The 123611-nt window shown below is 41.2% G+C and overlaps 5 protein-coding genes across 5 annotated transcripts; 2 read left to right on the top strand and 3 right to left on the bottom strand.

Moving 5' to 3' along the window:
* Positions 1-5782: 5782 nt before the first annotated feature.
* LOC128734364 (aspartate--tRNA ligase, cytoplasmic) lies at positions 5783-16452 on the bottom strand. Its single transcript, XM_053828535.1, has 6 exons — positions 16308-16452; positions 8045-8187; positions 7240-7975; positions 6934-7168; positions 6486-6868; positions 5783-6421 (listed from the first exon to the last, which is right to left on the bottom strand). The coding sequence occupies exons 2-6, from the start codon at positions 8129-8131 to the stop codon at positions 6258-6260; spliced, it is 1605 nt and encodes a 534-aa protein (XP_053684510.1). The 5' UTR covers positions 8132-8187; positions 16308-16452; the 3' UTR covers positions 5783-6257.
* Positions 16453-16732: 280 nt separating this feature from the next.
* LOC128733847 (gamma-tubulin complex component 2 homolog) lies at positions 16733-27140 on the top strand. The gene is made up of 6 exons (XM_053827674.1): positions 16733-16886; positions 16955-18249; positions 18311-19059; positions 19130-19273; positions 26657-26808; positions 26869-27140. Exons 1-6 carry the CDS (start codon positions 16834-16836, stop codon positions 26909-26911), a joined length of 2436 nt encoding a protein of 811 aa, XP_053683649.1. The 5' UTR covers positions 16733-16833; the 3' UTR covers positions 26912-27140.
* On the bottom strand, positions 27132-29397 carry LOC128733848 (zinc finger protein 652-like). The gene is made up of 6 exons (XM_053827675.1): positions 29255-29397; positions 28141-29189; positions 27869-28076; positions 27637-27806; positions 27429-27570; positions 27132-27361 (listed from the first exon to the last, which is right to left on the bottom strand). Exons 1-6 carry the CDS (start codon positions 29327-29329, stop codon positions 27215-27217), a joined length of 1791 nt encoding a protein of 596 aa, XP_053683650.1. The 5' UTR covers positions 29330-29397; the 3' UTR covers positions 27132-27214.
* A 5913-nt stretch (positions 29398-35310) lies between these two features.
* Positions 35311-37494, top strand: LOC128737553 (zinc finger protein 83-like). Its single transcript, XM_053832223.1, has 3 exons — positions 35311-35553; positions 35609-36889; positions 36941-37494. Exons 1-3 carry the CDS (start codon positions 35398-35400, stop codon positions 37490-37492), a joined length of 1989 nt encoding a protein of 662 aa, XP_053688198.1. The 5' UTR covers positions 35311-35397; the 3' UTR covers positions 37493-37494.
* A 10460-nt stretch (positions 37495-47954) lies between these two features.
* LOC128736624 (uncharacterized) lies at positions 47955-97267 on the bottom strand. The gene is made up of 6 exons (XM_053831111.1): positions 97165-97267; positions 71845-71985; positions 50077-50230; positions 49932-50011; positions 48295-48494; positions 47955-48206 (listed from the first exon to the last, which is right to left on the bottom strand). The coding sequence occupies exons 1-6, from the start codon at positions 97265-97267 to the stop codon at positions 47955-47957; spliced, it is 930 nt and encodes a 309-aa protein (XP_053687086.1).
* Positions 97268-123611: the final 26344 nt, after the last annotated feature.

Genomic DNA, 123611 nt, shown 5'->3' with positions numbered 1-123611 from the left:
GGTTCTAGAAGTCACCTGATTATCGGAATTTTTGAAGTTTTCAGACTCAGTGCCAGCGAATACCAGATCCTTGTTGAATTCGCCACTACCGGTTTTGGAAATTTTGGCCTCCACTTGCTGTTTTTTTTTATTTGACATTACTTTGGATTTACCTTGCTTGGCTGACCTTCGCCCAATTTATGGTACTTTTTCTGCTTTTGTGCTGACGCATAGAATCCATCGACTGTTGGCAACCAATACGAAATCATTTCACTTGGATTTGATTGCTGCTAAATTATAAAATTTGTCGTATATCGGTAACAATATTTCACTTTCAATATCGGTAACTTTGTAGTACGCCACTTCAAGGTAACTCAGACCACTCAACCAGAGGAGGTTGATTATCAAATCTTTGGGTAGCTGCCCACGAGAGACGACATCGGTTGAATTCTGATAAGATCGGACATCTTCCCACCGAAACTTGTCTGTGTGCTGCTGCATCAGAGCGACTCGATTTCGAACGAAAAAATGCAGCTGGTTGAAGGGTTTTTATAGTGACACCAAGGCAATCGCGCTGTCGCTCCACAGCACAACCCCTTCAACCTGTAATCAAGGGTTGGTAGTACCTTCACAAGTTAACGGGTCAAAAGGACGGTGGCGCACAATTCTTTCCGTGAGAGGGTGAGTTCGCTCTAAGGGGTCAATTTGGATTTACTGGTAAGGAGATGAAGCCTTGCCGAGCTATCGGCAAAAAGGGTCCGTAGGTGACTTCATTGTTGAAAATCACACACAGAGGGATCTCGAAGTTGAAAATTTGTGCAAGGGGGTCGAAGAATTTGGTGATCTCGGAGTGCATCGTACGTTTTGTTGATGGTCGGTACACAGGTGTATTCGTATAATTGGCGATATCAGCGGTTAGGTCCCAATGGCAACCCAAACACCATTTATGGTTTCGTAACTTCTTGCTTCCTCGAAGTCATCTCTCGTTCATCGCTAGGAATGTTCTCCAGCTGCTGGGAGTTCGAGCACCATTTTCGTAAAGGAAATCCTCCTCGATCTAGAAGTTTCTTAAAGCCACAATATCTTGCATCGAGTCAACTTCTGTCTTCCATGTAGGTCTCTTCCTTCACAATACGAGCGCTGTGGGGAAGTTCTCGTCACCTTCCTTGATTAGTTGTACCAGGCACCTGATAGAATGATAGGGCGCCGAAGCGGCACAACTCCAATACACGGAAAGGCAACGACGACTTTTCTCACCAGAAAATTCACAAGAATCGACGATCCGATGGAGCTTCGACTATCTACTATGACTATGACTACGACTATGTGATGTACATCATTATCACTACTGGGCCGACGTGTAGCACTTCGTTCAACGAAAAATATGACGACGCGGCATTTCGTGCTCTAGCTGAACAGTCGAAGTACGGCATGGTGAGGAAGGTAGTAGCTCTGTTGATTAGGTGGGTCTTCAAATGCCTAGATTTCGGGTAGTGTTCGTGCTCCCGGATGAAGTTCACATAATGAGTTCGGAAGCTCTGGATTGCGGACGAGTCATTTTTCCGTCTAGTAGAAGAGCACTGTTGAATGGGAGTTGAACTATGAATCTTCCAGATTCATTACGCTGTTTGGTGGATAGAAAGTGGGTTTCACGTGCTCTCTTTGGTCAACAGATTGGGGTGGGGACGTCTGATACCCGCTCGATTTGCCGAAATTGCTGCATGCTCCGCTCGATGATTGCAGCAAATGCGTGGACATACTTGGGAGAAACTTTGGATGCACCTAGTGAACTATCCACCCAAGAGGTGTGTCACGTAGCTGTGGTAATTGATCTGTTAGACTGAGTTGACTTGACTTCAGTATGTCGAAGAATAATCCCCTACCAATCAGCAAGTCCACTCTGTTGGGTATGTGGAACTTGGAATCGACAAGGATCAATCCTTCTGAGATTGTCCAGTGGGCGATGTCGATCTTGGAAGTTGGAATTGTCCCAGTCAATCTTGAAGTTACCAGACACTCCAGACTGGCATGGAACGTTGATACCCGGAATTGAATCCTGATAGTCATATTACCACGAAAGTGAGTTCGTAAAGCGTTGGTTTCAATAATTGGGACGTTGGCTGATCAATTCTTCCGTGATAAAGTTGACCTGGAAACCGCTGAAATGAATGTGCTTTGTTTCTCTTGTGATAGATCTGCAGCACCGCAGTCAACATCAGTACAGTCTTGGTTGTGTGGGTGAAGCTTCCGGAACACGTTGTTGAAACCGATTGGTTCACTGGTGCTGGCATCTGGGATGATGTTGCAGCTGGTATCGGTGGCGGAATTGCCACCGTCTCGGTGAGAAGTGATACGTTGGGCTTCGTACCTTGGCTAGGCTCACCGTTCTTATGGAGCAACGTGTGATGTTGTCGTTGACACTTGTGGCATGTCTTACCGAAAGGGCAATCTTTGGAGCGGTGGTCTTTGCGCAGGCAGTAGAAACAGATTCCAGCTGTTCGGATTTTCTCATTCTTTTGGGCTGGGATTAGCCTGGATAGGACCGAACACTGGATGTTTCTATGGAAACCGCTACAAATTTCACAAGAGACTGGTGATTGAGATGGGCTGGTCGATGCAGCATGGCTTCTTGCTTTGGGTTCGACGGGGCTGGTTGGAACGATTGTGCTGCTTCACAGTTTGTATGTATGTATGGGGGTAGCCACCATCACCTCAAGGGATTCCCATTGTATGCAAGTAGAATTACTGCCGAATCTACCCATCAACTTTCATGTCAATGCTGTTCATGAAGGACCAAAAGGGGTCGCCTGGATCTATAAGCAATCATGTCGCTTACATGATTCCACGGGAATATAAGACACTCCTTCCAGCATAGACCTTCGGTTTCTAGATACATAACTTCGCCGTGCAAACTTATTTTGCGTGAAGATTTGTGTGCTGGAAGGGCGCATCAAAATCCTCTCCGACCTTATATGATTTGGGTTGGTTACCACATCCTTCATCCAGTCTTCGATTCATTCGATACCCTGGTGCTCCCTCCTCTTTACTATAATGATGATGGTATATGGCAATGTAATGTAATAAAATATGTGTTATATGAATATACGATATATGAAGATATATGGGCAAAAATAGAACAATCTCATCAGCAGTCCTTCGAATGGGATAGAGTTGCATCATTTGAGTTTCCATTATTAATTCAATTTTTCTTCTGGTACCCATGAGCATTATTAACCTTTTTTTCGGCCAGAGCTTTCACTGTACAGTAGGAGGTACTTCATGAGTTAAAACGAAACAAATAATTAAAATAACTTATACCGTGGAAGCACCAAATTTGACGCGGTTAAGAAATTTTCTATTTTAAACATTAATTACAAAATGACGGTTTGGCCAATAAAGTCAAGGTTTTGCACAGTAATAGTTAGACTAGCAAAGAATATGTAAAAAATAAACAAACAGTAAATATGCATTGAATTCTTTATATTTTGTCAAGTTTTTGTGAGACGCTCGGGGTTCCTAAATTGACGCATGAATTTTGCAACGTGCCTTATTTGACGCGAAATGTTCCTTATTTGACGCACTTGAAAAATTAGTATAATTTAACAAAAACGACGATATATTTTGTATTTTAGATAACTGCGCATTATTTTAAATAGTTACACAAGGTTTTCGTTATTTGTGTGGATATATTTCACCCCAGTTTTTGCGAAAACGTCGGGAGAATTGGCCCACAGCCGATATGTTTATATTGCAAACACAACCAGGCTATTCAAAAATCTGACATAATTTGTGTTTAACAATGAAAATTCTGGAAATGACTTTCCTAAAACAGTTGTACATTGTTTTGAATGACAGCTAGGAAAGTATCAAGATTCAGGGTGTCGCAGGAAAAACTAAATTAGCCACTTACCGGAAACTGCAGTAACTGCGGGATTGGATCGGTCAGACAAACGAAAAAAGTGTCCTAATTTAACCTAAACCAATATTTTTGATTGCCCTACCCATTTGGGGAACTTGATTTTACTCATAAGCAAAACAAGTCATTTACAGTTTATAGGACCTCCTCTCCAACGCTAAAACCATATGTTTGCCCTGGGAAAGTGTTTTCTGCAGCTTTTTCCGACGAACTGTGGCCTCTGCACCACCTAATGAGACGGTAAACTGTTGAACCAATATCTTTCTTGTTGACTTACGAGATATTAAGTGTCGGAATAGATGACATACTTTTTATATCTTACTCTGTAAATAATAAGGAACACTAAGAGCCTAATTTGACGCAAAACATTTTTGTCCAGAAATAAGCTAAAAAGCTTTTACAGTTCGAATAACGTGTACAATATATTAATAATACTTAAGATTTAACAGTTTTCGAAGATATTAGAACAAAAAAGCACTTTTACGCGTATAAAAATATAAAACATAGTTGAGTGTTTCTTTAGCGTTTGTGCTAAGGTAGGAAAAAAATGGCGCATTTGACAAACACCCTTTCTGTTTATTTTTTATTTACAATTATAATTGACCAATCAAAAGCTTTTTATGGCATGAATGCGTTTCATAAGTGTAAACAAAGTGTCAAAGGTACACTTTTGCGAAATATTAATAGTCAAGATAAGTTATTATAGAAAATTTCTGAAAAGTGCGTCAACTTTGGACCCGCGTCAAGTATGGTGCGTCCACGGTATTAAGCTTACCTCCTAACAAGGTCGTGTGGCTCAGCCGTCATCCAAGCCCGCAGTTTTGATATCAAGCAGCCGGGAACCACCCGGCATCGCACCTCCTAGGGATGGCACCCACCTAGGGATGGCTGGAGCAATGTTGGGTGCTTCCTCATTTGCCTTCCCCATTTCATACCCTTGTGCTGATTCACAGTGGCTCTCCGCAATGGCTCGTTTGTTGTCATAGCAGCCCATTAAGGCAAGGCGTACCAGGCCTGTTGGTAGTTCCCTTCACTCAGGATTTTGGCATCCAGTGTATCAGTGGCCTTTTCGGTAAGCGTTTCTTGCAGATGATACAGTTTGATGGCGTCTGCATCACCCGAATTGGTTATTAGATCAAATGAAAATGGCCTTAAACTTCGGCCATGCCGCAAAACTTCCGTTGAACGTTGGAATCGGAATTTTCAATGGTTGCTGCTGGATGACCACTTGTAGTTGGGATGGGCTTGACGTCCATGTTAACCGATTCTTTGTTTCCAATAGCAGCTCCTCAACTGCGGTGGGTACGTCGAAGTGGAGATTCTCAAAAGCCGAATATTCGCTTGCTACCTGCGTTCAGTTGTGCCAGTCCAATAGCTGTGCTGGTGATAGTCGTCCGCTAAATTCTCTCCAACTTTTGTTTCCCACTCAGCAAATCCATGGAACGACCTGCCGACAGAGTCGTCATAATCCGGTGAATGCATCAATACCATTTCGTGCGTACTCTCGAATAAAGTTTATAATTATACGGGAAAAAGTTCACTCTTTTTACGAATGGTTTGCAGATACATGCGCAAACACCTTTGAACATGTACCCTCCGGTGCGCAATATTCGCTTTGGTTGGTTACAAGTTGTTAGCACAGAGCTGACTGCTATTTGTTTCTACCAGATGCAATTTTCTTTTCGGCACACATAGGTACGACGTCGGGGTGGCTTCTAATTCGGTTCAGGTTGTACCAAAAAGATGTTCGCTTCTGGACGAACGGATGTTATGTTAACAAAGTAACAACTCAGCGATCAGATTTCTTTCCTGTCCGTGCTTTCAACCTTCTTGATACTTTCTTTCTGTTCTAGTAGCTGAGGTTACAATCATTATTTTCTTATTCACTTTATTACTCAGACTTACTGCCATTTCGCACAAAACCGAACGTATTCTTTCATGCATCAGCTTCTTCCAGGCCATAGCAAAAACACCGAATTCGGGGTCCGCTTAAGTATTTCAACCAATCCCAAATACTTCCCCACTGTATACAAATCGTCAGTGCGTTTATCACGAATTTTTGACTTCAACTTTAACTTCTTTTTCAAAAAATTTACTCTTTTTCGATTGATTCAAAAGTTTTAATTCCCTCTGTCTTTCTATTAAAGGTTTGCAATAGTACTTTATGTGTGCGCTCGCGCAGGAAATAAACTGTTCCAACTGTAGTAGTTCCGTACATTAAACTGAAAAATTGATGCCTGTGAAAGGCGTGGGAAAAGAACAACGTTCAAATGGACTGTGGAGGGAATGAGAGCAACAACGAATAGAACTGAATGAAATTGACAAATCATTTTACGAAGCCGAACTTTATCGCGCAGTCTAACTAAGGCGTAAGTCTCTTGGGGTCGCGTGGGAACATTGACGTTTTTCGAATATTGTCAAGTCCCAGGTACAGCATAACAACACGTTCCATCCCTATTCCACCACCGGCATGGGGAGGGCACCCGAAGCGGAACGCTTCGATGTAGGCAGCAATCTTGGATATATCTAAAATGAAGGAATTTTAAAATTAGAGCTTATCCGTATCCAACCAACTTATTCGTAGTTTTACCAATTGCGTGGAGCTTCGCTCTTTCCACTAGGTAGTCCGGGTCGTGGATACGTTGCGCACCGGACAGAATTTCCTCTCCTCGCATAAACATATCGTACGAGTTCGAGTACTTGGAATTGTTTGGATCTGGCATAGTGTAGAATGGTCTCACCGCTAGCGGGAATTTGTCCAGAATGTAGAAGTCAGTGTCGTACTTTGCTTTCACCAATCGACCCAGTAGCTTCTCGCTTGGTGTCGAAAGATCTTCTTCGTCGTCCATCTCTACACCGGCTTCACGCAGCATTTGGACAGCTTGAGCGAATTCCAACCTCAGTGGAGGTTCCAGGAACTTAAACGGTTCCACATTAAACTGCTGTCCGACTGCAGTGATTTCACGAGCGTAGCTAACGGAGGAAACAACAAATTTTTAAATCGTGAAAATAAATTTCAATAGTTAACAAAAACTTACTTGTCGCGAAGACCTCGGAACATCGCGGTGAAGGTATTGCCAATCGTATCCAACACCTCATGGTAATGATACTTAAACGCCATTTCCAAATCGAGTCCCACAAATTCGGTCAAATGTCTATGCGTGTTGGAGTCCTCCGCACGAAACACGGCACCGACAGTGAAAACTTTATCGAAATCAGCCGCAATTGCCATTTGCTTGTACAGCTGAGGGGATTGAGCCAAATATGCAGAATCTAACCGCGAAATAATAACAATTTAATACAAACTGTCTATCACATGATTTCACATTAAGCCAAAGAAGCACCTTTAAAGTAGCTGACCGTGAACACGTTCGCTCCACCTTCGCTGGCCGCCGAGATAATTTTGGGCGTGTGAATTTCCGTGAAACCCTGCTGCGCTAGAATGTCACGAAACAGTTTACACACTCCCGCCTCCAGGCGGAAAATAGCCTGATTGGCTGGTGTCCTTAGATCCAACACGCGGTTGTCCAACCTGGTATCCTGATTGACGCGAATTTTCAACGCTTCTGGATCGTCTGATTTCTCCGGACGCGCAGCGTCCTCGATTTGCAACGGCAGCTGAGCCTTTGCCGACGAAACCAGATATATCTCCGCCACATGCAGTTCCAGATTTTGTTCGGTGCAGGATTCGATCTTGCTTGCAACGGGAACTACCTTCGCTTTAATATCGACTATACTTTCACGCGGAACGCTGCCGGAGAATTTCACCATCTGCTTCGATACGCTGTCGTCGTTCACAGCAACCACACACTGCACGGTGCTGCTTTGCTGTCGAAGCACCAGGAAACATTGTTTGCCTTTGCTACGTGATGTATGCACTCGACCACGCACCCACACCTGGGAATCTTTTGCGCTGTTGGACAACTCATGCACCGCAGTGAAGATACGTTCGGAATGTTTGGCCGTACTTTGAATCATTTTGGTGATCCCGTACAGCCCTTCGGAGTAATCCTTTGCCTCAGCACCGCTAGTCTCCTGCTGGCCCTTCTCGGCGGCTGAAGCCGCTTTGTGCTCAGCTTTCTGTGGAGGATTAAAATTTGCAGGTAAGTTCAGATTTAGAGGAAAAAGAAATGTCTGCTTGTAGCTTACCTTGGCAGCCTTGGCCGCATCTTTCGCAGCCTTCTTGGCAGCTTTCTTAGATTGCTCTTGCTCTTCTACAACTACTTCTGCTACCATGGTTTCTCGGGTTATTTTCAACTATTAGGATGTGAACTTAGACAGATGTCCTTTGCCTGTAATTAAAGAAAGGAGAATTTACTTTAGTAAAGAACTATGAGATAATCGGCCGTCACTGTAGGTGTTATTGTGTACATCTCTTGTATACTACTAAAAACCGTACAATTTATTTCCATATTCTATTGACAAAGAGCAGATTTGTTACCAATTTTGGAACAAAAATTACATCAAATTATAGTGTTTGAGTGTCTATTTTTCGTTGGAATATCGATTTTTTTAAGTTCTCAAAGGAATTATACAAGTATTCAACCTTCGACATGACATGTATTTTATACTTCCTGTCTGTATGACATAATATTCAAGACCAGGCAAGTACGATAACTCCTTGAGCCGATTTCCGATGATGCAGCCTCCGTTTCCAGCTCAGCGTCTGATTCGCAGTTGAACGTTTCCAATTCGTTGCTGATTTACTACCAGAACGTGCGTGGACTTCAAACGGAAATAGGCCAAAATTATTGCTATGACGTCAGACTCCGATCTGATCGCTTTTTGCTAGCTGATACTCTCAACATTCTCAACATTCGCAAGCCTGCCACAAAAGACAATCATTAAGACGGTCGCAGTGTCCTTTTAACCCAATGCCCTTCTGACATACAAAAAAAACATTCGCATGTTGGCTTCAACCTGGTTGTAAGTTGTAAGTGCAACCAACCAATGTCAGCTCACTTTTAGAGATATTTCCTGCACGATAGTTAAATAAAGAAAAAAGCGCAACAAAGTCGCGATGCTGTTATTATATAACCGATTTCATCACTTCGAACAAACACCACAAACACCAATTGCACGTAACGCGTTGATTTAAACACAGCTTACATATTCCTCCCACTTCCAAAAATAGCAGATAGAATTTTCCAGTTGATCGTTTGATTTCGACGTTAGAAGTCAATAGAGTAGTCACACGTGCATTCCCATCAGAACCCGAGTAAGTTTAGTCTTCATCACGCGACCACATATCCAAAAAATGGCAGTAGGTTCTCATTCTTCACTAAACAGAGCTGTCCTATTTCCTGGTTGGGTTGTTTAACTGAAAGTTTCTTTACTTGTTGTTCAAGGTTGTTCGATTATTCCATTTTCTATCTATTCTAAAATAATTGCATATTCTTCTAAGCTTCGATTTCTCGCTATTCGAGTTACATTTTCGTCCAGAAGAGCCAGTCCTCCAATCAAAAAATATTCGGGAGTTTCAAATATCCAGAATCATCTGCAAAGCAAAATCATGGGTATAAACGTTCTGTTGACAACTTGACCCTTTTTTATCGACAGACTTCGCACCCAATTATTAGAGTACAGGACAATTACGTGGCTAGTGCAACGATCCTACTGACTCTATAGCAGCATCTCCCAGCCAAGATTCGAACATACGACGACTTGCTCGTTAGGCCAGCATTGTACCCCGAAGCTAACGGTATTCATCTGACATCCTTCAATTTGCTTCAGAAGAGTAAGCGTCGCTTCATAAGTGGTCTCCGTTGATCTAGTAACTCTTTTTTTGTCATGTCCTTTTTATATTCACTTCCCATATCCCACCAAAGTTGAGTGAATGGGAAGAAATCAATTCCTTCAGTAATGCAAAATTTTTCGACGAGCTGATTTGTTAATTCATTCCAGTTACTTGGAAGCTTGTCCAATAATGAATTGCGGTCACACCGGGTGGTGCGCAAAGAGCGCTCTTTGGTGTGAACTGGAACTGCGCAAATACTGCGGAAACACTAGAGATGGGAGGCACTAAGTGCAGGACAACCCTGCTGAAGCGAATTGCACGAACCACAACAGTTCATTGGCATCGTCTCGTCCACGATGACGATGTCTTCTTCAGAAATCGATTTGGCTCGGCACGGCTCGGCAGAACCATTTAGTCCTACATGTGTGGCAGGAACTCAACTATTCAACGACGCCAAACAAACCGGTTAGCAGAAACCTGGAACATCTGCCAGGTGTGCTCGGGGGGTCCTGACGACCCGATCACGAAGTGATTCGGGATGAATGACAATTTCGTATCAGCGGTGACGAAATGCTCCATCAGGTTGTCCTAAGTTCACTTGCTGCAAGGCAGCCTCCAGCTCGCGACTAGCTCCGATACTGACTATCTGCACCGGATTACCACTCACTCCTGGCGATGAACTTTCGGATGGCGAAGATGCATGAGTTGGTGGAGAGACTGTGTGAGACAGTGAGATGTACCGCTCGTTCGCCCTCGTTTTTCGGTCTATCAACAGCTACCTGCATTGGTTAGAAGTAGTCGGTGCCGACGTAGGAAAATGGACGGCAGAATGCTCCAACCCCTGGACGGTAGATCACATATCCGCGGAGCTTCCGGCGTCGCCTGTCAAATCTTGAGGAGTTAGCATCGTTCTTGAACGTGCTTGTAGGTTGGTTTCAGTCCCGAAACGTAAAATCCCCATCAGACCTCGTTAACCCTCTAACGGGTAAGACCGTTTGTAGACGGCCTTCGCTTTTGGAGCTCCAGAGCCACATACGAAACTTGTCTTGAATTGACAATATGAGAAATATGTTCAGAACAGATTTCCTGACACGTTGATACCAATATCGCAAAATTCTGACTATGCGTTCAAAAGTTATCATCTTTCAAAAACAAGAATTCCGAAAAATTCGAAAAAAAATTATGGTTGCGAATATTCCTTTTTTTACGTTTGAAGAAAAAGTCTAGAACAGAATGTTCGATCTCGAATTTTTCTTGTGAGTAATTTACATGCTTTTCTTCCATTTTGTGATATATTTGAACTGAAAAAATATTTGGAAATAGCGTTAGGCATGAAAAACTAAAAAGAGAAATTGGACTATTTCATATTTAGCGATCCTCCAGATAAATATTTTCCCATGAAAATCAACACTCGAGCTTCTTTTGAGTGTACTTCCATGATAAAGTAATCATTTGCTTGATCGCATCGTTTTTACGATGCTGCCCGTTAGAGGGTTAACCGTTGTCTGGTGATTCACGGTGCAGAACTTCTGATGTGGCTAGAGTAAGGTATGTGGCCGGATGCTGCTTGGGCAATAGCATTGGGTGTTTGCTGCACTGGGCGCATTCGTCTATGCGAACTTCCAATTGCAACAGCCCATTTCCACCGACGAATAAACTATGTTTGTATAGTGAACTACTCTTCAGCAAAACGCTCTTCGCCGGCAACGGCTTTGGCTTCTGCAACAGGGTTTTCCCTTTGCGTTAGAGGTTCAGTCGGATCCTTCGACAGGATAGATTTGACGGAAATCGCTGAACGAAGGCTACATATCGCATCAATCGCTTCCACTTATGCCGTTTTCGTTTTTTGGTGTAGCTACACTACACCGGTGTAGCCTCGGTGTAGCTACACCGCAAAAACGAAAACGACATTAAAGAAATCTTCCCACCGAAAAAAGTCGTGTTCAACGGAATGATGCAGTTTCTGCTCTGCGGTGTGTTCGATTCGTGAATCGATCGTACCATAGGGCAGCAACCTAGGACCACTACTTATCGTACTGTTTATAAATGGTATTTTAGTTTTCAGACATTGTATGCCGATATTCTTCGTACGTCTACTGCTAGTCTAATTGGCATCGGACGGTAATGTATGCTTCTTGATGAAAAGATTCTACGGAAAATAAAGACCCGTCTACCAGTTTGAATGCGTCAATCTTTTTACTTGTAGAGTGTTGTTTTCAGCGGTGAGCAGTAAATATATTTATTTATTATAACTTTACCAACAGGCAATAATGCCCCAATGGCTCTTAATACCTAATACAGCAAACATCGAAACATTGAGACAAATTTAGAACGTAACACTTAGACTTAGAGAGCTTAGACAGATGAAAGTCAAACACTGTTGAAATTCGATTGAATGCACGTTGCAGACCAGTGATGGCGCCATTAGCACTGTAGTTGGTGCGACGAAAAGGCAGGTTAAGCAGAGGAATCCTTCGCAACACTCTTATTGGTGCATTCAGATTGATCTGGCGAAGAACGTCGGGGCAATCGATGTTGGAAGTCAGGATATCGGAAACTACCATGGCGCGCGCTGTTTCTCGGCGTAATTCGAGGGTGTCTAATCGGAGGAGCTGGCAGCGATCCTCGTATCGTGTATTCCTCGTGGGCTGCCTCCAAGGCAGCATTCGAAGCCCGTAGCGTACGAATCGGCGCTGGATGCTTTCGATGCGTTGAATGGCATTGTTGTAGTGAGGAATCCATACAGCAGAGCAATATTCTAATGAAGACCGAAAAAGCGACTCGTAAAGCGTTACTAAGCACTCGATACTGCGGAAGTCACGAGTCATTCGCATAATTAAGCCTCACTGCCCAGAGGCTTTGGCAACAATGAGCGATATATGCTGTTTGAAGGTTAATTTAACATCCAATAACACACCGAGATCTTTTACATGGTCGACTCGTTGAACTGGAATTCCGTTGAGATTATAGTCGAAACGTAACGGCTGACGGCCTCGTCGTAATAATAGAGCACTTAATTGGGTTGAGCAGCATACGATTCACTTCGCACCAGTTAGCAAACATATCAAGTTGTTTTTGAAGAAATAGCGCGTCAGTAGTGCTATGGATCCTATTGAATAGCTTCAAATCATCCGCAAAAGCGAGCCTTGGACATTTTAGTGAGCGGATTATGTCGTTGAAATACAGAACGAACACTAGTGGACCCAGATGATCACCTTGCGCAATCCCAGAAGTAGCGAGGAACGAATCAGAGATCTCGTCACCAATTTTTACGCTCAGGGTTCGTATAGTTACGTAAGATTCTAGTTCCAGCTTAACAGGGACCGTTTAGGGACCGTGTTGTTCGTCTGCAATGGTTTGATTTAATAACGGCTCGAATAGTTTTGACGCAGCACACAGTGCAGAAATTCCGCGGTAGTTGATGACATTCGCTCGATCGCCCTTTTTGTGAACAGGGAACATAAATGCCTGTTTCCAAGCAACTGAAAATCTTCCGGTGGAAAGAGATAGGCGAAATAAATGAGTGAGAGGAGCAAGCCAGGGATGCACTTTTTAATCAGCGTTGCCGGAATCCCATCCGGACCGGGAGAACACGAATGCAACACGAATTACGTAAAGCGAAGCGGATGAATTTTCGCTGAATACCCAGGTAACCAATAAGTATTTCCAATGAAATTTAAATACAAGCCAATAATTTTGGCAAAATATGCGGCTAATTTACTGCTAGCCCTCTTATAGTGCTGACAATGCTTATTTGCAGTTAGTTCCCGGCAAGAAGAATTTAAATAGAATTGTGGATGCCAATTTACAACAGTTATGCAGTCAAAAGACTGATAAACAGCAAACTGCAGTATAAAACGCCAGAGATCCTAATAAACGATTGATTTACTGCTTATACTAATGCTTATTGGTTACCTGGGTAGCTTCGATACGTTGAATTTCGTTCTGGTAATAAGGAGACCAGACGGCAGACGCGTATTATAGTACAGGTCGCACAATTGAACAATAGATAGTTTTCAAACAGTAGATATCCTGAACTTTTTTGCGAAACGAAATGAAAAGCCCAGCTGTGAAGAAGCTTTTGCCACCACGTATGAAATGTGATCCTTGAATGTTAATTTTGCATCGATCAGACCCCCAAATCATTAAGGGAACATAAACGACTAAAATTTTTGAAAAATCATAATTTTTTTATTTAAGATTTTAATTCTACAGTCTTTTCCGCTTATATTGATACTGATTTTGTAATGATCCGACCACGGGAAGTGGTCGAAAAACGATCATATACATAAGCGTTCCAGTGCGGCGGGGAAACAAGCTCTTCGAAAAAAAACGCCGCTACTGAAAAACCACGATTTTTAAACTTTATGTATCTTTTTCTCAGAAACTTTGGAAACGAAATACAGCTTGAGAAAAACGAAAAAGAAGAAAAGATGGCCAAATTTCGTGTCTTCTTTTTCTTTGGCTGTTTTGTTTACAAAGCTTAAAATGATGTTTTTCGGCCAATTCCTGTGGTCGGATCATTACAAAATTAGTATTAAAATAAGCGGAAGACAAAATCTGAAAAAAATATAATGAAATTTTCAAAAGTTTTAGTCGTTTATGTCCGCTTAACTGTGACTTCACTCAATAAACGTACCGTGCAAGCACCATATTCAAAACAGTGCCTAATTCTGAACAGTTTTTCTTAAATATTGACAGAACTTTAGCTATTCAAACCATTTTAATAATATGAAATCATCAGATGTAGTCATTAAATTGTTCAAATAGTTAGAATTTTGTCAATATTTATGAAAAATTTGCAACTGTTCGGAATTAGGCCCTGTTTTGAATATGGTGCTTGCACGGTACGCTTGCCAAAGTGAATGTTTTCGTCCAAATAAGATTACCGAGCACTTGGACACATTCAGCGATAATCGGTTAATTTGACACCATTTAGCGAAGACTTCCAGCTGTTCCTGCAGAAAAGTTGTATGTTGCGGTTGCTTTATCGTATGGTATAGTTTTAAACCATCAGCGTATGAGAGTTTCGGGTATTTCAAAATGGAACGTTAACATACAGTAGGAATAAAAACGGTCCTACGTGGCTTCCTTGTGGAACTCCCGAACAAACTGGAAATGGTGAAGTAGTGTGAGCACCAAATTTCACAGACATACCGACTACATAGGTAAGATTGAAACCAGAGTAGCAAATGTTCGTTCATGCCAAATCGATCAAATTTGGCAAATGCAATTTTATCATTCATTTTATCAATTTGGCGTATTACATATGAAGTGAAGTACACTCAAGTCTTTTTTTTTACACGGTTTGTTTTTTTCGATTACTCGAAAACGGTGCAGCTAAGGAACTATTTCTACGTGAGGACTGTCGAGCTACTCCCAAATGTATTGAGAAATAAATGAATGGTCTCTAAGTTACCCCGTTCTTAATACTCAAAAAACTAAACCGTGTAAAAAAAGTACTTGAGTGTAAATCACTCTTCGACCCTACACATGTCAAGTTTCGGTGTAAAGCCCCTAGGAGCTTGAGCCTCATAGAACTTGCGCGTGTTACTGGCTAGATGTTCATAATTTAGGATGTCCGTCGCCCTTCTTCCACCGTTTCGTAGTCTCGATTTTTTTGTTGGAACTCCCTTCTTCGAAGAGATCTAAATTGGCCTATTTTGCTTCTATCGCCCCTCGTCCTATATGTACTCAAACCAAATCTACGAATTGTTTTTGCGTTGCTACGATACTCGATACGGGTAAGAAGATTGCTACAAAGATAATTGATTAGGCAACTGCGTTTAAAATTACCTTATCTTTATACCTACATAATATAAAAAAAAAACCTTATTCGATTGTTGAATTTCACACCAATCGAGCCGAAAGAAAAAAGAAATTCACTGCCACGGTCACGAAATAATCACTACCTATCCTCGCAACTAGTGATGTTCACCAATGCGAACGATGCTCGTGATGGGTATAGGCGTTAACGTCATCATGTTCTGCGTTTGCTTATTCATCCATTTCTAGCAGCAGGCAGACACGTCGACGGTCGACGAGATGTGATAGGCACGGAACGGAGACGGTACGAAAGAACAAGCATCTTTTCTGACCGGCTGCTGCATACGTCATGCACGAACGATGTGACTGTGGTCTCAATTTTCTGGCTAAATTTACGGGGCAGAGCGCATTAGATGTTTAATACCCACAAAAAATTGGGCTGCTAAACCAGAAATAGATTTCTACTAAATATTTGTACCGGAAGTTAATATTTGTAATTCTAAAATAAGCTGCCGGTTTCATTACAGCTACCTACTTACGGCATGCCGTAAACACAATTACCTTACATAATACTACACTGGTGTTAGTTTACATCAAAGTCCTAGCATCGAACTAACGGTGAATTCTGCTGCCAGACGGCGGAGGTAGCCAAGAAAAAAAAATGCAGCATTTCCGACACAAATTTGATTGTTGCATCATGCTATTTCTTATCAGAAATTGTACTGAAAAGTAGCTCTTATCAAAAATTGTTTCATTGAAAGTGCACTGAATTTTTCATTCCCACGTCTAGTAGGCACCTTACTTTTCCGGTTTCCTGTTTTAAACTAATTTCCTTAAGAAATTTTTATCGATTAATTTAACGTTAATATTATGGTTATTAATCGGTTTTATCGAACACTAATTACTTACTTGAGTTATTTTTCACTAAATATGCCCCTAATCACTGTTTTCGGCACGTTTTCAGCGATATATTTAGCATAATATTCACTTTTTGCGTTACTCAAATGCACGAGACAAAATCGCCTTATTGCGAAGCACAACCTACACGTCGCGAGTTTTACCTTCGTATGGATGTTGGATGGATCGAAAAGTTTTTGCGAGATTGCGCTAACTGTCAACTTGCGTGTGTGCGTGTCTTATCCTCCTCACTGCTGCAGGGTTGCGTAAAGCAAGTGGCGATTTTCCAACTCTTCATCGGTTTTGGGAAATGTTTGCCCACCAGTTGTTCACTTCGCAGGGCACTATATGCATTTGACAGTCTAACAAAAGCATAAAAGGAAACATCAAAAGTTTTTATGCAAAAACTGCAAGCGCATAGCATTCCGTTGATTCCGTTGCATTAGCGAGCACTTTAGATTTAGTTTAATTTTTAGCGCATTGCAAACGTTCCTTCATGATATTAGTGTATTAATTTATACAAAGTGCCAATAGAACAATGTCAGAAACTAAAGCTAGAAAAATTCTTGCTGAATTGGTAAAGAAATCCGGGTAAGTAGCCTCTGAAGTGATTTGTTTACTTTGCCAAACTAACAATCGGTTTTACCCCCTTTTGCTAGAATCACTTATTCGGTAGATAATGTTCTCACAATTTTTCGCAACAAGGACGGAAAGTATAACAATAAGCGGCTGGGAGCTTTGCTGTCCCAGATCTTTAAAACAACACCCAATGGAGCGAAGTACGTGGAGCAGTTCGTGGCATCCAATCCGAAGGATTCATACATGGCGCTGATCATATTGCTGAACAATTTCCTACAGGATTGCAAACAGATGCAGGCCGAGAAGTCGTCAGCTTTGACACAGCAGCAAACGACGGTGGTAACGGGAGATTCCGTTTCTAAGCGAGCCACAATGTTCGAAAGTCCTCCCCTGTCGTCGACCAGGATTGTTACCGATCAGGTTACTCCGGAGAACGTGCAGGAAATAAAGGAGAAGATTGTGCAGGCTGTTACGAATCGTTCGACCGGTTCGATTCCGGCTGCTTTGGTGTCGCATAACTATGAGTACATCGGCAGCCGGAAGGGGGCGATGGTATCCTGGAACTTTAACTACGAGGAGCTGTATCCGATGCAGAACAAGAATGTGGCTGCTATTCCGCTGAGTTCTCAGGAGCCGATTGTTTTGAAAGAGCTGCTGGATTGCTTGGTGGGTGTGAAGGGTTCGTTGATATCGCCGAAAAAGCGAACTATTCCGCTCAGTCCTGTCGAATTCGTTGTTTCCGATCAAATAGAAGAATCTCTGAAGGATATAGTTCGGGAAATTTTACCCCTAGCGTCGCATTACTCGCAAATTCAAGATTTCATCTCCGCCTCTAGTTCATTGGAGAGTGGACAGGTTTTGCACGCTCTTCGAGCTGCTCTTCAGATTATTATCAACGATTACTACTTATCTATAACGCAACTGGAGGAACTATTTCTCAAGCAGCAGCTTACCTTTCACAAGTTGCTGTACTTTTTACGTCCAGTTTTCCACACGATGGAAGTCCTAGCGGAATCGGTTAGTACGATTCGGCAGACCAACTCAAAAGGAGGAAGTGTGTTAACCCTTTTGCATGATAAGATCACCTCCACAACGGGAGACGAGAAAAGCCAAAAGGTGCTGGTACATTTGCTGGAGATGGCCGCCGTGCCGTACATGGAAATGCTACAGCTTTGGATTTTCGATGGTGTAATTCACGACACGCGGCGTGAGTTTCTTATCGAACACAACGCAATGGATCTGAACGAGAACGAACTGATGGATTACTGGGAGAAGCAGTACACGATCCGATTGGATAAGGTGCCTTGTTTTCTCAACAAGTACGCAGACGTTATTCTTCGCACCGGAAAATACCTGAACGTTATCAGAGAGTGTGGTAAGTAATTTGATCTGTTTATTTGATTAACACTGTACTAAGCCTCGAACACTATCAACAGGAAGCGCCGCAGATTATCAACGACAAAGTACCATCAATCTGAAGTATACTCACACCGAGCAAACGTACATTACAGTTATTGAAGATGCGTACAATTTCGCATCCTCTTCGTTGCTGAACCTGATTATGAACAAGTACAATTTGATCGGAAGGTTACACTCGGTCAAGCGATACTTCCTGCTGCAGCAGGGTGACTTCATCTCCCAGTTCATGGATGCTTGTGAAGAAGACCTGAACAAGGATGTCGATAATTTGCGTCCGATGCGATTGGAAAATCTACTTGAAGTTACGTTGAACATGTCATCGGCGCGGTACGATGAATATCACGATGATCTGAAGACGATGCTGTTGCCGTACGGAATCGTAACGCAAATTTCGAAAATCGTTAAAAAAGAGGACGTCTTCCTCGATACACTTGGAGACACGTCACAGCTCAAGGGAATCGAATGTTTTACCTTCAGCTATAACGCACAGTGGCCAGTATCGATCGTGCTGAATCGGTGGACCATCTCCAAGTACCAGATGATCTTTCGGCAGTTGTTCTACCTGAAATATGTCGAGCGGATTCTGTGCCGCGTATGGATCGCCAACAATCGGACCAAACTGTTCGCTCCACAAACGGCCAAACTGTACCGTTCGGCGTTCACGTTGCGCCAGAAAATGTTGATCGCTATTCAAAACTTCGAATCGTACATGATGATTGAGGTTATCGAACCGAACTGGCACATCTTCTATCAAAACATAAAGCAGGTAATTCTAAACTACTAAAAAAAAGCTACATAAAATGGGTAAATGACTTCTTTTTACCCCAAAAAACCAGATAAAAAACATCGACGACGTCCTAAACTACCACCAAGACTTCCTCGATCAGTGCATCAAAAACTGCATGCTAACGGATCCGGACCTGCTGAAGTCCATCATCAACCTGTGCAACATTTGCATTCAGTTTTGTGCATTCCTGGCGGTAAGTTACATTTCAAATCGCATTAGCGCTAGCTTTAGCAGCATCGTGAGTTTGCTGTTTATAAACGTTTACTTTCTTTCAATTTTTCTCCTAACGGGATGCTGCCGCTAATTCGTTCCAATCCGTGTGATTGTGTTGATAATCCGTGTGGGTGACACCAAAACCGCGTTAAAAAACGGTGCCCTGCCTTAACAGGAGGCACAGCGACATTTCGTTGATGCCGAACTCGGTTCGATGTTGGCCTCTACCGATGAGTTTTCACTGTCCTCTGAGTCCGACTATGACGTTGCATGTCAGCAGGTAGAGTGTTGTGCACAACAACAACAACAGTGCTTTTCCGTTCAATGAATCCCGTTTACGTTTTTGATTTATTGTTTTGTTCACTCACCATCACACATTGATTAGGATAGCTATTATTTTTGTTGCTTAGTTCTAAACGGTTCAGTTGCCCTGCTTTGTTACGTTGATTTACCAGCTGCACCGTAATCCCGTAATTTCAGCAGTTTTCTATATGTTCTATCTAGAGCGATTCACTTTATATCCAACCAAAGTCTAGAATCGCTGTAGATCTCTTTCGTTCGAACATTCTAATATGGCGAAAAATTGTTCACACACTATTCACACCTTTTTCTCAGTTCTACTACTTTTTAAAGCTTTCTAATAGTTGCCCGTTAAAACAGTTAATTATGTCAATAACAAACGGCAATCAAACTAATAGTGCATACCTTATTAGAATTTAATTTTAAATTACAATGGAATACTGGCTCTACAACCTGACCATGGAGAATATTTCCGATTTCGAACTGAAATATTTTCTGGTATTACGGAACCAATACTTTTGTAGAACCATTTCCAAGCCTATGATGACTTTTTGTACGAGTGCTCATCAATTTATTATTTTGCGAAAACATGGATGGATGTTTGTGACCAAAACTGTTTTATTTACTGCGTTGGTCAGAATCCTTCGGGTACCCGTCGTTGAGGATCATCCAAACGGAATTTCGGTAGCTAAAATGCAAAATCGAGAGGAATATTCATGAGGTAATCAACTTCGCCGACCAAGACAAAACTTTAAATAAACCGGTTAGCGGAAAAAGTTGGATACTTCGCCGCAAGGGATTGTATTCAGGGAGAATTCTGCGTCTTATTACTGTAGTGGTTAGCCCTCATAGTAACTCTGGCGTCGGCTATTCGTCTGTCACTCCACTTCAGTCGCTTATCACTTCAGTCACTTTAGGTTTCAGGACTTCTATCGACATCAGGTCTAGCGCAGTAGATGAATCATAGTTTACCATGAATCCCCAAAGACCTCGCGTCGCGTCAGTCGTCCCGCTCCTACGTGTGACTACGGTGAGGAGGTCTTCCTAAATAATCCATCCACTGATCCGTAGTGGACCTGTAGTGTTACGTAACATGATGATCTATTTGTCGCTGTTGCAGTAAGCGTAAAGTCGTGGTGACCCGCGCTGTTTCAAGCAGCCGTCTCTGTTTAATTCGATCTTGGACCACTCATGGACAATTTCCTAGCCGTCTCTGGAGTTGTTGAAGAGAACCATTTTTGCCGCACTGTTGTCGGGCATCCTTATGACGTATCCGGCCCACTGTAGCTGACCGACTTTCGCCAAATATATGATGGGAATCTCTCCAGTAAGTGCCTATAGCTCGTGATTCATACGCGTCCGTCACTCTCGTAGCGTAGCGTTTTGTGATCTGCTTATTAAAGTATATAGGAACTCATCTGCCACTTCTAGTTCGTCTTCATCAACGATTACCATTGCCGTCTGTGGACGACATACTTTCCTCTCCACTTTTAATATATTTTGGTCTTCAAACCATTGAATAGATTTTTAGCCTAATCCTTTGATGGTCTATTATCAGTCTCCTTTGGACGAAACCTTGTTGACGTACAAATCTTCCACACGATTGTGAGGAGCGTACTGCTCGAGCCACTGATGCTGATACCTGTTGACGTTACTCCGATTGCTGATCGCTGAGTATATTTTCAAAACGTTCGTGGACTTCTGATCTAATCTGAACTAATCGTATTCTAACCCAGCCAGTTCTTCATAGCATCGTGAAAATGACGAAATAAGTATCTTTGCTGATAAAGGTTTTGACGTAGGACTACGTCTTTTAGGAAGGTAGCTGGTATAGGGTGTCATTCCAAAAAACCTTTCGCGAAAAGTGGTCAGGTTTTGAACGCTAATAGCTTAGTGGTTTCCCGAACGATTTTCAATATTCTTACACCAATCGATAGGAAAATCTTCTAAGAATTGGCCCAAATGAAGAAAAGTATGGATTCTTGATGTTGAACTATTGAAAAATTAAAAATAATGAACCTATGTTTTACCAGAATTCTCGCTTCGTGATTGGATGATCTAAACCTATACTAATTTGATATCTGTGCTTGAGATGTAAGCCAAAACAAGTAATCATGTTTCTTCATTTCAACAAGATTTCTTAACACCGGGATTAAACGCGGAGAATTTGATATCTGTGTTGGAAAAATGTGCTACAGCTGTCGTGTTCGGTTGCTTGCCGTTTCATTAGAAGTGTAGTGAAAAGATGTGCTGTTGATAAAATAGGATCGAATTGGTAAAATCCTTTCAACGTGGGGAACCATGGGTAATAAAAATTTCTGTAAGGTAGCAGGAAAGCAATAGTTTGTGTTCTTGATTTTGTTAAATTGTTTCCAAATGCAAATAGAAATAACTCTGAAATCTTCTGAGGATTGAACGTATGCAATGTTACTACTTTGATAAATGTTACATACAACGCATGTAGCATGTATATATGTTGCATATAGCATGTATACATGAAGAATCGAATGATTACAAGCATGGATGCATGCTACTATCACAAAGAGACTTACGTAGTCCTGCGTAGTCGTGTCTTGTACACAACCCCTCTGATTTTTTTCCTTGTTGGGGACCTTGGACCACAGTGACCAGTTCTTTGATCTATTGTGGTGTGTCCCCTTTTGCTATATGCCTTTACTTATGAACAGCTACTATGTCTTTTAGTAATTGTTATTTTAATTGAAGGCATCATCCCAACATGGTAATATGTTGAGAATAAATTGTACTACTCTCTAAGGAGCCCATATTTCCGAAGGCTCCAACAGTCCTTTATCAAGAAATTTGCGCCTTTTATTGAATAGTGCCGTGCATTCGCACAGCATATGATGAACACTTTCACACTCTAGATTGCAGAAACGACATCTATAATCATTAAGCTTTCCTATTACCTTTAGATGATATCTAAATACCAGTAACAACTCCGCTAGAGTATTATTCCAGTTCAATATGACCCGATTCTCTCCCAATTTTTCAGTTCCATCTTGCACGTACTATTGGATACCCCACAGAAAGGTTCGGGGCCTGCAAATTCCGTAGCAGATCCAGATCTGCCTAACTTGTCTGCTCTTTCATTACCTTCTATACCACAGTGCCCGGGAACCCAAAAGAGGTTCACCCTGTTGTGTGTAGATAGTTGTTGAAGCAGTTTTACACAGTCCCAGACTAATTTAGAAGTGCAGGCAACAGATTTTAGAGCTTTCAGAGCTGCTTGAATGTATGAGAAAATACATAGGGGGACCCGGGGAACCTACTATGACCAATTGAACCAATTGAATTCAACCTGAAAAGGCCTAAAACTTAGATGAGGTCATAGTGTAAACAGTTTTAGTGAGTTCAATAACAAAATAATATATATATATAGAAAAAATAACGTTTTCGTTTCAGATGTTTTTTCGCTCGATATTAGTGGGTACGGAGCAAAAGTGCCACTTACTTACTTACTTACTTACTTACTTAATCAGCTCCAGGCCGTGGTTTCCTCTGCTGTACGAAGAAGTCGTCTTTATTCCACTCGGTCCATGGCCGTAATTCGCCAGCCACGTAGTCTGCGTAGGGTCCGCAGGTCGCCTTCCACTTGATCGATTCATCTTGCTCGCTGCGCGCTCCGCCGTCTCATTCCAGTCGGATCGTTATTGAGAACTTTTTAACCGGGCTGTCGTCCGACATCCTCACGCCGTGCCCAGCCTATCGCAGGTGACCTATTTTTGCGGTGTGAGCGATGGGTGGTTCCCTGAGCAGCTGATGCAATTCATGGTTCGTTCGCTTCGCCTCCTCCACGTTCCGTCTTCCATCTGCACTCTGCCGTAGATGGTGCGCAACGCCTTCCATTCGAAAACACTAAGGGCACGTTGGTCCTCCACGAGCATAATCCATGTCTCATGACCGTAAAGGACTTCCGGTCTAATCAGCGTCTTGTAGATTAACTTCTTGCGGTGGCGAATTTTGTTCGATCGCAGCCTCCTACGGAGCCTAAGTAGACACGATTTCCTGCCATAATGCGTCTTTGTATTTCTCTGCTGATGTCGTTGTCTGCGGTTACCAGTTAGCCCAGATACACGAACTCTTCTACCACCTCGGTTTCATCACCGTCTAAATGAGTCCGGGGAGGGAGGTCAGCATTCACTTCTCTAGAACCTCTTCCTTTCATGTATTTTGTTTTCGATACATTAATGGCAAGTCCAATCCGTTTGGCTTCAGCTTTCAGTCCGATGTACGTTTCCGCCATCCTCTCAAAGGTACGTGTAATGATGTCAACGTCGTCAGCGAAACCAAGCAGCTGGACGGACTTCGTGAATATCGTGCCACTCGTGTCTATCCCCGCTCTTCTTATCACACCCTCCAAAGCGATGTTGAACAGCAAACATGAAAGCCCATCACCTTGCCGTAACCCTCTTCGAGATTCAAAGGGACTCGAGACTGCCCCTAACACTCGAACAACACATATTACTCGATCCATCGTCGCCTTATCCAATCGCGTTAGTTTATCCGGAAATCCGTGATAGTGCATAATCTGCCATAACTGATCTCGATCGATCGTGTTATACACCGATTTGAAGTCGATGAATAAATAATGCGTGGGCACGTTGTATTCGCGACATTTCTGCAACACTTGCCGAAACGCGAAAATCTGATCCGCGGTGGCACGGGCACCCATGAATCCCGCTTGATATTGCCCCACGAACTCCGTTGCAAATGGTGATAATCGACGACATAAAAGTTGTGACAGTACCTTGTAGGCGGCGTTGAACAGTGTGATTGCCCTTTTTGTAGATCGGACACACGATGCCTTCCGTCCTCTCCTCCGGTAGTAGCTCCTCCTCCCAAATCTTGACAATGACCCATGGCAGCGCTCTAGCCAGTGCGTCACCACCATATTTCAGCAGCTCGCCGGGTAGCTGATCAGCCCCAGCCGCTTTATTGTTCTTCAGCCGACCGATCTCTTTTGCTACCTCCAGGAGGTCGGGGGCTGGTATTCTGTCGTCTTCTGCACGTGCTCCAAGATATTTTGCCATATCGTCACCTTCATGTTCAGCTACATCGCTGTTAAGGTGCTCGTCATAATACTGCTACCACCTCTCGATCACCTCACGTTCGTTCGTGAGAAGATTACGGTTTAACTTCTCGTAGAACTTCCGTTCATCGTTAGCACGGTACGGTTCTTCCATCGCCTCGCGATCTCGTTCTTCCTGTTGGCGCTTTTTCCTCCCGAAGACCGAGTTTTGCCTGTTCCGTGCTTGTTTATATCGCTCCACATTCGCCCTCGTACGGTGTTTCAGCATTCTTGCACGTGCTGCATTCTTCTCCTGCACTAATTGCTCGCATTCGCCGTCGAACCAATCGTTTCTTCGGTTCGGATTCATTGTACCTGGTGCCGCTAGAGCAGTATCACCGATGGCGGTCTTAATGCCTTTCCAGCCATCTTCAAGAGTTGCTCCGCCAAGTTGCTCTTTCGTTGGTAGCGCTGCTTCCAGCTGCCGCGCGTATTCCTGGGCAACTCCGATGTCTCGTAGCTGCGCGGTGTTGGGTCGCGGCGTACGACTTCGACGCGTGTTATGCACCGTCGAGAGTTTTGAGCGCATGCAGACTGCAACTAGGAAATGGTCCGAATCTATATTCGCACTGCGGTAGGTGCGAACGTTTATAACATCAGAGAAGAATTTACCGTCGATTAGAATATGGTCAATTTGGTTTTCTATTCGTTGGTCTGGTGATCTCCAGGTGGCCTTCTGGATATCTTTGCGAAGGAAGAAGGTACTTCGGACTACTATACCGCGGAAAGCTGCAAAATTTACGCATCGTTGGCCGTTGTCGTTCGCTGCGGCATGCAGGCTGTTTGGCCCGATAAGAGCTCTGTATATGGCTTCCCGTCCTACCTGCGCGTTCATGACGATTTTCACATCCCGTCTCCCTTCGTGAGGGCAGTGCACATTGATACTGTAATTGAAGAAACGGCCCTTAATTCTCAACTTGCTCATCCTTGCGTTGATCGGTTGCCAACCAATCACATGCTGGCGCATCTCTCTCAGTACTATAAAGCCAGTTCCCAGCTCGTTGGTGGTGCCACAGCTCTGGTAGAAAGTAGCCGCACGATGTCCGCTTTTCCATACCTTCTGTCCTGTCCAGCAAAGTTCCTGCAGTGCTACGACTTCGAAGTTTCGGGGATGTAGTTCATCATAGATTATCCTATTGCAACTCGGGAAGCCGAGCGATTTTCAATTCCATGTCTGAGTTTCCAATCGTAGTCCTTATTTCGTCGCGAAGGTCGACGCCGATTGTTCCGATCCGTATTTTCTTCTTCGTTGTTGGTAGCTTTTTATTTTCCAGGGTGGCTTGTTGGGCCTGCCCTTACCCCCTGTCTCGCCGGAGGACCATCGTGCACAACACTGTTTAGAGTCCCCGCTGGGACGAGGACGAGTATGATAATCAGCCGCCCCTAACATGGAGAACAGACGCTGCTTGAGCCGCACCCCCTTGGTGAGGCGGGAGCTTGTGAGGACCAGAGCTGTGTTTGACGCTCCCTCCAGGTTGTCAACTCACCATTTGAAGCCCTTCCGTTCCGTCTTTTTTCTGAAACTTCGCCGTTGAGATATTCATCGAAGAACGCTTTCACCTGTCGATCACCTCGCACTCGTTTGTGATTAGATTCCCCCTCGGCCCTAATTTGACTACTGCCAAACTTGTAGCCATTCTGAATCAGAGCTTCAGTACGCAACGAAGAATGGATCCATAACCTATTTTTAAAACTCTAGTAGGTAGGTAAACTTGGTACAAACTTGTTTGTACGACAAAGATAAAAGTATTACCTAGTAACGGTTACGTTGCTATAGGTATACTGCCAAATAAATGTTGTCAATGTATGCTGTGATATGAATTTGTTTAATCATTGTTTGAATTTACCATCAAATGATTTAGCTTCTATAGGCATTGTTCAAAGCTCGGTTGAAAGCCAGTTAAAGCTGCTTACCACTTGTTTAACATTCCCATTCATATATACAACACATAACAATAATTTCAACCCGCATAGGATGCTACTTCGATGGAACCAACAGAAACTTTTTCTGCACGGGTAGAACACTTCCGAACCGACTTTACCGAACAGCTGATGTCGCTGTTGCGCAAAATAACTGACATTGCCACACAAAATCCCTCGGAGAAATTCATTAATCTCATCCATAGGTAAGAGCGTACAAACTGTAATTTGGCAAAAAACGATATAACCCGTTTTGTTATTTTTAGGATCAACTTCAACTCGTACTATAGCGATAATTTCGATAGTTAGAAAAACGTAATCAAACGCTTACCGATGTCTACCTAAAAACCTTCTGCGGAAGTCTCGTTGCCAAGGCGTACCTGTTTGTTCCTTATCACACAACAAAAAAACGCTTATCGCAATAGTTAGGCCAATTGCCGCTAAGTTCCACCTGCTAGATGGTGGATAGAAACCTCTCCTGGGATTTCGGTCCATTTAATGTCACTCAATCGTAAAATACACAGGAAATTTTAATCTAATCGTGAAATTCACGCAATTGATTTTTATTTAGTACTAAAACAGTTTTGGTAGAAAAGAAAAAAACCTTTTTTTTCAGCCTTCATTCGTACTGTTGTTGTCGTCGGCAACGGGTTCGATTTCGAAAATGACGACCTGACCCTGGCACACATCCATGTGTTGCCTTTTCAGTTTGCGTGTGGCGAATACGTGTTCGCACTTCGTGCATCGCTCCACCGGTTTCTAAAAAAATATAATTATTATAATAAAATGTTTCCCGCTTTTTTTTGACCAAACCAAAAATACTAACTCGTAATGCTCGCTGTTTTCCCATCAAAATTCCCGACTTAGGTATCACGCGAGCATTTGTGCTAATGCCATGCGTTAAGAACATGTGCCGATTGTAGTATGAATGGTACCGAAAATCACGATCGCAGCAAATGTAGTCTTCTCTAAAATAGAAGACCCAACTTTAAGTTTCTTTCACAACAAACGCGATATCTGGCGTCTAAACTCACTGATACGTTATACAGAGATGGTCGTTAAACTCATCGGCCGTAGTGCAAGCAATCAGACAAACTCCACAGGTGAGATCAGCTGGATTTTCGTGACGATATTTGTGCTCCTGCAGTTTATCGTCCGATTCGAAGGAGGTACAGCAAATGTCGCATACGAAGTAAGTTTGAATCTACGATAGTAGTTTGTTTTATGATTTGAACTAACCCCCGAGAAGTGACCAACGATACTTACATCATGGGCCCGTTCCATGTGCATCCGCAGCTTATCGCGACGCCCGTATGACATCTGGCAATGGTCACACGTGTAGCGAACTTCCCTATGAACCGTCCGTATGTGACGTCGCAAGTGATTGGCCGTTTTGAATGCCATATTACACTGATCGCAGTTGTAGTTACGTTCCACGGAATGTGTCAGCATATGTTGCGTGAGTAACAGTTTCCTAGAAGTAAAAATGGTGCTAATTTTTTTCGTTTTTATGCAGTTAAAACGCAGCTGTTACTCACTGTTTGAAACTCAACCCACACTCGGGACAGTCGTAGGATAATCTGGCCGAATGTACTTTCACGGTATGTTTGACCACTTCCGCCTGAGTTCGGAACAATTCATCGCACATATCGCATTGCAACAGCGGTTCCCGCTCACGGTCGTGTCGTTTTATATGGTTCTCGAGGGCTATTAGATGTTTGACTACTTTTCCGCACAGCAAGCAGATGTGAGTGAAGTGAGCATCATTCTTGTGCTGCCGCAAAAGCTCCACGGAATCGAACGTTTCTCCATTGCAGCTGCTCCGGTAACAAGTCAGCACTTCGGCAGTTTCTTCGACAATTGCATGCACTTTCGTGATATGCTTTTCGAACTGGGAAGGATAATTTGTGCTATAATTGCAATTGGATATACATTCTTGCAAGTCCGCTTCTTCCTCTGGTAGTCGAACGCGTCGCTTTTTACTTGGGTAAGGATCGTTTGACTTGCCCGGACTATCCGGTTCATATTCAATATCCTCATCAAATTCGTCTTCTATTAGCGTGTACTGCGATTTCTGATCCTCTTCAGCGTCTCCCGTAAAGGATGCTGCAGAGGAAATCGTGTATTTTTCCAATGTTAATTCTCTCTTTCGCTCTTCCTTATGTTCCTCCGCGGACTGCTGCAACTCGAAGGAACACTCCTGAAAGCCATAAGTCAGCTCTGAAGATTCATCGTAAGTGTCTGCTTTGCACTCGCTAGGGAAGCTCGGGTCAAGACTATTCTCATCTCCAGTTTCGACCTTAAAGCAAAGTGTTGAAGCTAGGTCGTACTCGTCAAACTCGCCTATCAAGTCGTCTGCTTGGACATTTTCATTTTCGCATAGACTTAGATCCTTGAACAGCAGCATTAACTGGTCACGGTCGGTATCGAAAAGGGTCCGTAGCGGTGTTTGGTTGCCGGTTTTCACCTCTGCCAGCGAAGTGATGAAACGCTGAATAAGACACAGCTTTCGCTTATACTTGTAGAACAGCTCGAACACATCTAGGCATTGCTCACAAATTTCCGACGGAAGATAACAGGCTAGATTCTGAAATCGGAGTGGAAAAAACGATAAATTCAGACTTTGAACATATATTATTTAAAAACACTTACAATCGGAATCTGGTAGCTCATTTCCTCCAGCATCTCACTGATAGTGTGGCCGTAAAGCAGCTGATAACTGTCCATCGTAATCAACTCTGCGGATGATTTCGACTGCAGGCACAGCCGGCAAACGTTCGGAAAGCTTTTTAAATTGAAAATAGTCATTTCTATGCTGCTTCGGTTTTTAAACTGCTTTAAACAAAAAATATGTTTCTCTTTGAACTGACGCCTTTGTTTGATGTATATATGCAACGAAAACAAAAAAAAAACGTTGAGTGCCTGACGGTTTTGTTTTTTGGATTGGCATAGTTTTACACGCTTATTCGTTATTACTCTAAAGCTAACGTTTATAATTTGCATAAAACGGAAATTTGAGTGAGCAATTTGAACATAAAGTCTTTGCAGCCCTTTTTTCGCCCGAAGTAGAACTGTTCATTTAGCAACATTGCCAACATTGAGATTGCCGACATTTACCGCACGCCTCGTATACGTATACGCGGTTTGTATTCATCGCGAATTTTTTTTTCCATAGCGAAATCGGTTCGCGATGCACACAAACCACCAATGCGGTCACACATTAGCAACCCTTAGGCCCCGTACAGAGTAAATGCGACAGCGATGCGACACGACTTCGCTCTCATGTTGCCAAATGCACAGTCCTGCTTCGGGCGAAAAAGGGCTGCGCGTATAACTACAGCAAGAAATGTCGCGTCGCGTCGCATGTCGCTTGCACTCTGGCGGTACCCTTAAACCTAGTACCGCCAGAGCGAGGGGCAAGACACTTCATAATATTATCATAATATTAATATATTAGGCTCTATTAAAACCCTATAAATGTATAAATAAATGTAACTTTATAGGGCTTTCGGTTATATTATGGGTGGGAAAGGTCAATATATTAAGGTTGGAAAAATATTTCCATAGGGAAAAGTAATATATTTTCGACAGTGTCTTGCCCCTCGCGCCAGAGTGCAAGCGACATGTAACGCGACGCGACATTTCTTGCTGTAGTTATACGCGCACCCCTTTTTCGCCCGAAACAGGACTGTGCATTTAGCAACATGAGAGCGAAGTCGTGTCGCGTCGCTGACGCGTTTATTCTGTACGGGGCCTAATGCGGTTTGTTTGCAACTGAAAATTTCGAAGCGAAAAGTTTATCCCGATGCACACAAACCACTAATACAGTCGACTATCAGCAACCCAAGTAACAACGGTAGCTGAATTGCAAGTGCAAGGGCTGTTTACGGGTTGATATAAGGCGATCAAAGCTGCATAAAGTAAGCACTTAAATTAAAAATTAAATAAAAAAGCTTATTTAAACACCATTTAAGTGCTTTTTTTTCATGTGTGGACTCATTATACTGGTCGCAGTAATGAGTCCACACATGAAAAAAAAGCACTTAAATGGTGTTTAAATAAGCGATGTTTAGGCTACTTTAAGTTTTTCAAACCAGTTCTCTCCCAAAAGCTGATAAACAAGTTGATAGCGGTTTTTTCTGCAAAACAATCTACTTCTAAACAGCCATAAACATCAAACCGTTTTACGGTTGCTTAAAGGTGTTAAAGTGTAGAGTAGTAGCTTTCATTAGGTTCAAAGCTTTCAAACTACTTTAAGGCTGCTTAAGGGTGTTAAAGTGGCTTTACAAACTTCTACCAAGTTTTCTTTCGGCTCACAGCACACATACTGTCAGAGCATAGAATTTCGCAATTCGGCTGACAGCAAAAGTTTGTCAGTTATCGACATTATCGACTGCTTCACGCTACGCGGGTTAGGCGTCAGGTGTAAAGATATTCTCACTGTCTGTTCTGCAGATGCAAATGGGGCAGATCATGCGGTGAGTGCTTATGGATCAAAAGATGGCGGGTTCAATTCCCGGAAAAACTTAGGCCTTAGACCCCGTACAGGGCAAGCGCGACAGCGACGCGACACGACTTCGCTCACATTCGTTTAAATACGCAGCCCTGCTTCCGGCGAAAAAGTGCTGCGTATTTAAACCACCCCGGTGGCAACTTTGACGTTTGCGAACAAAATAGGTGAAGCCAACATAGCTGGATCACTGGATCACTTTTATACGTATCGGAAGTATAATCAATATATACAGAATGCCAGTGTCGCTGCAGTGCGCGTGGTAAACATCACACATGTTCAGATAATGTATTTACATTATAAATGCATATGTGTGTGTACCTGAGATTCATCAAAAGGGAATCTCATTGTCAAACTTTGACAACCAGTTTAAAATTTCAAATATGGCTGCCAAGTAATGTGATTGGAAACTTCGCTTGTTGCAAATTTCTGAAAAAATCGGTGCAAAACGGCGTAGTTGTGGGATTCAATTCATCCTGACGAAAAGAAAAAGAACGTTTAAAAACATTTCACTGGCTTGAAAACACAGCGATGACAGCACCAACCAGCGCACAGATAACCCAGATAACACAAAATCGTAATAGAAAGTTCACATTAAATCGTTTTCATGTCAATTTCACATTGGAATTGTATAATGATTAGAGTATGTCAAATCGAAGTAAAAAATAAGTTGCTTTGCAGTCGTGCGTGTCTTCATATACAATTCATGACTGTGAATTATAAAGCAGGATAGACAATTGCAATATTTGATTATATCTTAATCATATATTCAGGAGTATTTAGTTGCGTGTTATAAAAACTGCGCAAAATAGAATTACAAATAGTTGTCAAAATTTTCGCACGTATATCGCCTCCACTTTTGTACATATATGTTCTTATATGGCGTGAAATATAACTTTTTCGTTCAGATATGATTTCGTATACCTCAGTTGCAATCGAGATATACAAACCAAATGGTTTACTGGGAAAGAATAGATAAATAACAATGAGCAACTTTGACAATGAAGTTCCCGATTCACAGGCTTGATACAGATTGTTAGCATCATGTTTACCACAATGAGTTCTGTAGTAAAACAGCGACACTGGCATTCTATATATACTGATTCTACTGTATCGGATCACTACTGTTTTACCTGACTCACTGCGAATATGCGTATTATTGAAATAAAACGTCACCATGCGTTTTATTCGTTTATAACGCATATGCAGCTAATATCGATAACAACCGATTTTTTATAAGTTGTGCTTTTGTTATTGCATTTAACTTGTAAAAAGTTGCATAAATAACAATTCAGTTTCACAATACAATTATTGCGTACTACTAGCACTTGTAATATAACGTTTAAGTACGTTATATTTTTAGTGATCAAAATCAACGATATTTTCGATACAAGGGCGATATTTTTGGAAACCTTTCGAACCAACACGATACCGCGAATACAACGCTATTCGCTATGTGCGCGAAACGGTGCTGCCACTTTCCCAAGTTTGTTCTATTTGTGAAGTCTGTGCACAGGTTTGTTAAAGAGTGAAAAGGATAGACAAAACTTTGCACCAAATCTTCACAAACTTTCCATATGGCAGTTCCATGAGAGTACAAGAGATCGATTTGTGCTTACATAGCGAATGCGCAGTGAGTCAGGTAACACAGTAGTGTGCGTGTAAAAGAACGATTCACACGATATTTCTGCAGCGCCACACGTGATTTTCGCTGCATTATCGTTTATTTCTTGTCCTAAAGGCAACGTTTTCTGTTAGTTGATAGTAAATTATTTTATCGATGAATTGTTATTGAGATTCATGTATTGTGCTTTGCAGCTGTACCTGGATTAGTCCAGATTATTTTCTCTAATGCCAATGTATATGACAAAACAATACAGCAACATTGCAGTTGTCAGTCTTTCTCTTTCTTACTCACAGCATTCGCATTGTCGCATTTTTTGTGCCAGTCGCACTTTTAGACTGCGGTGTCCAGTAAGGTGCAAAATGCGGGATAAAATTCTTCACTTCTACGTAATTATGTTTTGTTGGCTTGATCGCATCACTTCACTGCCGTGTGAATGCTGCGTATTATTGCAGATTGCATCAAAAACGCGAAATACAAAGAACTTGCAGGCAAAATGCAAGTAAAATCCCAGCAGCGAGCTGTCATTGATTCATGTCAAATCTTTGCGAGCCGTCAAATTGGTGATTACCAAAACAGTAGATGCAGAAGAAAAGTGAGATAATAGATACGTTTCGGGGTCGTTTGATGGTTATTTCAAAATATACAACTGCAAATAGTTCGACAAATAGCGCGAAGTGACCTAAATTTAACAGCAGAAAAATTCGCGTTATGAAAGTTCGGTGCCACTATGTTTGTTTATCAAAAGCAGTCAGAGCTGCTGCACTCGTATCCAGTGATGCTAAACTTTCGAAAAACTTTGGAATAGAAAGTTGCATTAATGTAACAAACAGGCTTGCAGCATAACATGTGATGTTTTTAGATTTTATTACACAATTTTTGTTAAAAATATTCTGAAAAGCATAGAAAACAATTTGATTGATATTGTTTGAAGAAGAATAACGACTGATAATTTTCTCTACTACGAAGCACTGCAATGGTTTCATTTAGAACGCAACACTGATTGTAGATCTTTGGCTGTTTCCCTGCAGTTGCTGTGCATTTAGTCCTTTCACTGCAACCTGCAATAAAAGCAAAACGCCTGTACCGCGACCTCATTTTGTGTCGGTTTCAGGAAACATAGTAGATGCCCGGGGGTTGATTTAAACGAATGTGAGCGAAGTCGCGTCGCGTCGCTGTCGCGTTTACTCTGGCGGTACCCTGAGGCGTTTTAGGGTACCACCAGAGTGCAAGGGACATGCGACGCGACGCGACTTTTCTTGCTATTGCAGTTGAAAACCGTAATAATCGACGTGCTACATTCGGTTTTATTCTTGTTCTGTGTGTCGCAACCAGCTAATATTAGTTAAATTATAGCTCAAAGGCCGTGTTTAACTGCTTCCTAATTAGTTCCAGTAGTCTTAAAATGAATAATCCTTTAAGTAGGCACCAGAACCAAAAGTACCAAAACCAATGAGTGGGACATGGACAATGTATGTAGTTTGACAGCCACACCACCCCGCTGGTCGCAACTGCGTTGCAGGTGGTGATACACAGAACAACAATAAAACCGAATGTTTTGCACGTCGATTACAGTGGACTCCCGTTCGTTTGAACGATTCCTCATGCAAACTAAAGAGGTTCGTTTTTAATTTGAACAACTAGCAACCCTAAATATGCTGAAACTTGTATGAACTGGCCGCCCTGCTCTTTGTTATTGTTTTGGTGGTTTGATTTAGTCTCGTTTAGTCGGTAGTTGCAATCAGCGAATATGTTATTCTCCGATCGGATTTCTATCGTAATAGTTGGGAAACGAAATGTGAAACTGATTAAATTAGGATTAAACACGCTAGATCAGTACAAACAAATCGTGTTTATGTGCATTGTCTGCGAAGGCAAATGATGCCATGTTGAGAATGACATTTGAACCATTTTTAATTTGCACATCGTGCAAACCAGCGGGGTTCAAATTAAAAAGTGTTCAGATTAAAAACGGTCAAACGAACGGGGGTCCACGGTATTACGGTTTTCATTTCAACTGCAACAACAATAGTTATAGGGTAGATGCTCCAGTAGTTGTGGTAGTACCTATAGTGGTGGAAACTCGAATTATTCCGTTATTTTTGCAGATTTTGGTGCAAGTTTGGTGCTTACCGATAATACTGGTACTGGTAGTTCGATACCTATCAAAATTGTACCAAAAAGTGCAAGAATAGCGGAATAATTCGAGTTTCCACCACTATAGGTACTACCACAACTACTGGAGCATCTACCCTATGCGCAGTCATTTTTCGCCCGAAGTAGAACTGTGCATTTAGCGACATGTGGGCGAAGTCGCATCCTGTCCAGTCGCTTTTAGAGCCCGACAGAGAAAAAGCAGACGTAAAATATTGTCGAAAACTGATCGAAAATATTTAGTTCATGTTCGTCATGGTCCTTGGCCTCTTCTGCACTGGGTAATTTTAAGCTTCACATGTGACTACAGCACGTCTAGCGTGCATGCCAGATGCAGGATGTCGTGGGTTGACAGTTTTTTGTTTGATGTTTTCAAAAGAATAAATCAGATCAGCCTCTAACGCCTGAAATAAACAAAATTGTCTGCCCGTGATTGCAGGATTATCAATATTTTTTGCAATCTATTCAGTGAACATTTGCTAAATTTTCTAATCTCTAACAAGTGGCATGTCGGCGTTTAATTTGTCCACTTTCCCGGAGGTGTGCCGGCTTTGTCTACAATCAAAACATCCGGACGAATTGATATCGGTAGATACCAGACGTCCGTTGTACAACGCAACGTTGGCCGACCTGCTGGAAGAGCTAACATTTAAAATACCAGAGGTAAGAATACTCGAAAAATTTACGTGGCTAATTTAACGAATATTTTCATTTGCAGCAAGCAGTACAATACTTTCCCGCGGAAGTATGTTTGATGTGTGTAGAAGTGTTTGAATTTTTCTGCAAGTACAAACAGAAAGTACAACAGATTCATCGATTTCTACTGGCCTTTGTGGAAGTTAAGCTGGGCAATACCGAACAACTGGTTCAGTTGTTCGAAGAAGATGGTGAGTCGTTGGAAGTTCTATTCAAAGACCTGGATATTTGCAACCGTGACCAACTGCGGGTAGAAGACATGCTTGAGGAATATTCGCAGTATAAGATTGCCTCGCTCCCGACCGTCGATGTGAAAGCGGAATTTACCGGCGGTGGAGAGGAGGAAGAGGAAGAGCAAGATGACCATGGTTTAAACGTGGAGATAATAGAAAGTCACAAAATAGATCAAAACTTTAAATTGGATGATAGATTTCTAGAAAAAGTACATAGTTTCCAAAGCGATTCTATTGCTGTAACATTGATAGATATCAAGGCAGAACCAGTGACAGCAGTGCCAATTCTGCAAAACAAGTTACCATCCATTAGTGAGGAAAAAATCATAAGTAATTCTGATGATGAGGACGGTTACTTTGAAAATGCACCATTGGAAGTTGTCACCGATGATGAACAGGTGGAAATTATGCTTATGAATGACGATAGAAAACTTAAAAATGATTCGGTTACTAAAAGGCCGGCAAAAGAAACTTTTTTGGGTTGCGATAAATGTAGTTATAAAACTCGCTTTCAAGAAGCTCTGAAAGCCCACCATCGACGACACCAGCAAAACGATCGTCTGGAGGGAATTCACTGTCCTCATCCGTCATGCTTGAAAGTGTTTCCCGATCAGCACGAGTTCGACGAGCATCTCAAGGAAGGCGTTCACAAACAGCATGTCTGTGACATTTGTGGAGCAACTCTGAAGCACAAGTACTCGCTGGAGGTACATTTGGCACGGCATGCGGGAAAACCGCAATTTCAGTGCCAGTACTGTTCGTTTCCATTTTACACCAAAACGGAGATGCGCAATCATATTCTATCGATTCATTCCACGGGAAAGTGCTGTGCGTGCACAAAATGCGGGGCAGTTTTTAAGAACAACAAACTGCTCAAACAGCATCTGGAGTCGCACGTCGAGCAGCGAAACTTCAAGTGCGATACCTGTGATTTTGCGTTTAAAACGGTGCACCATTTAAGACGGCATATTACCACCGTGCATCAGGAGGTTCGTTTCCACTGCGAACGCTGCGAGATGTCGTACGGAAGGAAGGACAAATTGAGGATGCACATGGAACGAAAGCATAATGTGAGTGGAATTTTGATTTTAAACACGGTTTAGTTATTATATTTTTTTTAGGTTCAATCCTACTTCTACTGTGATATCTGTTTGCGATCCTTCAATAGCAACTCGGCACTGGAGGAGCATAAAGGACATCATGCGGAACCCAAACCGTTGGAGTGTGGTGTGTGTCTGATTGCATTTGATGATGGGCCGTCATTTGAGCAGCATCTTTGTATCAGTTACCGAGAGGACTATGTATGCTGTGGCAGGGATTTTAAATTTCACGTGCATTACAATCGTCACATGCTCAAAGAACATGGTGTGCAATCGAATGTGCGCGTTAAACCTAAAAGTGGGCAGCTGATCGGACAAATGCGTGCCAGTCGGAGGCAGCGACTGACACGTTGTCGGAAGTGTGCGCAAACGTTCCAATCCATAGCTGAGCGCAAAAAGCATTCGGCTGAATGTAAAAATGCTGCTAAGTCAGCGAATCCTGCTTCTACTGTGATGTCGGTCAAAAGTGAAGGATCGATGCAGGTGTGTGAAATGGGTGAGGAAGAATACTTAGTAGAGGATGAAAACGAAATGCAAATGGACTCAGAATATGTTATAAGTGAAGAGATATAATCGAAAAGTGGCATTAAACATGTTGAACGTGTAATTGGACTACCATTGTTTTGAATTACCTGCGAATTTTTGTGTAAACTGACGATGACTGCCATAAGCTTATTGAGTAGAAAGTGAAAGAATAATATGCTTCCAGAATAAAGTTAGATATCATGCAATCTATGATTTCCCGTGAAGAAGCTTTGACCAGCGATCGTCAGCAAAGCAAAGCGTAAGTACCCACAAAAGTGTTCCGTATGTGGAACGATAAATCGATAAACTATAAAAATCACTAGCGAGATGGTATTACTGAAAGGAATCTGTAAGTACTTGGCGATGAAGGAAACCACCATACTTTTCATGGAAGCAAGGCGTATGAGAACTGGGAATCGGACAATTGGGCATGGTTTTATTGTCCTTGAATTTGCACTGAAACAAACCCGTAACGAGTTTTACAGTGCATATTTACGTAATGGTGATCTCTGCTTCAAAGCATGTTAGACTGAATTCGGATTACCGTGTACCGTGTGTCAACAAAATGCTGTCCAATGAAGCGCGCAAGACGAAGGTGACGGCAAAATGTTTAAAAAAGGTGGTAGTTGGCGTCGGTGCACACTGTTTGTGGTATGACTGTAAGCGGACATTCAATAGTATGTAAAACGAGGCTGTACAGTTTCGTCGTCCGGTCAGTAAAACGAGTTAGATTAAACTTCTCATTCGGTGGTTGGCTTTGCGCCGCGGGCTGAAATAACGTGCAGAGTTAATGATGGAGCTATTTTGATAGACGACCATATGCTGATCAAAGGATGGAAGCAGCAGTACGATGAATATCTGAATGGCATGGAGGTAGACTGTGATAGTGGCGGAAGTGACTTCATTGGTGCAGCAAATAACGAAGATCTACCACCCCCATCGATATGCAAAATTATAGAAGCCATCCAGCGGCTGAAGGTCACCAAAGCAGCAGCAAAGAGTGCCATTTGAGTGGAACTTTTCAAAACGAGGTCGGATAACTTGGTCAGCAGTTTGCATCAATTGATTGTCAAGATTTGGGATACGAAACGACTATCGAATATGTGGAAAAACTAGGTTATTTGCTCCATCTATAAAAGAGGTGATAGGCTGGATTGTGAGTACTAGCGATGCGATCACTATCCTGAATGTTCCCTTTAAATTATTGAGAAATGTAAGACAAATCTGTCCTATATTAGTGACAAACCGGAGACAGCATTTTTAAAAGGTTGTACACAATAAATGGATAAACAAACAAATAACAGGTCAACCACCAGCTAACCGCTAACGAAGGAGCAACTCGGATGTAAATATAACTGGGGTGAGTATCTACTTGATTACTTAAGTTCCAACAATGTCAATGTATGTATGCAAAATCGGAAACAATCTCACCTTTACTAGCGATATGGGACAATTGGTCCAAACACAGAGCCTATAGATTACCAGAGGCATCGAGGTACTCAAAAAGCACGTTACCATTCTAAATAAAACTAGCTCTTCGCTTTGATGCAAATTTTACCGCATTTTCAGTGCCTCCATAGTCTATAGTCTCTGTAAGTCTTACACTTCACTCTATCTAGTGGTTCTATAGTCGAGAAGATCAAAAACTGACGATGGTTTATTGACTTGGGAAGTATAAGCAAAACTATAAACCAAAACGCGATATTTGGGAGTGCCACAGACAGATTAGGTTCGACTCCAGGAAAATTCTAATTAAATTAGGGTGTATTGGAAATGCGGGATACGTTTGGATAAGGCACTCTAGGACTGACAGTTGTCATCCAGCGGATTAGCGGTACAACTCTCGCATGACCTCACTATTTACATAGATAACCATAGAATCATAAAAGCGACTACATACTACGAGCGGAGATAGCGGCTTAGAGATGGGACCCATTAGAACGGATAAGCTCATTGGCATTTTTGCCAATATTCGTTTCGTTTAATAAACTTATCCATGGTTATGCGGCAAAGAGGACGTTTTTACCAAAAGCAGCAAGTTAGTGCATTTGTCACTAAGGTCACAGGCCAAAAAGGGAACATTCCCGAAACCAAGGGCTGCCCCAGAAGAGAACCCCGCCAAAATCGACCGAGGGTTTCGAAGAAGCAGCATAAACGAATCCGCTCGAAGCGAAAACGGTTTCATTTCCAGCTAGCAGCAAGCTGGAAGGTTGATGGACGAATTGTATTCGTCTATCAACTCGCGGTCAAATATCCATTCATACATTAAAAAGCTATCGGTGAGCATCCTCTCTATAGCTCTACATCTATCCGCGTAGGTGGAAAGGCAGAAACTGTTTAAATGGTGTGAGGTAGCAGGTAGTGATGCGGTTACGGCCACACCAAATCAGGTTAGAGGCCTACAAGAAGGGCGATGCGATAGTACTGAAGCTGATAGATAAACGTCATTCCTCAAGTAGCACTTGCAATACCTTATATGTTGCTATTAAATCTTTTTTAAATTGCAAAAATCTTCACCGGTTACAGTATTGAATCACACAACAAATAAGCAACTTTATGTTATTAATACTTTGGATTCAGATTATCCAATACTTATCCTACTTATCCACACTCATGTTTCAATTATAGTTGCGTAATCCTTCATGCAACAAATGGTGCTGCTTGGGACGCTGATCTACTTCACAAGAACCCAAGCACGCGAAATGCTCGTCGAGCTAAAAAGGACCCGACGATTTAAAGCCCGAAATATAAGGGGCTGGTAAACGACTGGGTGCCTTGTACACTGGGCATAAAATAGGGCCACAGCCTCTTACCCAGCAACTCCTACTGCTACCTCCTCGTGGTACCAACCGGGATACTAGCAAACTCGGTGGAGATCGGGTAACCAACCCCGGTGGAAACCAAGGTCGTATGCTGACAGGAGAGGAGGGCTCCTTCGAGCTACGTTGGCCCTCCGGCGATACTGTGGGGTTGGTTGCGGGCTTTGCAAGCCTGAGCCACTAAAAAAATCAAAGCAATGGACTCCGTAAGTAGGTAATAATAATAACTATAATCGGAACAATCGGAAAAGACCCAGGCGACGAAAACGGACTAACGATTGGAAATTAGGAACATGGAACTGTCGGTCTCTGAATTTCCTCGGAAGCACCCACGTGCTTTCTGAAGAAGCGAAGAGCCGCAAGTTCGTAGCGTTGCAGGAGGTATGCTGGAAAGGAACTATGGTACGTACGTATAGAGATGGTCATACCATGCGGCAATACACACGAGCTGGGCACAGCTTTTATAGTAATGGGCGAGATGCAGAAGCGGGTGATCGGGTGGTGACCGATCAACCCCCGAATGTGCAGATTAAGAATCAAGGGCCGATTCTTTAATATTAGCATAATTAACGTGCTCAGCCCTCACCTCGGAAGTACCGATGATGACAAAGACGCAGTTGGAGCGCAGTCTACCCGCAGCTGGAGCGTGAATACGACCGCTGCCCAAAACACGATGTCAAAATTATCATCGGGGACTGTAATGCTCAGGTTGGTCAGGAGCAGGAATTCAAACCGGTGATTGGACGGTTCAGCGCTCACCCGCAAACGAACGAAAACGGCCTAAGACTTGTCGACTTCGCCGCCTCCAAGAACATGGCCATACGTAGTATCTTCTTCCACCTGGAGATCACCCAACCAGACAGAATTATAAATCGACCACGTTCTGATAGATGGTCGGCACTTTTCAGACATTATCGACGTCAGAATCTATCCGGGCGCTAACATTGATTCGGATGACTACCTAATGATGGTAAGGACACGTCATAAACTATCTGTTGTGAACAACATACGATACCGGCGCCCGCCACGGTATAATCTAGCGCGACTGAAGCAACCGGAGGTCGCCGAAAACTACGCGGTATCTCTCAAAACCGCGCTGCCGGAAGAGGGTGAGCTGGATGAAGCCCCTCTTGAGGATTGCTGGAATGCCGCTGTACCGCTTTCACGACACACGGAAGTTCTATCAGAGACTCAATGGATCTCGCAAAGGCTTTGTGACACCCTGAATGCCGCCTACAAAGTGCTGTCCCAAGTCATCTTTCATCGACTATCGCCAATAACCAATAGATTTGTGGGAAGTTATCAGGCTGGCTTCATGGAGGGTCGGTCTACAACGGACCAAATCTTCACCCTGCGGCAAATCCTCCAGAAGTGCCGCGAGTTCCGAGTCCCCATGCACCACCTGTTTATCGATTTCAAAGGTGCATATGAAAGCGTAAACCGACAAGAGCTATGGAAAATTTTGGACTAAAACGGCTTTCCCGGTAAGCTTACTAGACTTGCTACGATTGATGGGATGCAGTGCTGTGTGAGAATCTCGGGTGAATTGTCGGACCCATTCGATTCGAATCTCGCAGGGGACTTCGACAAGGAGATGGTCTTTCCTGCCTGCTATTCAACATTCCCTGCTAACATTTTCGTACGTATATCAACGTATTTGTGGTTTGCTGGGCTGCGCTTGAAGGTGTTATAAGACGAGCGGTGATCGAAATGCGGGCACGATTTTCAACAAATCCAGTCAATTTATCTGCTTTGCTGACGACGTGGATGCTGTCGGCAGAACATTTAAGGCGGTGGAAGATCAGTACACCAGACTGAAACGCGAAGCAGAGAAGATTGGATTGCAGATAAATACGTCTAAAACGAAGTATATGCTGGCGGGCGGGACCGAGCGCGACAGGGCTCGTTTGGGCAGCACCGTGGTAATCGACGGGGATGAGTTCGAGGTAGTCGACGAGTTCGTATACCTTGGCTCGCTGGCAACAGAGGACAACAATACCAGCCGTGAGATTAAAAGACGTATTATCAGCGGAAGTCGGGCCTACTACGGACTCCACAAACACTTGCGGTCGAACAATCTGAGCCCCCGTACAAAGTGCACACTGTACAAAACGCTAATTAGACCGGTTGTCCTCTACGGGCACGAAACGTGGACATTGCTAGAAGAGGACCTACGAGCACTCGGAGTTTTCGAACGGCGGGTGCTAAGAACCATCTTTGGCGGAGTGCAAGAGAACGGTGTATGGAGGCGAAGAATGAACCACGAGCTCGCGCGTCTCTACGGCGAACCAAGTATTCAGAAAGTGGTTAAAGCTGGACGGATACGTTGGGCAGGACATGTTGCTAGAATGCCGGACAACTATCCTGCAAAAATGGTTTTCGCATCAAATCCGGTAGGAACAAGTCGAAGAGGGGCACAGCGAGCGAGGTGGCAAGACCAGGTGGAGCTAGATCTGGCGAGCACCGGGTGCCCGCGGAACTGGAGATCATGGACCGAAACAGATGGAGAAATTATACTGCGCAGGCCTTGTCATAAGACGTTAGGCCAATTAAGTAAGTAAGTAAGTAAGCTGGAAGGTTGATGAACGAGTTGTATTCGTCTATCAAGTCGCGGTCCAATATCCATTCATACATTAAAAAGCTATCGGTGAGCATCCTCTCTATAGCTCTACATCTATCCGCGTAGGCGGAAAGGCAGAAAATGTTTAAATGGTGCGAGGTAGCAGGGGGTGATGCGGCTACGGCCACACTAAATCAGGTGAGAGGCCTACAAGAAAGGCGATGCGATATAGTATTGAAGCTGATAGATAAACGTTCTACCCCAAGCAGCACTTGCAACATCTTCCATGTTGCTATTAAATCTTTTAAGACAAAGTAAAATTATATTTTGCACGATAAATTTTGAATGGCATGAACATTAGCTCATAATAGGCCCAAAAAACTAAAGTTTTGTTTCGCATTAAGGATATTAATGTAAATAATTTTCATCTTGGAGACCAGAGAGGCAATTTGTTTCCCGCTAAACATAATTCGCGATCAGAGCGCGTTCAAAGATATTTGCATGATTTCCATTGTTTCGTTTTCTCTTTTATTTAAATGGAGTGTTAAGAAAATTAGGCCTCGCTGCTTTGGAATGTGTTGTTCATAATGTATCAAATGACTCGGCTTTGCTTGAACGCCGATTGTTTACGAAGGCTTCGATCAAATGGGTACTTAGCTTTTGAACCAATGAAAAACGAGATTTGGATGGTATTCTACCCGTTTTGTACAGAAAATGGACAGTGTTACTATGTCCGAGCTTATCAACATTTGTCGAGCCAGTTTCACTTCGGGACATATCCCGGAGAATTAGTGGAATGTAGGCATAGGCATACCTAAGGCAGATAATAAAGAGAAAACAATGCAAAAAGCTTTTAGACCAATAAGTCTGACATCAACGCTTCTTAAATTGATGGAGCAAATCGCGTATGGCGCGTACCGATGATGACAAAGACGAATTCTACGCGCAGTTGGAGCGTGAATACGACCGCTGCCCAAGACATGATGTCAAAATTATCATCGGGGACTGTAATGCTCAGGTTGGTCAGGAGGAGGAATTCAAACCGGTGATTGGACGGTTCAGCGCTCACCCGCAAACGAACGAAAACGGCCTAAGACTTGTCGACTTCGCCGCCTCCAAGAACATGGCCATACGTAGTACCTTCTTCCAGCATAACCTCTACCATCGGTACACCTGGAGATCACCCAACCAGACAGAATCACAAATCGACCACGTTCTGATAGATGGTCGGCACTTTTCAGACATTATCGACGTCAGAACCTATCCGGGCGCTAACATTGATTCGGATCACTACATAGTGATGGTAAGGATACGTCAAAAACTATCTGTTGTGAACAACATACGATACCGGTGCCCGCCACGGTATAATCTAGCGCGACTGAAGCAACTGGAGGTCGCCCAAAACTACGCGTCATCTCTCGAAACCGCGCTGCCGGAAGAGGGTGAGCTGGATGAAGCCCCTCTTGAAGACTGTTGGAATGCCGTGAAAACAGCTATTAACAGCGTAGCGGAGAACGTCCTAGGCCGTGTGGCACCGAATCGTCGTAACGAATGGTTTGACGAGGAATGCCAGCAGATATTGGCTGAGAAGAGCGCAGCGTGGGTACAAATGCTGCGTAGAGCCACTTGTCAGAATGTGGAGCGATATAAACAGAAGCGAAGGTAATAAACGCGACTCTTCATCTTTAAGGAGAAGAAACGCCACCAAGAGGAGGAGTGCGAAGAACAGCTGTACCGCTTTCACGACACACGGAAGTTCTATCAGAGACTCAACGGATCTCGCAAAGGCTTTGTGGCGCCCTGAATACCGCCTACAAAGTGCTGTCCCAAGTCATCTTTCATCGACTATCGACAATAGCCAATAGATTTGTGAGAAGTTATCAGGCCGGCTTCATGGAGGGTCGGTCTACAACGGACCAAATCTTCACCATGCGGCAGATCCTCCAGAAGTGCCGCGAATTCCGAGTCCCCATGCACCACCTGTTTATCGATTTCAAAGGTGCATATGATAGCGTAAACTGACAAGAGCTATGGAAAGTTTTGGACGAAAACGGCTTTCCCGGTAAGCTTACTACGATTGATGGGATGCAGTGCTGTGTGAGAATCTTGGGTGGATTGTCGGACCCATTCGAATCTCGCAGGGGACTTTGACAAGGAGATGGTCTTTCCTGCCTGCTATTCAACATTGCGCTTGAAAGTGTTATAAGACGAGCGGCGATCGAAATGCGGGCACGATTTTTAATAAATCCAGTCAATTTATCTGCTTTGCTGACGACGTGAATGCTGAACATTTGAGGCGGTGGAAGATCAGTACACCAGACTAAAACGCGAAGCAGAGATGATTGCATTGAAGATAAATACGTCTGAAACGAAGTATATGCTGGCGGGCGGGACCGGATGCGACAGGGCTCGCTTGGGCAGTACCGTGGTAATCGACGGGGATGGGTTCGAGCTAGTCGACGAGTTCGTATACCTTGGCTCACTGGCAAGAGAGGACAACAATATCAGCCGTGAGATTAAAAGACGTATTACCAGCGGAAGTCAGGCCTACTACGGACTCCACAAACACTTGCGGTCGAACAATTTAAGCTCCCGTACAAAGTGCACACTGTACAAAACGCTTATTAGACCGGTTGCCTCTACGGACACGATACGTGGACACTGCTTGAAGAGGACCTACAAGCACTCGGAGTTTTCGAACGGCGAGTGCTAAGAACCACCTTTGGCGGAGTGCAAGAGAACGGTGTATGGAGGCGAAGAATGAACCACGAGCTCGCGCGTCTCTACGGCGAACCAAGTATTAAGAAAGCGGTTAAAGGTGGAAGGATACGTTGGGCAGGACATGTTGCTAGAATGCCGGACAACTATCCTGCAAAAATGGTTTTCGCGTCAAATCCGGTAGGAACAAGACGAAGAAGGGCACAGCGAACAAGGTGGCAAGTCCAGGTGGAGCGAGATCTGGCGAGCACTGGGTGCCCGCGGAACTGGAGACCAGCTGCCATGGACCGAAATAGATGGAGAAATTATACTGCGCAGGCTTTGTCGTAAGACGTTTGGCCAATTAAGTAAGTAAGTGTTGTTCAACATGGGCTGAAGAGTGATCGGTGAGTTTGGAATGGCGACCATCAAGCTGTACGGTTTAAGATTAACGGACGGAAGTCACCGTCGTGAGGGCTATGGTCGATCAGTCGGAGATAAAAGGTGAAATCCTTCGATAAAGAACTATTTGTGGATGCACTCAGCGCAGAGAGCAACCTGACTGCTAATGAGGAGACCAACGTCCTAACGAGAGCATGTGACATCCATGTCTAGGTACGTGCTGCCAACGAACGTTCGTCATTCTGTATACTGGTGAAATGCTCAACAAAGCTATAAGGCGTAGTAAGAAATCCTTTTTCCAGGAGCTATGACGCGATGCTGACTCAAGTCTGTGGGGCAGTGCCTACCAGGTACCTACAAGGCACTGAAGGCGGCGATTCAAGCATATCCTAATATGTTTATAGTGTAGCTTCAAAACTGCCTAGAAGTGTGCAAATTCCCAGACAAATGGAAAAGATTGGCAGTGATATCAAAACCACCAGGAAATCCCTCATCACGGAAGTTCATCAAGGAAAGTTACTAGAGCGAGTAATCCTAAACAGGCTGACGCGCGTTATGGAAAGCAATATAGGGCTGGCACAGACACAGTTGATATTGCGCAAAGGGAAGTCCACCGTCGGTGCCATCAAGTCCGTCATAGAGAAGCCATTGCGGTAAAATAGGCGGGGTGGCTGATGTTGGGCCAAAGTCATGATTGATCTGTTTCGTATTTCCATTTTCGATGGTCTTGATAAATGAGAGTTTCGATATGCTACCTTTCCGAGATCGTGACACATTTCATAGTTAGCCGCCTGCTCCGAGACAGACGCTGCTTGAGCTGCCTCGAAGAGGTGGAAATGCTGACCTCAGGCACCATGTGCATAATACAGGGATGGATGGCTAGTGTCAATCTACGATTGGTGATAGGTGGTACTCGAGGTCAGAATTACGGTAAGGGGACAGGTGATTGTTTCTAAATGTAATTTAAAATACTTAACAGCCTTGAGTGTCGGTCCCCATGTCAGGAGCGTCTATTGACAGTGATTCCAATGCAAGGTGAAACATCGTTAATCAACAAAGTGACCATCTACACTTCGTATTAGGAGTGGCTCACGATAGCGTTTGGCCCGGAACGGGCAACTGAATAGAGAATCGTGTTGGGTCGAATGCCAAAGACTAGATGACAGCCTCATTACGAGACTCAGTGTGATCCTAGTAAGATAAATTAAGCTACTAGGTCACCAGCGTAGGTTTATCGGACGACTTGATATCCCTAGAAACTTTGTGACGATGGGGCAATCTGCAGCAGGCTAAAAGCGGAGGCTTAGAGTCGAAAACCAAATATATGAGTTGTAGAGGCTAAAAACAAGGTAACGTTCGCCTCCCACGGACAGTAACTGTTGATGGCGATGAACCGAAAGTGGTTGATAAATTCATTTATTTGTGATCTCTTGACACCGCCGACACCGCCGGTGTTCTAGCTGGAAGCTCGTGCCTTCTTTCCCTTCGCAAGACAGACGCAACACAAATAATAAAAGACATACACGTATAAGTTTTTTAGATTTATTTTTTCATCAAGAAATTGTTCCTATAATTATCGAATTTTTAACAACTTTACTTTCTCCTGCAAATAAAGCCAGCCTAAATCAGTTCATCCAAATAAATACACAACAAATAAATAAATTAATAAATATATAAATAAATAAATAAATAAATTATTACAACAAATAGTTTGCCAGAAGCGGCCTGAGTGGTGCGCACCTGGCAAACTAAAGCTATGACAACAAAGAATTGCAACACTTTCCTGTTCAACTAAGTTGTATTTGGTTGAATTGTGTGTTTGTGTTTAACGATTGCGACTGGCTTTACGGAATTTGTACATACGAACCGATGGTAAGGAATGAGTGAATGACACAGGGATGTTTTGGATGAGAAACTGCTTGCTTAGCAGCTTAAATAGCAACTCGGCTTTTCCGGGTTGCTCGGCTAGCTTTCGGCATCGCCGAAAAGTGCACAGGAGCTCCATCCGTGGGCTCTAACCGATGCGATCGTCTTACGCGTATGGCCGCTGCTGATGATACGCCATGTGTTGCGGATCGTACGGGTAGTGGCTGGGACTGTTGGGAATCGGGGCATAATGAACCGGCCGATGGCGGGGGTATTCTTCATCGTTTCGCTCCTGGGCGTAGTAGCCGTTGTCATCGTCACGAGGTCCATGCAGCGAACGTTTCCAGTAGCCACCGTTCCAGTCTTCGCCATGGTCATCGTAATGATGCTGATGCTGGGCGTGCTCGTAGTAGATTACCTGTAATAGATTTCCTGTGGTAGAATGGATCAACTAGTCGCTGGCACGGAGGCCTTTTTAAGGGGGATTGGGACTATTTGATTGGTACTTTTTGCGGTTGCGGCTGCTTCTTCAGGTCGAACCAGAACCGGGCGATGTTGATCAGCAGTCCGATGGCGGCGATGGCGAAGAACTTCAGCTGCAGATGGAACGAGAGGATCTTCAGCAGCAGTTCGATCTTGCCCTTCAGGGCGGCTCCCAGCATGAACAGCTTGATGTAGGTCTTCTTTTTCTTTCCCTTCCGCTTGCCTGTTTTAGTTTTGTTGGGATTTTTCATGTAATAATTATTTAAATTACAAGAGAAAAAAGAAGCGATGTTATTAAATCTTTCAACGGGTAGACGTGCGGTTAGTCACATGTCGGTTAGCGATTTTAACATAAACTACGACGGATTTTGGGATTCGTTGTTATTTGGTTAGAACAAGCATACGTAAGCATCAAACTACTGATTATTGAATGCATATTATGCGATGTATAAATGCGGGAGGGTGGAACACCAGTAAATTTGATGCATACTCGAAACACATTGTTGTAAAAAACCGTCATTTGTTAGTACGAATTTCAAACCATGTTAGGGATGTTGTGGAATGCATAATTTATCTCATATAAAACATGATTTTTATCATTCTCATGTAAATGTGACATATTTATGAAGCTTTTTGATCACTCTAATAAGCAATGGAAGTGCACAACAAACAAACAAAACAGTCAATCTATTGCAACAGAAAACATTAAGAAGCAAGGCTGCAAGCTGGAGGTGGCCATCATGCATTTTCTGTCTTTATTTAAATCATGCCTTATATGTAAGGAGTTTTGTTCAGTAGTTACGTAATGTGCCAATGTTTTAGTTTGCATTTTAAAATGAATGAGATTTAAAACTTTTTTGGCCTGAACGTTATTGTTATTTTTGCTTTTATTCTAAAATAACTTGTATATAGTTAAGTTTAAGTTTTTCTTTTTGACTGTTGCGTATCGACTGAACAGAACTCTTAATGAAATTGTGGATTTCTACAAATGAAGTTAAATGAGATTTCGTTTTATGCATGCACCCAATTCTACATCTGGGGCTAATGGCTTGTTTGTAGGTAGTCGTTTGGAGCTTATTCTGTTACCGAATCGAGGACTCAAAAAAAACGTCCTAAACGTTGATAGTGGGTACGATTAGCGGGAGGCATCGGTTTCAATCAGGAAGAAAAATGAAATCTATTTGAAGTAACTCATCAGCTTCGTAGTCTTTTATACGTTGGCTGAAACTTTTAGATTTTGTGGGTTCTTTGGCTCTGATTTACCCGGACCTATTTAAGGACTGGGGAGGTAGAAAATTTTGAACAGCAAAACAGAAAGGGGGAATCAAACAACTAATTGTTTTGTTCATAAGAAAGAAAGAAAACTTGTGACTCGTACGGAATCCTCCGCCGCCTCGTTCGCCGTCGTCAAAGCGACCGACTTCTCTCTCAGCGTCTGACTCCTCGGACTCGGACCCACCTGCAGCTCCAATAGTATGACTACTTGCAACACCGTAACCTGAATCCTGGCCACCAACGCGCCCACCTCTACCAATAGCTTTCTCCGGCCCGGCGTCAAATCCATAATCCACCAAACCATCTTCCACGGCGGCCAAATCATCGTCAAATCCCACCGTGGAACGTGCAAGACCGTTGTTGGTACCATTGCTTCCGGTGTTACCTAGTTTCAGAATATGATGTAAGTGCTTTTTGGGCCGAGCCAGCTCGTCGTCTGATTTCTGATTTTTACTCGTCGACACACTGAAGCAAAAGCAAAAAAGGGTTTTAAAATTGTTTTCTAACCTCCAAATCTTCACGCAACTTACCCGTCTACGCCATCCGACACGAAATCGGTGATTGTTCCAAGGCCATCTTCGATTTGATTAATCAAGTGAGATGGAGTAACTTTCGCTGGTTTTTTGCTGTCCGCCTTCAAGTCACGGTTTTGTTCGCGTCGAAGAGCTTCCTTATCGGCTTCCTCTGGAATGAAGATGAAATCAACGGGACAAAACTGTCAGTAGACATACGTGCTAAGTAATTGAACTAAAACAGTTATTATTGTACTTGTTTTTTTTCAGGAAATGTCACTAACGTGATCTGATTTCCACAGATTTCCCTGGTGATGAGATCTCTATCACCCGTCAGTGAAAACTTATCATTAGATAGGAACTCAGCTTAACGAGATACGGGAATACACATTTTAGGTCAGCCAGTATTCCCTTTCAAGCGGTTAACCGACTTTGGTAGGCTCTAGGAACAGGTTCTCCTTCCGGCTGCCCCGGATGACACATTTTAACCACTTTTACTGGCCTAGCACAAGGCGACGAGTGCAAAGCAAAACACAGCGACTTGTTTTTACAGTTCGGTCTAATTACGCGATTACGTGCAGATTATCGCATGCGAGTGGGTAACACGGACTGCAGCATATAGTGTGGGATATAACGCAAATAGCGAAAACGGACTTGAACTTGACCGTTTCGGTTGCAACCGTGGGCCGTGCAGTTTAGTTTTCTCTTTACATACTGTTTTATTTTTATGCGACGGAACTGCCGTAAGAGTTTACCATCCACTCGGTGCCGCGCCGATTTGTAGACACCAACTGTGAGATGGTAGTTTTTTTTATGCAATAATTGCAGTGCTGACAACTAATGTAGTTGGTATATGCATGAATTGAAACCGGCATAAATGTTTGCAGATAGACGCAAAAAGTTAGTAAGTAATTGGAGCAAACCATCTACAATGCATACGAATGCACGCCTTGGATCTGTGCCGCCAGTCTGTATTGTTGCCGTTAATGCAGCTCTTAATGTTTGGGCGATTGAAATGTTTCAACCTGGATTCAGAACATGACTAACTTCAATAGTCCTGCTGTTATTTCAAGAGACAAACACTTGATGTTGTTTTTCTAAATAAATGATGGTGGATCGAGTAATTTTTACAGTCAGAAGTAGGTATACCTACTATAGCATAAAATTTTAGAAAATCTAAAAATCAACATCATGTCGTCACTGCCGATTTCCTTCATTTTCGTGAAAATGTAAGGCATATCTTTACTGATACTGGTATGATACTGGTCTAGCAAACCAATAGTCGTTTATTGGAACTATTGGAGCTCAACTGAGTTACGGTAAGAACTTCATTTCTTGATCCCTCCCGTTGAGCGTCCTTTCGGCGTAATTTGCGTTGGCGGCATTAAACGATCTCTTGCACATTCATAGCAATTCCCATATGTGAGTGTGGGTGAAAATCTGCCAAAATGTTTCGATCTCTTGCGCTCTTTAACCAATTCCTATTCTGCTTCATTCCTACAGTAAACTTTTTGAGGTGGCAGTAGCTTACGTTCGTCAACGCGAATACGGTACTTCCCGATCGAACAGCGATACTTCAATCACGCATCACCTACTCAGGAGGAAACCCTATCACCGCGTGAGAAGCTGCATTATGTGCCTGAATCGCAGCTTGCGACTCTTCATACAGATCCGGTAGAAGCAGCTACCACCATGGACCCACCAATGATTTTTATGTAATCCTCAACCACGCCGTCTTGCTGCAGAAAAGGTTGTGCTGGATACAACAATATAATACAATACGTGTACAGATGTCAGTGCTCTGGCCAAAACCCTCAGCGCGGAGCAAGCAAAGACTCAACCAACCATGTCAGACTGCAGTCAAAATAAGCTTGATTAAAGCAGTTGCACACAGTGCCAGAGGCACATCTAGGCGCTTCGGTCATACATTCCAAACCATTTCTTTCCATGAAACAATGGTCATACTGAACCATTTTTTTCTGTCTATGGTCGTACCGAACCATTTGCTTCATCCAACGATTATCGTACCTAAATCATTTAATTTATGGTCGTACTGAACCATTCAATTTAATGCTGCATCGATACATTTTGTTTGCCAATGGTCGTACCGAACCATTTCTTTTCATTTAACAACTAGGTAGCCACGATACCAAAACCATTGAAATTGTAATATACCATTGAATAGCACGTATTAAAATTTGTGAGTGAAAAAGCTGCAAATTTTGTAATCCTCTATTAATTACAACAGGTGTAATCTACAAACGAAGCAAACGGGGCTTAGATCTAAAGGGTAAAATCACAGAGAACAGACTACCAGGTAATTGACAAAAAGTTTGTAAAAGGTTTTTATGTAATCTACGAGTAATCCTTCAATAGAGCACCCCTCGAGCCGTAAGTGGCAAACTAAATCTTGATGTCGCTGCTATGTAACTCCAGCACAAAGAAATATTGATAAAGGTACATTTGGCTTCAAATGGTGAGTTTAGAGTGACTATATACAGAGTGGCGACATGTCATCCTAAATGTATGTAATGCGGTTTTTCCAAGGTTTTTCTTTCTCTTTCCTGCATACGCGTTGAATAGGTCGTCTGCTCGATTGGAATGACACTGACAGATAATTATCATTCCAATTTTGACATTGTCGCCACTCTGTATATAGTCACTCTAGGTAAGTTGACAACCTGGAAAGAGCGTCAAACACAGCTCTGGTCCTCACAAGCTCCCGCCTCACGCCTCCACGAGTCATATGATACTAAATGCGGCGTAGCCTGGGCAATGTAGTCAATCTGACAATAGCGAAGTGAGGAGATGCGACGCGAATACTGGCGCGGTAACCATAGCATGGCGGTAGAGGAAATGCCTCGTCAAACACGAGCGTCTGTTCACCAAGGAGGTGCGGCTCAAACAGCGTCTGTTCTCCATGTTATGCACGATGGTCCTCCGGTGAGACAGGGAGTTAGGGGCAGGCCCAACAAGCCGCCTTGGAGAACAAAAAGTTACCAACAACGAAGAAGAAAATAGGGATCGGAACAATCGGCGTCGACCTACGCGACGAGATAAGGACTACGATTAAATTAAAATTTAAATTAACCCACCGCTCACCCCCACCACCAAAAAGCTCTTATTAGAGCCCCCTGGTGACGGGCACCAAGGTAATAGTAAACAAAAGCAAAAGAGTAAAGACTTATCAAAATTACACTATTACCAAAACAAATTTCAAATATACATAAAGCAGTGAAACAATCAATGAGTAATACAATGAGTACCCAGTGGATTAGTAATCCTTTGAAGGGTCTCAACAAAGAGAAGTTGGCAGTAAAAATTAGATTTTTCAAACTAAACTATAAATTACTGGCATTTAAATAAGTGATAGCAAGATTATATAAACAGTTTATCGAAGTTGAAAACGGTTATAAAAACATATTTATTCTTTCCTTGAGAAATGTTTTTAATCTGAACTTGAAAGTGTTGTTATTTTGAATTGATTTAAGCTCGCTGGGAAGAGAATTGTACAATTGCGGTCCTTTAAACGTTATCCGCTTTTGACCTAGAGTAGTCAGAGCTCTAGTACGTAGCAAATGATTTGCTTGCCGGGTGTTTAGTGAATGATTTGTCATTGAGATTATAAGATTGTGATGCCTGTTGTTATCATGCAGAATGTTGTGAATAAACGTGTATGTTTGTAAATCGCATAATGCTCGAATTGGAAGAATGCTGTGGGACGTGTCTGAGTAAATAGTCTGAGTTGGGTGCAAGTGTGGTAGACCAAGGATAATTTTCATGCATCTGTTTTGCAGCACTTGTAATGGTTTTATTTTGGACTTGCAGGCATTTCCCCACACTATGTTTAAATATTGGAAGCTAGAGTGAATGCAAGCGTTATAGTAAGTTAATAGTGTTTTCCGATTTACAAATGGACTAAGCCGACGCATGTATCCACAAAGAACGGCGACTTTCTTTTCCAAAAACTTTATATGATTACTCCACGATAAAGTAGCATCAAGCACCACGCCTAAATATTTAAATTCCGCAGCTTCTTCTATGCTAAAGGACCCTAGTTTTGGATTGTTAAAGTTACTTATTTTTTTCCTAGGTGAACGAAAAATCATAAATTTAGTTTTTGAAAGATTTAGGGAAAGCAAATTGATTGAAAAGTAATCATTAAGAATTTTCAGATCGTACTCCATTTCAGATACTGCAGTTACAGGATTTTCACTCGGGTAAAATAACGCTGTGTCATCAGCAAAAAGCCTCGGTACACCCTTTAATCGAAGATTTGCGATATCGTTAACATATACCAGAAATAGGAATGGCCCTATATTACTACCCTGAGGGACACCATTTCCAACTAAACGAGATGAACTATTGACACCGTTAACAGTAACAAATTGTTTTCTGTCAGTTAGGTAACTTTTAATTAAATCATTTGCAACTCCTCTAATTCCATAGCATTCCAATTTTTTTATTAATATGTCATGATTCAGAGTATCGAAGGCCTTTTTCAAATCTAAGAAAAGAGCTGCTACCAGATTTTTAGCTTCAATTTCTTGAGTTAAGTTATCTACCAATTCAACAATTGCTGTAGTAGTACTACATCCACTTCTGAATCCGTATTGCATGCAATAGAAAATATTATTGTTTTCAAAAAAGCTTACTAACCGCGTGACTAAAAGTTTTTCAAAAATTTTATTGAAAACTGACAGTGTAGAAATTGGTCGATAATTACTTGGAGTACACAGGTCACCAGATTTAGGGATTGGAATAACTTTAGCTATTTTCAATATGCTGGGATAAGTTCCTGAAGAAATTATAATATTAAACATTCCACAGAGAATTTTTGCGAACTGTAAAGGGTTGTTTTTAATTGCGTGAACTGGAATGTTATCCGGCCCACAGCTTTTTTTAACATTAAGACCATTAATAAGTAAAATTACCTCATTAACAGTCGCAGGTCGTAAGAATATTGAATTATTTACATGTCGAACGTTGCTGTACGGATTTAGATTAGATGGCTTGGCAATATCATCAGCTAACTTCTGTCCAATTGATGTGAAGTACCTATTAAAAATTTCACAGGTTTCAAGATCATTTTTTGCTCTCAAACCTTCGGATATTAACATTATATCTTTTTTTTGCTTTGATCTTCCAAACAGTAAATTTATATTTTTCCACATTTTCGAGTGACTGGTAGCACTGAGAAGATTGTCATAATACCGTTTTTTGCAACTTTTTTTTGCCTAATTCTACTTTCTTGCTGACATGTTTTAACATTTCTTTCAGGCGTAAGTCATTAGGGTTTCTTTTCACTTTTTTAGGTAATTTTGTTTGATTCTAATTAGGAACCATAAATCATAAGACATCCACGGACAACGATCATCTTTCATAGGAATATGCTTTGTGAATCTTTTTGTATTATGTTCAAGAAGAGTATTATACTTTTCAATAATTTCTCGCAAAGATTGGTCTACATCAATTATTGGGCCTATACCATTGATATACCTATTGAATTCATTGGACAGGTTGACACGATTGACAAGCGTTTTAACTACTAATAAAGGTTCTTTGTTTGAGACAAGATTTACTGTGGACACAATTTGGAAATGATCACTTACATCGGTAAAAATAGTATCATTACGTACACGCGAAGCATCATCAATTTTACATACTAAATGATCCAGAATATTGTCACTGCTCGGGCGGGTAGTGAATGTATTAGCACATATCAGTCCATACGACTCAAGTAGCCTCTTATATGTGACCACAACGTTATTGCCAAGAGAATTCACTGGTATATTGACGTCTCCCGCAAGGAAAAACGAACGATTATTACAGACTGACTGAAACCAATTCTCTATTATATCGAAATAGTTATGACAGTCGAATGAAGGAGGCCGATAAACTCCATGAATATCAAATAAGTGACTATTGATATTTAATTCAATCTGAATGTGATGTAATCCGTTTACCGTCTCATTGACTACAACTCTGTTTTTCAGATTTTTATTCACATAGACGGCCAAGCCACCATTGGAAGATTCTCTACAGGAAAAAGCTACAGTATATCCGGGGATGTTGTAGAGAAGACAATTCTGCTCCTTAACCCATGTCTCACTTACAATGACAACATCAATTGGTGTGGCAATTTGATCTAAGCACTGTGATATATTATCAAACTTTCCCATTTCGTTCATTCCCCTAATGTTCCATTGCAAAATACGCAAGCTTTTAGATGATTCAACATGATTTTGGTTATTATAATCGCAAATATTGTAATGAAAATAATTTTGTAGTGTATTAGCCATTTTATTTTAGAGATCTTATTACATCATGGGTAATTAACTGTTTACGCATTTCCATTTTTCTTCCTCTTGAGTGGAGGAGACGGTTGTTCAGGAGAAGAAGCATTTGGTAGTAAATTCTTGTAGCGTGTTATTAACAAATTTAAATCATCTCTGTTGCGAATAACATCCGGTTTAGATTTTTCATCCTTCTTCGCCAGAACAACACCTCCTCTTCCCGGCCATACGTATTTTATATTTAATAGCACTTGAGATTCCCGGAGGTCTTTCAGTAATTCAACAGCAAGAGGTGTCAGTTCATCACGAATTGCAATATTGGTTGGTCTTCCATTCATAAGCAATTTAGGGTCAATCATATTTGAAGTTATTTTACCTATTTCTTTCTTCCTGGCAAGTACAAAATCTTTCACGTTACTATTTTGGAACTTAACTCTAATCGGTATCAAAGCATTATTTGTTTTACCAGTCGCGTACATCCTACCAACAGATATAATTGAGTCGCGAGAAGGTTGAATTCCTATTTTTGACATAATACTGTTAATTACTTCATTTAAGTTTTCTTCTGGACTCGCCGGTATACCGAGGAATATTGCATTTTTCGTTACCGATTTTTTATTTATTTTATCGACGTTCGCTTCGAGTTTTTGTACTACTCCCGAGACAGATGCAAGGGACATTTTGAGTTCATTTACTTCTTTCTTTAGACTTTTATTTTCAGCTTTTAATTCTTTGAAATCAGCCACAATGGTGTCAAATTTTGACGACAAAAATTCTTGAGACGATTCTATCGCAGTGGTAACTGATTTTACTTCTTCTCTAACCGCCCGTAACTCTGCAGATACAATTGTCTTCAGCTCAGCTGTAACTTGTCCAACTATGGATGATTTGTTATTTTGCATGTCAACGATTCGTTTGTAAATGTCAGCGCAACTGGATGAGCAAAAGTACATATTCTCTCTGGCCCTACGGATTGCATTCCCGATAATTTTCTTGCACTGAAAGTGCGCACTTTGGAAACAATATGCACATGTTACTAATTTATTAACGTCAGTTTCCTCTTTCTTACACAAAACGCATAAATATTTATCACAATCTATATCATCCATTTTCACGAACAGACCAAAACAAACTCAATAAAAGTAATCTGGAAGTAAATATGGTTGTGTGTGCAAAAAGAACAGATGTAATGCACTATATCATTCAATATCATCGAAACTTATCGTTGTGCTAAAAATCGTATTCCCAGTGTACCCAGCGTAGTGTTTACAATTTTTGTTTTCAATACACTCTTAAATACAAGCAGCAGTAGAGCACTTCACTTCTACATTTTATTTAAATAATTTACTCTGTGGTGTACTCACCAGGATCCCACGAAGCTATTTGCTACTAAAGAGATCAACAATGCCTTTCCTACCTTTTCGATTACCTTAGCCAAATCTAACTCTTCAACCATGCTCACTCAACTTGATTACTAACTGCTTGGTGGCAGTAATAAACAGTATAGGAGCAGGGTCTCCTGCGTCCAGAACCACCGTATTGTACCGTATACTGTGTGACAGTAATCAATACAGTGTGCTACTCGTGACGTACTAACGTAAGATCGGCTCAGTCAGTCTCAATTTCGCTTTCGCGACACGGAACCACTATCAATGAATCCAACACAGCCCGCAACAACAGCAGCAACAACAATTTAGAACAACTCAGCACCACTACAGCTTTGCATTTATGAGCCGTGATAAAACAAAAAGATCCCCAAACTTTCTTGTTTTTCAGCATTTAAGGATCGATAATACTGTATCAATGATATTCAATTTATTCACTGGTAACTCAGCTAATCACTGAAACCACAATAAAATTTCTTTCGTTCTTTTTGCACCACTAAAATGATTTTAAAATACAGACAATAACAATCCGTTTCAACCACCATAAACAGTGTTGCCAATTTTCGGAAACGCCAACGATTGGAAACTCGGGACATGGAATTGCAAATCGCTCGGCGTAGCACTGCAGGAACTTTGCTGGACAGGACAGAAGGTATGGAAAAGCGGGCATCGAGCGGCTACTTTCTACCAGAGCTGTGGTACCACCAACGAGCTGGGAACCGGCTTTATAGTACTGGGAAAGATGCGCCAGCGTGTGATTGGTTGGCAACCGATCAACGCAAGGATGTGCAAGTTGAGGATTAAGGGCCGTTTCTTCAATTACAGTATCATCAATGTGCATTGCCCACACGAAGGGAGACCCGATGACGAGAAGGAGGCGTTCTACGCGCAGCTGGAGCAGGTGTATGATGGCTGTCCGCGACGGGACGTGAAAATCGTCATCGGTGACAGGACCGCGCAGGTAGGACGGGAAGCTATATATAGACCGGTAATCGGGCCAAACAAACGACAACGGCCAACGATGCGTAAATTTTGCAGCTTCCCGCGGTATGGTAGTCCGAAGTACCTTCTTCCCCCGCAAAGATATCCACAAGGTCACCTGGAGATCACCAGACCAACGAATAAAAAACCAAATTGACCATATTCTAATCGACGGTAAATTCTTCTCTGATGTTATAAACGTTCGCACCTACCGCAGTGCGAATATAGATTCGGATCATTTCCTAGTTGCAGTCTGCATGCGCTCAAAACTCTCGACGGTGCATAACACGCGTCGAAGTCGTACGCCGCGACCCACCATCGAGCAGCTACGTGACACCGGAGTTGCCCAGGAATACGCGTGGCAGCTGGAAGCAGCGCTACCAACGGAAGAGCAACTTGGCGCAGCAACTCTTGAAGATGGTTGGAAAGGCATTAAGACCGCCATCGGTAGCACTGCTCTAGCGGCACTAGGTACAATGAATCCGAACCGAAAAAACGATTGGTTCGACGGCGAATGCGAGCAATTAGTGCAGGAGAAGAATGCAGCACGTGCGAGAATGCTGTAACACCGTACGAGGGCGAATGTTGAGCGATATAAACAAGTACGGAACAGGCAAAACTCGGTCCTCCGGAGGAAAAAGCGTCAACAGGAAGATCGAGATCGCGAGGCGATGGAAGAACTGTACCGTGCTAACGATAAACGGAAGTTCTCCGAGGAGTTAAACCGTTCGCGCAAAGGCTATGTGCCGCAGGCCGATATGTGTCGAGACTCAAACGGTAATCTTCTCACGAACGAACGTGCAGAAATGTCGCGAATACAACGTGCCCACGCATCATTTATTCATCGACTTCAAATCGGCGTACGACACGATCGATCGAGATCAGCTATGGCAGATTATGCACGACTACGGATTTCCGGATAAACTAACGCGATTGGTCAAGACGACGATGGATCGTGTAATGTGTGTTGTTCGAGTATCAGGGGCAGTCTCGAGTCCCTTTGGATCTCGAAGAGGGTTACGGCAAGGTGATGGGCTTTCATGTTTGCTGTTCAACATCGCTTTGGAGGGTGTGATAAGAAGAGCGGATATAGACACGAGTGGCACGATATTCACGAAGTCCGTCCAGCTTCTTGGTTTCGCTGACGACGTTGACATCATTACACGTACCTTTGAGAGGATGGCGGAAACGTACATCGGACTGAAAGCTGAAGCCAAACGGATTGGACTTGTCATTAATGTATCGAAAACAAAATACATGAAAGGAAGAGGTTCTAGAGAAGTGAATGCTGACCTCCCTCCCCGAACTCATTTAGACGGTGATGAAATCGAGGTGGTAGAAGAGTTCGTGTATCTGGGCTAACTGGTAACCGCAGACAACGACATCAGCAGAGAAATACAAAGACGCATTATGGCAGGAAATCGTGCCTACTTTGGATTCCGTAGGACGCTGCGATCGAACAAAATTCGCCACCGCACGAAGTTAACAATCTACAAGACGCTGATTAGACCGGTAGTCCTTTACGGCCATGAGACATGGACTATGCTCGTGGAGGACCAGCGCGCCCTTCGGAAGGAATTGCGCACCATCTACGGCGGAGCGCAAATGGAAGACGGAACGTGGAGGAGGCGAATGAACCATGAATTGCACCCGCTGCTTAGGGAACCACCCATCGCTCACAGCGCAAAAATTGGTCGCTTGCGATGGGCTGGGCATGTCGTGAGGATGTCGGACCACTGCCCGGTTAAAAAAGTTCTCAATAACGATCCGATTGGAACGAGATGGCGGGGCGCGCAGCGAGCAAGATGGATCGATCAAGTGGAAGGCGATCTGCGGCTGGCGAATTGCGGCCATGGACCGAGTGGTATGGAGACGACTTCTTCGTACAGCAGAGGAAACCACGGCATGGAGCTGATTAAGTAAGTAAGATCGTAAGTAAAAGTTATGGAAAAAGCACGTTATCAGCAGGCAAATGAACAAAGTTTAGGGTGAATTAGTTGTCAGCAATTCTGCTAATTTCAAAAGCAGTTTTTTTGTTTAAAACAAAAATTTTGTTCTTGAAAATGCTTTTCAACCCCGCTTTTGGGTTCAAAAACTGCTTCCGAGATTGAGCTCTCCGATAAAAGGTCAATGACTGCTTATTTCCCGTTAAACTTGCATTGAGCTTTAAACTAAACCAGAACAACAAAACTTAAAATTTCAATTTGATTATCCTAATTTATTGCTAATTTAACTTAACGCTAGACGCTTTTCTATCCATCTAGTTACTATTGCAACACCTACCAAATTTTTGTCAGTAGCGAGTCGCCAAGAAAATTATTGCATGACGGAACCTCAGTTTTTTGTCGGCTGGTTAATGTCATTGAACTTGGTGTCTAGGTGACTTTTCTGTCTCGTCACGACAAAACCTATAAGAACTAATAAATAAATAGTCGTGGGAACCCCCCCATTGGCAATCGGTTGGAGCAAAGCGCTTTTTTATTTCATTGAAAACACGAATATCGACCTCGGCACCACCACAACAAGGAGACAAAGACCGGTGTACCTGACCCGCCTCAACATTACTTTCTATTTTGTGTATCGTCAAATTCCAATCCCATTACCCGAACCTGGTTTACCATATCGAAAGGGAAAACTGGTAGCTGAAGAAGCTACCCACGACACGGCGAACCTTATTGGGCTGGCATGGTAGGCCCGGACCACGCGACGATGCAATTCAACTTTCCCGGACGAGCTGAGGAAAAAACTGGGATGGGATGTGCGCTTCCAAGTGCAATTGCCACCGTCCACGTGTCGTCTTTCTTCCAATCACATAGGTAGTAGTTTTTTCATATTTTGCTGCCCTCGCGAAACCCGTATTTACTTTATTGCAAATGTCAGACGAGCAAGCGAGTAATTTAAATAATCGTGAGCGAAAAGAGTGCGACATTGGGTGACGACATTCGTTGATCCTTGCCGCGCACAGCTTATTCGGTCGATGAAATTTGATCGGATTGAAAATAACAGTGTGTATTTTTACATGTTTTGGCTCTGCGAGCGACTATTTGATCAGATATTTGTGATTTCACATTTTTCGATTGTATTGATCGTATGATAGACTGTGGTTCACAGTCTAGAGCGACTACTTAATCATTTTTCATGTACTAATTAAGATGTACTCGCTTTCAATCCGAGAATATCTTTGTTCTACCTGACGTTTTATCAGCTGATTTTGGATAATTACATTACACATTCGGTCATTAAAAACCCGTTAAAAACTTTTAACCGAACTTTTGTTGTAAATAAGAAAATTGACGATGCATTTTAAAACACTATTTCAGCGGCTTGTTATGGTATCATTTCCCTCAGCGGTGTAGCACTTTTTCTGAAAACCATTGGATCCGGTTGCACCCAAACCTATAATATTATGATCGCAACCCGTTCATTGCTCAGCTGAAAGGTTATCAGTGACAACTGATCTTCTTCGGTAGTCGTCTTCGTTTTTCTGCCACTACTCGTTGCATTCGGGCTCAGGATAAATCTAATGCCAATGGAAACATAAACCCACCGTCATCCAACGAATCGAATAAATTGGCTCTGCTATTCGCGGGTGCAATGATGAGCAGTGGTGAGGAGCGGTGAAAGATCTCCATACCTAAGTACGGTACCTATTTGAAAGTGATACCTTAGCCGAGCCACTGACGAAGGAACAGCATGATTTGTTTTGGTTTTTTTTGTTCGGTGAAAACAACCGTCACGACTTCTGCAGGACCGGTATTTTCAACTTTCTGCTTCAGCATCCCCTAGCCTTCACGAGCAGCAAGGAACATTTCCACGAAAGGAATGTTTGTGGGAAAAGCGCGAGCTGTTCCTAAAAGAAAGGATGGCCGTTGAAGATTCATGTAGACATGTAAGGAGGAGATAGGTTATCATCCGCTATGTGGTGTTCGGTTGACTATGGCTAAGTAACGGGTATGGCTTTTTAGTGGCAACGAATCGCGATGATGGGCATCGTTAATGGTCGATTGGGTGAAAACGGGAAATCTACTGTTTTTGACATTTAATAGTCGTATAGAAATGAAAACTCGGATGGCTGCGCATATTAGGATCTCCTGTGACGATTTGCAAATTGATGAATAATTAATTGTATACCGGTAAAAGTTCACTGACGTTTATGTGATTAGCTGTATGGATTAGAAAGCATATGGAGGAGCCAAAAGCTAATAAAATTTCAATGAAAGCATTCAAATTATGTTGTGATAATTTAGATGTAATAAAAGTTAAATTATTTGTGTAGTAGGTGAGAAATACGTTCATACGGGCTAAAGGCCCAAACAGAATGATGCGTCAACCCATTCGTCAGCGTCAATTTGACAGTAAACCTGTGGGAAAACTGTCAGAATAACGCTGACGAACGCGCTGACGCAGCATTCTGGTTGAGCCTTAACAAACAGGCATGAGTGCATTTGGGCCTTATTATAGTTACTATATAAATAGTTCGGTGGATACAAAAATCGGGAGCCAATCAAACGTCAAAAGCGGAGCCAAACGTTTTCAAAATTCGAATCGTGGGAGTAATGTTAATAAACACAGTTTATTTTCATAGAACTAGTCATTTTCAACACCCGCTAGCGTTTATTTTCCGTAAAAACTTGTCCATAATTTCAAATTTAATATCAAAAATCAGGGATGCCAATTCGCCTGGCTTTCTATCCGCCGAACTATATATATAGTAACTATAGGCCTTATCACTGACAGGAGAATTCTTAGAGATCCTAGTAATCCATGAATTTAGTTAGTTCTGAAATAATAACAAATGATAATAAGCATTTATTCTACCGTTATCGGCCGTTTCTCTATTAGGTTATGGCCAATCACTACATCCCATAGTAACAAGCTAAACAAAGTGAACATTTTTCCGAATGTCGGTACAGCATTCTGCTAGATAGGAATTGGATCCAGTACAAATCCTGAAGCAGCATCTGGAACCGTAGGAAGCGATCAAACAGAACCAGTTCAAGGCTGATCAAGTCAAGTAGAACCAGGTCAAACATTGAGGGAAATGTTCCCGAAGGTATCACCAGCAAGAGCGAGGTGGTAGGGTATGTTGCTGCTTCGTCGTAATTGCATATTCCCGTCCTATCCAACACAAATTATTAAAAATATCAGCGATTTTTATGACACACAATGCAAAATTAGTTATTCCCTAATATTTTAGTTTGTTGACTTTCATACGCGATCAATCAAAGTGAGCTGAGATTGATTTAAATGCCATTTTTCATTAAAGAATTCCTAGCAGCCAAATTTCCTACGTTTTTTCGTGTGACGAAGAAGAAAATGCCGACTAATCGTTTTAATTTCCGTCATTCATAAAACGAAAATAACTCACGCAACTCATTGTCGTTATTCTGCAACCGGAAAAACTTGCATGACCTGCAGAAATTTTGCAGAGTAACATTTGTCATGCCGTTCTACACAAATACATGCACACTAGCTTCGTAAACATTATTGTGATTTTTAGTTCGGACGATGAAAAATTTTGATGGACGGATTTTAAAACAGTACGACGAATTAAAGATATAAAGTCAGTTGCGTAATTTGAATAAAATGCTTTCATAATCGCTTTTTAGTGAATTCAAAGGGCACGGATCGGAAGGTAAGTGTGTTTGAGTCAAATCAGCAGCAGAACTTTTGGACTATTCATTAAATCCACCTAAGAAATGATGAAAATTAGAGTGGCTTTCCTTACTACGACGGGAATTAGAAATAAACCCTATGATAACTCGGTACATTTCCAGTATTCTATTGATGAGAATACCGAAGACGTACGATCCCATGATCACGGACCTTGAAACGTCCAGAATCCAGCCGATGGTGGATACTGTTAAAGCAAAGATCCCTCAGGATGTCAAGTGACCAGATTAGTCGGCAGGATACAATGTTGAAAGGATGTTCTATGACCAGACCAAGAAGAATGCCGTGAACGTAAAGCAGAGCAACTCCACAGTGGAATGTAACCGGTGTAAGCAGGTCCGAATGCAAGAAGAAATCGAATATTTCAAAGCAAATACAGAAATGTAATGCACTCGGCCTTTACGCGGGCTTTATTTTTGGTTTTATGCTCAGTAGATACTCATTTGACTACAGCGCCTCAGCGAAACAGAAATCGAAAAAGTATTATAAAGAGCAATTGAAAAGATTATTACTATCTACAATATTGTTGAAGAAAGTACAGTTTTATCTTTTGTATTTACGATGCTTTGAGGCTACTACCCCAGTGCTCATTTGGCAAACAACAAGGTAACAGCCCCATAGCGCCGTAAATACAAAAGATAAAACTGTACTTTCTTCAACAATATTGTAGATAATAATTAACTCTACAACTGCCATTTTTGATTACTTTTCCTAATTCTGTTTCGCTGAGACACTGTAGTCAAATGCGCATCTACTGAGCAAAAAAACCGAAAATGAAGCCTGCCTTTGCAGCATCGAACGGACGAAAATTGATCAAGGAAGATTGAACTTTCGACTCTGGATTTTTGTCTCATATGTGTCGTGATCTTGAAGATCTGGAAAGCCCTCGAAACGTGACCGTCAGCGTGATGGTTGCTATAAACCTGACGTCAGTGTCGAAGATTTTCTCGATTTGGTCATCGAATTGTCTTCATGAAGGTATGGTGCGAAGTTCCGGCTGGCGTCATGATTGCCATTCGAGAGCAACAAAGCGACCTGTACAAGCTGCGTCAGAAAGGTAAAAAGGTTTCGTGTGTGATTAAATTATCGGATGATCTGGAGCTGTGGTCTTGGCGAATGGAACACCTGAACGTGCAGATTGTCAAACAACGAGGCGGAACTTTCGTCATGTGTTTTGTGCTTGCGTGGGAAGAATAGAAAAGAAATAGTTCCGAAAATGTGGTACTCATCATGAAACCAGCGTGTCATAGAACCCGGATCAGAATGGTTTAGACTGTGGTTTAGATGAGCGTATGAAGCGTTTCATTATGGTCTGGATATACCTTTCTGAATTAAAGCAGTGGACGGCGACATATTTGATCAACCGAATTTCAGTGGCAGATTATGATGTTGCTGACGAGTTGCATTCCAATCCGGTGGAAGACAATGTTGCTAAGCATGTTAAAATTCGTGCTGTGCCGAGCCAGAGGATCATCTGGAGGACAAATTATGTGAACCAGAAACAGCGCTCCCTCCACAACCAGAATACCACCTTGAAGCGGTAAGGCACAGTGGACTGGAGCGACAAATACTAGGCAAATACCTTGATTTTGAAATAAGTTTCGGTGTTACTTCTCAAAAGATTTCCGTGTCTTAGTTTACTTATTATTAGACTAATTTTATGCTCTAATGCTATTTAAGTTAGATAAAATTGCCTTAAAATTACGTTTAATAACTTCGCTGGACAAATCCAAATTAAGGCCGTCGACAACTTTGTTGAATAATCGGAAAAGTCCAGCTATAGACTAAGGAGGGGCAAAAGTGCGATTCAGTGATTTGTCGAAGAAAGATTCCGAGTAAATTGACTACATTGACATGGATGGGTGACTATTTTGACTGCTTGAATCTAACGTAAACTTTGGTTGCTTACGAAGCATAGTTGCTGAATTATGTGCAAATATTATTTTAGGGCGGTTTTGATGTAATTTTTCGTTATACGGCAAATACGATATCAACAGGAGGATATTACTTGTTGAAAATTTATAGCAGCGTTTTACATCACTCACATTTCACATATTTGTTTTGAAAATACGGCGAAAAGAATTTACAAAATATATTTCGCTTTTCCATAATTTAATCAAGCCCCGTCCAGCGCCTAGCGGGGTAAAAGTACGATTCACGGACGGGGCAAAAGTGCGATTCATGGACGAGGCAAGAATGTATAGCTAATTATATACAGCTTTAGGCATTATATGACAGATACTAGAAATGGAAGATCTGCAGAAAACTGCGTGCTCTACAGATGTTGGCCGAAGGAAAACAATGTTTTTCCGCTGATGAAACAAAAAACATACGTTTGGGAAAGTTTTGATCTGACGGACGCTGCAATACACCAGCGCAAAAGGGGAAAGGTGCAAATTGAGAATATTCCTTACCGAAACATACCGCAGATTGATGAAAGTATGGTTTAGTTAGATACTGCTGTGCTAATTTCATGGATTGGAGCTTCGAACTTTTGCCCCGCGGTATTCGCACTTGTGCCCCGCTAGTGAGTTAGAAGTGCGAATCGGCACTTGATCGGAAGAATGCAGAATTAATTTTGCATAACACTATTATTCCAGATGATTTATAGTTGAATGTGAAGACATTGAGTTACTACATCACTATAAAATATATTTTGTTTTTGTGCTTCTTTATATCTAACGAAAATTGATGACAACTTCAAACATCGCATTTATGCCCCGCCCTACTCTACTACCGTAGGTCTTGCAATTCGAGGAATTTGCAGAAATCCACGGATTCGTCAAGTTCTTTGTTAGACTTGGATTCTGGTGAGTAAAGTTGGACATTCCGTTCTAGCAGTAAGCACGTCAGACACGAAAATAGCATAGGCAACGTTGCGACGGACAACTAGAGTGTCCAGATTCACGAGTTAGCAGCGACTTGCGTAGGAGGGCAGCCGTAACGAGTCTCTGCATGGAAGGCGTCGAAGGGCAAAGCGCACTAATCTCCGCTGAACAGTTTCGATTCTGTCAATTGCATTGTGATAAAAACGCACCAATAAGCACAGTATAAGGACTTCAGATAGTAGATGTTACTGGAATCCTTAGCGATTCGAAACATGAAGCCGAGATTCCTAGAGGTCTTACCTTACGTAAGATATATGCTGGTGGGATGATAATTCACTATCCAGCAACACGCCTAAATCTTCGATACAGTTTGTTCTTCCAACAACAGTTCCCAAAAGCTTGTAGGCGAATGTGATAATTTAATTCTTTCTTGGAAAAGGGATGATGGAACATTTGCTTGCATTAACCTTCATACGGTTTGTGCTACACCAAGTTGCAAAACTGTCCAATTGCTGTTAAAGTATTAGGGCATTAGTAATTTAACTAATCTGGCTCAAGATTTTCATATCATCGGCGAAAGATAAACTGAGAACTCAGTTTGAAATTCACATCGTTGAAGTATATAAGGAAAATCAATGGTCCGAGATGGTTACCTTGAGGGATCTCAGACGGAGCAGCACCCAGAACAATTATCACCGATTTTTACTGTTAGCTGATGACTAACGAAGTACGAATGTAATCAGCGGATAGCTCTGCCGCAGAAACGAAAACTGAGCCTACTAAATGGTTGATGGCTCGCTGGGGGGAACTAAGTCCGACTTGTCACCAAGAGCTATCAGCAAGCGAAAGGCGTAGACTACCAGGAAACCTACGCACCTGTTAGATATGCGTCGGTCCGTTATCTGATGACGGTGGCGGCCAAGCTGGTTTTGGAGGTCTACCAGCTGGATGTAGTTACTGCGTTTCTTTTAGGTGACCTGGCTGACAAAGAAATCTATATTGAGCATCTTGAAGGTTTTGCTGCAGACAATGGAAAATGATGTCGATTAATGAAGGCGTTATACGGACTAAAGCAAACAAGTCGCGTGTGGAAAGTGGAATACCAAACTTGACGAAGAGCTGCGGGAAATTGGGCTGACGAGTTCGAAATTGGATTCCTGTGAATATTTTTTGATTGACGACGAGAAAATCATTGTAGTTGCGGTTTATGTCGAAGATCTTCCAACATTTTTGAACAACGAACAACTGGTCGAGAAGGTCAAGGTGATGGTGACATTTTTGACGAAAGCTCTAGGCGTTGTAAAGCAGAGATTCAGCATCCGTGTCACTTGCACGGAGAGGTAGATTATGCTGGATCAGAAGAGTTACGTGAATGAATTGCTGTAGCAGTAATGTAATCGCAAGAATTAGAAGCCGCTGGTTTGAAATCTTACAAGATACCGTCAAACGGGGTAACTTGCAACAGTTCTCAACTATGAGTGCAAGTGAAAACTTATCTGTAGAACATTTATGGACTTTTAATAGAAAGTTATTAGGTCCAGCATAGAACAATTTCACATATTGAGAAAAAATATGCGATCAATATTGGCTATTGTGGAATTTTTTGACTAATTTGTTACTAGTAACCCCTTAAACGGGGTAACTTGCAACAAGCAATATTTTTTGGAAATTGAACGAATTTAAAGATTTGTATGAGTTTCTTTTGACTTGAATATGCAAATGATAATCCAACTTGCAATTTTTATATTTTTGCTATGAATATACGCATAATTACGGAAATTACAGAAATAAGGACCATTCACATATTACGTAACACACTTAGGGAAGCGGGAGTTGTGTAACAACGCATTACACGTCGTATATCCATTATGCAAAATCGCGTCATGAAGTGGAGCGGGAGGGTTAAAAATCATCGATATCTCGGTTACGAATGTTCATTACGTTACGAGTGATCGTAATTAGACACTGTCATATTGCTGGTCGATGGTCTCAGTGAGGTTATTTTCGTTTTGGCCTCTATGGCCATTTTCAGTATATCCAGAGAAAAACTGGCATATTTCCGACTTACCGAAAGTATCTTACACTCTTCAGGTGTGCTTTAGTATTGTTTGATGCAAAATTAAATGATAACGTGCCTCTGAAAGATTACGGAATACAGCCTTTTTCATCTACCAGCTGTTGCAAGAACCCCGTTTAAGTACGTGTTTTACGAATAACGTGGTAACAAGTAAGATAAACAAAACTAGTAATCATAAATCAATTATTTTGTTTCCTTATTGTTCATTTTACTATAAAAAATGTATGTTAGGCTTCTTTTATGTGAAGTGCCTGAGGGTGACACAAATGTTTTACTGACGAAAAATTGACTATAAATTTGGCACCATCTTGCGGGATTTTTTAAAAATCACCAAAAACAACACAAAATCAACATAACAGTGTTTAATGTTTCTTTAAATTGTTAACAACAAGATTGAGTGACTGATATAGATTGAAAATTGAAGTAATTGATCAAAAAGTACAGTAAATTGGATTGATATAGCGTTGTTGCATGTTACCCCGCTGTTGCAAGTTACCCCGTTTGACGGTACCTATGCTTATGTAAAAAAATGCAGGAAATCGATTGGTGATGGTTTCATCCTGCGCAGACTTCGGGAAGTGGTCCATTTTGCCCTATTTTACCCAAAAATCATGTTTCAAACTAATTAAACAGTATAAAAACTTATTTGCCGCCCGTGAAACAAACTCAAATAGCTTCCAAATTTTGTCAAAACATCAGAAGAATCAAATTCCATCCATTCCATACTGTGTGAAATGCAAAAATAGTCCATTTTGCCTAATTAAAGCGATTAAAACTAACTCAAAGGTAAAAACAGTCTTCAAAAAAATGTGTAGTTTAGCGTATTGAATAACTTTGGAGAACAGTTGAAAGCAATAAATTTATTGGATGTGGGGTTATTGGGCAGAATTGATTTGTATGTGTACTTTTTAAATAAATCATTATATCTCGGAACTAGCAAAAGATAGACAGATACTATATTTAGCAAAGTTGCTCATTTTAGTGTGTTCTATAATTTTTCTGAAGAAAAAAATTTTTTTTGGACGAATTCAAAAAACAAAGGTTTGTATCATCCTGATAGATGAAAATAAGATCACCTTGATAGTTTGAAAAGATGCGCTATATTTTATTGATAAACTTCTTCAAAGACACCATCGTTGAAAAATTACGATTTTTTTACGCAATAGCAAATGAACGTGTTTTTATAGATCTAGGAGAGAATCAGGCAAAACGAACCGATTGTCACTGTACAAAATCGATAAAAATCAACTCTCCTGATGTCTTACGAGTAAATTGATACTATTCGAGGTCATTCCCCTGTCTTTGAATTAGTTTTAAACGCTCTAATTAGGTTTTACTATGTATTTAGAGGTGAACTGGGCAAAATAGACTATACCTGCATTTCGCACAGTATGGAATCGATGGGATTTGATTCTTCTGATGTTTTGACAAAATTTGGAAGCTATTTGAGGTCGTTTCAAGAGCGGCAAATAAGTTTTTATACTGTTTAATTAGCTTTTAACATTATTTTTGGGTAAAACAGGGCAAAATGGACCACTTCCCGAAGTCTGCGCAGGATGAAACCATCACCAATCGATTTTCTGCATTTTTGTAAGATTCCAAACCTGCGGCTCCTAATTCTCGGGATTACGAGCTTGGTTTTGACCATTGTCATTGTCAGTCTCGTTGATTCGTCTACTTCGTCAATCGGATCACAAGCGGGGTAAGACGCAAACAGTGCAAGTTAATAAACTCCTAACAGTAGCCGAAACACTTTATTACCCACCTCGTTACATTAAAATAAACAACTTTTACTATTCAAAATCCTACTTATTTTCTCTTGCGCCGTTTTTGACAGAACTTGCAGCAATCTCTTCAGGCATAAATATAACGTAATCATAAACAACAGTTTATCTCTAGTAAAAGTTTTATACCCCAATTACACCCTAGATCAATGTTTAAATGCATCCGGCATTTAAACTGCCTCCAATTTAGCAGCCCTTCAAGTGCTTTAAGTGCGAAAAGCCGGCATAATAAAGCACCATTAAGATACACTCGATAGTTATCATTTAGCACACTTATCGCATTAGGCAGCGTGGCGCGGACTAGACGCACTAGCCTAGTACAATGGAAGCGAAACATTTGTATGTTGTTCGAAGAACTGGGTGGGCATTAAATGTGGCATGATTATGTATGTTAGCTTGTTTCATTGCACAACTCTCGTGCCATGTGATTGTACTATTAGCAGGAAAATCGATCCGACGAAGATTTACTGAAGTGTTTAATGAAATGTATTTTATTGTCTAACAAACGCGAACAGAAGAAAGTTTACAACATCCGCCGCCGAAGAGAAATTGGAAAAATGTAACTTTTTGCGAAGGTAAAAAAAAATATGAATTGATTTTACACGAGTAAGTTTCGTTTCTTGTGGAAGCAAAAAAATGAGAAAAATGTTTTCCATTTTTTTTCTCCTGTAAGATTTAATATTTTGTTGTAATAAGTTTGTCATGTATTCGAAACAGTTTTGATTTTAATCAATTAACCATTGGATAACAGATACGACTTACCCATCATTTCGTGTTTCTTCAGTTCGAGGATATCCTCCCAGTTGTCCAGCATCCGGCTGGCCTGTTGTCGTACGCATTGCCACGGGTTCGCTCTGACTACGCACAGTAAGCTCTCGACGATCGCCGAAGCATCCACTGGCACTGCAGGTGGGAGTGAGAAAGGAAGAAAGGAAAAACAAACATTAGCAAATAGTCGATAAACCGAGGATTGTCCATAGTTAGATGGTTATTAATAAAGATTTGCGGTTGAATGCCGAGAGTTAGCAAAACCGACGACGATGATGATGGTGGGAATGGGTGGGAAGGTACGATTTACGCTAATTGACTACGCGCAGGAGGGTTTTGCTCAATGAATGATAGACTTTACGCTTTCAGCGGCAACTGACACACGCTGAGTCGCGCAATGCTTTTTGATACATGAAACTGGTGGCTCAGTGTACGATTTTTCTTCCCTTTTCTGTGGTTGGTAATAAGCGGAGGTGTATGGTTACAGACAGAGTAGGTATAACGTTTCCTCGAACGAGCAAGAAGAAAGTTTGTTTTCGTTGATTGATCGTGTTGGTTCGCGTTGTCAGTGTCTGCTGATCACCGGGAGAAATTGCTCCAAGGAATATCAGTCAGCTGTTTCGACGAGTTTTTCAGTAGATAATATTGTGTGAAATGCTGATTCATTTGAATTTATTGAGAAGATGTAATTCTTTAGGATCATATTCACCGAAATAAATTGACAATGCATAATGACTTTCGTTATCAGAACAATTGTTTTAGGTAAAATTGTTAAAAGTTAGCATACGGTTTTTGGCAAGATTTTTTTTCACGGTGTTTGAGTGCCCAGAGACTGCAAGTGCATGTTATTTTGCAAGATCATATCATATCACCGAAACAGGCTCACAACGTGTACCTGTTTTATAGCCTGTAAAATGGCTTCGACAAGGCAACGACAAGGCATTCATAACTGTGTTATCAGGACTGGATGCTCAGACACTCCACGAGTATGCAATTTTCAGCGGCGATAGCTGAAAGAAATTACTAAACATTACCTGAAGTAAAACGTGATTGTTAAAATTACTCTTATACCAATTTGCGAGGTATTAATCGAATATTCAACATTGTCTTACGATGACCGGAAGCACTTTTTCTCCCTGAACTGACACCGTTTGTACGTGATCGGTGTTTTTATTGACCTTAGGAGAGCTGTTTCCTTACCGAGAATTACATAATGAGAAAGTCACGATCTTGCTACGTGGTTTACTGGTGGTTTGACACGCAATTTTCGTATTTCTTGATTTTGCATGCCTGAAATGCGCCTCAAAGCTAATAAAAAAATCGTTGCTGAATCCATTCAAGACAGACGATGAAGCTTAAATCAATTACGACAGCCCGAAGGAATTGCATGAGGAGCCCGGTCCGGCCAACCACGAACAATGATGGCAAGGTCTATTATACACGGATCCAAGGTAGTGCTTTGTATTTGGAGTGGCCAGAAACGATCGATTGGTCCATGGAAGATCCTAACATTGATTTTTGGGATAGCTTTGTCCATTTTTTGAAATTTATTTAATACTTCTTGATTTGTTCTGTTTGAAACATGTAAATGGCCCCTTCCTTTCCGGAAAAAAAATCCTTCATTACTTTCCCTTACCGTCCCTTCATCAATTGTAGAATCATCGTTTCAAAAAAAAACCCCAAATTGTTATTTGGTTTTTGACGCTAACAACCTCTATCGACTGAAATTTAAATATACGACGACTGGCTTGTTGACCAGCATCAAGGCCATGTGGGAGGCGCATCTAAGCATTGCCACGTGGGAGAATTCAGACAAGTATCGACGGTCGCAAGACGAGTTGATTACGATCCGGAGCTAATAATACGCGCGACTATTCCGAGTTCTATGAGGCATTGAACCAATCTCGTAAGAGCTACATCCTAAAAAAGGATATTTGTAGAGATAAGGAGAGAAACCCGGTCACGGAGACGCGTGCCCGGCCTAACAGTTAAAAGTAGTTCTTCGATATGCATCTCAATGGTATTATGACAGAAGGAGGCGGAACGGATGTTAACCTATGAGTGCCCACGAACAATAGTTATGTCCCGGCCCCGACCTTGAGGATATCCGACAAGAAATTAGACAGCTAAAGCCCAATAAACCCACTGATTCCCGACAGAACCCTGTAAACCTAGCAAGGAACCATTGGTAATGGGACTTCATTTGATAATTTTACCTAGAGTTGCAACTCTGGACCCGGGACCTTTAACAGGCACTATGGAAGCCCGACATACCCGCGATCTCCGCTGTTCCCGCCATTGTGATCGTGCCAGCCCTGATGGCGGAGTGCAGGATGGGTTCTTCCAGCCTGTAATCTCAGGCATGCATAATTATAATTTTGATCTTTCGGTACCTGCCAACTCAAACTCCTGTTCCAGTACACCGGAGCCGTGCTCCGCCGTTGAGCAATCGAATCATGTAAAAACCAACATTTAGCTCATGTATCAGAACGTACGCGGGCTGCGAACAAAAATCGACGAAATCTACTTGAGCACTGTTGACTGCCTGTACGATGTCATAGTTTTGATAGAAACAGGTTTAAATGATCGTAATAATTCTATCCAGCTGTTTGGTAATTCATTTAAAGTCTTTCGGTGCGATAGGAGCATTTGAATAGTAACATACGTTCGTTTGGAGGCGTTTTGATTACCATGCCAAACAGTACTCATCTGCTTTATTCGCACCCGTACAAGGCAAACATCTAGAGAAGATTTGTGTAAAGGCGTACATATATATACCGCCGGACAAGGGTAACGATGTGGCAATCATCGATGCGCACATTGCGTCTGTGTGAGAATTTCGCAGGAGTAGCTCTGACAATAGCACTGTGATCGTTTGTGGTGATTCCAACCAGCCGCGTAGCGTCTGGACCGTACACAACAGTGTGATACAACACAATTATTCCGTGTACCATTCTGCGGAGAATACAGCACTGATTGATGGCAAGGACTTTTTAAACCTTTACCAACCCGCTTCCTCCCGGGCGTGGTGCACTTGCTCGCTACGTCGTCTCAAGCGTGTACGCAATAACTTTTATCGTAAGCATCATCAGTGGTGGACTGTGCAAAATAAACAGGAGTTCAAACGGGTTAGTGAGGATCGCATACGACTTAGCGCTAGCCTTTATAAGTCGTATGTTTTAGACCTCCAAATTGACTTGCGCAAGAATCCGAGAAAGCTTTGGACGTTTGTTAATTTGAAACCAGAATCTTCTTCGATTTCTTCTGAAGTTTACTTAGACGAGACTGTCCTCCACTGTGACTGACTCTAATTCATGTGAATTATTTGCTTCGTTCTTCTCGTCGGTTTTTGTTTGTGATCCTGAACCAAGAAGTGCCATTACTGTGTTGCAGGATCCAGCAGATTGCTTCGACTTCGATATCTTTGAGATAAGCCTGGATATGATTACTGCCGTAAAAAATGGAAAACATCGTACTGTCCGGGTCGGATTGAATTTCTGCCGTTATCTTTATTCGGTGTGCCGAAGCTTTAGCTATAACTCTTTATTGTATTTTTAACAAATCTTTTACACGAAAAAAAATCCTGCACTTTGGGAGCATTCTTTTATGTTTCCAGTCTTTAAGAGTGGTGATCGCGATCGAAGTGTCAGAAACTACCGTGCCTCCTTAACTCAGCGTACTAGACACTATATTTCCAATGACCAGCATGGATTCATGGCTGGCCGCTCCGTGACAACGAATCAATGAAGACTTCACTCGTATTTGTATTACTGAAATGGAATGTAAGCTATCAGGTAGATGTGATATATACTGATTTAACAGCCGCTTTCGACCGCAGTAATCACTGCATACGGCTTGACAAAATCTAACGACTGGGTGCCTCGCAACAACAGGGTCTCCGCGTTACGCTCGTATATATGTAATAGGGTATTATAAGTGAAACCTGGATCTAAGTTATCGTTCCCGTTCACAAATTAATCTCGTGTCCCTCAAAGGAATAACTTGGAACCACTTTTGCTTACTTTATTTTTCAACTACGCTGCCTCTGTTCTTGGGACTGGCTGCAGACTGGTATATGCTGACGATTATAAAATCTACTTGACGATTCGTGGCATCGAGGAGTGTTGTCGTCTTCAGACACTTTTGGATACATTTGTGAATTGTAAACTGAGCTACTTGGCTATTAGATTGCTAAATGTATGAGGTAATTACCCAAGTAACAGTTCTAAAGCCACTTGGTTTTACTAGAATTTTATAAATGTTTCATTGTGGTATTAATCATTACCTCTGGGTTTATTGTGGTATTGCGCAATACCAAAAGGATACGAGTCCAAACACAATTATAGCTAGCTAGAAAACCACATTAAAACTGTTAATAAAGCAAATTTATTGTGGTTGCTTATATTACCACGTTAAAACTTGTTGGCTGCACCACGTCTCTTATAAAATTACCATAATTGTGGCGTAGCAATACAAAATGGCGCACCAGTCAAAATTGATCTTATCGTGGTTACTTGTCAAACCGCAATAAATCTATTACTTTTATAGAGCTATTAAAACGGTAACACCCTAACCAAACAGTTTTTTTGCTGCTATTATGAAGAATACCAAAGTTCAACACCAAAATCATTTTTTTTATGCGAAGCCATATTGCCATATTCTAGTATTTTGTTTTAGCTCGCAAACAACAATTCATCAAAGCAAACTGTTTAGCAGAAAGGAGTTTTTCTGTCAGAGGAAGCAACTAAAATGATTTTACTAGAAATTGAGATTAACTAACTGAATATTTTCAATTTGTTAAAACAACCAGTTTTCGAAAATTGCAAAATTTCAGTGGCGCGCTGATTTTATCGACCTATCATATCAATATGCATGATGAAATTAAATGCGTACATGCTGGAAACCATCGAAATTGCTTAAAATTTAATAAATATTCTATGGGATATTTTATTCTGGTCACTATAAACCAAATCGTTCAGAATGATCTGTCAGTAAATCTTAAACTTTTCTGCTCACGGATATATTTTCAAGTTGATAAAGCTAGCGAACTTATTTCGCTTTTGCCAGAAAAGCGAAAAGCGAAAAGCTTTTTAAAAATAATGGTGATGGCTGTCAAGCTGCGAAAGCTTAACCGGTTTTATTGCTGCTTTCAGCAGAGCGTGATACGACTACTTGAGCTTATAACCTGATTCTTATAGCGGTTATGAAAACATTCTGAAGAATGGGCCACTTGGTCAGAGAGCAGTTTTATAGCGGCCATCAGAAAGTTCTGGTGGAGCTCATAGTTTTATTAGCGGCTTTATAAAATTGGTCATGAAAACCACTATAGACTATACAAACGTAATAAAACTTGGAATTGTTACTTGGGACATTCCACCGTATTAAATCGTCGATCGTATTTGACTACAAAATTGATGATCAGTCATTGCAAAGGGTTAATTATGTCATCGATCTGGGGGTCACATTTGACCAGAAAATGGTGTTTGATCGTCATCGTGCAATGCTAATTTCAAATGCAACCCGCCAACTTAGATTTATTGCCAGAATAGCACAAGACTTTGACGATCCACCTAGTTTCAAATCACTCTATTGCCACTAGTTCCACTAGTCCGCTTCTTGAACACGCTTGTCTAATTTTAACCCCGCACCAGCTCTATTGGAACCTTCGGATTGAACGAGTGCAGAGAAGGTTCATACGATTGGCCCTGCGTGATCTGCCATGGCGTGACCCAAACGATCTACCCACGTATTCCGACCGCTGTCGTTTACTTGGATTAAATAAATTAGAATGTCGACGTAGGGTAACAAAAGGTTTTATTCTTGGCCAAACTGCTAAGTGGCGAAATTGACTAATCGAAATTACTGTCGCTTATGAATTTTGGCGTTTCCTAAAGGAGTTTGTGGCCGTCATCGTTGCTGACTAACCCATTTCGTCGTACTGAATTTGGCCGCAACGAAGCAATTACATCGTGTGTCAGAGCTTTTAGCCGTTTTGAGGAACATTTCCAATTTGGCCAATCACAGAATAAATTTAAGCGGTTGGCGAGATTAAGTTTGTAATAGAGCCTTATAGTAAGTTCATTTAGATTTAAGATTCAGATGGAATGAAAACAAAAAAAAAACAAAACAAATAATTTCAGGAATTTGAGAGGAATAGATACTACCGGAGGAATGGATGAAAGGACGATCGTCCTATTTACAAAAACAGTAATGGGCTTGAGTGCTTGACTGCTGTGTAATGACTGCGTCATTACGTTAGTTAACGCCGCCTACAAGTTTCTCTCCCAGATCTGGTTACGTCGTCTATACCCAGTAGCAAGGGAATTCGTAGGATAATAATAAAGCGTATTATCTTGTAACTACGGATTCAAAATTTCATTTCACACGGAGACCCGTGTGCTTACGGATCAAAATTTCATATTTCGGTCAATTCTTCAGAAATGACGGAGCTACAAGTCCTGCATCATATCTTGGTGGATTCCAGGTCAGCTTAGGATACAGTCGAACACGAACAGCTATGCCGCATAATGATGACAATAGGTTTCCAAACTGACGTAGCTGATCAAAGCTACTCTAGAACGAGTGAAATGCTACGTATGCATTTCAGGGGCATACTCGAGTCATTTCGAATCGCACCGTGGGTGGTAGCAAGGCAAGGATTGTCCTGTATGCTGTTCAACACCGTTGTTGATGGTGTGATCCAGCTTCTAGACTTCGCGAACGCGGAAATGCGTCGAATACCTAATAGCTACGTATAAGAGAAGTAGAGGGTCTGAAAAAGTTAGTATGCGCCTTTCACGGATAGTCACTTTTGACAGTGATGAACTTAATAATAATAATATTGGTTTATTATTGTTTTCGTTCATATGTCTGCTAATTATGTTTGGTGCATTTTGTCCGATAATTTTGAAGAATGTGAAACTATCAACTACGTCAAAAAACACATACTGATGATTGATCAATATATTAAGCACAAGAAAATACCTTCAGTCAATTTCAAACCATTTAATTAAACGAGCAAAAAACATACCGGCGAACTTGACCATGAAACCCACAACAGTAGCCGGCAGGTTGCGGGTTGTGGCACACGACAGTTCAAATTGCTAGCAATTTGTCACTCGTAAAACATAACTTTACTGCTTTACAGCTACTTGCTCATAAAACTGTTGTCTGACTGGCACATGGTATGTTTTCTTTATAGCGCACCCGCTTCGGCCGCTACTACACTTGTTGAGCCGTTTGATGCTCTCAGTTACAAGTACCTTTGCGGGTAGGTACGTAAACACCGCAATCAAAACAAAGTAATTGAATTCGAAGAAAGAAGTTTGAAGAACGAACTGAAGTTATTTTATTCTACCATTACACTTGATGGATCAGCACGCGCGTCCCATTGTGTGCGGTACTTGGGCACAGTAATAGTATACCTGCCAATCGATTATAGTGGCTTATAACCACTCAATTCCAACTATCGATCAGCTCAATTGCAGGTTTTGTTCTTCTGCCTGCAGCAATCCGTTATGGTGCGATCCGGTTGGTCGGGCGTTTGATTGAAAAAGGAACAAATTCTTCTGATATTTTATTCGCCCATTCCCGTTAGCAAGTAGGTGGTACTTCATAGAAACGATCACTGCGGATCGGATGGCTAAACTTGTTTCGCGCGTTCCCTTTTATTTTCCGGATTAATGCGAATTGTGCACGTTACGCCGCGCCGCCGGCCGTAGGCTCCGGAACTGGTTGTGGAAAAATCTGGTTGCAGGTTTACCGAACGGACCCGAAACAAACATTTTCCAAAGGTTAGCGTTTGGTTTGGCCAACTAAAACTGTGATGCCAACATGGAAATCTTATTTGTAAAAGTATTCCGCACAACATCACGCGGTGCGCGGTGAGATTAATGCGAACATGAAAATGCACCGGCATGCGCAGACGTACAGCTCACATTCACGATCGATGGTGCTGCTGCTGCAAGAAATGCATCTTCGTCGGATTAAGTTGAAGTAGGACAATACACTGTGTGTCAGTGATGCCTACTACTTTTAGTTTAGTTAAAACCTGGCCTTCGAAATGGGACAGCCAGCTCATCGCCAACTAAAGAGCATTGTATACCGACGATGTTTATTATAGTTTCTCTCCGTAACCGGTACGCAAAGGTGTCCACCAAAGTCTTTTTATCACGTTGTTTTTTATATTTATTCCTAGAGCTATTGGGAATATTTTGACGTAAGACTAAGTCTTCCGGGGAGGTAAAGGTGCAAAATCAAAATCTAGAAAGTTGGATTGGTTTCGAACGCTTATCCCCCGGTAACCAGTAAGCATTGCGAATGCACTTCAAATGCAAGCTAATAAGTCACCTTAAATGTTATTTAACCTGAATGACCAGATATCCGACATCCAATAATCTGGCTATAATCTCGCTAGTCTTTCAATCGAACACTACCTTCGTCGGGCATTTCCGTTAGATTCAGGATGGTACTCGACGGTACTTCCAACTAAATGGAAATGGATCCTATCCATTGTAGCCATGATAAGTCTAGTAAGCCTACCCGGAAAGCCGTTTTCGTCCAGAATAGTTCTTGTCGGTTTACACATATGCGGCTTCGAAATCAATGCACCCTTCTCACGAATCTATTGACTATTGGCGATAGTCGATGGAAGATGATTTGGAAAAGCACATTGCTGTAGGCGGCATTCAGGATAGTGATCGCTCGGTAGTTCTCACAATCTAGCTTATCGCCTTTCTTGCAAATAACCCCGTCTTTCCACTCTTCCGTATCTCAATCAGTAACGACAAATCCTTTCGAAAATTTCCGGAGTTGTTCACGTATGGATGTGAACAAGACCAAATTTCAAACCCACACTGATATTAATTTGACTGCGGGTCAAAATTCAACAATCCGGTTATAAATTTGTCGAATTGGCGAGGTGGTACTGTATTTGCTGTGAATCTGAATAGAATATCTATAAAAAAATATGATGTCTTGCAATTGTTCTTCAAGAAGGCAACCATAAAACCTTCAACACATTTGGTGATTTTATTGTAGTTTTAAGCGACTATTGGAAGTCTTATCAATAACAATTACAAGTTTTAGGAGGATCTTTGGAAATATTCTTGAGAACCTTCTTTAGTGCGGACCTCTCTAGTTTTTTTAGAGTTTAATTGCCCTTTTTCGCAGCAGTAGAGTTGCAAGTTTTATAAAGCTTGCTTCATTTAGAATTGGTTAGCTTCACCTATGTATTTTTGACATTCCGCAAAACGACTGTATTTTGTAAACAAACAACATGGAAACCGAGAGAAGAGAAAAAATTGTGCACAGTTATTTGGAAAATCCATTGTAGACTGCATCTAGGCTAGCTAAACAGCTGAAATTGCCCAGAAATACCGTATGGCGCGTTATCAAACGGTATAAGGAAACATTGACGACGATTCGGAAGCCTCAAGCTAATCAACGGAGTGGGACTGTCGACCGGAAACTGCGTAGTAAGATTTTGAAGACCATCAACAGGAATCCCAATCTGTCGGACCTTGATTTGGCCAGAAAATTCGGTGCTGCCCATAGTACCTTGAGGAGAATTCGACTCCGGGAAGGAATCAAGTCGTATCGAGCTAGCAAACAGCCAAACCGAACCATAAAACAGAATAGTGTGGCCAAAATCCGTGCTCGAAAACTATACGACCGGGTGCTAACCACGGGTTCGACGGGTGTCTTCTGATGAACGATGAAACCTTTGTCAAGGCTGACTTCGGGCAAATGCCAGGTCAAAAATTTTACTTGGCAACGGCTCGGGGCGATGTTCCAAGCAAATTTAAATTTGTTTTTGCCGACAAATTTGTACAAAAATTTATGATTTTGATGAACTCGGAACTGTACTAAAAGGAGTGTCTCCAAACACGAATTTTGCCGTTCATCCGATCCCACCACCATCCCGTGATGTTTTGGCCAGATTTGGCAAGCTGTCATTACAGCAAAGTCGTTGAAGACTGGTATGCAGAGAAAGGTGTCCAGTTTGTTCCGAAAAACTTTAACCCACCCAATTGCTCCCAGTCCCGCCTTATTAAAAAATACTGGGCAATCATGAAGAGGAGAGTCAAGGTAAAGGGAAAAGTTGCCAAAGACATCAATCAAATGGAAGGAAGAGGCACAATTTGTGTCTATAACCCAACCAGACGCGTCGCTATCTTGATGAGTACTTACTTACTTAGGTGGCTTGCCGTCCTAAGACAAAGCCTGTTGAACAAAATTTCTCCATGTAACTCGGTTAAGGGCTACCGCTCTCCAATTCCTCGGACACCGAGTACTCTCCGCCAGATCTCGCTCCACCTGGTCTAACCATCTTGCTCGCTGCGCTCCTGGTCGTCTTGTTCCTACCGGATTTGAGGCGAACACCACCTTTGCAGGGTAGTTGTCCGGCATTCTTGCAACATGCCCTGCCCATCGCATCCGTCCAGCTTTAGCTACCTTCTGAATACTGGGTTCGCCATAGAGCTGTGCGAGTTCATGGTTCATCCTCCGCCTCCATACTCCGTTCTCCTGTACGCCGCCGAAGATCGTTCTTAGCACTCGTCGTTCGAAAACTCCGAGCACCCGCAGGTCCTCCTCGAGCATTGTCCATGTTTCATGCCCGTAGAGAACAACCGGTCTAATAAGCGTCTTGTACAGGGTGCACTTTGTACGGGGACTTAGTCTGCTCGACCACAATTGCTTGTGGAGCCCATAGTAAGCACGACTTCCGCTGATAATACGCCTCCGAGTCTCATGGCTGGTATCATTGTCCGCCGTTACCAGTGAGCCAAGGTAGACAAATTCATCGACTATCTCAAACTCATCGCCGTCGATCAATATACTACTGCCCAAGCGGTGTCGTTCGGCCTCGGTTCCGCTGGCCAGCATGTACTTTGTTTTAGACGTATTTACCTTTAACCCAATCTTTTCTGCTTCGCGCTTTAGTCTGGTGTACTGTTCAGCCACCGCCACAGATGTTAGCCGATAATATCCATGTCATCGGCAAAGCAGACGAATTGACTAGATTTGTTGAAAATCGTGCCCCGCGTGTTGATATCCGCTCGGTTCATAACACCTTGTAGCGCTATGTTGAACAGCAGGCATGAAAGACCATCACATTGACGAAGCCCTCTGTGTGATTCGAATGAACTTGACAATCCACCCGAAATCCGAACACAGCACTGCGTACCATCCATCGTAGATTTAATCAGTTTGATGAGCTTCCTGGGGAAGCTGTTCTCGTCCATGATTTTCCATAGCTCTTTCCGGTCGATGGTATCATATGCGGCTTTGAAGTCAACGAATAAATGATGCGTGGAAACTCTGTATTCACGGCCCTTTTGGAGGATTTGCCGCAGTTGAAATATCTGATCCGTTGTAGACCGACCTTCGACGAAGCCGGCTTGATAAGTTCCCACAAATCTATTCGCAATTGGTGATAGACGGCGGAAAATGATTTGGGACAGCACTTTATAAGCGGCATTGAGAACGGTGATCGCTCGATAGTTCTCACAGTCCAACTTGTCGCCCTTTTTGTAGATCGGGCAGATAAACCTATCTTTCCACTCCTCCAGTAGCTGTTCCGTATCCCAAATTCTAACAATTAGTCGGTGCAGACAAACGGCCAGCTTTTCTGGTCCCATTTTAATAAGCTCCGCTCCGATGCCATCTTTTCCAGCTGACTTGTTGTTCTTTAGCTGCATGATGGCCTCCTTAACTTCGCCTATCGTTGGGGCTGGCACCTCTTCCCCGTTTGCTGCACCGTCGAAATCGCTTTCCCCGCCGCCATGGTTTTCCGCCTGGGCGCCATTCAGGTGTTCGTCGAAGTGCTGCTTCCGTCACCTATCCGTCACCTCACGATCGCCCGTCAGAATACTGCCAGTCTTATCCCGACACATTTCGGCTCGCGGCACAAAGCCTTTGCGGGATCCGTTCAGTTTCTGGTAGAACTTTCGCGTTTCCTAAGAACGATGCAGCCGCTCCAACTCTGCATATTCCTGCTCTTCCAGGGTGCGCTTTTTCTCCCGAAAGATTTGGTTTCGCTGCATCTTCTTCTGTTTGTGTCTTTCCACGTTCTGACGTGTGGCACTGCGCATCTTGGCCGCCCGCGCAGCGTTCTCCTCATCCATCACCCTCCTACATTCATCGTCAAACCAATCGTTCCGCTGATTCCGGGCCACATGCCCGATGGAGCTCTCCGCTACACTGCTGATGGCTGTTTTGATAGTGTTCCAACAGTCCTCGAGAGGGGGGTTTCGTCCAGCTCGTCCTCTTCCGGCAGCGCAGCTTCGAGTGAATGCGCGTAGTTTGCGGCGACGTCTGGCTGCTTCAGCCGCGCGAGATCTAACCGAGGCTGGCGTCGGTACCGAATGTTGTTCACAACGGAGAGTCTTGGGAGCATCTTAACCATAACTAGGTAGTGGTCCGAGTCCACGTTAGCGCTTCGATAGGATCTGACGTCGATAATGTCTGAGAAGTGCCGACTGTCGATCAAAACGTGGTCGATCTGTGATTCTGTCCGATTTGGTGACCTCCAGGTGTACTTATGGTGGATTCTGTGCTGGAAAAAGGTACTACGTACGGCCATATTCTTGGAGGCGGCAAAGTCGATAAGTCTTAGGCCCAGGGATGGTTCGATCACTTTGACTCAATTTTGATTCATTTGACAGTAGCGTCCTAACCGAGCAAAATTTGACAAATTGATGTATGGGACATTTGTAGATAATAACTAGATCTACAATTTTGCTGAATAAAGTGTTGCTGTATCTTTTATAGTTACGGTGCTACAATGCTAGTACATCATTAGTAACTAAATGAACGTTCATTTAGTTACTAAAGAGGTACTAGCATTGTAGCGCCGTAACTACAAAAGTTGCAGCAACACTTTATTTAGCAAAATTGTAGATCTAGTTATTATCTACAAATGTCCCATCCGTCAATTTGTCAAATTTTGCTCGGCTGAGACGGTAGTGTCAAATGAATCAAAATTGAGTCAAAGTGATCGAACCATCCCTGCTTAGGCCCATTCCATTGGTTCGCTGGTGTGCACTGGCTGTGCACGTTGATAATGCTTATGTTGAAGAATCGGCCCTTGATTCTCAACCTACACATTCGAGGATCGAGGATTTTCGTCGCGTGGGTCTATTCCGATTGTTCCAGTAAGAATATATTTGTTCTTCGTTCCGTGCTTTAGTGTTTTTGGTGGTGACGGCTCGCAAAGCCTGCTACACCAACCCCCTGTTTCGCCGGAGGGCCAACGAAGCTTGATGAGTGGGTTTTGCAGTTTCCTTTTGTCCAGCGTCTCTTTGGTTCAAAGGTACATGTACCAGCGAACCACATGCCCTGGCGGGTGTTGTGGGTTCGAATCCGGTTATAATCTCAGATTATAGCATGGTTCGACTCATGCACCCTCCAGCATTGTACAAAAGGTAGGAGTTAAAACGACTACTTGTTAAGCGTAGCTACCAATATCCCCCCCCCCTCCTCACCTTTCCGCTCTTCCCCCTCCTTTACCAAAAAATTTTCATTACTTTCCCTTACCGTCCCTTCATCAATTGTTGAACCATCGTTTCAAAAAAAATATTAATTTTATCCGTATTTTTTCTTAAAAGTATGAAGAAAATGCTACATTTGTGTAAGAAAAGATCTTGAATTCAATAATAAATAACAGAAATACACGCAATTGTTTGTCGGAAGTGAATCTGTTACATTTCCTGGGTCTCAATACTGTAGAAACTTTGATCGCAAATCGTTAAGGGTCAAATAGAATTGTGCGTCAACGCGTCAGCATTATTATGACAATATTCCCACGAGTTAACTGTCAAAATGACGGTGACGGATGTATTGACGCACAATTGTGTTAAGCCCTTGTTGGCTATTATTGACGGATGGAACGGTAGAAGATAGTAATGAAACAAAGGTATTGATTAGATAATATTTCATTGGTCACAAGTTGTGAAGGAGAAAGTGCAGAAAATTAGGTAAGGGAGAGTCATTGAAGCAACGCTTATTGAGTTTGTATAACGTTTCTCCTTACCCAAGCTAGGGGAACCGCAGATGAAACCAAGCTATAATGGGAGCCAATTATAACCGGATTCGAACCTAACTTTTTCTGCAGGTTCTGTAGATCGAAAATATCGCAGAAACTCTACAATCCCTTTGTTAAGCGTGCGACATATTCCAAATTCCACCAACACTGGGGTTGAGTTATTTTTAGACACAAACTGTGCCACATCCCCCACTTGTTGTAGCCAAACCACCGAATGGGAAGTTTAATCTAATTCGTTTTACTGACGGGGTTGTAGAGTTATCTTTTAACCTAGTCCGCTGTAGTTCAAAGGTTCATCAATATGTATTTGTAATTGACAGGACCTGGAGAAAAAGTTGGGCTCGAATCTGGTTATAATTGATTCCCATTATAAGTTGGTTTGATCCGCGAATTGCCCAGCTAATGGTAAAGAGACCCGTTATACAATCTTAATAAGCGTTACTTCAATGACTCTCTTACCTAATTGTTCCCTTCCCTAATTTTCCGCTCTTGCACTTCACTCCGAGATACCACCAACACCTTTGTTTTATTAGTTTCTTTTACCGTTCCCTTCGTCGATTCTAAACAACTAGTAACCGTTATAACAAATTAATTAATTGCCTGATCTCATTACAAGATCAAAGGTCAAAACAAAAAAAAAACAAAAAAAAATTGGTCTATCACATATTTCGCTCTACTGATCACTTATGATGTGTTTGAATTGTGCATTATGATACCGGAGTGGCCATCAAATGATCGTGTCCTCAATGGAATCCAACGATGATGCTCTTCGGATCATACGTCATACAGTCCCCCTGAGGTTAAAGATCTTCTAAGGGTGTTTTGTTAAACCAATGTTAGGCCAATATAAATACTGGATCAATACCGTCTTGATAACAAATTACGCAAGGGATAGATTTCAGATTTTCCACAAAACCTCGTAAAAAGTGAGTTTTTCCACTCCTGTTCATTATCATGGCAAATCATCTGATGACCAAAACTCAGTTTTTAAACGCAAAATATGATTGTAAAAAATAGATAGGTCGCATCGTTTTCGATTAATAGAAAACAAAGAAATCGCGTAAATGCGCGTAGAAAGCGACTTTACTGTAGAAGAAAATGTTTTTCGCAAAGCAAAGATCCCGGTTTACAATTGGCCAGTGAAGATAGCGTTCAATCCAATAATGATCTTGTTTAGGAATCCCCTACGACAGTTTTATCGGTCAGTCAAACCAATCACGTATGGTACGCACGGTTGTAAAAAAAAAGACACACGGTAGAAATCGGTATGAAATCAAATTAAAATCACTTTCAACTTCCTTTTCGGTTTCCGTGCTGATCGCAAGTCAATGACCATCGATCGTGTCACAGCCAGCCGTTTTTGTCTGCCTACGCCCTCAAACACGTACCTATCGGACAACTGCGCGAAGTGTATCGATCGATCCACGGACCACGGCTGCAGCACTGGAAGGTGGCATGGCAGGTCGTGGCCGTTGCGGCTGAGGTGGTCTTTTCTTTTCGTCTCCGCTGCAACACAGAGTAAGCTCAGCTGTGTTGGTTCGTCAATTTTTAGCGTCTAAAAGACCAAAATCTGGCAACGGAAAATGAAAGTGAAGAAAGCATTTGTCCGTTACTAGTGGATCCACCGTGCGGTACGGTGGATGGACGGCGGCTAAAGGTTGAGCTGAGTCCGAAATTATGCGTCTTTTTTGGGGTGAATAGTAATTGATCGTGGATAATTTAAACACATCAACGCACATTGCTAGGTTCGATAGACACGCAACTTTAGCTACATATTTGGCAGCCGACGCACCGATTGATTGGTGCGTACCTGCGAGACGTCTTAATTGTCCGTTCGGTAAATATTGGTTTGAAGTTCAACAGAGAAAACAGAAACACCGGTTGTTTTATTAATTACTAAAGTAAGTTGTGTTTGCGAAGCGGACGTTGCCGGTTTGCGTGTCAATTTTTTTGAACTGTACTAGTATGGTTGAAATTGCTACGAATTTCTCTAACAGACGGTTATAAACTTGGGTCTCTAAAATACAGGGTGAAATCCATACTCGATTGTAGGTTTACAATTATAGCTGGATTGGTTTAGTGCGTTTTTTGACTGAATTTTACACATGTACAGGTCACGTAATTGTATTGATTAGTTGTATACATGAAATGTACTAGCGTGTGAAGAATTACAATCTGAATAATTAGACTAGTAACGGTATAACGGAGGAAAGTTCAGTTTTACCGTTATACTATTACATCGCTGCTTGTGAGTGATGGTTGAAACTACAAATAATAAATCTTTTGTCACAGAAACTTAAGAAATCAACTAATATTCCTTTAGTCTGTTAGTTAGTTAGACCTCATTATTAATTTGTTTCGAATATTCCTAAGTCTCTGTGAACATTAACGACAAGGTCGTCAGAGTCCATTTATGGCAGTCAGTATGGTACCGAATATCATCCTTCCCTTCCCTTCCCTTCTTCAGTGTACCAACATGCTCCCATAGACTCGGAAAACTATCACAAAAAAATAAAATTAGTTTAACTAACCTGCTAGCCGTAATAAGATCTTGCAACTCGGAGCAATTTTCCTTTTGCTAAACTTTGCATTCTATACGTTCTATTACTTTTTGGGGCAAAAATAACACTAAATACTTAGCTTTCTGCCCTATTGAAATTCATCACTATATTTTCACTTTTTCGCCATCGATTTTTCATTAATTTTTGTCGACCGTTCCATTCGTCACATCACTCGCGAGACTTAACTTGAGACACAGAAAACTTTAATTTAGTACCACCCGAACAGTTATTTGGTAAGATATTACGATGATTTTGCCCAAACTGTTAATTTAAATTGAAAGCCAAAACTTCACTTCGTTTTGATTGCAATTCCGAATCCACGACCGTCGTTGCTGTACGTTACCAAGGGATCGGACGTATATCTGGAGTGATGCCAACGTAAACATTTGAGCATGAAATTAACCAATTATTTTCGCTATGAAACTAAGAGTCGTGGAGTGTCGATAATATACTTATAAAATTCACTGATCATGGAATTCATCGTAAACAACATCTTATGTGATAGAATTACTGTCGGATCTAGTGCAACAGCAAAAATAGATACGCGATTCTACGCTTCATAATTGTTCATAACAGATTATTATCTACTACTAGCAATGCTGTTCACCTGGAAAAAGTGCCATAGCATAAACAAAACGATAGTGGCAACAAGTACTGAAATCAGTAAAAAGCAGCTGGACTCTGACGACCTTCACCTTAAGGCTGTGCGAGATTTCGCGAAATTTCGTGTTCACCGATATCTAACGCAATAGTGCGAAATTTATCTACTCTCACAGCACTCACAATTGCGAATCCACGGCGACGGCACTACTAGTTTGTTTGCAGGTAACCAAATTTCATATATGCCAACCTAAATAATTAGGGATAAAATTTCCTAGATATTTTCACCATTAAATTAACGATAGTAGAGCGTCAAAAATACTGATGATATTTGTTTGCATCGTAAGCTGTTTTATGTAGTATGAACTCTATCAACTCGAGTTCAACAGCAAAAATATATGTACAATTTCATTTTTAGTAAATGTTCATAAAAAAGTAATACCTGCTACTAGCAGTCCTGCCTCTTTGAAAAAAGTATCATAACATAAACCAAACGAAAGCAGCAAAAAGATTAGAAAGTGTTGTAATCATTAAAATGTGCCACACTTTCCATTACTATCCACTAGTAAATTTTTACCATTTACAGTTGTCTCCGAGGATATTTCCGTTGTGCCACTAGTAAAAAAAGACCGAAATGTCAAGAGGAAAGTGTTATTTAGATGTACCTACAGCTAAACCGCAAGCAATGGATACAACATTGCTTTCATTGCAAAGGTAGGTAATGATGCACATACGCAATGCATCAAAATACCTAATTATATGTATACATTAATGACAATCGTCGTTTAGTGGACTCACTACCTGCAGTCGACTTTAATGATTTCTTTCATTAGTTTTTCGTGTATACAAAGGGAAATTGATGGAATTCTTTAAAAAGTATTATACTGATTAGGCAAATAATTAGGGTAGGGTAATCTGACCCTGGGTGGATAATCGATGCAATTCTGGTTGTAGAGTTGTGAGAGCCCTCTGATCATTCCCTCTAGAGATGAGCTTAAATGTATCAAACCGTACCAACGAGACAATTGACCAATCATCGGCGACCTTGAACTGTGTACGTGAAGATCTGTAGCTGACGTCGGTTCTTGCGGTTCTTCGCGTCCTGTCAAGAAAACCGATGACTCTCGGAAAATCGACTTATTTAAAAAATTTATTAAAAGTGATGCCCAGCGCCGGGCCGAAGCTGTTCCTCTCAGGATAACAGTTATGTCCAGTTCTAGAAAGGAACAATCTAATACTTAGACTATGGTAGTCCAGAGTTCTGCCAATCTTCGGACTGCCCACCACGGAAGCTTTGGTCCAGCCGATTTTTGTGCATCAGAACACATCTACTGCCTTCCTTTGGTGACGGTAGCAAGTTCACAGATTATTGTGTTATTTATCATAACTATGATTTTCTGCATTTTTAATACAGAATACTGAAATTTTTCTGAATTTTTTTAGAATTGTTTTTTTTTTAAGAATTGTTGGTGGATTGATTTTTTTTTGCATTTTTCTATGATTAAATTGATATTGTGCTTGATGGAAATGAAGTTCTTAAAGCAAATTTGAGTTGAAATCATCTTAAAAATGTTGGCAAAATTACTGCTACACTATGAGAACCAAATTGTGGGAAAATTGCTATCAATTTTAAATTATTTTTGTTGTAGTTGCGTGCCTAATTTTCTTAACTGAATCTCAGCGGCTACTGTTTTACCTGACTCACTGCGAATATGCGTATTATTGAAATAAAACGTAACCATACGTTTTATTCGTTTATAACGCATGTGCAGTTAATATCGATAATAAACGATTTTTTATAAGTTGTGCTTTTGTTATAGCATTTAATTTGTAAAAAGTTGCATAAATAACAATTCAGTTTCACAATACAATTATTGCGTACTACTCGCACTTGAAATATAACGTTTAAGTACGTTATTTTTAGTGATCAAAATTAACGATATTTTCGATACAAAGGCGATATTTTTCGAAACCTTTCGAACCAACACGATCCCGCGAACACAACGCATATTCGCAGTGAGTCAGGTAACACAGTAGTTTTATCTAATTTTACCATGTGGACATTTTTTCGGTTTGTATTTTTGATAATCAGTGCATTTAAAAAAAATGGACTCACTAATTTATTTATAACTCTTTGCGTTGTGGGTATGTTAGCTGAATTAGGTGAAAGTATAGTTGAAAGTCTATTGTTATTATATCGGCAGAGTTTCATCAAAATCGATTGAATGCTGTTACAGTAACAGTTTCGGAACAAAAACAGCGGACACAAGAAATTTAGGGCACTCAATCGGAGGCCCAAATCCTTCTCATCGACGGAACGGTTAACAGCTTCTGTAAATCGCACATTCCACCGTATCCAGAGTGATCACGAGGATCAAGGAGCATCAGAATACCAAGCAGAAGATAGGATAGCAGCTAGGACAGGACGTGAAACGTGACTTCTTATTCTTCTTCATTTTGTTTCGGCGATTCCCTTTCAACATTTACTATGGCAACGAAAAGTGTTTCCAGATATGCAGCTGCAGTTTATGATAGAAGCTAGATAGAAGCCACTTGGAGTTGCGCTGTCAAACAAACGAAAAACAGAGCAACGCGATCTCGAGGGAAAAATATGTTTTAATCAGAGGTTTTCGGATAAAAAGGCGTTCTAGCAGCAACTAGTGATTATAGACGGGATGTCTGGGTTGAGAACTGGAAGGAATGTGAAAGGACGTTTATGCATGGATTTACATCGAAAGCCGTTGCTTAGGCAGCAACTCCAGACTGCTGTTACCTAAGCTAAGGTCTACATCATTTTTAGCACCGCAAAATTCACTAAAATGGCCATAACTTTTTATCTTTCGCTATTTTTTCACCAAATTTGGGAATTTTGCCGAAAATATTTTCTATTTTCATAATATCTATAGATAATGGCCATATGCCATATGGTCCCGGAGTTATTCCGGAGTTTCTTGGGGGGCCGAGATATGGCTATTTTAGATAAAGTTGCCAAATATATAAATTTGTTTAAAATCTTTTGATTTTTGTAAACATATCATCGACTGTGGATATATCAGTTACTTTGCCGCAGTTATGAGCCATGGTGCGCGCCATCCGGATCCGGGGGGACACTATGAATCCGGAACCGGTTCCCGTAACGGGACATTTCAGCATCAGTAAAGCATGTCGTGTCGCATATCAAAAGACATCAGCATTCGATCAAATAGCGATTGGTGATCATCTCATGTCTCTCAGAGGCCGTATGACCGGTTTCGGGTCCGGGGAGGGTTTCTTTTCTGATTCAAGCACGGAACGGATTTCGGAGGAACTTTTCCGGGACCTGGAATCGGCCATATGGCCTCTGAAAGACATGAGATGGTCACCAATCGCTATTTTATCGAATGCTGATGTTTTTTGATATGCGACACGACATAGTTTACTGTTGCTGAAATGTCCCTTTATGGGAACCGGTTCCGGATTTATGGTGTCCCCCCGGATCCGGATGGCGCGCACAATGGCTCATAACTGCGGCAAAGTAACTGATATGTCCACAGTCGATGATATGTTTTCAAAAATCAACAGATTTCAAACAAATTTTAGATATGTTTTTTTTTTGTGTTTATTTACATAAGAAATATGTACAAATTTTAATTTTCATATTCGCAACTTAAATAGAAAGATAATTCATCAATGTTAATTGTACCACTAGCTCTACAGACATATGCAATGTATAAAATAAAGATCTTTAATATTTTATTTCGTTTGGTAGTTGGTATGTTTAGAAGCGAGGGCCGCAGCAATGCTTCAAAAGACAATCTTTGCCATCCGCCCAGTATCGTTGTAATTTTCTGTTGAACAAATGCCCACGCAGGTGACGTGCGAGGACATTCAGAGAACTTGTGTTGCAGCGTTTCAGTAGCAGCATTGCAGTGTACACAGTTTTCTCCATCCGCTCGGTGTATTGTTCTCAACAACTTTCGATGCTCCGTCTTTTCATTCACCAGCATATATAAGTCACTTCGGTGGCTTTGATGACAATATTTGGCAACTTTATCTAAAAAAACCATAACTCGGTCCCCCAAGGAACTCCGGAATAACTCCGGGACCATATGGCATATGGCCATTATCTATAGGTATTATGAAAATAGAAAATATTTTCGGGAAAATTCCCCAATTTGGTGAAAAAATATTGAAAAATAAAAAAGTTATGGCCATTTTAGTGAATTTTGCGGCGCTAAAAATGATGTAGACCATAGAGGGGTTAAGAGATGCCGGATGGATCAAAAAGGACATGATACAGTTCTGTGTGCCACAATATTGACGGTCTTTGGACAAAATAGCTGCTCGCCAAATTTATGAAACAGAATCGCTCCTTAAAAAGCTGAGAAGTGAGGAAAATTCGGTGAGAAAGTTCCATTTGCTTTATATAATCTCAAGTTTTATACACAAATTTGTAGGATTATTATACATATCTATTTACGATAGCTTATAATTATCTATTTTCAGGTAGCAAGTGTGTTTTATTTCTTTTCAGAGAGCGAAATAAGGCGCTACAACCTTGGCTAATTGCAGCCGGGCTTTTGGTCTAAAGGCCAAAAGTTCATCCCCGAGGGTCTTGATCGTCTTTGCGGCAATACTTCACAGTTGGCCTGGCCGATTAAACATTTGCAATATATCTTCGATATTCTGCAAATGTTAATACAGACAAGAAAATAATTTGAGTTATTTCTTTGATTAGAAATAATTAAAATTATTTCCAGGAATGGTATTAATAAGAATAAGAATAAGAATACCTATCTTTTTGTCAAAGGAGTTATATGGTTTTTGTTTGAAACAAAAAAGTTGTAGCAAAATTTCGAAACATGGTTTTTTGTGGCTAAAAGAAAAGTGTCCCCGGTTGTGAAACACCTCGGGAAATCTTCAGAAAAGAAAAGAAAATATAGAAATATCGAAGGAAAATCAAAAATTAAAATAATTTATTCATGGAAAATACTAAAAATACAAAATCATTAATCAATTTCTTCGTTTAATAATGTAAATCTGAATCGCAATGAATGCATGTAAAAAAGCAAGCAATCATATTGGCGCATTTCAAATGCACTGACCTGTTACGTATGTTACAAAGAATTGAGTTGTTGCTAAACCTAAATGAATCCTGCTGCCATAAAAACTCGTAAAACCCCAATTGAAGTAATGTACGATCATTGAAGTATAAAATAATTGATTTTCTAGATGTTTGACAACCGGGGAACTCAACTGTTTCATAACCGGGGCGGTGGCTATATTACAAAAAAATTATATAATAATTTTTGAGTTAATTATTTCACCTAAAATTTGACTGTGTGATGAAATAGAGGTCCAAAACTTAGCTTATATGCCTTTACCTGAGCTTTTTTTTATCGCGTTTGGTACACAAAATAATCAATTGCAAAACATGCGAAAAAACTTTTTTGAGAGTTTTTTCAAACATTTTTCCTACAAAGCATTGTAAATGTTGAAGTTTGACCGTTGTTTGCTCAAAAGTTATATTACTATGAGACTAGACGTTGGTAGTAACTTGACTGCACTAGGATAATAAAAACGTTAAAAATTACGGGTGTTTCACAACCGGGCCGTTTCACAACAGGGGACAATCCCCTACATAAAAGTTTATTTTAGATAGTAGTTTGCTAGACTGTACCACACCGTTGGACTGCTGACGCTGAAGAGTTTTATAAAACCTAGTTTGCTATTTGCTTTGTTGATAAATTGCATTGTTATAAATGTTAATTTCGAGTTTAAAATTACACCTAGATCTCTTACAGTTTTTCATTTTTCTACACGTTGGTTGGCACGACATATTTTTAGTTTATTCAATATATTTGCATTTTTCTACTGAATTCAATTGAATTGCATTTTTTGTCGTTCAGTTGGAGCAAGCTTTTATTGCACCATGTGTAGAATACATCGATTTCATTCTGGAATATTTCGAAGTCGTCTGCATTAGTTATTTCCATGAACAGCTTCATGTGGTCTGCGTATACTAGAACACGTATTCAGTTAAGAGGAAAGGGGATGTCAAAGGATACGTAAAGGATGAAAAGAAAAGGGCCCAAGTGAGAAACTTGTGGACCTCCGGAAGTGTCTTGTGCTGATTTCGAGAAGGTGTTTTGAAAACGAACTATTTGTTTACGCTTTGTGAGATATGCGTGTAGCCATGTCAAAAGTGTTTCTTCTACTTAATTTTTTTCCAATTCGAACTGTCTTGTTAGTAATTAAGGGGGCATAGTACTTTTTCAATTTAAAAAAATCGAATTTTTTTTTATTGATTATTTCGAAAGATTAACATTTTGACCATATGTGTTTCAAGTCATTTCGATGAATTCCAAAAATTGACAAAGTTACAGCTATTTGTACCGCGCATGTCTGGAGCGATTACACAGCGAATAAAAACTTCAACGTCGTTTTTCTCGAAACCAGGTTTTGAAAGTCGGTACCATAAATATCTCAAGAACGGCTGAAGCAATTCTCATGATTCTTTTTTTGTTTCAAAGCCAAGAAAATTATCTAGTGTTTGACCCATCCTTTTTCCGGTATTACAATTTTTGTAGTTTTTAGAAATGTTTAAAGTCAATTTTTTCGACTAAAAACCTTATTTTTATGTTTGAATGTCCGCCATTTTGTTATGCGTTCGAATTTTAAAAAAAAGATGGGTCAAACACGAGATAATTTAATATTCCTTCATGTCGTTTTGGAATTTTTCAATTCGGATAAGCTCCCCAGCGCCAATCCATGGTACCGCAAATCATGTTTTTTTTTCGAATGATCATGTTTAAGGAGCCGTAGAGGAGAGGGGAAGAGGTTCATATATGCAAACAAAACTGCAAATATTAGTATAAAGTGCAATGTTTAGCTAGCAATAAACCTGAATCGATTCGCTTTTCGCGTTATCGAGAAAAAAATATTTGAAATAAGGCAAAAAATATGGTGTAAAATGTACTATGCCCCCTTAACTGTCAGCATAAGCATTGTCAGCACTGCAAGTAGGATAGCAGTAAAGTAGCCGTATATTTTACCAAAGCAGTTTTTAAGTAGCATTTAAGGTTACTTAAATGCATATTGGTTTGCATGTGAATTACATTGATAGAGCTTATTGCCAGGTATTGCTGATTTTATTAAAAAATCCAGATCCTAGCGGCAAAAGTAAGTTGTTATCAATCCAAAACCAGCTAGTCGGCAAAATGTTGAGTAAAAATTTAAACAAATTGAATCAAAACCTGATGACTGGTTTAGTGTATCACCAACATTTGTCAACTCTTACTGCTGCCTTGGAAAACAGAAAAATAATGTATAAATTTCAATTATCATAAAATTTGACTATCTGGTAATTGCATAACAATTACAATCATAATATAAAAGAAAGTGCCCAATGACATATTGTTAGTTGATTTTCGCGCAATAATTAAAGTTGTTTAAATGTTTAAAATTCCTCACAGCAAAGTTATTGTTTTTATTCGTTTTTATGTGAAAACTCAGTCATACGGTTTCTACTATTACTGCGCAATTTCCAATTTCCAATTAGAAATACCAATTTTTTGGGCTTCAATATATCTAAAATGTAATGTTACGTTTCAAACATTTGGAAACAAAATTTCCAAATCTCAATCTATTCTTCCACTTGGCTCTCAAAATGCACGATTGACATCAGACAAACCCCATTTTAACGCGTCGATAGTTTTCGCATGCGGCTCAAATTCATTCTTGCACCTTTGCGGAAACATTTGCGCCACTTATCCTCTACTACTTGAACTCAAACACCGAACTCAAGCCCCAAACGATGTAAGCCAAAAAAACAAAAACGGAAACCATTCTTCACCAATTGTGCAACCAAACATAACATATCATACTACTAACTAACAACCTGCAAACGGCCTTTCTCTCTCACGTCATCTTTCTTTACGGAATGTTTTTTTTTTGTATTCATCACGCCCAACTTTCGGTTGGCACTTATGCTGTAAATCTCACACTTTGCTGGTTATCTGTGCTTCACTTCCAGCGTTTATAGTATGTACATGGAGTAGGTTAAGTTATGTCTGGTTGTCCGTCCATTCGTCTGTTGTTTTCGGGTGAGTAATGTTATCATCATACCTTTATTTTCCGCTTTCTCGGGTTGTTGCGCCGATACCAGATTGCTGCTGTTGATAGTGGCAGCTAGCAGGAGCAGCTGTATCAACGGCTGCCTCCTTATCATCTTCGATATGTGTTTGAAATATCCGGTGGGGAGGCTTCCGAATCGACGTCACTTTCCACGCGAAACTATTGGTCGAAAGAAGGTCACTTGGTCTGTTAGTACACGGATGTGCAATATACTCCACACTCTCCGTTTCTCCGAAAATTATTTTTCACCGAGTCAAAACAAAATTGGTTTCGTTGCTAATTAGCGGTTACAGTTCAACACCTGTGTTTCCCAGTGCACTTTTCTTCAAATGAACTTCAGCTGATATTAAAAATTATAATTCGTTTCACTTGTTTGCGCTTGCCTGTGCACCGCACGTGCTAGCCAAACTTTATTTGCCGGTCGCCGGCCAGTTTCACCATCGGATCAGACGTCCGAAACCCAGCAGCAGCCACGACTTTACCGACTCAAGATCAAGGTGATATTAAGCGTGATTGCTTTCCAACATTCAGCTTTATACCAACCGAACCGGCAGTCGGGTTTTTGCGTTCGGTGGGTCTCATATGGCGTTTCGCCGCTCTTGCCTGGCATATGTACTAACATGGAACTTACCGAGCACGATCCTGTTCGGGTCTGTTCAAAAAGGTTCAGCTCCTAGGGGGCTCGTGCTGCCTGATGAAGAAGATGCGTCGTCCCGTACCGTTCGTTGGGTGTCTTTGGTTGCCTCTTGTCTGGTGACCGGCCCGATCGGAGTGCCGTTTGATCGGTTCGCGGTATCGTCGTCGTATGTTTGATTAATTAATCGGCTATTAATGTGTGAGCTTAAAGTATGATCGTCACGATCTAATCGTTGTTGCATGCTTAGTGATCGCATCGAATCTGCAATTGCTCTCTACAGAAAATATTTGAAATGAAGCTTTTCTAAAGTGAATTACAAAAACAGGAATGTAATGTCTACCTTTTGGTTTCAGATTCCTAAACAAAAAAATTCCGATGAGTTATTGTTTTACTGCGATTGGCAATATTTGATTTTATATTTGTGTAATTAATAAAATATTATTAGAACAAATGATATGACAAATTAGGCTAAAACGTAAAAAGCTTACAAATTGTTTCGTGATATTATTACGAAAGAATTTACGGTGCAATCTGCAATCTCTGCAATCAGGTTTTTACCAGGAGAACGTTTAAATTTAACGTTGACTGCTAAAAACATTACGTAGCTGGACTTGAAAAGATTTGAATAATTATTGTCTATGAGATGAGTTCTCTAACTTGTAGAAGAATAGTAAAGTAATACTCGAGCCATTGGGTATGTCGCGAATCATGAAAAAAAAACCTTTTTTTCAGTAGCGAGGATCATGAAGTTCCCCCTACTTTGTTGGCTTCACTTTAATCTTTCACGGTAACAAAGATATCGGTTCACCATAAATGGTCAGGTTCGTCACTTGACAACCTTGCTGTCTTTTGTTACCTTCCGTATTGGAGTTATTGGCTAACTTTGTTTAGAAATATCAGTAAACCTCAAACTAAGTACCGTTCTGATTCAAGCTTCCAGCACTTAGGCTACGCAACAACTTTGTCTCAAGTACAATATTCGAAACTGTTTTAATTTTTGCTGATTTTCTATAGAATTTCTTTTATAAGTGGGACTGTTATGCGCGTAGCGGCAGTTTAGCAGCTGAAAAATTAATTTATTTTTGCGGCAAAATGTTAAAAATGAGATTAACATCATGTATAATTTTAATATATTCTAAAATATACAGTTACACTTTGATTTTTATGGTCTTCATTTAAACTTAGAATTGCTCGGTCTTAGATTTCGAACTCAAATTAACTTCTGCTTAATTTAATGTGTGGCTTTATCGATTTTTGACTGAATACCAACTTTTCTTGATTTTGATCCGTCAAGGATAGCACGTATCAGCCTAGCCAGTTTTGCTGGAAAACCATGTTCATGCATAATTCACCACAGCTCATTTCGTTTAATTAAATCGTACGCCGCCTTAAAGTCTATAAACAAATGGTAAGTCTGCAAGTTGAATTATCGGAATTTATCGAGTATTTGTAGCAATATGAACATTTGCTCCGTCATGGAGCGTTCCTCTCGTAAACCGCACTAACATTCGTCCACAAAGGTTTCCTGCAACGGCCTCGGTCTATGAAACAGGATGCGGGAGAGACCCTCGTCCATAGTTGGTGGATCTACAGAGACCCTAATCCTTAGTTTCTCCGGGTCCACTGCTTGTCCATCATCCTAAATCATTATCCTGTTTCTGTTGACAGCTATGTCTTGTTCACCATTCAACAGTCCATCGAAATGTTATTTCCAACGCCTGGCCACCTCAGATCTTTCATTAATCAGGGGTGACATTGCGATTCTTGTTTCGAGTGATTTTGGTTCCTTTCGACCACGTTAAACGAATGAGCGAAACGAACGCGTACGTTATTTGGACGACCGGAGGTGTTGCCGTTCAGAACTTGTGTGCGACTATTAAGGCCTGCGCATTGGAAGAGCAACTATGCAATGCTGCATTGCTTCAAGAGCTGGTTGATCGGTTGCCGCCTACGATTAAGCTAAATTGGGCGCTGCATCGACAAACATTACTATCTGTGTCACTTGCAGACTACGGAACATGGTTAGAAAAGCTTGTAGAGGCAGCGTGTGTAGTCACTGTACCATCCAGCTCATCATTTAGTGCGGTGAAAACGGAGAAGCGGGCAGGAGAGAAGACGTAAACGTGCATTTAGAAGCGGATAGCGACTCACCACCAAAACAAGCGCTTAAGCCGATAAATAAAGCGTGTCTCATCTGCCAGGAAAGCTGTAGTAGCGCAGCGGATTGCAAAAGGTTTCGAAATCTTGATATTAGTGGTCGCTGGGTAGCTTTAAAACAACACAAGCTGTACCGCAAGTGTTTAAAAAAGCATTTTGGAGCCTGTAAGGTGAAAACCCCGTGTGGCAGACGAGGGTGCACATGCATGCATCATGAGCTACTACATGATGACTCGAGGTATAAAGCAGATATCTACCCCAAGTCAACCCAGCCAGGTGAAGGAATGACGTCGCAAAATTGTAACATGCACGTTAGCCAGTTCGAGAAAGTTCTTTTCAGATATATTCCAGTAACGGTGCCCGGACGCGGTGTGTCCGTCATAACGTACGCGTTCCTGGCCGATGGTTCGTCACCCACATTTATGGAGACTAGTCTACTAAGGGAACTTAAGTTGGACGGCGAGCCCTACCCCCTCTGTCTGAACTGGACGGCGAAGCAGAAACGAGAAGAGAAGGACTCAGTGAAGCTTTCACTAGAGATTTCAGAAGTTTGTGGCAAAAAGAAGCAATTCCGGATCCCGAAAGTGCACACAGTCCGCAGTTTTCACAGTTTTCACATATGTCCATGTAGTGAGCAATGCGATACTGAGCTTCATAGGATAGTAAAGGATTACTTCTCATTGGAAAGCATAGGTGTAGCGAAAACAGATAAACCACTACTATCGAAAGAAGACGATCGAGCAATCCGATTACTGGAGAAGCACACCATACAGAAAGGTAACCGCTATGAATCAGGCTTGCTCCGGAAGTACGATGACGCACGTCTGCCTAACAGCAAGGCGATGGCTATGAAGAGACTAATATGTCTGGAGAAAAAGCTGTTGAAGGAGCCAGACTTAGCAGAAACCTTCGCTGAGAAGCTTCGTGAGTACGAGCGCAAAGGATACACTAAAAAGCTTTCGCTAACCGAGTGCGATGCCAGACACCCACGATCGTGGTATCTTCCGATATTTCCGGTTCAAAACCCGAATAAACCCGGAAAACTGCGCAAAGTTTGGGACGCAGCAGCCGCAGTTAACGGCATATCGCTTAATGCTACGTTACTGAAGGGTCCAGACTTGCTTACTTCTATCTTGACAATGCTATTCAAATTCAGGGAGTTTCGGATTGCCGTGGCCGGTGATATTGTTGAGATGTTTCACCTAGTGTTGGCGAACGAAACGGATCAACAATCTCTGAAGTTCCTCTGGAGAGGCTGCGATCAGAGTCGTGATCCAGATGTTTATGTTATGGTTGTGATGATATTTGGAGCAACCTGTTCCCCGAGTTGTGCGCTCTTTGTAAAGTAGGTAGAATACATTCACGGGCAGGTAGGCTTTCAGATCCATAACTGGTTATCCAACTCCAAGAACGTGTTAGAAACTTTTGGAGTGAAGGATGGAAACGAGAAGAACTTGAATACCACAGCAGAACTTGCGTCGGATAAAGTATTAGGGATGTGGTGGTGTACCTCGACAGATACGTTGTTGTTTAAATTATCCCCTCGACAAGATTCCAAGCTGCTATCGGGACAGGTTGTTCCGACAAAAAGGCAGGTATTGAGCACACTTATGAAGATCTACGATCCGCTGGGGCTAATCGGATATTTTCTCATGTTCCTAAAGATCCTGCTCCAAGAAATTTGGCGTTCGGGCGTAGTCTGGGATGATCTAATCGCAACCAAAGAATGGGATAAATGTCGGCTCTGGTTGAAAATCCTGCCCAGATTCGAATTCATCCGAATCCCTAGATGCTATCGTAAGAATACCAGTACACTCAACTCCACATTTTCGTCGACGCATCCGAGAATAGTTACGCTGCAGTAGCCTATCTACGTTTTGAGGAAGGAGAAACCGTCGAATGTGCAATAGTCGGATCAAAGGCTCGAGTCGCTCTATTACGGTTCGTCTCAATCCCTCGTCTCGAGTTACAGGCCGCAGTGATAGGAGTACGCCTCGCACGTTGTATAACGGATTCCCTTCAGTTGGAAACAGCTCAGAGGTTCCTCTGGTCGGATTCGCAGGACGTGATCTGCTGGCTGAATGCTGATCATCGTAAATACAGCCAATTCGTCGGCTGCCGAGTAGGTGAAATACTGGAGAGTACGGAAGCCACAGAATGGAATTGCATCCCAACAAAAGTCGATGATGCCACAAAATGGCAAAGACTGCACAATCTTTCGTCCGAAGGTCGCTGGTGTCGGGGTCCCCAGTTTCTATGGGAACCTAAAGACAAATGGCCCATTAAGAAATCTAACCCCGGATCTACTGCTCTAGAGTTGCGTGCACATGCGTTGCATCACAGCTGCCTGGAATCGACAATTAAGATGGATAAATTCTCCCGATGGAAGCGTCTAGTGCGGCATGTGGCCTTCGTTTGGCGGTATCCGTTGAATATACGTAGAAAGATGAAGAAAGACAGCCCCGTCACCGGCCCGCTCACTCAGGAAAAGCTAGCAAGAGCAGGGAACTGCATCTACAAGATCGTCCAAGTGGAAGTTTTTTCGGAAGAGATACGGATACTTCAAGAAGCCCACCAGGAGCCATGGGCGAGCAAGCGGAATTTGCCTAAACATAGTACCCTCTACAAGCTTAGTCCCAACTTCGATTAGGAAGGTGTACTGCATTTACACGGTCGCATTGATGCGTGCGAATTCATAGGAGATGAGACAAACATCCGATTATACTTCCCAAAAGCCATCACGTGACCGCTTTGATTATATCGCATATTCATGAACAATATTGTCATCTAAATCACCAAACAGTCTTGAACGAGGTACGGCAGAAGTATTATGTACCAAGTCTTCGAGCCGTCTACCGTCGTATAAGAAACAACTGCCAATTCTGCCGCATAAGAAACGCGAAAGCCCAGCCACCGATGATGGGAGATCTTCCGTCGATGCGATTGAAAGCATTTATTAGGCCATTTTCGTACGTCGGCATCGATTATTTCGGGCCAATGTCGGTATTGGTAGGCCGCAGAGTAGAGAAACGATGGGGCGTACTGATAACGTGTATGACCGTCAGAGTAGTATCCATCGAAATTGCCCACTCAGTTTCGGCTGAATCCTGTATATTCGCGATTCGCAACTTTGTTACACGAAGAGGAACGCCACTAGAAATAATCAGCGACCGTGGCACAAATTGTTTAGGTGCCAGTCGCAAAATTACGGGGCGCTCTGGAAAAAATGAGCCAAAACAAGTTAATCGAGAGCTTCGTAAGCTCCCAGACCAAATGGTCTTACAACCCTCCTGCGGCTCCACACTTTGGAGGATGATGGGAAAGACTCATCCAGTCAGTAAAAAAGACCTTAAACAATGTTAAACCCAATCGAACACCCACTGATGAAATGCTTCGAAACATGCTCCTTGAAGCAGAAGCAATCATCAATGCTAGACCACCGACCGAAATACCATTCGCCTATGATGAAGCGTCACCGCTCACCCCGAACGAAATCCTCATCGGATCATCGAACGGTTCCAAGGCCTCGATCGCGTTTAACGATAGTGCTGCCGTAGTGACGTGTTCCTGGAAGATGTCACAGGTGTATGCGAACAAGTTCTGGCGACGATGGGTCGCCGAGTATCTCCCAACCCTCACCAGAAGGACTAAGTGGTTCCAACCCGTCAAGCCATTAGCTGAAGGAGATTTTGTCATCGTAGACGACCAAAACCAGCCCATAAATTCGTGGCCAAAAGGACGAATCATCGAAGTCACCAGATCGAAGAACGGCCAAGTTCGTCGGGCGTCAGTTCAAACAGCTACTGGAATTCTTGAGAGGCCAGCGGTTAAACTAGCCATATTGGATGTTGCTTCGACTGGAAGTAAGTCGGATCAATGATCGCGACGTACTGGGGCGGAGTGTTGCGAACATGGCCGCTGCGAATCAACACCAAAACAGTAGTGAAGATATGAGGTGCCATACCTCATTGACTCGACATACCATATCCACTAACACTGCTTCAGATTTGTATAAACGCGTACCTTTATTGTCTAGACGAATTGCCTTTATCTGTCATGCACAACTGCCACAGAAAATCTTGTTTAATTAGTTGCTTATAGAATAGCTGATGAGACAAAGTAAGTGAAATTCTCCTGAAAGTACGTGCAATTAAAATTCGATAATTTTTCCTAAATATATTTCTTAAAGGTAAGATCTAGATTCTACAAAACCCTAAAGTGAAATCAACTAATTACTTAAAGTAAAGTTAAACCTACGGCAGGTAACTGATTGAATTTATATGAGTGATTTTGACCTTAAAAGCTAACCTAGCTGACTTAAAAACTACTTTTGCAGCACTCACGTGTTAAGATACAATTCCCAGTAAAGTTGATGAATTATACACTAAAGACACTAAACGTAAGTAGTTAGAAACTAAGAAATATTAACGGCAGAAATGATTGTTATACTATACTAAACTTTTTACACCATGTAAAGCTAACGTATGATTCTAATTCCAACTTTAATTGGCAGGAAATATTTAACCTCCACGTTCTTCACACGAATATTATTAAAATAAACGGTTAAACGATTGGAAAAGTCTTTAGTTGCTTTCGCAATAGTAGTACTGATTGCGTCGTGGATGTGCCTCTACTGTTCGTTCAGGTTTTCTCCAAGTTGTTCACCGATCCGCTCATCAGTTTTTCGAGAGTACTCTGCAGCAACTGCTGGCGCTGATAACCGCCGAATGTTCAGTCGTATCTTCCTTGTTGATCTCGATTTGAATACGTTGAATAACCGGGCGCGAATCTTGCTTACCACGAAATAATGGCCCGAGTCGACGATTGGTCTGCGTACGGACCGAACGTCTGCGACATCAGAATGGTGCTGGCCATCAACCAGAACATATGATCGTGCAGGTGCAGGCCTCTCCATTAGGGTGTTTCCAGGTGTGCTTCTGAATGCTGCGCCGTGCTTTCTTTACCAATGACAACGCAAAAAAAAACTCTTCGCGTCCGACCTGTGCATCTCTATGCATTTTATTTAGGACATGTCATGGGCACTCTCCATATGTATCCTTTCGAGAAGATCATAGAACTCCTCTTTCACGTTAGCGGGTTTATCGTAGTTTATGATAACAAGTTCTCGCGAGCTACTGAGTTGCCATGGCCAGTCTCTCAATTCAGAGCTCTAGCTGATGGTAAGCGTTTCTCCAGTCATTTACTTGCCGCGAATCATAACAATGCACAGTGCTCCAGAATTACAAAAAAAAGGACATTAGCAATTGGGTAAAAAATGCGTAATTATTCAAGGGTGGTATGTTTGGAGAAGTTTAATTATAGAATATAGCGCCTCTTTCTGCACTATTAGGATGACCGTGAATACAATTTTAAGGGTGATACAAATTTTTGTTTTTTCTGCACTATTAGAGCGATAGAAATTTTGTTTTTTTTAAATAGTTTAAAAAAATCCTCCAAAAAGTTGCAGAGTTTACTAAAATAAGCAACTGTGCTGAATAGTTAGTTACGAGATAAAAGAGATAGTTACTATATCTATCTCTTACTGGTTGCGAAATATAATGATGTGTTTGAAAAGAGCATTTAAAATTAAAAGTCAATTATGCTCAATAAATTTGAACACGATTTTTTGATTCTTTCCAAATGTTCTACAAAGTTATTCAGTATGTCAAAATACACAATTTCTCTGAAGACAAAAAAGAATCCTCTGAAACATCCTCGGAAAATTAACTCATTAAATATGCATCTTTAAGTAGCTCTACAAATGCCCCATTTATAACTTTTTCAAAATACTGTTTGGCTGAGGTGATCAAATGAATTGAAATTCAAAGTGATCAAAACAGAAAATATTATCGACAATGGCATGTTTAATGTTCTTTGTTGGTTTCTCATGCTTTTATTCAGTTTTGATAATTAGATATCACGCATATTTATTATGAATTAAATCACCACTTAATTTACTCTGTTTCCTTACTTCATACTTCATTAATTGGCGATTTCCCTCGCCCGTGTTCTAGCGTCTTCTAGCACTACTCAAGCGCAGATTTAGTTTTTTTTTCGCGAGAAATCATTCAAGTCACTCCTTTCTACGGTTGCACGCGTCCCTAGCACTTTATAGAGCGCGTGCTACCATGATGAGCCTAAGCTGAAACATAAGTTCCTATTTTCAACCCAAAGCTTTATGCTTACAATATTCAATGAAATGTAGTACTAGTGATAGATTAAAGTTAAACTGTTCAAAAATTTTGGCGATTTTTAGTTTTGATACTCAACGAACAACGGAAACAGTTACCCTACAATTATACCCTATTCAATCGAATCGATTCGCTAACCTTTTCATTCACCGACTGGTTATAATGTGAGAGTTACCATGTGCCGTATGTGTGCACAACACGCTGCGTGAAAATTATCTTCGCCGCGACCGCTGGCAGAGGGAAAACTGTGATTGGCAACCCGTCTAAAAATGGGATATGTTTTGGAACTGGCATATGTTGCGGGAATTGTAGTTGTTATGCCTTAAAGGGTAATGATGGGCCTCACAGCTATGGCTGGTTTGGCACATTGTTTTCCACTACATTATGCATGCAAATGTACCCGGATTCCTTAGACCCAATTGCTTCGGTAACCGGTTTCAGAGAGGAGTTTTTCAATTCAAAACTAACTTTGTCGCGTTCTTTCCAGTGAATATAGGATTAATGATAAAATGTGAAATAAAAGGCTTTCTAAGGATGTCTTTTTGTGATTTCGAAAGGAAGTAATGGAAAAGAAAGAACGTCTACTGGCTATCTTCTTAAAAAACTAATCAATTTAGTGCTCAGTTATTTATGTTGTTCACTTCAAGTTGGAGGGAGCATGACATTTTGCTTCGCTTTCAGTGATATCAGATCGTTTTATTCAGTGACCATCTAACGTTCCAGCGTTCTGGTAACACTGTTCATTAGACAACAAACTAGTGTCACGATGGATCTGCTTTGTTGATTGCCTTTTGAAATAAAGTTTTTCTTTTAATTGTAAGTTTGCGTACCTTACTGAAGAAAAAATTATAACGTGTCGGCTTCAGTAAACCTTAATACTTTTATTAGTGTCATGTTTCAATTTAAAGCTAAAGCTAGTGAAAGTGCCATCAAATAGTAACTTGACAAATTAGCAAGTAGGTAGGTGGTAAAAATTCGCGGTAGAAATTTATATTGCACAAAGCACAGCATTTCTCTCATATTCCAGACTCCATCCAGCTTTACGATTGAAATAGTTAAGTTTTTCTAAAACATTCCTCCAGCCGTGTATAATAGAGTAAAATCACGTAAAACGCTGCTGATTTTGTTTCATTTACGAGCAAATTCGCAGACCATCAATATTGTTTCTGTGATATTTTTTGTTTATTCTTCTGTAATAATTCTGTTGCCTTTGAACTATTCAGATCTATTGGAAACCAGTTTACAGGACTAAAAGTTGCGGCGCACAGACGCCGTACCGGCGAGCATTGCAACTGGAATTCGCCGGGAAGTTTCTCCCGGCATGTGGTTCGGAAAAACAAGCCTCCATCGGCTATCGCGGCGGCGGAATCGGCGCACTTTTCTTTTTTTCGCCTTATAAGCTATGAACCAGTTTAGAGCATCGATGCTCGCGCTGATAATGCATTTTTGCCTGCATGATTCTCTATTATTTTCCCCCGCTCTGTCTTGTTTGTTTTTGTTACGATGTGGTGACAGCAGTGGCATCGTCAACTTCTATTATGATACCGCCATAGAAGGCGGTGACACCCAGGGGACGGAAAAACATGAACCTAATTGAAAAGTATCGCCGCTGGTGTTATAAAGTTATGATCAATGAGACTTCACTGTCTCGCTAGGTTATACCAACCACTCGCTTAGCAGTTCCATATTTAAATTGACACGTTTGGGTAAGACCTCTTGCTTGGTTTAGACTAGGTAGAGAGTTTTTTTGCATTTAAGTATCGATTCGAATTCCATTTAAACAAAGTTGCTATGGTATTAATTAGCACAATTTGCTTGCATAGTATGCCCGATCAGCACAAAATAACATAAAAATATTTTAAACCAAATCGGTATGTTGTTGCGTCGTCGTAATTGCTTATTCCCGTCCTATCCAACACAAATTAATCAAAATATCAGCGATTTTTATGACACAATGCAAAATTAGTTATACCCTAATATTTTAGTTTCTTGACTATCATACGCGATCAATCAAAGTGAGCTGATATCTATTTAAATGCTTTTTTTCATTAAAGAATTCCTAGCAGCCAATTTTCCTACGTTTTTAGGTGCGACGAAGAAGAAAATGTCGACTAATCGTTTCAATTTCCGTCATTCATAAATGAAAATTACTCACGCAACGCATTGTCGTTTGTCATTAACATTTGTCATGCCGTCCTACACAAATACATGCGCGGTAGCTTCATAAATATTATTGTGATTTTTAGTTCGGACGATAAAAAATTTTGATGGACGGGTTTCAAAACAGTACGACGAATTTGAGATATAAAGTCAGTTGCGTAATTCCAATAAAATGCTTTAATAATCGCTTTTTAGTGAATTCAAAGGGCACGGATCGGAAGGTAAGTGTGTTTGAGTCAAATCAGCAGCAGAACTTTTGGAGTATTCTTTAAATCCACCTAAGAAATGATGAAAATTAGAGTGGCTTTTCTTACTACGACGGGAATTAGAAATAAACCATTACTAATAATTTTTGAAATCCTAATTGCTGAAAACTGGTCGCAGTTTGTAGTTAAAATGGCTTAAATTATAGTCAAAACTATTTCTTGTAATGCTAATTTCTTTCCTAGTTCGTAATGTTCGTAGTTCTGTCTAAAAATTGTGTAATATATACAAAGACTGGCGAAAATAAATTCCATGAAACTGGCAAAGTGACAACCTATATTTCATTATATAGGGTTTATTTCTAATTCCCGTCGTAGTAAGTAAAGCCATTCTAATTTTCATCATTTGTTGGATGGATTTAATGAATACTCCAAAAGTTCTTGTGCTGATTTGACTAAAACACACTAACCTTCCGATCCGTGCACTTTAAAATCACTGAAAAGCGATTATTAAAGCATATTATTGAAATTACGCAACTGATTTTATTTCTAAAATACGTCGTACCGTTTTAAAATCCATCCATCAAAATTTTTCATCGTCCGAACTAAAAATTACAACGATGTTCACGAAGCTAACGCGCATGTATTTGTGTAGGACGGCATGTCAAATGTTATTCTGCACAATTTCTGCAGGTCAGGCATGCTAGGGGCCTTGCATGCGTTGTTTTCATTTATGAATGACGGAAATTAAAACGATTAGTCGACATTTTCTTCTTCGTCGCACGAAAAACCGTAGGAAATTTGGCTAGCAGGACTTCTTTAATGATAAAAAATATTTAAATAGATCTTAGATCACTTTGATTGATCGCGTATGATAGAAAACAAACTAAAATATTAGGGAATAACTAGTTTTGCATTGTGTGTGATGAAAATGGTGATATTTTTAATAATTTGTGTTGGATAGGACGGGAATAGGCAATTATGACGAACCAGCAATATACCCTAATTATTATTACTATTCCATTACGGCTGTATTCGTTTTGGCTCCCGATCCCCCAAGCTGAGATTCGAACATACGACGACTGGCTTGTTAAGACCATACCTCGATACCTCGAAGCTAACTGGCCGGTTATGCGTGGTGTGCACTACAGGCTAATAAAAACTTAGATTTATGCTTCTTTAACTGCTCACTAGTTACTCACTAGTTAGTCCAATTAACGGGAGCCTGATTAAAACCTACCCCACTTAACGACAGCACAACGAGCGAAAGTTGACTGTATTTCAAGAACAACAATGATGTCAAAAATAGAGATCGACTACGTACAGTCATCAAACCTTACTGTTACTACCTAACCACAATGTTTATCAGTCGGTAAACTAACCAATCCTTCTACAATGAAAGGAATTCAAATGATAGGCAATAAAAGAAGTCTGAAATTTTCATGGCAGATTTCGAGCGATAAACTAGGTGAAAATGCAATCATTGTGGAATGTTGTTGATGATGTTGTTGTTGTTGTTTGTTTTATATTATTGATAGTGATCAAGGTTCAACAATCAGTTATCACGATAAACCATTTCGGGTAAGAGTAATCCGAGTGCGAACACATATCATCAGATATACATTTAGGTACTACGGAGAAACTCTCAGGCTGTAGGTATGTGGAAAAAAAATTTGATCGCTCGGCAACTATCAACCAATTAAAATGTGCATCGTGGAGGATGCAGAAACTGCGGAATGAAATGATTGGGTAATTTCCATCGTCACATGTCTTCCGATAAACAAAATTCACATGCCAACTTTAATGGACTATTGTGCTTGAAATGAAGCACAAAACCAATAAAAGGTCGTACTTGTAAACGCAAATGAAGCAAGTGAGAGTTTATTTGTCTCTGATGATTGAGCGAAGACAGAACAACTCCTATGTAATTTGTTTACGTTTGTTGATACTCAGGTCAGTGACGTATGAAGACATAAAGTTTAAGATAATTAAAGAGATCCAATTTATCAAACGTAAAAAACTAGTGAGAGTGATTCTTGTGAGGTTAGGCATGTCTATTTAGCTTGCGTGCTTCGAACTAAACAAAAAATAGAAGGGTTTGTGTCTCAATCAAGACACCGAACTACGAATGTATATACATATAGGTACAGTCCTTTCCTTTAATGTTGATACTATGGTCTTTTCTGTAGATTTCGTGAAAAGAGATCAAATTTGGAAATTACAGGGTGAGTAGTAAACTATCGATGAACTAAATGGTCACAAAAATTAGACAGTTGCATAAAGAAAATATAGAAAACTGTTGATTTTCAATGCGCACCTTTGAAAAATTGAAATTAACTCTAACTCGGTAGTTAGACAGCAGTTTGTTCAACTCTTCGTCGTCGTCGAGGTATAAATTCTCTCTTCGTGATTGGTTGGAATAATTTACAATTATTTTCGAACATGTTTTGATACAATTCAGGAACCAAAGCGAAAGTTGATGGAAAATTCCATTTAATTCTACTATAACAAAGTTACAAGAGAATTAAATGGAATCCTACCCTTTCTCGTTGATTGCTAATTAATAACTCTTTATTGTGATGTACCACTAACGGCAACACAAGCGGTCCTGCAGCAATTTTAATTTCAATAATCGTCACATTGAAAACTTGTCTGCCGTGAACAAGTGATAGCAATTAAAACCAAGTTAACACCACATTAAACGCAACAAATGCGCAGGAAAACGCATTAAAACTAAACCCAATGTTTTGTTTTAATAATCATTGCTGGCCCAATAAACTTTATTGTGATCAGCGGAGAACAACAAGCTTCTTTTATAGCTTCATATAAGCAGTATAAGTATTAGCAGTTTACTGACATCTTTTGCATTTTCATACAAGAATTTGTTCGTTCTTAAAAGAACGTTTTCGGTAATTGATAAAAATTTAGGAAACTTGAAACTTAGGGCTTTTCACTAGGTTTTCTTTAGTAACACAAATCAATCCATTACCAATGCTACAGTAATACGTAGCGTGATTTTTCTTTGGCAGCAAAAGGTGAACGGCTCACTGGTAACCTTGCTCTTTTGTTCAGACTGAAATTGAAATGCTCCATTTTGTTCAACGTAGATGTTGGAATGATGGACCATGAAAAATAGGCGGGACCGATTCTTGTCACTTGCCCTGGCACATAACACGAGGTAAGCCCGCGAACAGCATTATTTAAACGCTAGCTAAGCTACTGCCAACATCTTACTGGCATGGCTGGACGCGACAAATGAGAAAGCATAAAGGGCAAGCGAAAGTCACGCTCGAGTCGTGCACGTCTGCAGTTCCCGGTCGGTCGTATTCATCGGCTGCTGAAGAAAGGAAACTATTGAAGCTGGAGCTGACTGCCTTGATGGAATAATTAGCTGCAGAAGTGCTTGAGTTGGCAGGAAATGCTGCTCGCGATAACAATAAGACCAGAATTATCTCACGTCTTTTGCAGCTGGCCACCTGGACTGGTATTTCATCGTGACTCATGACCATACACGAACGGCTTCGTCGATAGCATAGCTGCTGAGGCTTTCCGGTTGGTCCGTTGCAACAAACCGTGCCTGGCTTGCGGTTATCGCCAATTTACCGAAAAGAAAATTACGTTAAGTGCGTTAGTGCAAGTTTATTACAAGCTGGAGCTATGATAATCAAACCATCGGTCCTTTTGAGGGCAAAACAACGATTAAAGAGTTTATTATATTTTCTTGCCCAGTTAATACCATAATAACACAGGCCACGAGGGAAAGGTTGAATTTTTCGCTGTTACGGACGACCAGTTTTCTGGTCACGGGCGACATTTTCAACATTAAGGCGATTTTATTAACTGTACGGTACAAATTTGATTGCTTGGGGCTTTCGTTAGGCGGCACGGATCGATTTCGTGAGTGATGACACGATGATATTTGCTGCCGATTGCTTGCAGTTAATATTTCCTCACGCGTTGATTGACTGATACTTTCAGAAACGGCCAAGATTGATTTTTTTCCGTTTGCTCCATTTTGAGACATTCTTTTCTTTAAAAGACTAAAAAAACACAGGAAAAACGTTAAAACTCGTTATACGTATGAGTTTTTAACATACAATGTTCTACAAAAATATGTCTTTTGATAGGAGAAACAACTTTGTAAAACATTATGATGCAATAAAACCTTTCAATTTAAAGTAATTAGCGAAAAGGTGATTTTTGAGAGGTCTTGATTTAAAACGCCCTGTGAGATAGAAACTATAAAAAATACGCTTACTATGTCTTTGGCAAAGTTACTTATATAATCTTTAGTTACAACTTTATCGAAGAAATTATCCTTCTATCTCTTTTCTACAACAAGTTATCATGTGTTATATGTTTACAACCAAACGGGAACTTAGTCGTTGCTTTAACATTAATTGTCTTTTTATGAATTTTGAATCGCTTAGCCGCAAAAGTTAATTTCCACTTAGTTTTCGTTTCTGTGCAATGACAAATACTGGGTCTGAAAGATCCGCGGCGGATAGGCCCAGTTTTACCAAAGTGGTGGCACTGCCAACAAACTGGGAACGGGCTTTGTAGTGTTGGGCAGAATGCGTGATAGATTGGAAGGTGATAAACGAGATAATGCGTCTGTTGAGGATAAAGGGGCTTTTCTTCAATTACAGCATCATCAACGTGCACTGTCCGCACGAAGGTAGACCCGACGACGAGAAGGAAGCATTCTACGCGTGGCTGGAGCCAACATACGACAGCTGCTCGCTACGGGACATCAAGAACGTCATCGGGGAAATGAACGCCCAGGTCGGAAGGGAAGAAAAACTCACGCAGGAGGTGAATAAATCTCGTAAGCGCTATACACCGAACCCTGACATGTGTAGGGACGAAGGAGGGAATATAATCACAAACGAACACGAGATGGTCGACAGGTGAAAGCAGTTCTTCGATGATCATTTCAATAACGAAGTTCCACAAGGAGACTAAACGGAAGCTAATCTAGGAGTGCCCATGGAAGATAGTAATGTTCCAGTAACTGATCTACAAGAAATCAAACGAGAAATCGGGTTGCGCAAGACCAACAAAGCCGCTGGTGAGGACCGCCTACCAGTAGAGCTTTACAAACATGACCGAGAAACGCTGGCAACGGTTCTATACCAGGTAATTTCCAAGATTCTGGAGGAGAAGAAGCTACCGGACGAATGGATGGAAGGAGTGGAGGAGGAGTAACTACCGCAGCATAACCCTGGTAAACGCCACTTACAAGGTCTACTCTCTCAGATCCTGTTACTCCGGCTGTCAGGCTTGGATCTTTACATCTTTATTGATTTCAAAGCAGCATACGATACAGTCGATCGAGACCAGGCTTTGGCAGATAAGGCAAGATTGCGGGTTTCCGAATAAACTGACGCGACTGATTAGATTAGATTGTGATGTGTTTCGTGCGTAATTCAGGGACAACTCTCGAGCCCCTTCGAAAAGCGGTGTGGGTTGAGATAAGGTAAAGGTACATCCTACATGCTGTTCAACATCGGTCATGAGGGGATGATCCACAGACACAGCCATCCATAGTGATAACATAGCCACCCAAGCAACACAGCTTGTTATCGAACAGTATAATATTACATATATCAGAACTTCTCTATTACCTGAAAAGCGCAATAAATTGAAGTCTAATGAAACAAGAATTGAAAGAAGTATGTATCAGGTTATTTCATACCAATTTCAAACGTTATTATAACATAAGCTACAACTTGTTCTTCCAGTAGTTTAAATTTAGTAATGGAGACATAATAAAAACTTCGTGTTGACATGTTGATAAAACAAACATTATACATTTGATATGAGCTGTCATATAAATTCATGTTATCCCAAAACATCTCAAAACCTTAATAATAACGACATATGTTTTCAAAGTACGTTTATAGTACTCTTAAGTGACTACTTTTCACGAATATTATTTTCTAACTTGTTTTGTGTGTTACTTGGGCAGGAACTTTGCGACGGCGGAGGCAATCTACGCCAGACTGAAAGTGGAGTCTAGGAGAATTGGGCTAAAAATAAATGTGTCGAAGACCAAACACATGAAAGGAAGAGGCTCAAAAGAAACAAATGCGCGCCTCCCACGGATGGTAGAAGTCGTAGATGAATTCGTTTATTTGGGATCGCTGGTGACGGGTCTACTTTGCCCTTCGCAAAACGCGACGATCAAGAAGCATACGCCGGCGCACGAAGCTGACAATGTACAAAACCCCTTATTAGACCGGTAGTTCTTTACGGACTTGGAGCTGTGGCCGCTGCTCGTAAAGGACATACGCGCCCTTGTCGCGTTTGAGCGGAACGATATTTGGCGGAGTACAAACTCAAAGCGGAGAGTGGCGGAGGTATAATATGAATCACGAGCTACAGGCACTGCTTGGAGAGATTCCTATCGTACATCTGGCGAAAGTCGATAAATATCAAAACCACACTGACCAAAGATTGACTGTCCGACTATCCAGTTCAAGCCGATTAATGAAGCGGCACTGTTTATTTCGCAGCTACTGCATTTGCTTATGCTGCTTATCGTTAATATGATTATATTTCGCAGAGTATGAAGTTACTCAACGAGAAAGTTAAGTGAAAACTTCGTTTAACCTGCTGGTGCCTAAATTTTTTTTCAGCCTGAAATAATTTTGATTTCGTATTTGCTGATCAAAACTCTAATTTTGAAAAGTATCACTTAATTTCACTAAAAACAGACATCGACAAAAGCCGGTCTTGGGCAAAAAAAAATTTTAATTGTAGCAGCAATTGCAAAATTTTTTGTTTCCCTGGTAAACGGTTGAAGAACACTTTTATAATTTTCAAGTCAACTTATGCACACTTGGAAGTTTAAAATTTTATTATTTCTTTCGCGCATATCGGAAGCTTATAAAATTAAAAACTGGAATAGGTCAAAGGGTTGCCAGCTCATAGGAAAAAGAAAAATGGGAAACAGGTATTGTCGTGAAAAGATATTGAATATTTAGTGGAGGCCACCAAAAGGCGGTGGTGGGCACCATGCCTTGGCTTTTGGAGCCTCAGAGCCACGTTCGAAATTCGTTTTGGATGGACAACAGATTTCTTGACATTTTGGCATCAATAGTTCGATGTCCGTGTCTGACCATGCGTTTAAGAGTTATCCTCTTTCGGAAACAAAAACTCAGTTAAATTGCATAAAAATCAAAGCTTGAACATTTTCTGAGTGATACTTGCATGCAAAAATGGTAATCAGGACTCGAATGAACGCCCTGCGTTTAAAAAGTCCCAATAAGCTAATAACAACAACAACAAAAATGGTAATTAGCTTAATCGCATCGTTTTTACGATGTTGCCTGTTAGAGGATTAATAGGCCAACAAATGTGCATTGGACAGGAGCTCGTTACTTGTATTGAATACCCACGGCACAATCTAACACATTTCTCGGCTACTTTTTCATTTCGACGTACAGCAGTCCTCCGAATAACGCGGTGGGTGGTGGTGTACGCCCATGCCGATTTCTTAGTTGTCCATTAACCAATAAAGTAGATTTTTGGTACATTGTTAGTATGTGGTACAACCTAGTCAACTAGCAAAAATCAACTTTATTAGTTAATGGACCGCTGAGATATCACGATGGACGTACAGCACCACCCATCGCGTTATTCGGGAGATTCCTGTATCTGCAAATGAAAGATTCTCTTCGTGTCTCCTCTCTTCTGCTTTTTACGTCGTTACTAACGCATTGAAAAGAAATTTTTCGAAACATTTGGCTAGCTAGTGACTCCGGCAACCGATTCATGCAAAGCGGATGTGTCAAAATTCATTAGTATCGCCGTAAACATCGGCAGAGAGGAGACACGAAGAGAATATCTCATTTGCAGATACGTCGAAATGAAAAAGTACCCGAGATTTTTATTGTTGTTGATTTTGTTTTCCCAATCACTGCAAACAATGTGTTGATCAACAAGCTTCAATCGGTAGGTCTTACCATAATTATGCTCTCCAAAATTACCTCATCTATCGTTTTTATAGCCATTAACTTAACTACTTAACTAACGACAGTAGCAATGAGCCGCTGGCCGTAAGTATTGCACCATTACCAATCGTGAAGAGACAGCAGTGTCGCTTCGCTCTAATCTCAAAGCTCATCCCATACAAAATAATTAACCAAAGCTAACATCCTATCTCCGGTACAGTAAGCTTCGATCGTCGCAAACGGAAAACCTCTCCAGTGCAGTGGCCGATGGGTGAAGAAGGGTGAAACAAGTTTTAAATGCCTTATTTTTCCACTCATTCGGAAGCATCTCCTGAGGGCCTGAGACCTCTTAGCGGTTGAAGTTTTCTTGGATGGGAAACATACATACGTGTAAGCCAAAGACATTTTTTTCCGGTACCTTACCATTGGATTCAAACCCATGGAGGAAAAACGTTACCGGGCGACAAAAGAAGGCAGCAACGGGTCTCAGGTTAGGTTTCGGGGTCCATTCAGTCACTCGATAACGACACATTCATGAGGATTGAATTTATGACCGAACATGTTAGGTGTTCGCTCGTGGTTTTTCCTCTTACGGTTTGGCGTTGTTTCACTGCAGATGAGGCACAACGAGAAAAAGTGAGATGCCAGAATTTAGCTGAAACTGTTGGTTAGTTAAATTGCTGGGCCAAACACAACTCACCGTGTAATGGCTCGATAGAATCGGTAAGGTCGTAGACAAGTGTCCAACCTGACTGTGTGTTTGGCGTCCGTTGCAGACGATGCTGTTAGTTAACTGCCTACATTGCGAACGACCTACGGAATGCTTCAAAATGAATCAACGATTGAAATGGGGATGGGGCAACTGCGGCAGTGGGCATCATCGGTGTCACACTTCTTCGCTGAATAGCGAAAAAAGATGCGAATGAAAAGGAAATTTGCGATGAAGTTTCAGGAAAAGTAAAAGTTTTTCATTGTTGCTTACTTTGTTTTTGCTTCATTACTAATGCGAACGGTTCAGCTGGCTCATCAATATTCGATAACAGAATTGGCACTCCGATGGTGACCAACAGAGACTGCATACATTTGATTGATTTCATCTACAACACTGCATGTGTTGAGCATCTTTATCGTACTGTACCGTGCTGGAATTTTTTTGCATTCAGATTATTTTCGACTGAAACGTGCAAAGCATTGAAGAGGTTTAAACAAAGCAGCATCGGCTGATACTATTGGGTGTTAGCTTCAATTGGTGCTGTAAATTTTAACGATTACAGCAACATTCATTCACAAAACAGCTGAATATGGTGCCATTAGCGATGTTATCATCATTCAAAATGGTAGTGATTTCATGTACGTGCCATGATGGTTAAACTGGGCTTATTTAACCTACGGGGAGCTAAACTAATTTCAAGTGTATTGAGTAAAAGCTAGGAAACCATATATGTTTCAACCCTGCACGACTAAAATGGTATATCTTTCCAAAAATCATAATTTCGTCCATTTGAAAAACAAAATTTGTAATATAGCACTTGTTTTTCCAGTTACGTCTATGTACATAATCTTATAGTCCTGATATTAGGCATCTGCCCGAGGTTCTGGCACAGAACTGGATCCCACCCATCGTAACCATGATAAGTCTAGTTTGCTTACTCGGAAAGCCGTTTTCGTCCAGAATTTTCCATAGCAGTTGTCGGTTGACACTATCCTATGCGGCTTTGAAATCAATGAACAGGTGATGCGTGGAGCTCGGGATTCGCGGCACTTCTGGAGGATCTACTGCAGGGTGAAAACTTGGTTTGTTGCAGACAAACTCTCCATGATATGTCTGATCTATGCCGGTTTGATAACTTCTCACGAGTCTATTGGCGATAGTCGATGGAAGATGACTTGGAAATGCACTTTGTAGGCGGCATTCGGTCTTGAGCTCCCATTCTCCATTCGCCCCTAACACTTGCTGTTCTAGCATCTAGATCATCCAACGGGTATGGGATCTGCCTGGAAGTCAGGTGCTTCTGTCGGATTCTCTACTGAATTTTGTTTTTGCTCTCTCATCCGGCATCCTTGCTACGTGGCCAGCCCACTGTAGTCTGCCGAATGGAAATGGAAAGGAAAACTTCCGACTAACTATGTAGTCTGTTATACCGACGGTTCCTTGTATGAAGGTCGCGCAGGTGCTGGTGTTTACTGCACCGTTTTTGAGCTAAAATCTTTGCAATTATGTGCGGAGCTCAGTTTGCATATTATCTACTTCTGTTCTGATATCCAGGGCGTTATAAAAGCACTTTGTGAGGCTAATTCAAAATCCAAAACAGTCGTCTGCCACACTTTGGTCGTCTGGTTTGATTTCCTGGCTAATCTGGTATAACCCGAAATGAATTGGATAATGAACTTGCAAGATCTGCAGCAAAAACGGCAGTTTTCGGTCCAGAACCTGCATTACCAATTGCGGCATATGGGATCGAACAAAAGATTTGATCTTAGTTTTCATCTGAACATGAACGTAATTGGAGTAATCTTGAAACATGTCGTCAAACGAAAAACTTCATTGTTAAGCCTTGTGAGCAGGTGGCAAAATTACTTTTGCAACACTCCTAGTTTCAGATCACTGACTGGTCACCTCAGATATAATTACCATATGGCTACGATTCAGTGAGCTGAATCTTTTCATTGTGATTTATGTGAATCCGACTACGGTACACCACATCACGTAGTTTGCAACTGTCCTGCAGTACCACAATTGCGTCATAAGATCTTTGGATGGATCCATCGTAAATGAATCTTACTAAGAGTTGTATACAGAGTGAGTAGTAATAACTGTCATTAGTTTTTTGGATGTATTCAACTAAAAATTGGTCAATCACAGATGTGTCTGCATATTTTTCGTTTAAAGCGTATTCAAATGTCAACACAGTATGCAAGTTTGTTCTGAATTTTCATTCATTTAAGTGTCATTGTAATCATGGACGCAAAAAACAAAACATGTGATTGGTCTGTTTTGAATAAATTTTCGACCGTGGGATATTTTAAAGAAGCTGAATTCCAAACCTGACCGTAAACGCACTGTAAGGACACTGGAGGCCTTCAAACGAGTAAAACAACGGGTGCTAAGTTTGACTGAGAAGCAGAATGTAGTTAGTATCGAAAGCTGTCAGCAGCTGTTCAAGCCACACGGAGATTGAGAATTTCTATTTTCGGACGAAAAAATGTTGCTTTTACAAGATCACCGTAACCAACCAAATGATCGGATATTTGCAGCACATCTTTCTGATATTCCTCGAGACAAACTGGCTGTTCAAGGGTTCCAGAATGTTTCCAGAGTGACGGTACGGGGATGTTTCTCCAAAATTTTGAAGGTTCCATAGCTGTTCATCGAACCTCGTGTTAAAATCAACACTAAATATTATATCGATAATGTTTTGAAGAACCATTTGTTTACCATCGTCAAAAAACACCACAAGAATGCATTATACTGCTTCCAACAAGATTCTGCACCGTATCACCAGGCGAAAGCTATACAGGCTTGGTGTGAGCACAATTATTCGAATTTTATTTCTTCGAAAGAATGGCCTGCCTCTTCGTCTGTTTTGAATTCTCTCAACTTCTATGCATGAGGCTACATGCTAGGCTAATTAGGGAGCACCAAGGAATTGACTGTGGATATTTTCAAGCAGTTTTTGAAGAAGATTTGGGATGAAATACCTCAGGATATGGTGCGTGCCAGCTGTAACGCTTTTCAATTACGATGGCGAACGCCAAAGGGAGGCAAAGGGAGAAGGATTTGAATTGGACTAATTCGGATATTCTTTACACGAAATGCACTCAAAAATAGAATTTTTGCAAGCGTCTTATTTTTGTGGACATTTACTTTACTGACAGTGCTTACTAACAACCTTTTGGGTAAGCATTTTCTTATGAAAATGTAAGTAAATTGTTTTAGCATATTCACAGATGGATTACCGTTGAATGTAGAGTTAGCTTGTCTTCTGTTGCTTCTGGAGAAAAAACACAAAAGAACAAGGGGGAAAGCGTGACAAAAGCTCAACAGTCAACAGGATAAAACAGAAAAAACGCGTGAGAAAAAAGAAGAAATACTGGCAGGACAAAAAGGGAAACAAAAGAAAAATCTGGACAGAATGATAGGGAAGGTGGGACGTAAAAAGTGAAAAAGGTGGAAAAGAAAAAACAGAAGGAAAATGAGATAGAAAAGGTTGGAGAACGGAAGAGAAAAGGAGAGAAATGAAAAAAAGAAGGAAAACCAATCAAGAAATCGAGAAAGAAAATGTGAAAAAACGCAATAGAAATAGAGGAAAAGAAAAGAAGAGAATACGGGAGAAGGATAAAGAAATAACGCGAGCGAAAAAAGAAGGAAATGAAGTGAAAAAATATAAATGGAAGACAAAAGGAATAAGACGACAAAGAAAAATAAAATGTTACAGAAAAGGAGGAAAAGCTGGTCATAATAAAAGTAAGAAAGAAACAAGCGAAAACGTAAAAATGGAATGGTTTTAAAAAGATATATAGTATAACAAAGGTAAAAAGGCGCTTACTGGGACAGAAAAAGGAAGATGAAACGGGACAGAAAATGGCACAAAACGAGAAGAGGAAGAGATAAATGGGCCTGAAAACGAGGAAAAAAGACAAAAAGCGAAACAGTAAAGAGAACAGTCGGATTTCACGCCAACTCGTCTATGGAGTTGGCAGCACCCACTCAGAATTCAATGGAACTTTGTGTGTAACTTTTAGGAAATTTTCTGAATTTTCATAAAAAAAATATTGAAAAAAATATAACTGAATTTCTACACTGACACAGCCTCCCCCCGAAGTAATACTTAAAGGCAGTTCCGGTGGAGTTAAGGTCAGACGCCCATGAGGTTTTTAATGAGTTACCCTACTAGCACACTTGTTATAAACTAGTTGTGGTAACCGATTAATGACTAATTTCAGTCATAAATAGGTTGCAGCAACCAGAAATGACAAAAGTGTGCTACTTGGGTAGAGTCCCACACTGTGCCACATACATCATTAGCGTGCCTGGCATTGATCGTTTCCCCTTCACGTAAAAGAACACAGTGTGTGTTATTTCCTGCACTGCAAAAAAACTTTTTGAAAACTACAATTGAACTTGAATTTCTGAGATGGCGTTTTTTGAAAAATCGAATTTTAATTTTTAAAATGAGAGAGAGAGAATACGGCGAAAAAGAAAAAAAGGTACAGAAGAAAATGTAAAACGTGTGAGTGAGTTAACTAAATAACGTCAATCCCACTTTCAAGTCTGATTTATTTCCAATTTTAAATTTAATTTCAAGTCAACTACATATAAACTCTGATTTCAAGTCCAATTTCTAGTACAGTTTGTATTCCAATTGCAAGTCTAATTTAAAATGTAATTCCAAGTTTAATCTCGTGCCCAATGTAAATCCAATTCACGTCTAATTTAAGTCAAATTTTGAATTAAAACTGTGAATTCTGTTTTAAATTCGATTTCACATTTGATTCCAAGTAAATCTTCCAGTCAAAATCATTGCAAATTAAGGACCGATTTCAAATCCTCAAGCCCACAATAGTCCAATTTAATGTCTTACGTCAAGTCCGATTACTGATCCAACTTTAACTCTAATTTCTAGTCCAGTTCAAAGTGTGATTTCAACTCTGCTTTTATATCCAATTCTATTTCGTGTTAGAAGCGTAACTCAACTCGTACACTCATTTTTCGAGTTTTTCAGGCTGTAGAGCCCACAGACAATTGATTTTATAAAACAAAATTTAACTCATATCCCCCCGATTTTCAAGCCAATTTCCAAGGGGGGGGGACAAAAACTTTGAAAATGATTTGCAATGGCCTAAGTTTCGATATATATATTATTTTAATCCAAATTAGCTTGGAATTTCCCCGCAAAACCAGACAAATTTTCAGTTCTGAAATGATATTGGATAAATGGGCAAAGCTCAAATACTTTAAAAGATATTTGTTAATTATATATAAGGAAGAAAATGTGTTTTTGTGACAAACTAACATTGGAAAAACTGGGAAAAATGATATGGAAACTGTGATAAAATAATTGACTGTCCAGGCGGGATAACTGATCTTTTGGTTAACTGTCCCATTCCCCCATTCCCCAGTTCTTCTAATGTTCGTTCTTCACAAAGACACATTTACTCCCTAATATAAAGTACAAAATAACTTGCTGTATAAGTCGATATTAAAATGATAAACCTTGAACGTATTATTAAATGCTGAAAAAAAAATATTTATTTTTATTTTATAGCAAGAAGCATAAAATTAGTCTAGTGACTACCGTATGGCACCATTAGGCTGATTCGGGTGAAGCAACAACTGAGCTACTTCTTGAATAGAAGCATTCGATATTGGATTAGTGCTCCAAACACGATCAATTACCTTACACGAAAGCACACTGGTTGCTTAAATCAGGCGTTTTCATCGTTGCACTGTTTCCAGCGATTGCGCCTAAAATATAGGCAATGTTTTCATCGTTTGATTTTTCAATTTCAACTAGTACAGTGGACTCTCGGCATAGTTAATCGGTTGGGGAATGGGTCGATTAACTTTTCCGAATAGTCCTAAAAATCATTGAAAATGATAATTACAAAAGCGAAAAATGCATTCCGGGATATAGGACACACATTTTTATGTATTTGGAAGTTGTAATGGAAAGAAATATGTAGCAAGATCTTTATGAAATAATACTTAGTTCGTTTTAGTAAGTTTAAAATAGTCGGTTACATTAGTTTACTTGGCTTTTCGGTCTAGCGCACCTAAAAAATTCGGTAAAATATACCGAAATCTCAACAGCCGAACGCTTGGTAAAAATTTCGGTGGTGCATAATGACGTTTACGAATCTTTAGTAACGTTTGGTAATATAAAAAAATTATCGAACGTCCGGCTACTAAGACTTCGGTAAAAGTTTACCGAATTCAATGCTTTTTTCAAGTGTGCTGGTTTCGTTTTTTGATTTGACGTTTTCGGCTGACATTTCGATGATCTATACTTCTATCTTCGAAGAAAACGTTAAATAGGGTGCTGGATGGGTTTGTCTTCGGCGGGTTTTGGTTTACTTTCCCGACACAGATTGGAAACAGCTTTAAACCCAACATTGATGCGATTTTCATTTA

This window comes from Sabethes cyaneus, chromosome 2 (assembly GCF_943734655.1).
Source record: "Sabethes cyaneus chromosome 2, idSabCyanKW18_F2, whole genome shotgun sequence".
In the NCBI taxonomy this organism is placed as follows: Eukaryota; Metazoa; Arthropoda; class Insecta; order Diptera; family Culicidae; genus Sabethes; species Sabethes cyaneus.
Note: the sequence above shows the minus strand (reverse complement) of the source record. Positions and strands in the feature narration are given on the sequence as shown.

Bases quoted from the DNA above. Each gene is read 5' to 3' on its own strand.
- LOC128734364 (XM_053828535.1), bottom strand. From the start codon at position 8,131: ATGGTAGCAGAAGTAGTTGTAGAAGAGCAAGAGCAATCTAAGAAAGCT. The intron at 7,169-7,239 runs GTGCTTCTTTGG...TTTCGCGGTTAG, and splicing joins CACGGTCAGCTACTTTAAAG to ATTCTGCATATTTGGCTCAA. The intron at 6,422-6,485 runs GTAAAACTACGA...CCTTCATTTTAG, and splicing joins AGCGAAGCTCCACGCAATTG to ATATATCCAAGATTGCTGCC.
- LOC128733847 (XM_053827674.1), top strand. From the start codon at position 16,834: ATGTCAGAAACTAAAGCTAGAAAAATTCTTGCTGAATTGGTAAAGAAA. The intron at 18,250-18,310 runs GTAAGTAATTTG...CACTATCAACAG, and splicing joins GAACGTTATCAGAGAGTGTG to GAAGCGCCGCAGATTATCAA. The intron at 19,274-26,656 runs GTAAGTTACATT...CAACCCGCATAG, and splicing joins AGTTTTGTGCATTCCTGGCG to GATGCTACTTCGATGGAACC.
- LOC128736624 (XM_053831111.1), bottom strand. From the start codon at position 97,267: ATGATAAGGAGGCAGCCGTTGATACAGCTGCTCCTGCTAGCTGCCACT. The intron at 50,231-71,844 runs GTAAGTCGTATC...TCTTCATTCCAG, and splicing joins GAAGAAACACGAAATGATGG to AGGAAGCCGATAAGGAAGCT. The intron at 48,207-48,294 runs GTACCAATCAAA...AATCTATTACAG, and splicing joins AGCAGCCGCAACCGCAAAAA to GTAATCTACTACGAGCACGC.
- LOC128737553 (XM_053832223.1), top strand. From the start codon at position 35,398: ATGTCGGCGTTTAATTTGTCCACTTTCCCGGAGGTGTGCCGGCTTTGT. The intron at 35,554-35,608 runs GTAAGAATACTC...TTTCATTTGCAG, and splicing joins TAACATTTAAAATACCAGAG to CAAGCAGTACAATACTTTCC. The intron at 36,890-36,940 runs GTGAGTGGAATT...TATTTTTTTTAG, and splicing joins ACATGGAACGAAAGCATAAT to GTTCAATCCTACTTCTACTG.
- LOC128733848 (XM_053827675.1), bottom strand. From the start codon at position 29,329: ATGGACAGTTATCAGCTGCTTTACGGCCACACTATCAGTGAGATGCTG. The intron at 29,190-29,254 runs GTAAGTGTTTTT...CTCCGATTTCAG, and splicing joins TGAGCTACCAGATTCCGATT to AATCTAGCCTGTTATCTTCC. The intron at 28,077-28,140 runs GTGAGTAACAGC...TTTTACTTCTAG, and splicing joins TGTGGGTTGAGTTTCAAACA to GAAACTGTTACTCACGCAAC.